Here is a 122,219-nt window from a genome sequence, read left to right on the forward strand (position 1 = left end):
CTACTGGAAGAAAAGTATGACCTAGGATTAAAAGTGAGGGCTCAGGGATCCCTGGGTGGCTCAGCGGTTTAGCGCCTGCCTTTGGCCCAGGGCGCGATCCTGGAGACCCGGGATCGAGTCCCACATTGGGCTCCCGGTGCATGGAGCCTGCTTCTCCCTCTGCCTGTGTCTCTGCCTCTCTCTCTCTCTCTCTCTGTCTATCATAAATAAATAAATCTTAAAAAAAAAAAAAAAAAAAAAAAGTGAGGGCTCAACGGATCCCTGGGTGGCGCAGCGGGTTGGCACCTGCCTTTGGCCCAGGGCGCGATCCTGGAGACCCGGGATCGAATCCCACGTCGGGCTCCCGGTGCATGGAGCCTGCTTCTCCCTCTGCCTGTGTCTCTGCCCCCCTCTCTCTCTCTCTCTCTCTCTGTGTGTGACTATCATAAATAAATAAAAATTATAAAAAAAATTTAAAAGTGAGGGCTCAAATCCCAGCTCAGTCAGGAAGGGCAAATCATTAACTTCTCTCTGCAGTCAGTTGCCTCTTTGTAAAACAAGGATAACAGTACTTACCTACTTCAAAGGGTTGTAGTGAGGACTGCATGAGATAATGCACATTTAACACTTGGCAGAGAGAGTAGTCTAGCATAAGCACTCAGTAAGATTGCATATTATCATCATTATCCTTGTATTACACGTGCTACCAGATTTAAAAGATACCACTTGCCCACTGTTTGCAAAGCTCCTCAGTGACCTTGTAAGGTCTCTTGACAGTCAGTGAACACAGCTGTTTAACTGCTTTTCCATTCTCATGGTCAACTTGTGAAGTCTGCGTGCAGGAGAGTTCAAACATATTTTGAATGTCTCACCTCACTGGTGGGGTATTTTGCAAAGGTTAAAGATAACCGTGTATGCTCTTATACATCGAACGCTACAGTAAGGGTTCCCTTTCCATGGCCCATGGTATAGGCATGAACATAATGCAGCTCTCACTTTTCTTAATTTCCTTCCCGTGGCCAACAAGTGGCAGCTATTGGCATCAACTCTGGATTTCTGCAAGGAGGAAGGAGATGACAAGTGGGCCTTGTGTGATGGGCTCCCTTTCACCCATAAACCTTGGTAACTGGTCAGAGGCAACCGCACATGATCCAAAGGCAAACCCACCCTTTGTTAATCTGCAAGCTAAAATTGTTGATCTGAGCCAAATTCAGGAAGGCTATGAGAAAGAAGTAACTTTTGACAAAGTTACATTTCAAAACCTAATGAATGAACAAATTTAACAGGCCATAAAAGAAAACAACAAAACAAAACAAATCAAAACCTACAGATAGAATGACTCTTTAATAACTTGAGTAATAGCTAAAGCTTATCTCACTCCTATATTTGTACAGAAATACGTGTAGTATTAAGAATGAATACATAAAACCAAGAGACTACCTCCCTAACAGCTTTGGAACTGAGGCGCACGGAAAATGTTGCTTAATGTGACAAGTGAAATGAAGCGAATGTCAAAACCTTCTTATATCAAAAAGCATCTGTAATAATGTGCAAGTACTTTTCAAAACTGAAAATATCACCATCCCTTCACTGTTTGTCTCTCTGTTGCAGTGATTTCCAATTAGAACTCTTAAAGCATATTTAATACTTCAAGGAATGTCCCCAAATCCCTCATCACCAAAATTAAAAATACAAAACAGATCTTATTTTCTAAATTGTGTCAAAAAATATCTTTTAAAAAGAGAATGAGAGAAGCAGGGGCACAGTTGTTATAAGGGCAGATAATAATATGGTGTCAATTTCAAAAAGTTTGGGAACTACCACTCTACTGGAATAGTTACCACTGGATAACCAACACAACCCCAGATTTCATACCCAATTCGCTTTATAAAAACATATGGGTATGAATTAGCATTGTGTGTCTGTTAATGAATTTAGAAAGATTTCTAGAATTGCAACCACACCCCCCAGAAGATAGGTATATCAAGATCTTAAGTGCAAAATGTTGTAAATCACACATAGCTAGTATTACACAGTTTCAAAAATACAGTTTCTGTGGCAAAGAGATTTTTAATATCTTAACTTTTACCTGTGCACTAAACTTTATCAGCACCATATATTGATTTGGAGTAGAGTCTCTGATGATTTTCATTTGTTCAATTACTTCATTAAATGGGGCGACAAACTTCATAAGGTCATGACTGGTCATTGTAGCAGGGACTGTGAGAATACACAGCATGGCACTGCGCCTCACATCTTCTTTTAAGGAGGTCATCTTACTAATAAGACAATAATTAGACTGCCTTGAATAGATGAGGTATGGTTAGTTCAGACAACACTAATTAGACAACTTTTATGTCCAAGAAAATAGAAAAAATAAACCTTGTTATACTTCACAGATTGATTTAAACAGAGTGTTATAATACCTGAAAACACACACTACCTGGGTAAATGTAGAACACCTTCAACACGTCTGCAATGGAGCTTAAGGTACACCCACCACTGAAATTTTACTGAAATTTTTAACCTTCAGTTAAAGGCTTATTACAGTTATAAATTTGCAGTTTGTGTTTTATTCTCATTAGTTTTTCAGTAATAATTTCTCATTAGGTAACTCAGAAGTACAACTCTATGTCTTTATGTTTTTCCTTTTTTTTTTTTTTTTCCCTTTCTTTCAGTTTTAAAATCACTATTCTGGAAGTTAAAGAAAACTGCCCCAATGAAGGGGGAGAGGCAGCCAGAGTATGGCTCAATCTATAAGCTAACAGCTCTATCTATGGACTTCTCTCAAAGGGTCTAGAAGAGTAGAGTTCTAAATAGAAGAAAGAGAATTCAGAACTATGAAGATGTGACTCTGAAGACTACAGAAAGTGTTGTTGGATTGGAATAGCTGGAATAGAGGAAAGAGAAAACCTCCCACAATGCAATTTGCTTTTTGAAATGCTGCCAACTCATTTCAACAGGTATGATCCAAAATGGCAACCTGAGTATTCACTGTTTCCCAGGGGGACCTAGCAAACACGTCAGAAGGATAGGCTTTAAAGAGATTAGTTACTAGTTATCCAAGGGGTTGATGACCCAGTTTATAGATTATCCAGCCAAAAGTTTCCTTTCTTTTGGCTTCTTCTAAGTTTTGTTTGGACCACAAAAAAAAAGGGCAAAAAAGAGATGATGAAATTATAGTCCACTCACTGACTTGACAACTTTTTTTTTTTTTTTTTTTGACAACTTCTTTAAGTAAAGATTTAGTGGGGGATATGAGACTGCAATGATATTAGGAACCATTTATAATTTCTTTTCCTTTTTATCTTTCTACCTTTAATTTTCCAATCATCTTGCATGCCTACCTTCTCACAGATTATTTTCTTAGGTATTTTCTCAAGTGTATCCACATGTTTCTTTTCTAAGAAGCTTTGACCCAATCTATAAGATTAACCAAATATAAAACATCTAAGAATTCTCTAACACAATATATGAAAAAGTACTATCCTTTGGATGAAGCTTAAAATATTCACTGCTCTTCAGGGCAAGAAATTTTTCAATGCCCTAAGACAAAACAACAACAACAACAACAACAAACCAGACCAATTCAAAAGGAAAAGGGTTTTTCTTACTTTGTCTTGTATAGATGCATAATACCATGAACTATTTCAACTGACGGGTTTCCACTAAAGAACGAAATCTGGTCTGGAAGCTGTTTGGATGGAGAATCGGGAGCAGCGTTTATGCATTCTATACTTTGATCTTTACTTCTCTGTGCAGTGGGAGATACTTCTGAAGACTTCCTTTCTTCCATTGTGGCTTTCAGCTCATCTTTCACAAATCAAAAATTAGCAGATTATAAACGGATAGGAAATATGTGGAAGGATTCTAATTAAGTTAAAATTTTGATTCAGAAAAAAAAAAACTTCAACAGAGAAATTGTAATGTATTGCATTAAGAACTGTATTTACAGAACAGCCACATTTTCAGAGGCATCTAAACTTGAAAGCACTCTTTGCCCCATAAAAATTTCATTAATACCCACAGAAACTTAAGGATGGCTCTTACATTTGGCAGTACCATAATAAAAGCAGATGTCTTCCATCATGTGTTCCTACATGGGATGTCCATTCAGGGGTATTAATTTGAAAAGCCAAAACTACCAGTTCTGATCACCTCCATGCTGGAGATATGGTACACATCCAGTCTCTGGGTTGGAGTGAGCTGTCAAAGAGTGTGTGTGTGGGAAGACACAACATGCTTATCTGGATTCATTTGTGATCTGCCACTAACCTAGATGGTAAGTAGCTCTCCTCATTGAATAAAGTTGTCAACCCACCTAGTTAATATTAATTTAGGTGAAATATTTGGAGATGCCGAAATGTGGTTAACAACCTTATGTGAGGCACACAGGTGGTAAAAGATAAAAGTATGTTAGAGGTCCAAATCATGGGCTCATGCGATAACATGTATAAAACAGGCAACCAGGGGCTTATGTTACATGAGTCTAGGGTTTTAAAAAAGCATACCTGGGTTGGACTTCATGGTCTCAATGATCATATCTGTCATTTCTCGACGACCAAGATGCTGATGTATGATTGCTGCTTTCTCTCCTGGTGACTTCCCTTCTAAAGAGGCTACAGCTGAAGCTAGTGTCTTCTTTTTGATTTCCTCATCAGACATTTCCCCAGCTAAGGAACATATGAATGATTAATAGCAATATTAAAACAAGCTTTTCTCCACTTTCAATGTATTCATCGATAAGCTTCCCTTTTCTCTCTGCTGTCCTCCCTAAGATAGTAAGATGCCTTTGCAGTATCCATCTCACTAACCTCTGGGGTTCCTCAGTGCCCAGCAGTCAATAAACACGCAGTGCAATAAATTCAGGAATGCAGGGTTGTTCTAGCGAAATCATGCACTTTACTTTCATTTATTTTTTTAAAGGAGAAAGAAGAAAAAGAGGGAAGTAAACCAAGAAATACTTTTTTTTTTAAAGATTTTATTTATTTATTCATGACAGAGAGAGAGAGAGAGAGAGAGAGAGGCAGAGACACAGGCAGAGGGAGAAGCAGGCTCCATGCAGGGAGCCCAACGTGGGACTTGATCCCGCGTCTCCAGGATCACACCCTGGGCCGAAGGCAGAGCTAAACCGCTGGGCCACCCGGGCTTCCCGAAATCATGCACTTTAAAGTAAATCAATGAGAATAAGAGCTTTATTTTTTTTAATATTTTTATTTATTTATTCATGAGAGACACACAAAGAGAGGGAGAGAGGCAGAGACACAGGCAGAAGGAGAAGCAGACTCCACGCAGGGAGCCCGATGCGGGACTCGATATGGGGACTCCAGGACCAGGCCCTGGGCCGAAGGCAGGAGCTAAACCGCTGAGCCACCCAGGGACCCTGAGAATAAGAGCTTTAGAGGAGATTCGACAGTGATTATGCCCAGATGAACCTACATTTTATGTAATCTCTGGTAAAGTGAAACTGTGTTGAGCCCCAAATGAAGGTATCAAGTCCATTAATAAGAATTTCAAGGGACACCTGGGTGGCTCAGCAGTTGAGTGCCTGCCTTCGGCCCAGGGTTCGACTCCAGGATCCTAGAGTCCCAGATCAAGTCCCGCATCGAGCTCCCTGCATGGAGCCTGCTTCTCCCTCTGCCTGTGTCTCTGCCTCTCTCTCTCTCTCTCTCTCTGTCTCTCATGAATAAATAAATAAAATCTTCGAAAAAATTTTTTCAAAAACCCTTAGCAATAGTCGTCTTAAACACCTTGGGTTAGCTTCATGCCATGAATCATACCATGAAAATCTGTGATCATGGTCTTAAATCAATGAAACACACAGAAATCGAAAAGGAGCTTGGAAAATGGAAAAGGACCTGACTGAAATACTCTTAATATAAGTTCTAGCAGAGCAGGAACCAGGCCTGTTTTGCCCACCACTGTATCCCCAGCACTTACACCACAATCCCTAGCATTTTTAAAGCTTTGTTGAATCAATGAATCAAAAACTGACCCATGTATATAAAGTGTATATATGCTTAATGTCAAAGTTGACTTTCACAACTTAGAGATCACTTGCAACCTTTGAAAGGTGCTTGTAACTCATTAAATCATATCCCACTTTTAATCTGCAGCTCCAAAGTTCACACACTCAGGGTAGTTTCCAAGGACACCATCCCTGCCTGCCCCGGGCCCCCTTCCCAAACCAAAGATCCTTCTGTGATAGTTTTCCAAACTCTTCCTTTCTTTCACAACTCTTTTTACAGACGTAATTCCACATCTATTCTATATTTAATTCATCTACCTCATTGAGCTGCTGGTGCTATTAAACAGGAATATGTCTGATTCTGCAAACAACTAAAGTCCCAGCAGATAGTAAGCATTCAGTAATTATTTCTTGGATAAATGCTATTGTTAGGGAATTACTTAAAGTCCAAGGAACACAGTCATAAATGCACTCCTCACCAAGGAGGAGTGGCTGGTACAGGAACAGCTCCGACTTTTTAAGTCCACCTCTGAGTTAGAATCCCAGCCTCACCACTTACAATCATGGGCAAGTCATTTAATCACTGGGCTTCAATTTCCCAGTCTGTATAAGGGTTGCTAAGTGTTAGCAACCTAACACAGTTACTGTGAAGATAAAGAAGATAATGCACACAAAGTGTTTTAGTACCCAGTAGGGACATAGGATGTCTACAAATTTTTTAGCTACAGTTACTACTATAGCTGCAGGGCGCCTAAAGAGATTGTCTTCCAAAGAGGAACGATTTAATTAACACGAAGCGTCAGTATCCCTGGGATCCAGTCGCTGCCTCCACAAAGCCTGGAGGAAAGCGAGTTACACAACTTGACTCTAACCCAGGGTGGAGAGAGCGACGCGCCAGGTATAAACAGTGCCAGTGGGAAGGAACCAAGAGAGGGACTGGGAAGGGCTTCCCAGAGATGATATCCGAGAGGCCCCTGGAGGATGGATGGAACCAGAGGGATCTCAACCACCCCTCAGCTTCTTCCTGACACAAAGGCCCTCGCCGCCGCCTACCCCCGGGCCGGTACTTTGGGAGGGCGAGCCTCCCGGGCCGAGGCGCTAGGCCGAAGGGAAGGCTGCGAGGCCGACGGACTCACCCGCGGCGCTGAAGCCGAAGCCGGCGGGGACCGGCGAGTGTTCCGCAAGCTCCAGTCGGATGACAACCAGTGACACACTCATAGGGCAGGCGCTGGCCGGCGCGGGCCCCGGCGGGCTCAGGCGAGGCTGGCAGGACAGCTGAGAGGCCGAGCGGCCCAGGGTCGGCAGCGCTGCCACCGCCTCAGCGCCGCCGCCGCTGCCTCCCGGGGGCCTCCGTAGCAGCAGCTCCGCGAGCAACCCTCCGAGCCACAACCACCTTCACTTCCGCCTCCCGGCCGCCGTCGCCGACCCGCGGGGTTACGCCTGCGCGGAGCAGCGCGCGCTCCGATTGGGTAGGGGGGCGGCCACGTGACCGGCGTGTCGCCGCGGAGGTGAGTCTGCGCACCCCGGCGGGGACCTCTGGCAGGTCGGGGGAAGAGGAGCTTGACTCAGGTTGCGGGCACTGGGTACCCCCTGAAGCCAGTCGGTGGGTTTGCGCGCAGGCCCGAGTTTACCTACCCGAGAGGCCTTGCCCTTAGGCTGTCTCCCGACAGCGAAGCGTCCCCGGTCCTCTAACTACGAGAAACTGCCATGTGGCGAGCTCTTGCCTTTGTTGTGTTTGGCCTCTCGCTCTAGCGTTCGAGGGGTTGCTTTGTGTTAGCCACACTTTAGGTAGGTCTGCTAAAGCTCAGAGAGGTGGATCCGCTTCTCTGAAGGCCCTTGAGGATTACAGACTCGACTGCAGTGTTTGTGACTGTGGAGGTAGGGCGGCTGGCGGGTTAAGCTCACGGTGTTGGAGCCAGGTCTGGGTCCTCCTCCCTTCCCCATAACTTCACAAATGTTTCCTGAGAGCCTAAGCATTGTTGAGACTGTGGAGATATTTTCGTGAATGAGATAAACACACACTTCCTGTTCTTATTGTGTCAACCTTGATCAGTTATGTGACCTTGAGCTAGGTTTTGGCATAAGAATGGGATAACATACAGCCATGAACGTGAAATAAATAGAGCCACATATATCACTTTTTCTAAATTCAGCTTTCTTTCCAGAACCTCAGACTGTCTTTAGCATACAGATATTGAGAGCCACAATCCATGTCCCACACGTGGCAGGATGCTACTCCAAGCATATGCTATAAGGATATTTAAGGTGTGTCACAGCACATCCTGGGCACGTGTAGCTCTATGGACTATACGTGCATGTAACATGCTGTGTGTATATAAAGCTTGTGACTGCATCCTATGAAATGTTGCAGTACATACTCTTTATATCAGGGTTTCTCAGTCTTTGCTTTATCCCATAGTTCTTTGGGGTGGTATCTCCTACGCTTTGTAGGATGTTTAATGGCATCCCTGTCCTGACCCACTAGATACCAGTAGGACCCCCCAAGTGGTGACAACCAAAAATGTACCCAGACATTGCCAAATATCCCTTTGGAACCAAAATTACACTGTTGAGAATTGCTGTGAAAAGGCATATGCCATATTCACTTAGTATATATGTATAACATGAGACTTCGTGAACTTTTTTTTCGTGAACTTTTTATAGTGCATTACAGTAGTAACATTTTCTTCTTTATTTTTATTTTTTAATAAATTTTATTTATTTATTCATGAGAGACACAGAGAGAGAGAGAGGCAGAGATGCAGGCAGAGAGAGAAGCAGGCTCCCTATGGGGAGCCCGATGCAGGACTTCATCCCAGGACCCTGGGATCATGACCTGAGCCAAAGGCAGACGCGGTTCTGCCAAGCCACCTAGACGTCCCTTTTTTTGTATTGTTTTTAAAGGAGTGGGGAGCAGAAGGAGAGGAAGAGAGAGAATCTTAAGCAGGCTCCATGCCTAGCAACAGAGCCTGACACGGGACTCCCATCTCATAACCCTGAGAGCATGACCTGAACTGAAATCAAGAGTCAGATGCTAAACTAGCTGAGCCACCCAGGTGTCCCAGGAGTAGATAGCATTTAATAGTGTGTCAGGTACTAACTTGAGAGCTTTATATACTTTATTTCATGCAATAATAACAACAACTTTATGAGACTGGTATATAATTATTCCCATTTACAGAGGAGGAACCTGAGTCTCAGAGAAACATGCTCAGGATCTCACACTTAGTATGTGGCAGAGCTAGAATTCAAATCCAGGCAATCTGATTCCAGAGCCAACATGCAACTTCTTTACTAAACCATTCTTTTAAGGATTTTATTCATTTACTTATGAGAGACACAAACACAAAGGCAGAGACACAGGCAGAGGGAGAAGCAAGCCCCATGCAGGGAGCCTGATGTGGATCAGGCCCTGGGCTGAAGGCAGTGCTAAACCACTGAGCCACCCGGGCTGCCCACTAAACTATTTCTTAATATGTGACAGCACATACTATGTGCGCTTATTTATAAAAGCATAAATTAAGTAGCAAGTCTATATTGTCATACTAATCTCATTATTCTGAAAGCCAGAAGACAAATATTCTCTATGGTACAGAAGGAAGATGCCAGTTCCAGAGAACTAGAATTGTTAGCTAGTGATGGGCAAGTTGAGCTTGTTACAGTTCTTTGTGGCTATCAACAACTAAACCTATCCCCTGCCTTCCCCAAGATAGGCCTTGCCTTAAGGAGTTTACAATTTTAGGAGCATATAGGTGTGAAAACAGTTACTGTGTAATGGAGCAAATGATCTAGTGAAGGTATAGAGAAGAAGCAATAGGAGTTTAAGAAAAAAAAAAAAAAGTAGTACCAGAGCCTATCTGGAAAAAGAAAAAAGCCTCAGGGTGCCTGGCTGGCTCAGTAAGTAGAACATGAGACTCTTGAGTTCAAGCCTCACATTTGGTATGGAGCCTACTTAAAACTTATATTAAAAAAAAAAAAAAAGCCTCTCCAGAGGAGATAAAGCTGAGGCTGAGGCTGTGATGTAAAAATAAGTGGAATTGTACTGGTAGATGAAGCAGGGAAAGGTGTTAGAGTCAATGGACAGGTACCCAAGCCTTGGAGGTATGAGAAATCAGTGTTTGGCCAGTCTGAAGAAAGTGCTGGGAAGTGGCTAGAATAGAACCATCATCTCTAGTTGGAAGGAATAAGCAAGCTGGTCATGGGAGCATTGCCCACTCATCCATTAGTAACCTCAGTGAAGACGCAAGTCAGCCCTTCAGGGCCCAGAGACGCTTTTCATCCCTGTGAAGCCCTGACACAAAGTTTTTGACGCTTTTAGAAGCCTATAAATAAACTCCTTCTACCATAAACATTGCCCTCGGCATGGGAACAGTAATAAAAAAAAATGCAAATCAACTTTAAAGTTTTTGATTTTGAAATTCACCCCCCCAATTCTGCAAATTTCCAATTACATGAAAAACACATTGTATTATCCTGAAGATTTACTTCTTTTTTTTTTTTTTTTTTTGATTTACTTCTTGAGGACCCTTTCTTTGGAGTCTTTTGTGGCTTATTGAATCTTGATGGTGGCATTGAAGTGACTCCCATAAATTTACAGGCTGTCTTACCAAACTATTTTGTTTAAACCTGATTTTTAGTAAGCATTTAAATTATAGAAGTCACACAGAAAGTGTAAAGATTTTCATGAGAACTGACTGCAAATAGAATTTGCTTTATTTTGTTTTTACCCCAGCTCTTTGTTTCAGACATACAGAAAAATTTAAAGAATAGTACAATAATGATCTTTCATACACTCTTCATCATATGCCCTTCACCTGTATCGACTAAAAAACATTTTGCCACATTTGGTTTATTTCTATACCCATATATAGGTGTGTGTCTATATACATATGTCTGTGTTGTGTGTGTATGTTTTTTTTTTCCTGAGCTTTTTGAAAGTATGTTTAGAAAAAAGGCAAATGGAGAACAGTTAGGAGCCTGTTGCAGTGATGTGTAGGAGGGCTGGTGGTGTGATGGAGGCACCGTAAGGTGTGATGGAGGTCAATACTGGGCATCCTGGGAGTCTATGGGAAAGATTCCTCATCTGTAATTTCTGGTAGAGGTTTCATGAAGGAAGTGATAGGTCAACTTCAACCAAAGGACAATTTGGAATTAGCCGGGTAACAGGTGGAAGGGAGCAGCCCAGGGCAAGGAAACAGCACAGGCAAAAGGATGGTAGCTGGAGGAGAATATCATGTGTTTGAGGAAGCTGCATGTAGATTTGCATGTCCACATCATCCAGATTAAGGTGGAAAAAGAGGGAGAGTTGCTGCCAAAAGTCAGGGGCAGATCTTAGAGGGCCCCTTAAAGCAGGTTAAGGAACTGAGACTTTATCTTGAGGGCAGTGGGGAGCCACTGAAAGTTTTAAATGATTTTAGGACATGGCCAAATTTGCAGTTTTGAAAGAGCACTCTTACTCTGGTTGAAGAGTGGAGAAAGAATGAGGTTTGAGAAGAGGCAAGGGGATCTGTTAGGAAGCTGTAGCAATGATCTGTGGGCAAGATCATCTGTGGGCAGTAAGTGGAGCAAGGTAGATGGCAATTTTCAAGGGAAAGATCACAGCACAGAGCATATGGAATTGAGGTGGCCAGGTGGTGGACTATGAGAAGTCAGGGGTGAATCCCAGTTTTCTAGTTTGAGTAGCTAGCTGAATGGTGGAGCCCTTTACTGGGCTAAGGAGCTTCAAGAACAGAGTAGTCCAGGAGGGTTCGAATCCCATTGTGGTTTGAAGGGTTTGCAGATCAGTGGAGATGTCCAGCTGGCATGCCTGAGCTCCAGGATGGAGGTCTGGATTGCAGGCGGTGAAGGCAAGCTGGGCCCTGTGTCTTCTTCTCCTGCAGTCTTGGCCTCAAAATGTACATAAGGCAGCTTTTCCAGTCCTCACGTCTCCAGTGGGCCTGGAGGGCAGCCTTCTTGGAACACATCCAGGGCAGGCATCAGCGAGCCAGGCGATGGGCACATTCTGGAGGCGGCACCTACAAAGCGGTGATTTTTGACATGGGTGGAGTTCTCATTCCGTCTCCAGGGAGAGTGGCTGCAGGTGAGTGTTTCATTCTGTTTCACTCTCAGAGACTAGGGCCGGGGTGGGGGGAATAAAATGTGTAAGGGGAGGCAAAGAAACATTTGGGCAGTGGCTTATCCCAGTGGGTTGACACCCTGGTTCTTGAATCAAATTCCAAACACCACTTTGTGACTGAGTACCTTGGGCAAATTATTCAACTTCTCTGAGTCTTCGTTTTCTTACCATTAAATTAATGCTTATAATAGTACCTACCTCCTACCTCTTTGGGATTTGGGGAGAGTTCAGTGAAATAATTACAAGAAGCACTTGCATAGCACAGTGAGTGAGTCATCGTAAATTCGCAATAAATAATGAGTTGCCATTGTTACTGTAGTTACTGGTATTAGTAGAATTTAACTACCTTTCTCTGAGAACCATGCTGCTTCCCTGAGAAACATGCTTTAGGTCCTACTAGGTCAAACCTGTCATCTCCGATCCTTTATCAGCCCCTCCTGGTTTACTTTTATCCTTACTCATTTCCATTGACTTGAGTTGGATTAATTTTGGCTTCAAGGGTTAGAAACCCTAACAGAACAGTGAATGAAACAAAATCAAAGTTTCTTTTGCACACAAAAGCTCAGGGATGTGGTAGAGGGCTAGTGCTAGTATGTTGCTCTGTGATATTGGGCACTTAGGTTGTTTCTGTTGTATTGCTCTGCTCTGAGTACTCTTCATTTCCAGTCTCACCTGGTCTGTCTGGCTGCTTCACCTTTACCATCACGTTGGTCTGTCTTGGCTGCTTCACCTTTACCATCACGTTCTCATTCCAGCCAGCAGGAAGGGAAAAAAGGCTGAAGAGCTGACCTCCTATGGTGGCTGGTTGGGCATTTCTCCATTGCTAAACCAACGCAAGTACGGGTTTTATCTGCCCCTGAGTAAACAATTACTATTGACCTTAAACATGAAATGGTTTATTTACCAGCAAAAAAGAGTTTGTTTGGGGATAGCAAGAGAATTGCAGTTTGGGGCACGCAAGCTATGGCCAGTACCAGAGGCTAGTCCAATAAAGGAGAGGAACATTATTTTATCGAGAAAGAGGAGGAAATTGGAAGGGCTTGTTTGGAACAAAAGTCCACTGGAAAAAGGCAAGAGTTCAGGGCGATGATTTTTTTTTTTTTTAAGATTTTATTTATTTGTTCATGAGAGACACACAGAGAGAGAAGCAGAGACACAAGCAGACTCCATGCAGAGAGCCTGACATGGGACTCAATCCCAGGTCTTCAGGATCAGGCCCTGGGCCGCTGGCAGCGCTAAACCGCTGAGCCACGTGGGCTGCCCATGATGATGGTTTCTAATTAGCTGAGTTGCTGGGGGAGTGAGTTCAGCATACATCTGCTGAGGCCAGTTTGTGATGATCCTTTCCCAGGGGAGTCTTCTGTTGGGGGTAATTGACAAGAGTTGGAAGGGTGTGAGAGCTCCCCCTTCGGGCCTCGGGCTTCACTTCAGCGAGGTTTCCCTTCTCACATGAGCCTGCTGAGCAAAGCTGACTTGGTGAGCAGATATTTAGTCCCAGTTCCATCTGGGCCCTCAGCCTCTCTACTCTGCTCATATTCCTCTGGCATTTTACCACAGGGCTGTTCTGACCGCCTATCAATCATCCTGCTCCCCCTGCCTCAAACCTTCATACTTGGCAGACAGCTGAATCTCCTCTTTTTAGAGAAATCAAAGATCACTGGACAGGAGTTTCTCAACTTTCTCCAGAATATTTTAAGAACCTATTTGCTTCACTCCACTCCCTCTGCCTTGGCCTAGGATGTGGTCCCTATCTTCTCTCACCTGCATCACCCTATGAGCCTCCTAACTCTTGTCTTTGTCTCTTGGCACTCTGGGTTTTTTGCACTTCCTTCCTACACAGCCCCCAGAATTACCTCTCTGAATTACAGATCTTATCCCTTCACTCCCTTGCTTCAAATCCTTAAGTGCCTGTACTTTCTCCCTTAGATTAAGTCCAGAAGCTTTTGCTTGGTATCTCAGACCTCTTGGCAAATTAGCCCTCAGGACCTTGTGTCACCATACTGTGTGTGGACTACTTGATGTTCTTTAAACTTGCCAAACACATTTACCCTCTTGTGTCTTTGCCAGTTCTTTCCCCTCTGCTGGCAGCTACCCTTCCCTGCTCCCTCTACCTGTTCAAATCCTACTGGTACTTTTTTTTTTTTTTCCTACCGGTACTTTTGATGGTAAGTTAAGCAGTGTATTACTCAGTAGAGTGCCTGGAGTCTTTTGTGCACTCAATAAATCTTGTGGTGGTTGTTCATATTAATTTTAAGACCTCTCTTCTGTGAAGACTTCTTTAACCTCCTCCCTGGGTAAAATGTCCTTGGCTAGCATGTTCCCAGATCAGTGTAACTTTTACCAAGGTGCGTTTTAGTTATTAGCAAACTTTTTCTGTAAAGGGCTAAGTAGGCTTTGAAAGCTGTGCAATCTCTGTCACAACTGTTCACTTCTATTGTGGCAACAAAACAGTGACACACGGTTGTAAATTAATAGGTATGGTTGTGTTCTAATAAAGCTTGACTTACAAAAACTGACAGGAGACAGATTTGGTTTCCAGGTCATATTTTGTGTATCCTTGGTCTAGTTTATACATCTGTGCAGTATTCCATTATATGGATGTACCATAGTTGATTTAACAAGCCATTTATTAACATACATTTAAGTTTCTAGTTTTTTAAACATTTTTACTTTTTTAAAAATTTTATTTGAGAGAGAGTGAGAGAGACAGCATGAGCAGGGGGAGGGGCAGAAGAACAAGCAGACTCCCAGCTAGGGAGGGAGCCCCACGTAGAGCTTGATCCCAGGACCCTGGGATCATGACCTGAGCCCAAGGCAGAGGGTTAGCCAGCTGACTGAGGCGCCCCTTCTGGTTCTTTTTATTATAAGCAATGCTGCACAGCCTTGTATATCTTTGCCGACTTTCAGTAGATCTATCTGTGGGAGAAGTTCCTAGAAAGTGGAATTACTACATCAGATGTACATTTAAAATTTTGCTCTCCATAGAGGTTGTACTTGTTTCCACTCCCATCAGCAGTATATGAAAGTGCCAGTTTCCTTATGTGCTTGCCAATTCTGAGACCATAAAAAAATGATACACACTTTAGTTCTCAAATTAAACAAGTATGATTATTTGGATTCAGCTTTAAAAGTTATGCTATTCTTGGGATGCCTGGGTCGCTCAGCCAGTTAAGTGTCCAACTCTTGGTTTCTGCTCAGGTCATGATCTTGCAGTGGTGGGATTGAGCCCCTCATCAGGTTCTTGTGCTCAGCTCTGAGTCTGCTTCAGATTCTTTCTCCCTCCCCTTTGCCCCTCCCCGCTCGCCTGCATGTGTGTTCTCTCTCTCTTAAAAAAAAGTCTTGCTGTTCTCAGAAGATATATCTCAGATTAGAAACATCGATTATTTCTGAAGAACGAAACTGCTTGTCATTTTACTTTCTTTTTTTATACTTTCTATAGTCAGATATTTTCAATGCACAGGCCCCACTTTATCAAAATAAAAAAATGTGTAAAGCATATTATGTCTTAGAAATAATTGTGATTGCTATATATATTTTTGCCCCACAGCAGCTATATTTTAGAAAGAAAAACCAATCTTCTACAAGACAAAGCAGCCCCTGTCTAAAGGTTCCCAGTGTACACAAATGCTGATCCATTCACTGCCTGGGGTTCTTGTGGATAGAAATTTTCTTCTTTAGCCCACAAAGACAGGTGTCCCCCAAGTGAATGTTTCAGCATACCACCAGTGCCACTGCCATAGAGGATTACTACAGTTTACAAAAGGATGGGCTTGTTTTGGAGTGGTGTCAGAATCTGGCTTGTTATGCATGTATTTCCTTACTACATGCCAGGACTGTATGAGTGAGCCAGCTAATGAGAGTGTACACAAGCCAACTAATGAGGGACCAGGGAAGAAAATGCATAATGCAGCGTCCAGAGTCACGTCAAGCAGGTGGTAAGGACCTGACGCTTAGCAGCAATGTCTCCTCAGTATTACTGTCTAAGGCTGAGATTTTACATTTCCTGAATTTCTCCAAATTCCAAGCAGAATCCACCTGGCACCACAGCAGTGCCGCAGGGATTGGTATGGTAATTCCCTTGAGCTTCCCAAAGCCCAGCCATCTGTCAACATACTTCACTTATTGCATATTTTACTTCCTTATAGAATGGGAGCTACAAAACCATATCCTTCCTGGAACTATACAGAAGGCCTGGATCTTAGGTGGCGAAAATGGACCCTGGATAAAATTTATGAGGGGAGCGATAACAACAGAGGATTTCTTGCAAGAATTTGGGAGACTTTGCTCTGAAATTGTGAGTGATAAGCACACTTAAATTTACATATTCTTTTTGCTATAGTGTGGATGCTGTGCTCACCCATTAAGTTGATTAAACTGCAAATAAAGAAGTAAAAACCTGATAATCCATCATAAGTTTTGTTTATTTTTGGGTTGGTTGTTTTTTTTTCAAGTTTTTATTGAAATTTTAGTTAACATCCAGTGTAATATTAGTTCCAGGAATAGAATTCAGTGATTCATCACTTGCATAGAACTCCCAGTGCTCATCACAGGTGTTCCTCCTAATGCCCATCACCCATATACATTATAAGTTTTTTTTTTTAATTTTTATTTATTTATTTATTTATTTATTTATTTATTTATTTATTTATTTATTTATTTATGATAGTCACACAGAGAGAGAGAGAGAGAGAGGCAAAGACATAGGCAGAGGGAGAAGCAGGCTCCATGCACCGGGAGCCCGACATGGGATTCGATCCCGGGTCTCCAGGATCACGCCCTGGGCCAAAGGCAGGCGCCAAACCGCTGTGCCGCCCAGGGATCCCACATTATAAGTTTTTAATGTACTTCTTCCATCCTGAGGTACTCAATTTTCACTACATATATAAATAAGTAAAAGTATTATTTACTAAGTTTCTCCATCAGCTGTTGTTCATCTGTAACAAGAGCTGTCTGCATAATGGCTTTGATCAGAAAGTTTATTGTAAAGCAATAATAATATTGAACCCTTTCTCTGTGCTATGCACTGTTCTAAGTTCTTTATTTACATTAACTCCAGTGTAGACTTCATAATAACTTTATTAAATTAGGATTTAAAATACAGTAAATAAAGTTCTGTGGCTCAATGGTACTAAAGGTTACACGAAAATGAATTTACTTAATGCCACCCAACCACACATTTAAAGTGGTTAAAATAGTAAATGTTATGTATATTTTACCAGAAATTCAAATATCTGTGTAAAATTTTGTGCTAAATGAAAGAAAGAACCCAGTCAAAAAAGACCATAATTTGTATGATTCCATTTATATGAAGTGTCCAGAATAGAGAAATCTATAGGAACAGAAAATAATTACTGATTTTCTGGTACTGAGAGTATTGGGGAGTTGGAGAGTGGAATGGGAAATGACTGCTAGTATATATGGGGTTTCTTTTCAGGGTGATAAAAATGGTGATAGTCACACGACTCTGTGAACATATTAAAAACTCTGAATTGTGGGGATCCCTGGGTGGTTCAGCGGTTTAGTGCCTGCATTTGGCCCAGGGCATGATCCTGGAGTCCCAGGATCCAGTCCTACATTGGGCTCCGGGCATGGAGCCTGCTTCAGCCCCCTGCCTGTGTCTCTGCCTCTCTCTGTGTGTCTCTCATGAATAAATAAGTAAAATCTTAAAAAAAAAAATCTCTGAATTGTACAGTTTAGCGGTGAATCGTGTGGTACAATTGTGTGAATTATGTGAATTGTATTTCAGCGAAGCTGTTCTATAGCGTGTGGGGGTGTGTGTGTGTGTGTGTGTGTGTAAAACAGCAGACTTGCCTTTGCAGATTTTTTTTTAAGATTTTATTTATTTATTCATGAGAGACAGAGAGAGAGGCAGAGACATAGGCAGAGGGAGAAGTAGGTTCCCTGCATGGGGAATTCGATGTGGATGTGGAACTCGATCCCAGGACTCCAGGATCACAACCTGAGCCAAAGGCAGGCCCTTAACCACTGAGCCACCCACATGCCTGCCGTTGCAGATTTTGAAACTTGGGAAGAGTTTTTAAAACCTACGTAAGGTTGAATTTAAAAACGAAAAATGGGTCAGAAATGGAAGTTTGTAGTGGTGATGCTGAGGCAAGACAAGTCTTTACACGTCTTCTGGATCATTCAGAATTAACTTACCCAAAAAAAAAAAAAAAAAAAAAAGAATTAACTTAGATCTGCTTCATAGACTTTTGGAGTTGATACTTTTTAAGATTGCCAATCCACGAGTAAAATGAAGAATTCACTTAACTGGAATATTGGTATAAATAGCTCCATCCTCTCACCACTGGCACTGGAAGTCAGTGTTTACAGCCTTGTCCATGAAGTTCTGTACAGGGCTAGAGGAGAACTGTAGGTAGCAAGAGTTTTCTTTGTTGGTAAGCTGTTCCTCCTACTCTTACTTTTTGTTGGTTCTCCTCCTCTCCCTGCTTTTCAGTCGAAGACATCCGTCCCGGTGGGCTCCTTTTTGTCTCTGCTGACCAGCGAGCAAGTGGCAAAGCAGTTCCCAGTGATGACCGACGCCATAACTCAAATTCGAGCAAAGGGCCTTCGGACTGCAGTCTTGAGCAATAATTTTTATCTTCCCAACGGGAAAAGCTTTTTGCCCCTGGACCGGAAGCAGTTTGATGTGGTAAGCTCAACATGATCCAAACAATCAAAACAGAGTCTCTGTCCTTGCTTCAGGATGCATGATTAAAAGCTGTCTTTTAGCAGGTGTCTAGTGGATGGTTTTCTTCTTCTGACTAACTTGATTAAATTCGGTTTAGACATAACAAGGTGAAAAGAGGTCTTTTAAAATGTCACTGAGCTCTCAGCAAAGTCCAGCATTGATGGGGTTTGATAACTGGTTGAAACCTCAGCTGTAGAGCCTCTTTCACACATTCTGAATTTTAACGCAAACTTCTGCTGGCTCTCACATCTTAAAGGGACTGTCTACATTTTCTCTTCAAAAACTAACCCTGTTAGGGTGCCTCGCTGGCTCAGTTCCAACAAGTTGGAAGTTGTGTGAATCTTGATCCCAGGGTCATGAGTTTGAGCCCTATGTTGGGTGTAGAGATTATTTAAATAAATACATATTTTAAGAAATGGGGGGCACCTGGGTGGCTCAGCTAAGCATCCGACTCTTGATTTTGGCTCAGGTAACAATCTGAGTCATGATCTCAGGGTTGTGAGATGAAGCTTCTGCTTAACATGTCTCTCCCTCTCTCCTTGCTCCTCCCCCCTCAAAAAGAAAGAAAGAAAAGACCAATGATGTTACCCTCTATTTCTGTGGCATTAATCCTGACACTAGTGCTGTCTAATAAAACTTACTGCACTGATGGAAATGTCCAGTATGGTTACTACTAGTCACATATGGCTGTTAAGCACTTGAAATTGTGATAAAGTATTACTGAAGAACTGAATTTTATTTCATTTTTATTAGCTTAAATGTAAATAATCGCATATGGCTGGTGGTTACTGTATTGGATGGCCCAGGACTAGACTATCAAACACTGAGAACATGCTGAGTAAAGAGATGATCTGTGCCATGAGGTTACTCCTATAAAGATTCCCCATTTCTGCAAGAGAAAATAGATTATCCTGGGATAGATGTGAATTATTTACAGATGGGGACGCCTGGGTGGCTCAGCGGTTGTGATCCCAATTCTGGGATTGGGTCCTGCATTGGGTTCCCTGCAGGTGCCTGCTTCTCCCTCTGCCTGTGTCTCTGCTTCTCTCTGTGTGTCTCTCATTAATAAACAAATAAAATAAAATCTTCTAAAAAAGAATTATTTACAGATGACCTTCTTAAACTTTAGTTAGAAAATATATTCTTACTGAGCACTTAGTGTGTGCGGGGCACTGGCGAGACATGAAAGGATGCTGTGTCAAATGTGACAGACACAGTCTTTGCCCTAGGGGAAGACATACTGGCTACATTTCAAGTGCTCAGTCACCACATGTGGCTACTGGCTACTATATTGGGCAGCATAGATACAGCATTTCCATCACTGCAGAAGGTTCTATTGAATAGTGCTGTTTTAGAACACAAAATCTAGTAGAATCAACAGGCAGAAATTCAAAGCACAAATGCTGGCAATTTACCTCCCAACATAGTGTTGTTTTTACCTCCCACATCCTTCTTCCTTCTTTTAGAAAGCCCGTCAGAAATAGAGTCCTCTCCCCTCTGGATGCTTGGCCTGGCAGTCCACCTGCTTTGATTGTTGGATTCCCCACATTACACATACAGCCCTCTTCCAAGCTCCTTCCCCTGCAAGCGCTTGGGGACCTCAGCCAAATTCGATACTGTCTCTGTGCCTTGCAAACCAGGTGACCACAGGCAGTATCTTTGCTGCCTTGAACATCAGTTTCCTCATCTATAATCTAGGAATAGCAATTTCTTTGTTGGAGGGTAGCTCTGTGCATCTCACAGCAAAGCTCCCTGCATGGTCCTGGTACATGGCAAGTATTCTATATATTTCAGTTATTTTTCAGAGATTCCTTCTATCTAAGTACAGCTAATCTTCATCTGGACAATGAAGTTGGTCAGGCTCACATTGAGCCCTCTAAATGAAGCTACAACTTAAAAGACCTATGAGCTTCTTTTAAAAATGGACTTGTTTAAAAAAAATAATAAATAAATAATGGACTTGTTTATTTATACTTCACAGGCTTTCTGGCATGTGTTTTCCAGCAGCTTTTCTGGTTGTTTTTCATATTTTAGGTCTCCAGAAGACCCGGAGTTTTAAAAACATTTCCTCAAGAGCAAGGATTTAGGTTTTTGTTCTCTAAAGCTCTAAGGCTATATACATATGTACGCACACACACACACACACACACATACATGTTTTGATGGTGTAAAGATAGTATAAGCAATCCTGTAATCTCTGTCAACATTAGAGACTGAACTCTACAACTAATATTATAGGAATCTGTCTCAGCTTAAAAATTTTTTTCAGGCACCCAGGTGGCTCATTTGGTTAAGCATCTGTCTTTGGCTCAGGTCATGATCCCAGCCTCCTGAGATCAAGTCCCGCATGGGGCTCCCTACTCAGTAGAGTCTTTTCCTTTGCCCCTCCCCCCGACTCACGGTCTCTCTCTCTCTCTTAAATAAATAAATAAAATCTTTTAAAAATATTTTTTTCATCTAACTTTTTTTAATTAAAAAAATTTTTACCTTGGTTTTTATTGTAAAAACCCACATAACATAAAATTTACCATCATAACCATTTTAAAGTGTTCAGTAGCATTAAGTATATTCACCTTGTTGTGAAATAAATCTCCAGAACTTTTTCAACTTGCAAAATGGAATAGAAAGAGAAGGCCAGGGATCTTATCAAACTTAAGTCTGAAGGATTTTTTTCACTTCCCCAACTCGGTGACTCTCAAAGTAGTGGCTCCCAAGAGACGTCTGTTCTGGAGAATGTGGCCCTCTCCCCTGTCAGCCAGTACAGCTGTGTTGCTGCCCTGCGGCACAGATACTGGGCTGCGTCTGAAACACCCAGTTTCTTTACTACCCACTACTGATGTTTTCTTTATAGGGAGTGTGTTTTTTTGTTTGTTTGTTTTTTTAAAGATTTTGTGTATTTATTCACTAGAGACAGAGACGCAGAGACACAGTGGAGGGAGAAGCAGGCTCTCTGTAGGGAGCCTAGTACAGGACTCGATCCCAGGACCCCAGGATCACGACCTGAGCCAAAGGCAGATGCTCAACTACTGAGCCACCCAGGTGTGCCAGGAGCTTGTCTTTTTTAGCTTATTCAGGTGTTTAAGAGACAGGGGAGACTAAGCAGAGAGGTCCAAAATATTCAGGACATGTATTTACCTGAAAGGGCAGTTCTCACTGAACTCTAAATAATGCAGTGTAGAGTAGAGGGAGGGAGGGGCCCTCAGGTTTATCCTTGGTCTTGGAGAATGTGAGTCCTCCCAGGGGTGAGCAGAGACTGAATTCTATTCTCAGGGTAGACCAGAGGGTATCAAATATAGGCCCAATTTATAGGAGATTAAGCCCTGGGGACAGTGTGAGGACCTGCAAAGGGTTGATCGATCAGAGGTAGCCTGGCAGGGGGACAGCTTTTGCTGGGTTCTCATGAACCCTTGGTAGCCACCCCACCCCCACAACCCCCTGCTAGTTCCAGATCACATATCTGGTTGAAGCAAGGCTGTCAAGACACAAGGAACTCTTTGAGTAAAAGGAACAGTATCTTTGCCACAAACAGTATCTTTGGTGTCCATCTGTCCTTCTGTGGGATTTACCTAAGTTGCGGGTGGCTGTTTTGTGTTTAACTTCTGAAATATAGACATTAAGGTCATGTGTCTTTTGTAGTAGTAAACAGTGTCTTCTTTTTGAAAAAATGGTGAAGTACTTTTCCTAAAGCTGAAACCTACAGCTCTTCTGTGTAGCCACAGTCTAACATGAGCAAAATGCTTTGTCATTTTGGAACTCATTCAAATTTTATTTAAAGTTCTCAACAATACCTACCTATGATAGGTAAGATAACAATTAGTATTCCCACGTTATTGATGATGACACGGAGGCCCATTAGGGCCTTGCTGTTTGCACAAGGTCACTGCGTCTGAACCAGAACCCTGGTTTTCTGAGCTTGCCCCCTAGTAGTAATCTAGTATTCTCATATCCAACCTATTTTTTTATTTTTTATTTATTTTTTTATTATTTATTTATGATAGGCACACAGTGAGAGAGAGAGGCAGAGACACAGGCAGAGGGAGAAGCAGGCTCCATGCACCGGGAGCCCGATGTGGGATTCGATCCTGGGTCTCCAGGATCGCGCCCTGGGCCAAAGGCAGGCGCTAAACCGCTGCGCCACCCAGGGATCCCTCCAACCTATTTTTTTAAAAAAAGAGTTTTTATTTATTTATTTGAGAGAGAGAGAGAGAGAGCACATACTCAATGCAGGGCTCAGCCCCAGGACCCCATGATCATGACCTGAGCCGAAGGCAGATGCTCAACCAACTGAGCCACCCAGGTGCCTTCCATATCTGACTTTTAAAAATAACATTATTTTATATCATAACACTCTTAAGCTAACTTGTTATAATGAATCTCCACTATCCTATTGTTCTTTTCTAAAAACCTGGTAGTATGCATATGGGAGCACCATGTTTTAGAGACACTCATCTGTCATTCTATCCCTCGCTCAGGTGGTGGAATCCTGCCTAGAAGGTGTTTGTAAGCCAGACCCCAGGATCTATAGGCTGTGCTTGGAACGGCTTGGCCTGCAGCCTTCTGAGTCCATTTTTCTTGATGATCTTGGACCGAATCTAAAAGCAGCCGCCAGCCTTGGCATTCACACCATACAGGTAACATCACTATTTTTTTAAAGTTTTTAAGTTTTTTTTTTTTTAATTTTTATTTATGATAGTCACACAGAGAGAGAGAGAGGCAGAGACACAGGCAGAGGGAGAAGCAGGCTCCATGCACCGGGAGCCCGACGTGGGATTCGATCCCGGGTCTCCAGGATCGCGCCCTGGGCCAAAGGCAGGCGTTAAACCGCTGCGCCACCCAGGGATCCCAACATCACTATTTTTTGAACCCCCGCTGTGCACCTGGCACTTGCCTAAGCATTTCTGTGCAGTCCTGTTGACAATCCTGGTTGTGTTTAGTGGTTTTCCCCCATGCTGCTGTAGTTTTATTTTTTTATTAATTAGAAAGTCTATATGTGATGAGCCCCTCACATTTTCAAAGGGCAGTAGGACAAGCACGTACTAAGAAGAGTTTGAGAAAGAATTACACAAGGAGGTGGATGGCAGGCTGAAGACATTTGGGATGGCAGTTGGCTGTCCTAGTGACGTGGGGAGCCAGCAGCTCCCAGCCGCATGACCACCCAGGTCATGGCTGCGAAGCTCAAGAAGCCACATGAGAGGAGGTCTCCCATTTGCTCCCTATGTTTGGGTTTTCATCATGAAGCTGATGGGCCTTTGGGACAGGGTGGGAGCCACAGCGCAGTAGTTTGCCCTCCTGGCGTGGAGGAGCAGCATGGACTCTGAACTGGTACTCTTCCCAGCGAGAAGGCTTAATGTGGTTAGGAGTTAAATGGGAAGAGGAAGCTCATTCTCCAGCTTCTTCATTAGCTGAATATCCTGGCCGCTGAAGCCCATGCTCAGAGACCTGACTCCTTGGCCAGCTCCCCCTAAAGAACTACTCTTAGAGAACAGACAGGAGGCCAGGTCAGGGTTGACTGGTGATCACGTGTTCAATATTCTCCTTGAAACCAGGTCAATGACCCAGAGACTGCCATAAAGGAACTAGAAGCCCTTTTGGGCTTTACATTGAGAATGGTTATTCCAAACACTTGCCCTGTGAGAAAAACAGTGGAAATTCCAAGAGATTCCTTGGAGAAGTACCTCAAAGACTTGCTGGGGACCCAAAGCACAGGTATTTATGTGTTTGTATTCTGCTGACTCTCTAAGGGTTATTTCAGTCTGGTCCTCACTTTCAAACCCTGGTGGAATATGCTGGAGACAGAGGTGGTGTGGGGAGGAAAAGATCCCCTGGGCTCCGTGGATCTGTGTGCAGCATTCAGTCTTGCTTGGGAAAAGGCAGTAACCCCAAAAGGCCATGCGCCCCCTCTTCCACCTGACAGTGTGGTGTGGCAGGGGTCCTCTGGGACCTGGAGCCGGTGGCATGTGCCCCGGGGCACTGGGGTGAGTCTAATTGTTTTGAGGTAATGGCCTGTTTTGTGAAAGTGACTTAAGAAGCTGCATGAGTTTTTTTTTTTTTTTTTTTTTGTAATTTTTATTTATTTATGATAGTCACACAGAGAGAGAGAGTCAGAGACATAGGCAGAGGGAGAAGCAGGCTCCATGCAGGGAGCTCGACGTGGGATTCGATCCCGGGTCTCCAGGATCGCGCCCTGGGCCAAAGGCAGGCGCCAAACTGCTGCGCCACCCAGGGATCCCTGCATGAGTTTAAATGGCACAAGCTGTCTTCATCTCTCCAAAGGTCCCTCTTTCATTCTTTGAATTTCACCCTTAGATTATAAAAAGCTGCCTCTAGGACTTTTGAAGACATCTCTACCTGGTGATAAGGTTTTGCCTCACCCATTCAGTCCTTGAAAAAGACTTCTTGTGTGGAGCTTCACATTCTGTTCTGGGGACTGGATTGTTCTTAGGGCCTTCTGCGCAGCTGAGGGACCCTTTTGGAGCAGGCCAGCTAACTCAGACAAACTCCCATTGCCTGCTCCTCTGACCTGAAACGAATCTGTGTCCAAGGTTCAGTTTTGTTATGAAGCTGAGGGTTAATTAGGATGTTCCTGGGAGGGAGCCACAGAGTTCGGCCCCCTGGGATGAGAGAGAGTATCTGGTGAAAGCACTTTGGCTCAGGCTGTAGGCCTCTAGAAGCTCCTTTCAGCTTTCAGGCCAGCGTCAGGCATGGTTTGGCTGAGTATGGGCTGAGGGACACACAGGGGCACTTTTTTATCCTCAGGCTTAAAGCATTCCATTTAGCATGATGGGTTGCCATGACTATACTTGTGGTTGATACACACCACAACCAAAAAGCTTTTTTTCGCAGAACAGGATTTGGCAAGAGGTACAAAATTGGACACTGTAGAAAGTGAGAATGACTATGGGATAAATGGAGTAGCCTTTGCCACATGGTAGTGGACCTGAGCTGGGAGGTACACCTGAGCTTCCAGCGCCCAAGGACAAGGTGCATCCCAAATTGGAACATTCTGTGTCCCAAATGTGGTGCTCGTTAGAAAGCAGGAACGCCCATCTCTGGTCTTCAGAACTGCTTTAGTTTTCTTGGTTTTCAAACTCACAGGCCCATTGGAACTCCTCCAGTTTGAGCAGGGGCAGTCAAACCCAACCTACTATGTCAGACTCGCCAACCACCAGCTGGTTCTGAGGAGGAAATCCCCGGGAACACTTGTTCCATCCACCCATGCACTGGAGAGGGAGTTCAGGTAACTTCTCAGAGCTGGGGTATTCTCACCACCCCCAGCCTGTCTCTGCAGCTCAGCCCTGAAATGACAAGCGAGCACTCTGTCAAAGTGCCCTGACACACTTAACACTGTGAGTATGAATTTCCAAAATTATTTCAAATAAGAACATGTAACCAAATTTATTCAGAAGTTTGTTTTCTCTTTTCTATACCTAATCCTGTAGAAAACTAGACTTTTTTCACCCCTGGGTGAAAGAAAGGCATTACTGAAATACTTACTAGTCTAACCCTTGAGTCTTAAAGACCTTAATACCTTTGGTCTTACATTCAGTGTATCAATGGGGCTGAGGCCAAAACAAGCATGGCCACGATGTGATAGTTGTTGAAACTGGGCGGTGGGTATGTGGGAGTCTGATAAATCTTTCTACTTGTGTATGTTTGAAGTTTTCCATAAGAAAATGTGTAAAATAATAAATATATTATAACTTCTCCCATATAAAATAGTTTCCTTTGCAAATAGGAACATTTAAACTTAGTAGGTTGGAAAAAAAACTAGCTCCAAACTCTAAGAATGAGATGAAAATTCTGGATGGGCTCCAGCATGGGGCTTACTGCGCTGGAAGCCTTTCTCTTCCTCTGCTCCCTACTTCCTTCCAGCCCAGCCTGCTCTACAGGAGTGTCACAGAGTAGTAAGGAAAATGTGATTTCATCTCTTGGCCCCTTCTTGTCTGCATTGTTTCCTGGCTCTCCTCTGGACTTTTTAGTTCTCGGAATCTGACTTTTTCAAGTGTTGCACACACTGGTGACTGATAATTATGAAGCCTTAGGGTGTCATTAGAGGAGAAAACCTTTAGCTATTTCTGAGCATTTGTATATTTGCCCACGCAGTAGCAGGTGTGTATTTATAGGAGAGAAACCCCAAAAGTGTGAAGCCCTCATTCTGTTCTTATGCACCCTGCTTGCAAACACCTCTGATTATTCCCAGAGGTACCGAGGAATTCTGGATTGCTACACTGACATTCTAGAAATCCAGGAATGCAGAGAATTTCCATTTTAGTAAAGGAATAAAATGTGCATATGGAGATGAAATATAACATGGTATTTGCTTATAAAATGTCAAACGTAAATTTGAACAATTTGGAGAATTTTAGAAAGCAGCATGACACAATCTATTAAAAACCTTAGAGTAGTCACACTTTTAGATCTAATAATTCCAGTTGAGGGGGCATCTGGGTGGCTCAGCAGTTGGGCGTCTGCCTTCAGCTCAGGTCGTGATCCCAGAGTCTTGGGATCGAGTCTTGCCTCGGGCTCCCTGTGGGGAGCCTGCTTCTCCTTATGTCTCTGCTTATGTCTCTGTCTCTCTCTTCGTGTCTCTCATGAATAACTAAATAAAATCTTTTAAAAAAAATTCCAGTTAGAGGACTCTCTTTATTTATTTATTTTTAAAGATTTTAATTTAGGGAGCCCAATGCAGGGCTCAATCCTAGGACTCTGGGATCACGACCTGAGCTGAAGGCAGACACTCAACTGCTGAGCCACCCAGGCATCCCAAGAGGAATCTCTCTCTCTCTCTCTCTTTTTTTTTTTTTTTGTAATAATAAATTTATTTTTTTATTGGTGTTTAATTTGCCAACATACAGAATAACACCCAGGGAATCTCTCTTTAAAAAATATTTCTCAATAGGGAAAACAGCTTTATGCATTAATAGGGACACCACAATGTTGTTTATAATTTAAAAAATTGGAAACACCCTAATGGTACAGTAATTGGGAAACGATTAAACCTGGGCATATCTACTTGTGTAACAGCTGACATTTACTGAGTGTTTAGTATATGCCAAGTACTATAATAAATGCTTTGGATGTACTGTTAACCCAAAGCATTCTCACAACAACCTGTGATATGTTACTCTTATGATCCCCATTTTACAGGTGAGGGAAACAAGGCTTTTTTTATTTTTTATTTTTTTATTTTTATTTTTTATTTATTTATTTATTTATTTTTTGGGAAGCAAGGCTTAAAGGTCATAAAGCAGTGTCCCCGGGGACACATAACTAGCCTGTGAGTGACAGAGTTTGGCCTCACACCCAGGGGCAGTAGGATTCCACAGCCTTCATGACTATGCTGTTACTGCAGCCAACACAAAGTACACTTAAATAATGCAAGAATGTCATGATAAAATTTTAGTGTAATAAAAACAGATACAAACCACATATAATACTATCCTAACTATGTTTTAAATTTTTTTAGCACTCTGCACCCAACCTGGGGCTCGGACTTGCAGCCTTGAGATCAAGAGTTGCACACTCCACCGAGTGAGCTAGCCACCTAGACACCCCTCCACACTGCCTTTTATAAGCCCTTGAAAAATATTTTAATTAAAAGATTGTATTTATTCACTTGAGAGTGCATGCATGTGTGCAGGAGCAGCGGGAAGGGGGTGGGGGGCAGAAGGAGAGGGAGAAGCAGACTTCCTGATGAGCAGGGAGGCCAACACAGGGCTCTATCCTATCCCAGGACCCTGAGATCATGACCTAAGCCAAAATCAGATAAATGCTTAACCAACGGAACCACCCAGGTGCCCCTTAAATGTTTTTGTTTGTTTGTTTGTTTGTTTTTAAAAAGGAGAAGTAAAATTTATTGGCTTCATTACTTAAGTCTTTCAGGCATGACTAGATCCAGGGGCCAAATAATGTCACCAGGACCTGTTCATTTTCTCTCTCCCTCCATGTCTCCACTCTTTCTTCCTCCATAACCTCAGCAAATGTTCTAGCATACCTCCGGAGATTGACTCATTGGGCCAATGTGAATCATCATTTGGGGTCAGGAGGATGCATTATTCAGATTAGCCAAATCTGGGTCTTGTGCCCATCCTTGGAACCAGCGATTGGGCTCCTCCCACCCAAACCATGTGGACTGACAGCAGCTGCAGAGAACCGTTTCCAAAAGGAAAGCCCAAGTATTATTTTCAGAACATGAAGCCGGGAAAGGACACCAGGCAGGCAAAAGCAGGAACCAATTACTGTTGATAAGACCAAGGAATTATTTTTCCATTTAAAAATTTCGGGGCACCTGTGTGGCTCAGTAGTTGAACATGTGCCTTTGGCTCAGGTCGTGATCCCAGGGTTCTGGGATTGAATCCCACATCAGGCTCCCCAGAGGGAGCCTGCTTATTCCTCTGCCTATGTCTCTGCCTCTCTTTTTGTGTCTCTCACGAATAAATAAAATCTTTTAAAAATAAATAATAAAATAAAACATTTAAAATTTTCCTCAAGGGGCACCTTAGGTGGCTCAGTTAAGCATCCGGCTTTTGATTTCAGCTCAGGTCATGATCCCAGGGTTGTGAGATGGAGCCCCAGGAACAGCCTTCCTGTTCTGCTTGGGATTCTTTCTCTCTCTCTCTTTTCCCCTCTGTCCCCCTCCCTGCTCTCCCTCATATGTGCTCTCTCTCAAAAAAAAAAAATAAATAAAATAAAATAAAATAAAATAAAATCTTAAAAAAGAAAAAAAAAAGAATCTCTCCTATAGATAGTATATAGTTAGGTCTTACTTTTCTATGCAGTATGACAATCTGTCTCAATGAAAATGTTTGGTCTAATTAATGTCATGTAACTATTAATATTTAACTTTGTTCTATAATTTTTCTATTTGTTTTTGGTTTGTGCCATCTGTTTCTTTGTTCTTCTTGTCTATTTTGGGGTCACTTGAATAATTGCTTTAATTTCTGCATGTACTAATTTTAATTCAGAAAAATAGTTTCAAGAAAATCTCAATTCAGCCAGCACTATTGCTCATTTTTCTTTGTTCTGGCAGGACAATGAAAGCCCTTGCAAATGCTGGAGTGCCTGTCCCCAAAGTTCTTGACCTCTGTAAAGATTCATGGTAATACTCAGATTTATTTATTTTTTTATTTTAAAAAGATTTTTATTTATTTATTCATGACATTTTGCTGTATTTGCTTTCTATATGTATATATATATGTTTATATATGTGTATTACATAATTTTATGTAATCGTAATAATTATACTATCTAATAATTTATAACTTTATTCATTTTATAAATAACTGTATTCTCTCTTTCTATCAATTGCTTGTGGCTGAATCTTTTGAAGTAAGCTGCATACAGCATATATCTCCTAAAAATAAAGACATTTTCTCTTTTTTTTAAGATTTTATTTATTTATTTGACAGAAAGCACACAAGCAGGGGGAACAGCAGACAGAGGGGGAGGGAGAAATAGGCTTCCTGAGGAGCAGAGAGTCCTATGTGGGGCTTGATCTCAGGACCTCGGGGTCATGACCTAAGCCGAAGGCAGATACCTAATTGACTGAGCCACACAGGTACCCCAAGACATTTTCTTTTTTTTTTTTTTTTAAGATTTATTTATTTATTCATGATAGACATAGAGAGAGAGGCAGAGACACAGGAGGAGGGAGAAGCAGGCTCCATGCTGGGAGCCCGACGTGGGACTCGATCCCAGGACTCCAGGATCGCGCCCTGGGCCAAAGGCAGGTGCCAAACTGCTGAGCCACCCAGGGATCCCCCCAAGACATTTTCTTTCATAATCACAACAGTGTTATACTTAAGATAATTAACAATAATTTATTTATTTTAAAAGATTTTATTTATTTAATCATGACAGACACAGAGAGAGAGAGGCAGAGACACAGGCAGAGGGAGAAGAAGCAGGCTCCGTGCAGGGAGCCTGATGTGGGACTCAATCCTGGGACTCCGGGATCACGCCCTGAGCCAAAGGCAAATGCTCAACCGCTGAGCCACCCAGGCATCCCTGTTCTTTGGAATTTTTTTTTTTTTAAGATTTATTTATTCATGAGAGACGCAGAGTGAGCGAGTGAGAAAGACAGAGGCAGAGGGAGAAGCAGGATCCCTGCAGAGAGCCCGATGCGAGACTCGAACCTGGATCCCAGGATCACGCCCTGAGCCAAAGGCAGGCACTCAACCACTGAGCCACCCAGGCGTCCCAATTAACAATAATTTAATAATAAATTTAATAGCTAGCCCATGGTCAAGTCAGAATAAACAATTTTAATGATAGAATTTTCAAAACAACATTTTAGAATAGAAAACTGTTTTCTAGTAATGACTAAAAAATTGATTAATGACATTTTGGTATGTCACCTTAATACTATAGGGTGGTATATGTATCACACATACTATCCGGTAATGACAGAAAGAACATCAATAAGAAGGGATATTTATTGAAGCCTCATTGGAACCAGGCATTCCATGTATATTTGCTCCCCTAATTTTTTTTTTTTCAGATTTTATTTATTTATTCATTAGAGACACAGACAGAGAGAGAGAGGAACAGACACAGGCAGAGGGAGAAGCAGGCTCCATGCAGGGAGCCTGACATGCGACTCCATCCCAGGTCTCCATGATCACACCCTGGGCTGAAGGTGGCGCTAAACCGCTGAGCCACCTAGGCTGCCCTATTTGCTTCCCTAAATCCTTTTTTTTTTTTTTTTTTTTAGATTTTATTTATTTATTCATGAGAGACAGAGAGAGAGAAGCAGAGACACAAGCAGAGGGAGAAGCAGGCTCCATGCAAGGAGCCCGACGTGGGACTCGATTCTGGGACTCCAGGGTCAGGCCCTGGGCTGAAGGCGGTGCTAAACCGCTGAGCCACCCAGGGTGCTCCTGCTTCCCTATGTCTTAAAACAGCCCTTTGAAGTTTTACAGATTAAAGCAACAAAGCCCAGGGGGATTTAATAAATCTCTCACCATCACACTACTAGGAAATGGCAGAGGTGGGATTTAAACCTGGTTCTGTATGGATTCAAAGCCTCCCTGTCAACATGCTGTTCTCCTACATTATCATTGTTTTTATTTAAATGTATTTATTTGAGATAGAGAAAGTGGGCAGGAGAAGTGGGAGGGGCAGAGGGAGATGGAGAAACACTCCCGGCTGAGTGCACAGCCCAACTCCGGGCTTGATCCCAGAATTCTGAGATCAGGACCTGAGCTGAAGGCACTTTTTTTTTTTTTTTTTAAGATTTATTTATTTATTCAGTCAGAGAGAGCTAGAGAGAGGCAGAGACACAGGCAGAGGGAGAAGCAGGCTCCATGCAGGAAGCCTGACGCGGGACTCGATCCCTGGTTTCCAGGATCACACCCCGGGCTGCAGGTAGCACTAAACCGCTGCGCCACCAGGGCTGCCCTGAAGGCAGACACTTAACCAACTGAGCCATCTAGGTGCGCCTACAGTATCACACTTGAACTGCATTCCTATAGCTTCATTGAGTGGACCAAACAGAAGAGAGGCATGCTGGCAAAAAAGTACAGGCAGGGCTGTGTGTGTGATTTGGTTTGGGGATGGGGTACTTCTAACCCTCTGTGCTTATGTCTAAAGGAAAGGAAATGTCTAGTACTCTAGGTCTGAACTCCTTCCCCAGCATTTGGAGCAAACACATAGGACGTCAAAAAGAGCAATGCAGGTGTGCCTGGTGGCTCTGAGCTGCTGGCTCTTCGGCTCAGGTCATGATCTCAGGGTCCTGGAATCGAGCCCCACATTGGGCTCTATACTCAGTGTAGCTTGAAGATTCTTTCTCCCTCTTCCTCTGCTCTTCCCCCTTCTCTCTTGTGTGCTCTCTCTCTAAAATCAATAATCTTAAAAAAAAAAAAAAGAAAGAAAGAGCAATGCCATGACTAACAACTGCCATATTATGAGCTAGGCTAGTGAAACGCCCTGTCCCTGTCCCTCCCAGGGTCATCGGCATTCCCTTCTATCTGATGGAATACTGCCCAGGCCTCATCTACAGAGACCCCTCTCTGCCAGGTTTGGAGCTCAGCCAGAGGCAGGCCATATACACTGCCATGAACAGAGTCTTGTGCAAAATTCACAGTGTGGACCTCAAGGCTGTAGGCCTACAAGACTACGGGAAACACGGTGAGCATGAGGCCATTTGTCTTTTGTCCAGATGGGTCCTTCCTTAGGTGTCCCTGTTTTCAGGACTGGCATGATGTCAGGGTATTAATGCACCTACTGTTTGGTAAGTGTGAGGTGAGCTTCTTAGGACCCTTCTTGGAGATTGAGTTTCATTCATTCATTCATTTTTTAAAATTTTTATTTAAAAAAATATTTTATTTATTCATGAGCGACAGAGAGAGAAGCGGAGACATAGGCAGAGGGAGAAGCAGGCTCCATGCAGGGAGCCGGACGCAGGACTCGATCCTGGGACTCTGGGATTACACCCCGGGCTGAAGGCAGACACTCAACCACTGAGCCACCCAGGTGTCCCATTCATTCATTTATTTAAAGATTTTATTTATTTATTCATGAGAGACACAGAGAGAAGGCAGAGACACAGGTAGAGGGAGAAGCAGGCTCCATGTAGGGAGCCCCACGCAGGACTCGATCCTGGGACTCTGGGATCACTCCCGGAACGAAAGGCAGACACTCAACCGCTGAGCCACCCAGACGTCCCTCAGTTTCATTTTAATGGAGGTGTCACTTACCTAGATATATCCTTGGATACATCCCTTCATGGACTATGGAATCTCTCTTCCCTGCGATTTTGATCTTGCTGGACCATTTCAATCTTTATTTTTTTGGTACTTTCAGATACTTCTGTTTTTTACTCTTTCCCCTAAATATTCTTTTCAACAGGTATTGACTTCTAAAATGCCATTATGCCAATGTGGTTTGTTTATAGAACTTGTTTCTGCTTGTTTCTTAATGTCTGAGAGTTCCATTTGTTCTTCATCCTCTTTTCATTGTCAGTTTATTTGTTTGTTTCTTTCTTTCTTTTGAAGTCAGGTGTATTAGAGTGTAGCATTCTATAAATTTGACAGATACACAATTTTAAAACCACCATTACCATTGTCTCCATGCACAAACTTTAGCATAGAGCCAAAGAATTTCACTTTTTCTGCCCTGAAAAGTTTGTTTTTGACAGTTGACCAAGATGTATTCTTGGCTATAGTCAACAAGAAGCTGAGAGAGCTAAGCTGTATTTTCTTTGTCTGCTTTTAACCAAAACGTGTTTTCTGTAGGACCACATCAGAGGTTGTAGTATGTCCTATGTACGTCAATTCCTGCCATTTCTGCTGAGTCACCTAAAGTTCCATATCTCCATAGGCACATGTGAGCTGAGTCCCCACAGCTAATCAGTTTGAAACACTTTGCTACAACAGAGAAAGCTTGCTGACTTCCCAGCTTAAATTGAGAGGGTTTTCCCTGTCCCTTCCAGGTACAGCTAGATCCATACCACCCCCCACCACTGCCATTCTAGCCTGTTGACTAGAAATACCAACTCAGTGTGGGTTCCCCTCCACCTCATTTGGAAATAAAAATTCATTTGTTTTTATCTGAAATTTATATGTAACTGGGTGTCCTGTATTTTATCTGGCAGTGCTAGTCACCAGTAAAAGGGCCAAAAGACAAAGACAGCACATGTTGTCCATATTGATCAATTATTTCAAGATGACAAGAGCATTGGAAAAATTAGCTGGATGCTAATTTGTCAAGGACTTTGGGCAAGTCACCTCACTTTGTCAGAGTTTTCTCAATGGTAAAGGTTTGGTTAACAAACAAACAAACAAAAAAACAAAAGAAAACAAACAAGTCCTGCACTGCCTCCGTCACACAATTGACAGGAAAGGCAAATGAGGTGGTACCTATCCCAGTGCTAGGAATGAAGATAAAGGCTCAGGCAAAGTAAGTGATGGGCAGTGTGACTTCCTGCCCTGGAAAGAGAACAGCTTTTGGAAGTCTCTCCCATGTGTTGTCTGAGTGGATCCTTTGCTTTTTATTTTTTAAGTGGATTGTCTTGATGCTCTTTCCACTGACCTCTTAGCACAAAGAGGCAAAGCAGAAATCTGATGTGATTGCATTTGTCCCCATGTGACCCAAGGGGGACCAGCCCCAGCTACTGGCTGTATTTTGAGCCTGATTAAAAGCAGTTTCATCATGCTTCAGATTCACTGATCCAGCTACAGGGGCATCATACCTTCCTTTTCAAGAAACCTGCAATTTCTCTGGTTATGTCAGAAATCCAGCGGCTGGGCAGGGCATTAACTATAAACAGATACTACCATTTGCTCGAAGGGTAGCATATTTAGATATATTTACATATTTAAATATATTTAAATATTTGCTTGCACAAGTGAGTATCTCCAAAAAGGTACCTAAGAAACTGGTCACATGAGTTGCCTTTGGGGAAAAAGAGCTGAGTGGCTGTGCAGAGGGGTGGGAGAAAGACTACTGTATGCCCTTTTGTCACTTTATTACAAGCCATGTGAATATATTATCTATTTCAAGAATACATATTTAAATTTGTTTAAAAAAGAGATTGCACACAAACATTATTTCTAAGAGAGACTTTTGACAAAGATCCTTTAGTTACAGTCCAATTACCACAAAGAAACTTTCTACCTTTCTGACCTGCAGGGAGCACATAATCTTCTTTTCTTATCCCAGAGGGGCAGTCTCCTTGAGGAAGGATGTTTCCATGCCTTGGCAGGCCTGATAAAGACCAGTGGCCAACAGAGACAGAAACAGGGGCAGCTGCAACTGTTTCCCATGAGAAGGGAATGTGTACAGCACTGGTTGGTGTGTTTGGGGTGGTGGGAGGTCCCAAATCCATGTAAGAGATTTTCCTGAAAGGCTCTTTCACAAAGATTCAGCTCCTATGGGGTTTTTTGTTTTTTTAAAAAGATTTATTTATTTTGATAGAGTGTTGTGAGACAGGGGATGGGCAGAAAGAGTGGGAGAGAATCCTCAAGCAGACTCCCCACTGAGTGTAGATCTTGAGGCTTGGCTCGATCCCATGACTCAGATCACAACCTAAGTCAAAACTGAAAGTCCAATGCTTAAAACCAACTGAGCCACCCAGGTGCCCCAGCTCAGCAATTGTGGTTTTTGTATTTGACTTCTTAGGATAATTTTCAAACTTACAGAAATGTGAAATAATGACTATATATGCCCACTACTAATTTTAACAATGGTTAACTTTTGCCATATTCACTTTTCTCTTTCCCTCTCACTCTGTTTATCTCTGTCTCTCTCTCACGCTTCTCTCTCTCTCTATATATATATATGTATATATAAGTATATATATACATATATATATATATATAACAAGTTGTAGAGGCCCTAACACTTGACTCTTAAGTACTACAGTATGAATTTCCTAAAAATAAGGACATTCCCCAATACCATTATCACATCCACAAAAATTTACAATTTTCCCTGAATCTCTAAAACCTAGTCCAGGGCAGCCTGGGTGGCTCAGCAGTTTAGTGCTGCCTTTGGCCCAGGGTGTGGTCCTGGGGACCCAGGATTGACTTCCACGTCAGGCTCCCTGCATGGAACCTGCTCCTCCCTCTGCCTGTGTCTGTGCCTCTCTCTCTCTCTGTGCCTCTCATGAATAAATAAATTAAATCTTTAAAAATAAATAAATAAATAAATAAATAAATAAATAAATAAATAAAACCCAGCCCATATTCAGATAAATTTCATCAATTATCCCCTTATATCTTTTTTCTTAAAATACTTATTTATTTTAGAGAGAGAAGAGTGAGAAAGATTAGGGGGGAGGGGCAGAGGGAGAGAATCTCCAGGAGGCTCCATGCTGAGCGTGGAGCCGGAGGTGAGGTTTGATCTCAGAATCCTGAGATCATGACCTGAGACAAAACCAAGAGTCAGATGCTTAACCAACTGAGCCACCCAGGTGCCCCTCCCCTTTTATCTTTTATACATGAGATTTTTTCCCCCTTAAGTCGGGATCTGATCAAGGAATCTAGAACATCCCCCCCCACACCTGTTTTTTTTTTTTTTCAATGAGTTTTTTAACAGACTAAGTCAGTCGTCTTATATGTTCGTCTTGATTATTCCCTTATGGTTTCATTTACTTCCGTCTTCTATTTCCTGTAGTTCTGAAAACTAGAAGTTACTTCTTTTTTAAAAAAAACACAACATTTTATTTATTTATTCATGAGAGACAGAGAGAGAGACAGAGAGAGAGAGAGAGGCAGAGACACAGGGAGGGAGAAGCAGGCTCCATGCAGGGAGCCTGACGTGGGACTCGATCCCAGGTCTCCAGGATCACGCCCTGGGCCAAAGGCAGGCGCTAAACCGCTGAGCCCCCCAGGCTGCCCTAGAAATTACTTCTAAAGGTTTGATTTGTTTTGGATTAAATTCCTGTGAACTTTAATCTCTGCTTCTCATGGCTCAACTAGATCTTCCAATGGGCAGGTATCTGGATGCTCCAGCTGTGCAGTGGACTCTGCAGAAAGAGCTTGATCTCTTTCTTCTTGTCTTCAAACCCTTCAGCCTCTGGGGACCATTCTTCTCTCAGATAAGGCATGAGGGCCTCACTAGAGCCATGGACCTGACACATTTGTTAATTATATTAACAGTGACAATAATTGCCAGTTGACAATAATCAGGACAATAATAATGGCCACCATTCATTGAGCAGCCTTCTGTGCAGCTCAGTATTTGGCATGTTATGTAAGGATTTAGTCCTGTGGAATTTAGGTGTCAATATGTTCATACAGAAGAAGCAAGGGAGGCTCAGAGAGGCTTAAATCAGTTGAAAGCCTTGACTATGAGTTGAGCTGACTCCAGAACCTCTTCCAGTGTCTGATCCCAGATATAACTTACAAGTTCCTCAATGGTAGTATGTCTTGGGTTTCTTAGCAAACAACCAAATAATAGCAAATATGCATGAGTATTTACTACACTCCAGGAACATTTCCAGGAGATTTACATATTTTATCTTCCCAACAACTCTCTGAGGAGCATCTCACTGATGAAGAAAAACCAAGGTACAGTGAGGTTAAGTCACTTGTCTGAGATCACAAAGAGAACATGGCGGAGCTGGGAATCACACCCAGGCAGCCTGCCGCAGAGTCCATGCTCTTAGCCAACTACTGTTATTTAGCCAAAAAGGGATTTCTTAAGGGCAGTTAGGAAGCTCGTCAGATGTCTGAGAGGGCCAAGGATCAGGGTTGCAGGCCACGTGGCTGGGAACAATACCCAGATCACAGTGATCCAGCCACGGCAGCAGGAGCATTGTGTGAGAAACTCATAAGTCATCAGAAGATGATACCACAGAGCATTACTAGGGCTTTTACTGTTTTTCGTTACTTTTTGGAACTTTTGGAGGATGTCAGAGTGGCATACCACGTTCTAATTCTCTTTCCTCAGGGGACTATATTTCACATCAGGTGCAAACCTGGATTAAACAGTATCGAGTTTCAGAAACCCGCACCATCCCGGCGATGGAGAGGCTCATCCAATGGCTGCCATGCCATCTTCCAAGGCAACAGAAAATGACAGTGGTGCATGGGGACTTCAGGTAGGCACCATTGTGAGGAGGGGTGAATATCTAGATGTGAAAAATCATGGGCAGGGCACTCAAAGGGAAAATTAAGCAGCTGGTCTGAGCCTAATTTACAGTTGAGAATTATTCCCTTTATGGAGGATCTGCTTGTGCGTGGCCTTTTAAGGCAGAGTTTCTTCACCTTGGCCTGTTGACATTTGGGGCCAGATAGCTTTTTGTTCTCCTGTGCAACAGTGGGAGTTATTACTGCCCTAGGTTTGAGAGTACACACGTAGGGGTGCCTGGGTGGCTCAGTGGGTTAAGCGTCTACCTTCAGTTCCGGTCATGATCTTAGGGTCCTGGGATCAAGACCCACATAGGGCTCCCTGCTCATCAGGGAGTCTGCTTCTCCCTCTCCATCTGTGCCTCCTCCTGCTTGTGTTCTCTGTCTCTCTGTCTCTCTCTCTCTGTCAATCTTTAAAAAAAAAGATTTTACTTATTTATTCATGTATGAGAGGGGGCGGGGCAGAGAAACAGGCAGAGGCAGAAGCAGGCTCCATGCAGGGAGCCCAATGTGGGACCTGATCCTGGGACCCCAGGATCACGCCCTGGGCCAAAGGCAGGGGCCAAACCCACCCAGGGATCCCGCAGTAAAATCTTAAAAAAAGGAAAGGAAAGGAAAGGAGAGGAGAGGAGAGGGGAGGGGAGGGGAGGGGAGGGGAGGGGAGGGAGAAAGGAAGGGAGAAAAGAAAGAAAGGAAGGGAGAAAAGAAAGGAAGGAAGGAAGGAAGGAAGGAAGGAAGGAAGGAAGGAAGGAAGGAAGGAAAGAAAGAAGAAAAGAAAAGAAAAGAAAAGAAAAGAAAAGAAAAGAAAAGAAAAGAAAAGAAAAGAAAAAAAGAAAAGAAAAGAAGAGAAGGCTGAGCATGGCGCTCACATGTGTGCTCTGGTTATGATGACTGCATGAAAATCTTCTCCAAAACTGCATGTCTAGAAACAATGACAGTTGTTTTGCTCACAAATCGGCAGTCTGAGGACAGGATAGCTGGTTTCATTTGGGGGCTGGAATCTCCTGAAGGGTCACTCACATGCGTGGCATGAAGACAGAAGAGCTGGGCTCCCTGGGTCTCTCTATGTCTCTGTCTCTGTGGTTCTCACATGGTCTCTCCAGTGGAGCAGCTTCTGGGTGGCCGGACATCTTACCTGGGGGCTTAGGGCCGCAAAGGTGTGTGTTCCAAGAGAGGGCTGTTTGGGAGCTCATCACCCTTTGTGAGCTAGGCTCTGGAGTCCTGTAGCATCACTTCTACTTGCATTATATTTGTTAGAAGCCAAAGAAGTAGACTCTTAAGTGTCAAAGAATTTGCAGCCATATTTGAAAGCCATCACAGTGGAGAAGGAGCTACCAGAACCCAGAGGATTGCTATGTGGAGAGGGCTGCCTGACCAAAGCTGTGGGCTGTGGGAAAGGACCCCAGCGTCCCTTATGTGTCTGCTCCTTCCTGTCTCCTGCTGGTGTCCTCACTGGCTGAGTCCACCTGAGCCAGAGGGCAAGGAGCTCGTAGACAAGGGGACTGAGGGGCAAAGAGGGTGGGGAGTGCATTTGGAGGGGCAAATGGAAGACACCTGGCACAGAATACACCCCAATGCTCAGTTTCCGCAGAGCTGTCTCTCCATTCCTTCTGTGGTTTATTCAGGCTGGACAACCTAGTGTTCCATCCAGAAAAGGCTGAGGTGCTTGCTGTCCTCCACTGGGAGTTCTCCACCGTAGGCGACCCCCTTGTGGATGTGGCCTGCAGCTGCCTGGCTCATTACCTGCCATCCAGTTCTCCCACTTCCCTGCTGCGAGGTAGGACCTGCTTAGGGGAAAGGAACGGGGAAGGAGGCGGCTCCATTCTCTGAGCATCTGCAGCACCAGAGTAGCTGTGCCAGCATGGATGCGAGAAATTGAGGGTCTGGTGGTTTTGGTGGAAAATGCACGTGGGATGCATTCCTATCATTGAGGGGAAATGGGTGGAGGGGGTATTTTAACTGAGAAGGATGTGTGCATAGAACCCTCTTCTGTTTTTGCAAAACTAATTTCTATTTAATTTTCTAAATGAAAAATACAAGTTTATTTAAAGATTTTGGAGCCAACAGATAACAGAAGGGAAAAGTTAAAGTCCTCGCTAGTCCCAGAGATGACCACTGCCAATATTTTCATCTTTTTGTGTGCGTACATACGTTGGATTAAATGAAAGCTATTCTATAGTTTTGTGGCCAGCTTTTTCTCACTTAATTATATATTTTGGACATGTTTTCATGCCATTAAGTATTTCTTCTACAGCATCATTTTTAACGATGGAATAGGATTTTATGGAATAGAATTAACTTAATCAAGACATTTGATTCCTATTAGGATATTTAATTTGTTTCTGATTTCTTTTATATTACCTCCCCCCAACCTCACAAAAAAGGCTTTGGACATCTTTGTAGGAATAACTTTACCTATGCTATAAGGTATAGCATACTCCTGGATAGGTATACTCCAGGACAAAGCCCTAAGAACAAAATGTATTACATGCTTCTAGCCATGAAAAGGTTACAAATGAAACAAATCAGTAAAAAATTTTATCTGTTGTAATTATTTTTTTCATAATATGGCAAGACCTTTTTTGTTTTTTAAAGTAGGGTCCACACCCTGTGTGGAACCCAATGTGGGTCTTGAGCTCACAACCCTGAGATCAAGACCTGAGCTGAGATCAAGAGTCGGATGCCACTCAGGTGCTCCAGGATCAGGATTTTTCTTTTAATACTGCTTTTTATCAAATGGTTGATGGAAAATAATATGCTTCCACCCTGAACTGTGATCCAGATGGAAGTGGAGGCCTTTTATTCCTTCCTTTACTGCCAATTTAGTCTAAAATGTTTCAGGGCCAATTTGTGACTAGCTTCATGCTGGGATCCCAGCCTTGTGAGGGCAGAAGAGTTGCTGAAACAAGGAGCTGACCCTGTAAACTAGCTGTGAACTCACTACCAAGGGAGGAGGTGATTTTCATAATTTAGAAGCCTGCGCCCACAGGGGAGCAGAAATCACTGACTGCTCAGAAATGGCACTGTCTGTCTCCTCAGGTTTGAGTGACTGTGATTTCACTCAGCTGGGAATCCCTACTGCAGAGGAGTATTTGAGGATGTACTGTCTTCACTCGGAGATCCCTCTCCCTGAGAACTGGAACTTCTACATGGCTTTCTCCTTTTTCCGCATGGCCGCAGTTGTGCAAGGAATCTATAAGCACTCACTCACAGGTAATGCTGCCTGAGGATCTGAGTCACAACCACTCAGCTTCTCCCCCCAGAAACCCATCCATGGCCACAGAGGCTTCGGGGGGCACCAGTGTAGCCAAATTCTACAAGAGTCAGTTAATTCAACCATCTGTCATTAATAGCACACAATAATGTATTCTTTAAAATATTTAAACTTTTAAAAATTACTTTTTAAAGATTTATTTTTTATTTATTACAGAGAGAGAGAGAGAGAGAGAGAGAGAGAAACAGAGCATGTCCAAGTAGAGGGAGGGGCAGAGGGAGAGAATCTCAAGCAGACTCCCTGCTGAGCACAGACACCCCCCCCCCCCCGCTTGGGGCTCGATCTCATGATCCATGAGATCATGACTTGAGCCTAAATCACAAGTCGGATGCTTAAGTGACTCAGCCACCCATGCGCCCTAAAGTTTTAAATATAACATACAAAAAACATTAAAGTAAAAACCTACATAATAAGAATTCAATCATAATGAAGAATACAAAATTATTTTCCTTTCTTCTCAGTATCACTTCTCAAAGATAAATATTACCCTTAAAAGTTTCATGGGCCCCCCAATTTTTTCTATATATCTAGCTTCTCTCTTTCCCTCTAAGTTTTTTTTTTAAGATTTTTTAATTTATTTGAGAGAGAGCATAAGCAGGAGGAATGGCAGAGAGAGAGGGAGAAGCAGACTCCCTGCTGAGCAGGAAGCCCAAAGTGGGGCTCTATCCCAGGACCCTGAGATCATGACCCAAGCTGAAGGCAGACACTTAACCATCTGAGCCACCCAGGCACCCCCTCTGAGTTTTATAAAAATATCAGCCTACATGCATTTTTAGTACCTTGAGTTTTAAATTTTTTATGCTTAAGAATTCCTATTAAATATTTCTGTGTGTATATATGTAGGATATGTGTGTATAGTATATATATATGTATATGATTATCATAAATATACTTTACAACATAAGATACATTCCTTGCTTTTTTCCTACTTAATAATATTTCACAGAGACCTTTCCATATGAGTATATATAGATAGAAAGCATTCTCTTTTTTCTCTTTTTTCTTTTTTTTTTTTTAAGATTTATTTATTTATGATAGACACAGAGAAAGAGAGAGAGAGAGAGAGGCAGAGACACAGGCAGAGGGAGAAGCAGGCTCCATGCCGGGAGCCCGATGCAGGACTCGATCCTGGGACTCTAGGATCGCGCCCTGCGCCAAAGGCAGGCGCTAAAACGCTGAGCCACCCAGGGATCCCCTCTTTTTTATTTCTATGGTATATTCCATTCTATGGATATAGCGTAATTTATTTTACCTGTTCTCCTATTGACATATTTGTGGATTGTTCGCACATCTTTGCAATCACAAAGAGTGGTTGGTGAACTTCCTTTTTCACACACTTGTGAATATACCTGAAGAATAAATTCCCAGAATTAGAATTGCTAAATTAAAAGTATGTGCATTTTAAATTTTTGTAGATGTTGCCAAATTGCCCAGCAAGATGATTGCTGAAGGAGAAAAAAGATTATGTGTCTTCTTAGATGGTGGTTTTATATATATGGGAAAATGCTTTATTGAACTAGCTGAGAGTTGGTTCCACATTGTATCTTATTTCCGAGAAGAAAAGTTAAGTGTTGCTACTGAGTACTGATGGTTGAGTTGGACGTGTATATGTAAATAAATGTATCACCTATATACAGAGTGTTTACATATAAATATGAGGGTATAGCATAATCTTACTAGTTTTAATTCTAAATCTAACGGGAGAGCAAATGAAATAATCTATATCCTAAATTAGTCAAGAAGATAGAAAGGCAGATTACAGTTTGCTCCCTATGTGGAAAGGAAGACGGATAGAAAGAAAGTAGATAGATCCTGTGGGAAAGTCCTAGAAATGATGGCTAACCCAGTAGCATTATGTACTCCCTGTTATTCCCATGTCATAATCTCTAAATTCCACTTCCACCCAGAGGAACTGAGACTTCTTAGAGAAGTGGCTCTGCTCAGGTCTAGGACAGGACATCTACAGATGAACCCGGAACACTTTGTCGTACCAGCAAGCAAGGGAGCCGTGGAAGACTGCGGAGTCCTATCTAAAGGACTCAGGAGCCAACCTGAATAGGTGCCCACTTGCTAATGGTGGGATACACTAAGCACCAGTAAGGATGAGGCTGAAATGGATGGGAAGCCATCAAGTATGTTTACATCCAGGAGTAAAGAGCAGCACTGAAACAGAGTCAAAACCTCACTGGTGGGTTTGGAGGGCACCAGGGAAGCAAGCCAGTATTCTAAAGGTTGATAAATAGGGGCGCCTGGGTGGCTCAGCTGGTAAAGCATCTGCCTTTGGCTCAGGTCATGGTTCCTGGGTCCTGGGGTTGAGCCCTGCATTGGGCTCCCTGCTGGGCGAGGAGTCTGCTTCTCTCTCTCCCTTCACCCTTCCCATGCCCATGCTTTTTCTCTCTGGCTTGCTCTCTATCTCAAATGAATAAATAAAATCTTTTTTAAAAAAATAAAAATTGATAAAAGGGAAAAAAGTATACAAATTATAGGTGAGGCTAACCAAGTAACTGGTGAGGGAAAGTTTTTCTCTGGGAAGCATTCTGGACAGAATGACAGAATTCATATATCACCACTTTTCCACCCCTAATATATGAATGGATCTGGAAAATAAGCCTCAGTGGTGCTGACATCAGCAAGAGAGAGACAGCCAGACAATACATACCTCCTGCTGCTTCCCCTAAAAGTCAGACCTGGATCTGACAAAATCTGTAGTGCTAACTACCAGCCTAAAGGAAACAGAGGGTTCAGAGGAGCATTTAAACAGCACGCCTGAGGCACAGCCACTCACAGTCCAGATTCTGGGACACTTCACAGTTTCTTCAACAAACTATTGCTGGGGGAGGGGGGGTAGAAAAAAAATGTAAAAGGAACCTGCAGATCAAAAGGGACTTAAGGGGGACAGCCCAGGTTGCTCAGCGGTTAAACACCACCTTCAGTCCAGGGTGTGATCCTAGAGACCCGGGATCGAGTCCCACATCGGGCTCCCTGCATAGAGCCTGCTTCTCCCTCTGCCTGTGTCTCTGCCTCTCTCTCTCTCTCTTTATGAATAAATAAAATCTTTTTAAAAAGAAAACCAAAAGGGACTTAAGGGGATGCCTGGGTGGCTCACCCATTGAGCGTCTGCCTTTGGCTCAGGCTGTTATATCAGTTCAGGGATCGAGTCCCACATCAGGCTCCCTGTGGGGAACCTGCTTCTCCCTCTGCCTATGTTTCTGCCTCTCTCTGTGTATCTCTCATGAATAAATAAATCTTTAAAAAAACAACAAAAACAAAAGGGACTTAAGGGGCACCACCTGGGTGGTTCAGTCAGTTGAATATCCAGCATTCAGCTCTAGGTTTCAGCTCAGGTCATGATCTCAGGGTTATGAGATGGAGTACTGCACAGGGCTCCAGACTCAGTGGGGAGTCTGCTAGAAATTCTCTCTCTCCCTCTCCCTCTGCTTCTCCCTCCTCCGTTCTGGCACATGTGTGTGCGCGCTCTCTCTCTCCCTCTCTCTCTCTCTCTCTCTCTCTGTAAAATAAATAAATAAAATCTTAAAAAAAAAGGGACTTAGAAGAAACATCAGCCTTTACAGTGTTTGGATCTTATTTAGATCCCTATTTGAAAAAATAAATTCTAAAAAAATTTTTTATGACAGTGAAATTTGAATTCTCACTGGACAGTCTGGACACATCATGATATTAAGGAAGCACAGTTAACTTTTTTTAAGTGTGATGATGGTATTGTGTGTTTTTAAGTCTTTGTTTTGAGACATAAATGAAGTATTTATAGATGGAATGATCTGATGTTTATAATTTACTTCAGAAAAACCCAGGGTAGTGAGGGTGGGGATCACAGAGAATGAAACAAGATTGGCCATGCTTTGATGATTGTTGAAGCTGAGTGATAGACTTGTAGGTTCATTATACTCTTTGCTCTATTTGTGTATATCTTTGAAATTTTCCAAAATGAAAAATTAAAACATGAGTAGAAAGAAACCCAGCAGTGGGTTTGCTAGTACTAGAGGAACGTCTTAGCTTTGAGGGCGTCGACACCCCAAGCTTGGTGGCAGCATGTTAACCTCAACCAGGTTCCCACATTCTCATGAGAAAGGCAGTTATAGTAGGGGAATTGATCATTCATTCACAAGTATCTGAACTTCTACTAAGCCAGGTACTGTGCCGGCTGGTACTAGCAGTCCAAAGTCATGAGCAAAACAGTGTCCAGAGAAAATCAGCATCCAAAGTTTAACCCTCCCTGATCTGGAAATAGAGGTCTCAATAAGCAGGAATTCTTAGAAATCATATTTTCCCCTCCTCCAGACAGCATTAGCTCTAACCATCATTTCCCAATTTGTGTTAGGGTTTTGCAATGAAAGCTAACCAGAAATACTTAATTAAGCAGAAGGACTGTGGGGTCCATCAGGTGTCAAACAGGCCTGACTGCCTGTAGGCATTTTCTCTTGGAAAATGTGTTCTCATTGGATTCTGCTTGCATGCCCAGGGATAGGCTGAGTGGATTTTGAATTATCCATTCTAGAATCTCTATACCCATAAACCCCATTGGATTGTCCTAACTGGCTTATCAAGAAACCACTTGACAGTTTGCAAGATCCTGTGTGCCACTGGGGCAGCTCCATGCTTCTCTTGGCTCCAAGGTGAAATACTCCACGTGTTGCCAGCACATAGGAATACAGATGTTCTGTCCTTATGGAACTTTATTCCTCTGATCCTAACGGTGCTCCTTCCCCTCCCACCCAGGAAGCCAGCCAGACACTCTGAGCCAAGTGGTTACGTTTTCTCACATAAAAACAGCAAAATCAGGGGCACTTGGGTGGCTCAGTCAGTTAAGCATCTGCCTTTGGCTCAGGTCATGATTGCTGGGATCAAGCTCCACATTGGGCTCCCTGCTCCTTGGGGAGCCTGCTTCTCTCTCTCCCTCTGCCCCTCCTCCCTGCTTGAACTTTTTCTCTCTCTCTCTCTTTCCTAAATAAATAAATAAATAAATAAATAAATAAATAAATAAAATTTTTATTGAAAAAAACAAAACAGCAAAATCCATATTTTGAAGTAATAGTATAAAGATGTTATATAAGAGGAAACCAAAAACCCAGCTCTATGTTCATGAATATGATATCTGTCTGCTTGTCTTCTCTAATCAGCTGTTAAAATCATTTTTCTGTTAAGAGTTGGGGCACTTAGTACTGCCCTAGAGAGTGGGGTGTGGAGAAGGCACTATGGTGTCTTTTGCAGGACACTTTGATTCACCCCTGGGTGGGGAGAAGGAGAACTGCCACCAGAGCCAAGGGCTGATTTATATTCGGAAAGTGGGTGGTGACGTTTGGGTTTCTGGTAGGTGGCTGCTGAAATTCTAGAAAGGAAGAAGTGCTTGTGACCACAACTTAAGAGGCTGCAGTCTGCTCTGGGATGACATTTGGGAAAATACACAGAAGTGATAGCTTTCAGTCAACCCAAGCTCTCATCGGTGACTTTCCAAGAGACAGAGACAGCAGCACTCTTAGAGGGATATCCAATTAAGAAGAAGAAAATTAAGAGAGCACTTTGTACTCTCTGTTAGAAATTGATAGTTGGGGACGCCTGGGTGGCCCAGGGGTTAAGCGTCTCCCTTCAGCCCAGGGTGTGATCCCGGTCCCAGGATCAAGTTCCACATCAGGCTCCCTGCACAGAGCCTACTTCTCCCTCTGCCTATGTCTCTGCCTCTCTCTCTGTGTCTCTCATGAATAAATAAAAACAAAATCTTTAAAAAAAAAAAAAAAAGGAAAAGAAAAAGCCATTATGAAGAGCAGTGAGTTTCAGAAGGTTCGTCCCATCCGTGTGCCCATGCAGTTTGAGTAATGAAGGGAAGCACAACCCACTGGTGCTCATCTGCTCTCACTGTACATGTGACTCCAGGAAGGGGACTGTCACATTCCTGACTGCACCCCCCCTCACAGGGGGGTGGCTCCACACCCAGCACCGAGAAGTTGCTGAGTAAAGACTTGTCCAGTGGCCTGCATTCTCTGCTATATAGCAGATGGATTTGGTTCCTAATTTGTAAGGAATAGCATAATATCTTTAACTCAAAGCTGCATGAAAATGGCTCTTTTGGGAAACTGACCCCTGCAGAGGCAGAAGAAAAATAAGCCTCTGCAAAGATCCATTTATTGATTCAAAGAGAATGAAGAAAACACAGTCTCTTTAGAATACGGAAATGCTAAAAATAATCTAGGAGAGCTGGCTGTAGAGAAGCTCACTAAATGGAGACAATATACACACTTCATGCTTGGATCTCAAATGTGATACACAGAATACAAAACGCCACTCTATGACATATATATTTATGTGACGTTGCAGGAAAGATGAACCGTAGAAATAGAGATCCAGAAAAGGATCAAAAAAGAAATTGTTTAGTGTTGCCAAGGGCTGGGGCAAAGGATTGAGTACAGAGGGACACACCATGGAAATTTGGGGATGATGGGCATATTCTGAATCTTGATGATAGTTCTGGTTACCTGACTAAACTCACAGAATTGGACACTTTTTTGAAAAATATTTTACTTATTTATTCATGAAAGGCACAGAGAGAAAGAGAGAGAGAGGCAGAGACACAGGCAGAGGGAGAAGCAGGCTCCATGCAGGGAGCCCGACGTGGGACTCGATCCTGGGTCTCCAGGATCACGCCCTGGGCTGAAGGTGGTGCTAAACCGCTGAGCCACCCAGGCTGCCCAGAATTGTACACTTTTATAAAGAAGGTGTATATACACTATACCTCAATTTTTAATAAATTTACATTAAGGGGCACCTGGATGGTTTAGTCAGTTAAGCGTCCAACTGTTGGTTTCTGCTCAGGTCATGATCTCAGGGTCGTGGAATGGAGCCACATGTGCACACCCTGCTCAGTGGGGAGTCTGTTTCCCCCTCCCTAACCTTCCTCTCCCTCTGCTCCCTGCCCCCTCCCCTTGCACACATGCATGTGCACACTGTCTCTCTCTGAAATAAATAAGCCTTTAAAAAAATTTATATTAAAAAATCCTTTTCAAAAATGTCTTGATGCATGTATTTAAAAAAAAGAAAAAACAGTGAGCATGTAAATTGGAGTGAGTTATGCGGTGCTTGTGCTAGCGTTGATCTGTGCAGAGCAGAGTCCAGAGACCAGGGGCTAATCTGGTCCCCAGTGACACTGTTAACCAGTTTTGTAGTGGGGGCAGTTGAGGGTCGTGCAGGGTACCCACCTGTGACAACAGAAGTGATTGGAGGTCTTCCTGGTTTAATTTAATTTCTTTAGAGATGAGGAGCAAGGAGCAAGCCAGCTGAGCTGGACTCCTGGCTCCCAGGCCACTGCTGTAAGCTTGAGCAGATCCTTGTCTGTTAAGTGGAGAATGAAACCGTCATTGTGCTTCAGGAATTCAATGAGCTATAATAATACAAGCAGAACACTCAGCACTGTGTCGGGTACGTGGCAAATGCTCAGCAAATGGTAGTAGCTGTTAATAGCATTATTATTAAGGGTTGTTTGGGAGTAATCACTGTTTTTCTTTGCTTCTGCTTAGAGCAAGCAAGCTCGGCAGCCACCAAACAAAATGAAAAGCTGATTGAATATATGTCCAACCTGGCATGGGATTTTGCAGTCAAAGAAGGGTTCCGGGTTTTCAAAGAGATGCCTGCCACAAAACCACCAATGAGGATATAACTGCTGTGCCTGGGGTTCTCAGCAGGGCCTGTGACCAGCTCGAGTGTGGTAGGACCTCAGTGGTCAACTCAGCCCTCCTGTCTCTTCCCTGCTGATTGAATATCTCCATGGAAAGCAGCATGTTGCGAGTCAGTAAGACGACATTAACACAGCAGAACCTTAGCTCACTGACTGGATACATCTGTTACCCTCCTAGACAGGTAAAAGGAGGGCTGACTTGAATGATCTCTGGGACGCCTGCATGGCTCAGTCAGTTAAACATCTGCCTTCAGCTCAGGCGACGATCCCAGAGTCCTGGGATCGAGTTCCGCATCAGGCTCCTTGCTTAGGGAGGAGCCTGCTGCTCCCCGTGCTTGTGCTCTCTTTCTCTGACAAATAAATAAATAAAATCTTAAAAAAATAATAATGATCTTTGCTTTCCCTCATCATCAGGAAGAGCTAGCTCTAGATTACTCCATTTTCACTTCACTGCTCTTTCCGCGTTACTGTCCTGGATGGATAACTCCGCACAGGCAGAGGAACGCCACGTCTGTACTTCATGCCCTCTGGACACGTGGGCTTATTATTTTATGCACATTTGAAATATGTAAATTTGAAGCAGTGTGATATACAATGCATCAGTTAATAAAGTCTCTCTCTAAAAAACCCATCATGTTAAACCCCAAGGGCTAATGTCCACTGTACACTATTGCTGCTATTGATATGCAGTGACACCACTTTAGCTAATAATGGAAATTCCTCCTGCTCCTTGTCAGGATGAGTCTTGGCTTATGTTAGTTTTTAAGTTTTATTTGAGGTCTTCAGGAGTACACATTTTGCCTGTGATGCAGCCATCATCTATTTTTTAAGAAAATGGCATTACCATTTTTTTTTCTAGTTACAGACCTTTTGCAAAATAACCAAAGCTCAAACATGACAAGAGTAAAAGGAGGGGATCCCTGGGTGGCTCAGCAGTTTAGCGCCGCCTTCGGCCCAGGGCATGATCCCGGAGTCCAGGGATCGAGTCCCATGTCGGGCTCCCTGCATGGAGCCTGCTTCTCCCTCTGCCTGTGTCTCTGCCTCTCTCTCTCTCTCTCTCTCTCTTTCTCTCTGTGTCTCATGAATAAATAAAATCTTAAAAAAAAGAAAGTAAAAGGAGTTGATGACATAGAAAGACTTCTCTAAAATCCTCTGCTCCCTGAGATAATCACTGTCAACAGCTTGGTGTATTAGGCTGCCAGCTGCTTGTCTCTATTACATATTTACAAATTCCTGTGTGGTAATAGGATTGTTGTATACATTCGATTCTCTCACTTGCTTATTTAACTTAATGACATATCAGTGCCTGGAGATGGACCTTCCAGAGTTTTCACACTGTGGGTATGTAATTCGTCTACCTTCCCCTTGGCTGAGGGATGCTGTGGGTGTCTCATTTGGCAGGCTAGGCCATTCTGAATCAGTTAAGCAGCAAAGGACATTAGCTAGCTGCACGTAGCCAGGGAGGCTGAAGACCCAGCTTCAGAAGTCAAGGGAAAGCAGGCCACAGGGAGTGTGGCCAAGGCTGTCACAAGAGCAGCCAGCTGGGAGGTCTCCTCAGGAAGCTTCCTCAGGACTCTGACTCCTGAGTTTGAGAATTTTCAGCTGGTAGGGGGGCCAGGGAGCAGGCCCCAAGGCCATGCCTTCATTGCCTTAAAGCAGGGAGGAGGAGGGCATGTCTGGCCCCCTTCCCCTTCTGCAGTAGGAGACTCTGCCTTGATCTCATCAAAATGCATATAGTGCGGGAATCCTCCAGAATATGAAGGTGGTTTGGGATGCCTGAGTGGCTCAGTTGTTTAAGCGTCCAACCCTTGATCTCAGCTCAGCTCTTTTTTTTTTTTTAAGATTTTATTTATTTATTCATGAGAGACAGAGAGAGAGAGAGAGAGGCAGAGACACAGGCAGAGGGAAAAGCAGGCTCTATGCAGGGAGCCCGATGCGGGACCCGATCCTGGGACTCCAGGATCATGCCCTGTGCTGAAGGCAGGCACTAAACCACTGAGCCACCCAGGGATCCCCTCAGCTCAGGTCTTGATCACAAGGTTGTGAGTTCAGTACCACATTGCGCTCCATGTGGGCATGAAGTCTACTTAAAAAAAAAAAAAAAAGTGGTTTCAATCCTGTGCAAACAAGGTGCATTGAATGCTCTTACATACTTCTGTGTGTGTACATTTACTGTTTCTAGAACAGGACAAATTCTTTGAAGTAAAAATAGTGGTCCAAGAATGAGACCATTTAGTGTTTTAATAAAGACTGCCAAGTTTGTTTTTTAAAGATTTTTAAAATTTGAATCTCTACACCCAATGTGGGGCTCAAACTCACAGCCCGGAGATCAAGAGTCACACACTCCACCAACTGAGATAGCTAGGCACCCAACTATTACCAAGTTCTTTTTTTTTTTTTTTTTCTGTTGCCAAGTTCTGATCAAGAAGGTGCTAACACATGCCCAAGAATGTGTGTATTGCCCTTCCCACCACTGCTTCCCGCCAGTGCACTTCATTCCCACGCATGTGATGTAAGCCCGTCAAGGGCACAGAAGCATTGGCAAAGGAAACACTCAGGACGCCTGGGTGGGGCTCAGCAGTTGAGCGTCTGCCTTCAGCCCAGGGTGTGATCCTGGAGTCCTGGGATCGAGTCCCACATCGGGCTTCCTGCGTGGAGCCTGCTTCTCCCTGTGCCTGTGTCTCTGCCTCTCCCTCTCCCTCTCTCATGAATAAATTAATTTTTTAAAAAAGGAAAAGGGGTGGTGCGGCGGTTTGGTGCCTGCCTTTGGCCCAGGGCGTGATCCTGGAGACCCAGGATCGAATCCCACGTCGGGCTCCCGGTGCATGGAGCCTGCTTCTCTCTCTGCCTCCCCCTCTCTCTCTCTCTGTGACTATCATAAATGAATAAAAATAAAAAAAAAATAAAAAAATAAAAAAGGAAAAGGAAACACTCATGCAAACACCTCCAGACCCTAAAAGGAGTGCCAACGAAAAACCTAGATTAGAGATCCTTCTACTTCCAGTTATACCTGAATAGGAACATCATGATAATCAAGATTTGTGGGTAAAGCGGTGAAACTAGCTCGTGGCTTTTATCCCAAGTGTCATTACTCCCATAAATGGGAAGACATATTTGGCCATTCATGGTGCATTTCACAACTCCTGTGAGGTACACATTGTTAACTTTGGTTTAAAGGTGAGGAAACGGATTTGTCCAGGGACACGGCTAGGATTAACAGCATCTGGATTCCTGTCCAGATCTGGCTACAAATTCTGTGGGTCCCCCAACATGTACACAAGGACACGATTAGATCCATTTCCTTGTTCTGTTTCCTCAGAATCCCTTGCTTCTTACTTCTCCCGCCCCAGCCTACTTTATTTGTTCCAGTTAATCTGGCCTTTTGCTCCTTGGTCATTGCACTCTGAGCTAATGAGCTTAATACAACCAGACCAGTGCATGTACTGCTTCTGGAAGTATATCCTTAGACCAGGCCCAATATACACGTAGAAGTCAAGCCAGCTGGTGCCCTCCCAAGGAGAGGTGATGGTGATTATATTCATAATCACTAGCATTTAGTGCAGCCCAGCTGCTTCTCTGTGACACTTCATATTACATGTGTCATCACATTTCATCTTTACAGCAACCCAGTCAGGTGGGTGTTGCAGACACTGGTTGGATTTGAGCTGTCTAGGGTTTAGTCTCCTTTCTCAGTGGCAGCACCCCAGTTTCATTTGAGGGCACTCCTTTCCCCCTCTTTGAATATAGTGGCATAACTGTCAGGGTGCCAGCCCAGCCCTCCCTGGCCAAGAAGTGGGCACATGAGCCAAGCAAGGCCAGCCAGACTCTCTGGAATTCAGAAAGTGAAGAGTTCAAGAAGAAAAGTTGGTACTCACTGGCTCCCTAGCAGCACTGCTGAGCCTCCTATCCATGTGGTTCTCTAGGGCACCTGAGCTCCTGAGGACCTTTCCATTCAGTTCCTTTTTGCCTTTAGTTAGCAACAGTTGTACTACTGCTACAACTCGGTAGTCCTGACTGACAGGTGGGTAGTCATGTCCTGTTCCACATAGGAAGAGACTGGTCAAGTATATTGGCCCAGTATGACAGGAATGGCCCTAAACCGGGTGGGCCGACTAGTCAGAGTTACGTTTAGAAATCTGGGGTTACTTGTTGGAGGAATGAAGTTGCCCATCATAAAGGAAGCTATTTCAGGGATCTGCCTATGCACCATATCAAAGCAGCTGAGGCTGCAGCCACATGGATTGGGACCAGTTCCTATCAGGCACGCTAACAGATCCTTCAGTCTCCTACGTTCACAAAGCATGTTCTAGAAGATTCATTATAACTTTAGTAATGCCAACAATGGTGGAAGGTGGGATACATGGGTGTCTGGGATATGGAGATTGCAGGGAGTGAACTGATTATCACCATCTTGGCTAGGACTCGGCCACTCCAGGTTTCCTCAGGCTTATCCCACCCACAAAATCCAAAGGTTTTCTCTCCAGCCCAATGATGCTGACATCATTATTTTGGGCATCATTTCATTTCTGGCTATTTACTTTCTGCCTTCCAATCCCTTTCACTATTTTCCACAGGCCAAAGTACAAAAGAATCACCCACTGTAGTTCTTGGATGTGTTTTTCCTGGGAGAGGAGAAAGCCAAGGCTGAAGGACCATGGAAGCTTTGCCTACCCTTGGAGGCTGATCCTGAGCAGGACTGACCAATGTTGAGTGTGCACATCTGCGTGAACTTTGAGCATGTCTGTATGCTACTAACTTTCCTTCTTTAAGATATTCCTGAGCAGGGGCACCTGGGTAGCTCAGTGGTGAAGTGTCTGCCTTTGGCTCAGGTCATGAGGTCCTAGGATCAAGTCCCACATTGGGCTCCCCGCGTGGTGCCTGCTTCTCCCTCTGCCTGTGTCTCTGCCTCTCTCTGTGTGTCTCTCATGAATAAATAAATAAAATCTTTAAAAACAAAAAAGATTTTCACAAGCATACAAGGAGATTCTAGTCCTCTCCAAGGATGTCAGTCCCCATCCTGTGCTCACAGGCTTCCCCTGGCTCCATGGGCTGCAGGAACACTGATACAGACTTCAAGTGTTCATGAGGGAGGACAGCTTCGGGTGGCAGGCTGGAGCCAGAGCAAGAAAGCAGCTCAGGATGGGAGTCTTCCAGGGAACAAGGGAACACAGGAGCCAGGCGAGACTCAGGCCTAGCTGGCTTCTGTGAGTCTTCAGCCCTCCAGTTCCAGTTTATTTACTCTCAACAAAGGAGGTTCATGGCTGGGCTTCAGGAAAAACCTTCATGACAGTGTCAGAGGGCAATGCAGCTTGGAAGGAGCCCTGGCTCCACTTCCAGGGTATTTGAAATTTTGAATATGTACCTGGGAGTCACTGTTATGCCTTCGCTCCTTTTCAGATATTTAATTGGTCTGTTCCAGATTCAGGGAACATGGAGCTTCTAGTGCAATACAGCCCCAGGAGCAAAAGACCCATTGGCTGTTTGTTTTCAGAGGGAGAGGCCTGCTCCCATTTTGATAGGACCCAGCCCCCAGCACCTCACTTGGGGCACTGCCTCCCTGCAGCTCCTCGTTCTCAGGCCAGACCCCTGGGGAGGGGGGGTCTCTGGTCTCTGAGAATGCGATGACATCTGGAGGGCCTTGTGCTTCTGCATTTGATTTCCATGCATAAATCTCACCCACGAGGCAAATTTCAGACAGGTATTTTAATACTTTTTTTTCCCCCTCTTCCGAACTTAGAAGATAAACAAGCATATATAAGATGAAGAGACCACATAAGACAGAAGCAGGAGGCAGGAAGTGCCCTATACACCCTCTCTTCTAGGTCCCAGTAGACTGCTGACCTCCAGGCCTGGAGGGGCTCCTTCTCTCTGCCAACAGTGTTCACATTTGCATTTTCATTGTTTCCAAAGGATTGCTACAGTACTAGGGTCACATCCCACCAAGGAGTTTCATTCAGTTCAAGGGAGAGTCACTATGTTTTAGAAAAGGAACGGCAAAATATTCACTTACCACTGTAAATCAGTGTTTTATTTCCTATCTTTAATAGGCTCCTTCCTGCCCTCCCATCCCCTTCAACCATGTCCCAGTTGGAAGGCTGAGTAAAGGGCAGGAATATTGCCAGCCGGTGACCTGAACTGAGGCAAGTAATAAACACATCCAATGGAAACAGGTCGACAGACTGCTCAGTGGGAATCTTCTGGGTGTTTCAGTAGCCCTGGTGAAGTCCTGTTTGAGCAGGTGGCTGTGCTCAAGAAGAACATGGTCCTGGGCCCCTGGCTGAGGCTTCAAGATCACCAGGGTAGACTGGATCCCAGCAGGATCCATCAATGCACGTGGCCGACTGGGTCCTCACAGAGGATCTTGGTGCTCAGGAAAGCCCTCCTGAGTGCTTCTCCCTGTGCCTGCTCTGACCTGGAGCCACCTGTCTGTTTTGCCTTTGAACCTCAAATCCTAACCGTTTGCTGAGAGCACTTAGCAGGTGAAGCAAGATGATGTTCTTGCCAAGAAGCTGAGTCCCTGTCTTTGCTTTGTATCTGTTACTTTGGTGAAGTTTGAAATTCAGAGTGTAATGAGTCTCAAGCTCTGTTGAGGTGATTGGAAGGAAAAGACCAGCCTCTGTGGCAGAAGGCAAAGTTCCATAGTCCAAAAGGTCATGGGCTGCTGAGGACCACTTCTGCTACTAGGTCATCTTTAAAAATCAGATACCAAGGATACCTGGGTGGCTCAGCGGTTGAGTGTCTTGGGCTCGGGGCGGGATCCCGGGATTGAGTCCCAGATCAGGCTCCCTGCAGGGAGCATGCTTCTCCCTCTGCCTATGTCTCTTTCTGTCTCTCATAAATAAATAAATAAATAAATAAATGTTTTAAAAATTAAAAAAAGAAAAATCAGATACCAGAGAAAACCCACATTGGTGGCTTCTGTCCCTGGGGTTCTAGTGTCTAGCCCTAGACCACCCTCCTCCCCCAGCATGTCCACAGAAAACTTTATTCTTTGATCCCCTCAAAGGGTGGAAGCCCATGTAAAAGAGCTATTTCTGGGAATGGTAATTCAAATCAGTGGTGTTGATTTCACAAAAATGAAGCAAACCCTTGAGACCAAACAAATATCTCACAAGAATCTCTGTACCAAGAACAAAGGTAGTCCAATGTGTTTGGAGTACTAAGCAAACCCTCTGTGATTCACACTTGTTTGAGCTGGTACTGACTAGTTCTTTTTTCTTTAAAAAGAAAGTGCTCCTCACAATTTAATACCAAAATAACAAAACATGCAATTAAAAATGGGCAGAAGACATGAACAGTCTTTTCTCCAAAAAAGACATCCAGATGGCCAACAGACACATGAAATGATGCTCAATATCATTCATCATCAGGGAAATATAAATCAAAACCACAATGAGACTATCACCTCACTCCTGTCAGAAGGGCTAAAATCAACAACACAAGAAACAACAGGTGTTGGCGAGGATGTGGAGAAAGGGGAACCCTCATGCACTGCTGGTGGGAATGCAAACAGGTGGAGCCACTGTGGAAGAGTGTATGAAGTGTCCTCAAAAAATTAAAAATAGAACTACCCTATGATCCAGTAACCGCATTACTGGGTATTTACCTAAAGAATACAAAAACATTAATTTGAAAGGATACATGCACCCCTATGTTTACTGCAGCATTACTTACAATAGCCAAATTATGGAAGAAATCTGAGTGTAGATGAATGGATAAAGAAGATGTGTAAAAAAAAAGAAGATATGGTGTATATGTACAATGTACTATTTATTATTCAGCCGTAAAAAAGAATGAAATCTTGCCATTTGCAATGACGTGGATGGAGCAAGAGTACAATGCTAAGTGAAATAAGTCAGAGAAAGACAAATATCACATGATTTCACTCATATGGAATATAAGAAACAAAACAAATGAACAAATGGGGAAAAAGAGAAGAAACCAAGAAACAGACTCTTAAGAACAAACTGGTGGTTACCAGAGGGGGGTTGGGAGGATGGGGGAAACAGGTGATAGGAATTGAATAGGACACTTTCCAGGGGTGTCTGGTTGGCTTAGTAGGGAGAGCATGAGACTCTCAATCTTGAGGTTGTGAGTTCAAGTCCCATGTTGAGCATGGAGCCCACTTAAGGAAAAAAAATACACTTATCAGGAATGAGCACTGAGTAATGTATGGAAGTGCTGAATCACTATATTGTACACCTGAAACTAATATAACACTATATGTTAACTATACTGGAATTAAAATTAGGGATGACTGGGTGGATCAACAGTCTGGTGTGTGCCTTCGGCCTGGGGCGTGATCGTGGAGTCCCAGGATCAAGTCCCGCATCAGGTTCCCTGCATGGAGCCTGCTTCTCCCTCTGCCTGTGTCTCTGGCTCTCTCTCTGTGTCTCTCATGTATAAATAAATAAATCTTAAAACAATTAAAAACCTCATAAAATTTAAAAAAAAGAAAGTGCTCCTCTCTAAGGGTTCAGTTATGGTACTTTAGCCCCATCCTGTGCTGAAACTCAGACCAGCTTCTTGTGGAGCTTTTTGATCATACGTGCCAGAAATCTCCAGAAGGTGCACAGCATCAACATGGCAGTTCCACTCATGGGACTTGGTCACAAGGGAGTAAGTAGGAGGGGACAAAAGATCTGATACTAGGCAGTTCACTGCAACACTGATTGTAATAGCAAAATGTTGGGAAGAACCTATGTGGAGCCTGGTGAGATAAATCCAGGTAGTAGTGGCAGTGAAATTCCAAAATGATGCTGGAGAAATCTATTTCTTAACATAGATGTTCACTGTATACTCTTTAAAAAGATTTATGTATGTATGTATGTATGTATGTATGTATGTATGTATGTATGTATTTATTTATTTATTTATTTATTTATTTATTTATTTATTATTTGGAGGTGGGGAGCAGGGGCAGAGGGAGAGGGAGAATCTCTAGCAGACTCCACACTGAACACGGTGTCCGGTGCAGGGCTGTATCTCATGACCCTGAGATCATGACCTGAGCTGAAACTAAGAGTCAGACACTTAGCCTACTGAGCCACACAGGAGTCCCTGTCTCCCTTTTTAAAAAGAAGCTTATTTATTCACTTAAGTAATCTCTATACAAAATGTGGGACTGGAACTCACAACTCCAACCAAGATCAAGAATCATAGGCTCTACCGACTGAGCCAGGCACTTGTTTCTCCCCAGCCCCCCCGCCCTTTTTTTACAGGCCGAAACCCTAGTTTATTTCAGCATCAGCAACATCTTAGCCATCATAAAATTAAATTGTACCAAGGGCGACAGAAGTCTCTACAATGAGGCTAAGGGCTCAGCTGCCAAGTGGCGAACATCAGCGGGGTGCACGGCGGGCACTGCCAGGCAATAAGTTAGGAAGCAGTGGGGCTGGTGGTGGTGGCAGATGCGGGCTGGGGCCTCACTTCTGGCAGGCACGAGGTCATCAATGGCCTGGCCCTGCTCCAGCCACTGCTCCATTTTGATGAGCAGCTTTCACACCATCCACCACCATCTGTACCAGCTCCACCTCTGAGAAGCCCAGGTGGTTTGCGTTGAAGACATCAAAGATGCCACCCACAGCAGCTGTGTCCACACCACTTGTGCCTTGTTTCTGAAGCCGAAGCCGCTTGAGCACCTCCGGGAACTTCTCATGCTTGTCTAGGTGGGGCAGCTTGATGTGCACACCTGCTCGCAGGCCTGTGCTCAGGTTGGATGGGCAGGTGAGGATATAGCCCAGGTGAGGGTTCCACATGACTTCGTAATTCTTTGACTTGAAGAGTGTTTCAATCTGGGTGAGGCCGTTGCAGAACCGAGTGAACACCTCCTTCATGTCGCCCCTTTTCTGCATCAAGATGACCTGCAGGTGGTCTTCCTCGTTGATCCACACCAGGAAGATTTTTTTTTTTAATTTTTTTTTCACACCAGGAAGGTCTTAGTGTCATTGTGCCAGATGCCGCGGGCGTCTGGCCAGTCGCAGGCGATGCCCAAGGCCAGGAGCAGGGGCGACACAGGCTCATTGAAGAGGAAGTGGTCGTCGATGAGCTGCTGCTGCTCCGCCTCGGTCACGCTCTTGACCACATAGTACTGGCCTGCCAGGTGGCCGCCCAGGCTCGACGGAGCTTCCACGGCGAGCTGCTCGCTGGCATCGCACTCCCCGCGGCTGCAGTGGGAGGGGAGGCAGAAGCCGCGGGTGCTGCGACGGTGCGCACCCGGGAGCTCAGCACATAGTTGGGGTCCAGGTCGTCGCCGCCCTGCAGATTGTCGGGGTTGAGGTCGGTCTTATGCTCGTAGCTGGGCTTGTAGCCTCCGTGCTGGTCCTCGATGATGCGGTCAAAGAGCTCCTTGAACACGTCATAGGACTCCTCGTCGCCTGCTGAGCAGCCCACGGTCATGATGTAGGGGTGGCCCGGGTTGTCCACGCCGGTCTGGATGGTGTCATCCAGCGTGAAGCCGCTCGGTGCTCTGGGGGCACAGCTCCGCATACAGCTCAGGGGTCAGCGCCTTGGCCATGTGGTTGTGGCCCCTGAGGTCGGGGAACTCGGCCGGGAAGTGGAGCTTCAATGTGTTGTGGCTGTTGGAGAAGGGTGTGGTGGCGGCGGGGCGGCAGGCGGGTGGCAGGCAGGTGGCTGGGCGGGGAAGGGGCACCCGGTCTGTCTGTCGGCAGCTCTGGCACCAGGTCCATCGGCAGCTCCAGGTGAGGTGCAGACGAATAGCTTCCCTTTTTGTAATCTGAAAATGTATACCTTTTCTGCTAATGAGATACATTATTTGTATACTTGTGTTTAGTTTCAAAAAAACTGGAAAAAAAATAAAAGAATCCCTTACAACCTTTTCGGATAGCTTGTGAGTTTCAGACTCTAGAATCCCCACTGCAATACCCATTGCCCACAAGGGGGCTCCAGCACCCTGACCCTGCTCCCAGGCGCCCTGCCAATGTGAGGCTGGGCCAGCAACAGACAGGGCACCCTCGCTAGCCTGTGAGGAGCTCAGAGCCACTACCTCATTTCCAGAAGCCCTGGGCCAGCTGCCAGCTCAGATCTAAAAAACTGCTCCTGCCTCGCAGCCAGGCCTGCCCAGAGTGGGCTGGACCACAGGAGTAAAGGGATGCCTGGAAGTTACTTGTGCAACCACCACCACAGCAGTGGTGACTAGCTCTGAGGTGCACGTGAATGTTGTCTGTTCTGGATCTTCTCCCTGGAAATCACCTGTGTCTACCGGGCACGTCTCTGGCTGCATCTCCCATGTCCAGGGGTGAAGCCCCATGTGGCCTCTGGGAAGCCTCTGGCAGACATCCATCACCCAGGAGCGTGGCGAGGGAGCAGTCCCAGCTGCGGGTGCAGAATGCCACCCACCTTGTGGGTGGACGTGGCAGGAAATAAGATAGGAGGCTGAGGGGCCTCGCATAGGCTAGGTTCTGAGGTGGAAGTCAGGGACTCCAAACTGAGCTATCTACAGACACTGACACTTCCTCATTTGGCCAGAAATCGTGGCTCCTTGACATTAATAACTTTGCTTTACTTCTGCTTGCAAATATTTGGGCAGCTTTTCAAAAATATAAAAGGGACACTAACAGGGTCCTGAACTTTCTGTTTGTTGGCCTGGTGAACTCCTGTCCAAGATAGTGGGGCAATGGGGCCATGGGGCTCCACGGCCTTAGCTGTGCCCCACCTGCTGTGGCTGTCAGGCAAACAGAGTAAGCAAAGGAACTAACCAAAAGAGGTTTCTTTCCAAGTGTGATACAATTCCTTAAGCGTCTCTTCCTGAGTATCTGTTGTGGGCAGGTGCGATGGCCATGGCGACCCCTGCCTTCTGCAGCTCTTCACAGGGCAGCCTCCACCCCTTAGCTGAGAGGCCTCAGTAATGGGGAGGGCAGCCCAGGCTCAAGGGCCTGGTTTCTTGGTCCTCTAGGGCCAAATACGGAGGAGGTTTGCAGGGGCCTGCCTCGAATGCTGGACCCAGGACAGATCCTGGCAGCTCGATTCCCCAGAGTCCCAGCCGGCCTTGATCATTGTCAGTTTGGAGACAGAGCTGGCTGTGAGTGAAGTACAAGCCACTCCTTGTCCTTCACTGAGCACTTGCTCACACAACATCCTGAGTCACCCCTGTAGTCACCACCACCACTGAGTCCTCCACTGCACCTCACTAGGTACTGGACACACCTCACGTACCAGGCAAGGGCTGCTTATGGAGCTTGTGGCCCAGCTGGACCTCAGATCTCTGTTCTGAGCTGTTGTTTCTACTCCTCCTTGTGAAACTGATGGTTCTTCCAAGCAGTCCGCTCTCCCGTGTGCCCTTCGAACCATATCTCTTCCTCATCCTTGCAAGCTTCAGCTTTAGAAATTACTGTGATGGGGCAGCCCGGGTGGCTCAGGGTTTACACCACCTTCAGCCCAGGGCGTGATCCTGGAGACCCGGGATCAAGTCCCACGTCGGGCTCCCTGCTGGAGCCTGCTTCTCCTTCTGCCTGTGTCTCTGCCTCTCTCTCTCTCGCTCGCTCTCTCGCTCTGTGTGTGTGTGTCTCTCATGAATAAATAATAATAAAATATTAAAAAAAAGAAATTGTTGTGATGAAAATGATGGCCCTTAGGGCACCTGGGTGGCTCAGTCAGTTAAGCATCTGCCTTAGGCTCAGGTCATGATCTCAGGGTCCTGGGATAGAGACCCACATCAGGCTTCCTGCTCAGCAGGGAGTCTGCTTCTCCCTCCCCTGCTTGTGTGCAGGCTCTTTCTGTCAAATAAATAAAAAAAATCTTTAAAAAAAAATTGTGGCCTCGTCCATGGCCTCCCAGGCAACTTATGGCATTATTCCAGTGAGCACAGACAGGCTGTGGACTGCTGGCTTGTTTGAACTTTCCTTGTCTTCAGCTGCCCAACCTCCTATAAACTTGAGCAGCTGCCTGTTGTTGCACAATTACCACAATGTGATTTTCTGTTTCCTCCTTGAATCAACCCTATAAGGGGGTTCCCTTCCTACCCCATTTTGAAGATGAGGAAACAGTCACAGAAAAGTGACATGATTTGTCTAAGATCACTCAGCCTGCAACATCTGATCTCAGAGTTTTAGGAATCCAGGTCCTTATTACCAGAGCCTGGCCTCCTAACCATTCAGTGATGTCTCCTTCCCAAATCTGACCCTTGAGATCTCCTGGTGGCAGAAGTCACCTTGTAGAATGGATCTGGGGAGTCTGGTGTCCATGGGATGGCAGGTATGGCCTGAAGTCTCCCAAAACATTAGTTATCACACAGGTATCAGGGGACATCCCCAGGAAGAGAGCTGTTATGAGCCATTCTTCCTGGCAGCTCCTCCTAGGAGAGTCATTGTGAATTCAACCTTTATGGGTCCCTACAGAAGACATTTCTGTCAGTTTGCTGTTTCAGGCAAGGAGGAAGGGGATGGGTGAGAATTGAATGGCTTTTTGTTTTATTTTGTTTTAAGATTTCATTTATTTATTCAAGAGAGACACAGAGAGAGGCAGAGACACAGGCAGAGGGAGAAGCAGGCTCCATGCTGGGAGCCCGATGTGGGACTCAATCCCGGGACCCCAAGATCACACCCTGGGCTGAAGGTAGATGCTCAACCACTGAGCCACCTAGTGCCCCTGAATGGGTTTTGTACAGAGCTTGGAAAACTGGTCTCTGGTCTGGGCATCAGGCTGGGCAGTCCATGCCTCCTTTCTCTCTGGCTATGTGGTTGTAAATGCTGTGGGAATCAGAACACATATTAAGAGCCCTGTGCTTGCTCTCAAAACAGTGTACGTTACGTCCTACTCCTTAGGGCCCTCCCTGGCCAGCAGAGGGGCAGCCACAACTGGCCACAAACTAAGGACCCAGAGCCAGAGCACTCCCAGGAAAATAAAATGAACCAAAATCACGAAGCCATTGGCATCTGATTTTCTTCGTTTGAATGTCCACAGCACAGAACACTAAGATATTATTTTGGAGAAGGCTTCTGGGGACACAAGGAGTAAAAAAAAAAAAAAAAAAACACATCAGAGAGACTTAGTGAATGTTCTCCAGAGGAATTGAGAATAAAGATTCACACCAAAGCCCCTCTGTCTCAGTGGTAAATTCCTTCTTGACACTTGTGTTTACACAGGATCCTACCAAGTGCATTGGCCTATACACGAGTGTGTGTGTGTGTGTGTGTGTGTGTGTGTGTGTGTGTATGCAGATGCTATGAGCCCTGGTAGGTCCTGAATCAGCCACTTCACTGACACACATGTAGATGTTACCAAAGGCCCACACTCTCTGGGTGTGAGGGCCCCTACAACTTCCACATGCTGCCACCTGCTTCAGTCATATTTGGCAGGAGGGGAGATGGCAGATGGCATGCCATCACAATTTCAAGAGTAATATTCTCTCATTGGGGAAGGTAGAAATGTTCACTTGCTTGAGGTCTGAGTTCTTCGAGAAATAGGTGACCCATGAACCCAAGTGGCATGCAGAGATAAGCCACTGGCTATTAGAACCCAGTCTGCTAATCTCATAATTTGTGATGATGTGGCCAAAAGCTAGGTGCCCTTTCCTGGTTAGTCCAGGTGGGCAGGGACTATTCAAATCTGCTGCACTGCAGACTCGACCTCCTCAAAGGCAACGCTCTGCCCCAAGAGCACCTACATCCTACAGCTACAGCTCTACCCTGTGCCGTCAGGGTACAGGAGAGTCTCGGGTGACTTGTGAAAGGGCCCACCAGAGATTGGTGCCCCACCCCGAAGTTTGGGGAGGCAAACCCTCCTCAATCATACTGCTTGCTGCTCTGGAAAAATAAAGTTCAATTCAGACCCCCAAACTAATTGCTCTTAAAACACTAGCCACCCTGGCACACAATCTTTTGCAAACTCCAGCAGAATTCTTGCCTCCAGCCACAGGAGGGAGGCGGGAGTTTAAAAAAAGGAAGTGCCAGGCAGCCTGGGTAGCTCATAGGTTTAGCGCCCCCTTCAGCCTAGGGAGTGACCCTGGAGGCCCGGGATCCAGGCTCGAGGCTCAGGATGGAGTCCCGCATCGGGCTCCCTGCATGGGGCCTGCTTCTCCCTCTGCCTGGGTCTCTGCCTCTCTCTCAGTGTCTCTCATGAATAAATAAAATCTTAAAAAGAAAAAAAAAAGGAAGTGCCTGGGCTGGTGGAATGGCCTCTAAGGCTAACTTTGCTTATTAAGTATTGCAGCTACAGAGATGAAAATAGATAGGCCCCATGGTTCCCTCAGATCCTCTGCTGAAAAAGCTCTGGTAGGTACTGCTGGGCAGGTGGAGGTTTGGGTACTTTGGGAGCTTAGGGGACTCTTTTCAAGAGACACCTTTGAGCCACTGATGGATGACGAGAACAGGGAAGGGTGGTCCAGAAGGCTCTGGTGAGCAGCCCAGGAAGCCTGGGGTGAGAAGCAGAAATAACAGAGATGCCAGGTCATGTGGGGCCTCCAGGAACTTGGTCAGGAGTTGGTGTGGATTCTAAATGTAACAAAGTGGTGAGTTTAGAAAGTGGTGTGATAGGACTTGATGTGAGTTTTAAAAAGATCTTTATGCTCTCTAAAGTTCACCAGAATGAAGGAGGACTAAAGGAGGATTACAGTTGGCTTGAAGTTTCCTAACATTTCATACAGCTCTAAAAGAATCACCAGCGGGATCCCTGCGTGGCACAGCGGTTTAGCGCCTGCCTTTGGCTCAGGGCGCGATCCTGGAGACGCGGGATCGAATCCCACGTCGGGCTCCCGGTGCCTGGAGCCTGCTTCTCCCTCTGCCTATGTGTCTGCCTCTCTCTCTCTCTCTCTCTCTCTCTGTGTGTGTGTGTGACTATCATAAATAAATTTAAAAAATAATAAATAAAAAAATAAAAGAATCACCAGCAAAATTTAAAAAAAAGAAAGAAAGAAAGAGAAAAAAAAAGAAAAGGAAGTAGGGGCAAGGCCTTAAGAAGACATAGAGAAAAGGATCAAGAGAATATAGGAAATCTAAACTGGTCCTAATCTGATGTTTTTTCTACCTTCAACAAACAATTGGCATTTTAAGCCAAATGTAGTAATAAATGGGATGATGCTCTCAGCATTGTACTTCTCTGGAATCGGTGTCAGTTGTGGTTTCGGGTGCACCCTTGGGCATGAACAAGCTTGGTGTGGTAATGATCATGCCTGACCAGTTTTATTTGTGGAACACTAAATATCTTGCCACCTTACCTACATGGCTGGACCTGTCTTCTTCTTAGCTATGAGAAAGGGGATACCATGTGATCATAACAGCTAACAATTTTTCCTTCTCACAGCAATATTCTCTCCCAAAGCAACTGAACACACATCCCTCCATTCCTCTCTTGACAAGCATTGAGGGGTGGATTCCTGTAGGGTTGAACTCTCCCCAGTGATCCCGTGACAGTCAAGCATCCTCAGGATTCCCTCAGGAGTGATCACTCTGATGGGGGTTTTCAGCCCTTCCCATTCTCTTTGCTCCTCATTCTCCCGGCAGCAACTTGTGGGCATGGCATCTGCAAGCCGCCAGTGCTCCCACAAGCCCTGATTTCAGATACTTCCAGAATAATCCTCACTTGGCTGGGGCTCCCTCACTTTGCTGGAAATGATCTCAAAGAACAGGCTCCGTACTCTCACCACATATCCCCCATCTCAGGGTCTTCATTGGTGGCTCAGAGATCCCCTGCCTGTCACCCCCACCCCCAGGGCTGCAGAGCTCCCCAAGGAGAAGGTGGGCATGCCAGACTGTTGCAGCTTGCCCCTCTACAGTCATAGTGAAACTCTGTGGAAGCCCAGAAGGGAAGCAATGGCTGAACATCTCTGACACATCTTAGTTGGTGTTTATACTGCCCTCTGTGCTGCCACATGGCTACAGACTTGTACCCTCTGTCAACTTTGCTAATGGGTGTGGCATCAGAGCACACAAATGAAGGATTCTCAGACTATAGCAACCCGAGGTCCGAATCTGTGACCATCTGTCAAAGAAGTACTATGGGAGCAGCATTTCTTTTAACTAGGATGGCCGAGTAGAGAAATGGCTTCTGGGAATTCTGTATCATATCAGCACTAGATAGCACAGAGTAAAGAGTTGTCAAAGATAAAGGCAGAGGCTAATTACAGTGGGATAGACATTAATCAATAAGGTACTGTTGTGATAGGGAAGAGGATCCAGCATACACTGACCTCAACTTCCATTTTTATAGTGGGCATTTTCAAGGGAAGAGGGGGTGGGTGCTGGCAGTTGTACAGGGAATTTCCTGTGGATCTATGAGAAGCAGGAAGTGGGGGCTAGTCCACGTGGAACCCATTTGAGTTCTGCTAAGTGGTACTTGCTTACTGAAGTTGGGCCCCGAGCCTCCCAGAGACTGGGGAGACAAATGCCTTCTCTTGGGGTGTTGGCTGGAGTGGAGTACCTTCCTGTGGGCAGCCTTAAATTTTCTCAGGCAGCACTTTCTGGGGGCTGAGGTCATTTTAGGGATGCAGCCTTGAGTTGCTAGAAACTATGTTGGTGTTTGTTCAAGTCTTTTGATGTGGTGGTGTGGGGGTGGAGGGTAGGCTAAAAAATCTTTTGTGCTGAGAGTCTGCAGTTTTACAGGCCAAGTTTAAGGGCTACTCAAGAAGGAAGCTCAGAGAAGCCTAGGTAGAGTCTGGTTAAAGAGAGAGTCTTTATCAGCTATGGATCTGGATTCAAATGGGCCTGGTTTTGAATCCTGGCCCTGTGACAGACCAGCTGGACAACATTGGAAAGCCATTTTTCATCTGGTAGAGTTGGTTTCCTCATTTGAGAAATGGAGAGCACAGCACTTCCCCTCCAAGACAGTTTGGGGATTAGATGAGATGATGCTCAGCTTGTAAGAAGCTCGCTGGGCATGTGCATGTTTTGTATGTGATGGAGGCTAAAGAGGAGGCTGTGCTTTAGTTGAGATTTGGGTCTGTGGGAGCTCCAGGGTTAAGGCCCAGCTGGGACCAGCTAGGACTATAACATTTCTCAGACTATAATGTCCAAAGGAATCACCTGAGGACCTGCTTCAAATGCAGAGTGTAATTCAGAAAGTCTGGCGTTGCTATTTGTTTGGGGACCTCATCTGGAGAAGCAAGGATGAGGCATATGACTAGACTCCCCTGGGAGTGAGGTTGTACCACCTGGATAGAATAATAGCCACTAGGTATTTAGTACAGCCTAGGTGCAAGAATATTACACCTTGAGCCCTTAGAATAATTAGCCACTACTTTTTCTCTGCCCATTTTGGAGGTGAGAAAACTGAAGTTCAAAGAGACTTGCTTAAGGTCACTGAACTTGAACCTAAAATCAGGGACGGCAGAGCTCTTTCTACTCTGAGGCATGGATTTTTATGATCTCTGTAGGGCTTTTTTATGATCTCTGTAGGGCTTCCTGAGAGGTGCTGGCTGCCTCACCTGGAAAAGGAGAAGGAGGAAAAGGAAGCCCCATCTAGTTAAGGGGAGCATGTCCTGCCATAAAGAAAGTATGTGAATTTCTCCCAATGTTTCTACTCTCGAAGCTGGGTAATCTTGGGAATATCTCAGACCGCTTTTGGGGCGCAGCCAGCATGGCATGGAGAGGTCTGCTCTGTCAGCCTGGTGGCATGTGTGGGGTGCCGGGCCAGCTGTGTGCCACAAGTTTCTGTGTATGTGCAGATAAGGAGGGCAGCGTGGGCCTAGGGCTATACTACATCTTTCTCCTGCTCCTAAGGCAGGATATCTTCCTGTTTAAATGTTGCTTTGGGATCACCTGGGCGGCTCATCAGTTGAGCATCTGACTCTTGATTTCAGCTCAGGTCCTGAGATTGAGCCCCATATCAAGCTCTGCATTTAATGATGGGGAGTCTGCTTGGGATTCTCTCGCTTTCTCTGCCCCTCCCCCTCTGCTCTAAATAAATAAATAAATATTTAAAATTAAAAAATTAAAGCACCTCACATCTATTGTTTGGGCAGGGGGGAAGCTTCCATTAGATAGAGTCAGTGTTCCAGAAACAGATACTAACTAACCAAATAGCTAAAATCTCACCTCTCTGCGACTCCAAAGGATACCTCAGTTACCACCTGTTACAGAAAGAAGGTGGAACTAGATTATTTTCAACCTGAAAACACACAATTGGGCTCCAACCATGAAATGTGGTGAAGTATTGCAAAGCTCAGAGTTTGTATTGTCTCAGCAACTGAAATGACTCTTCCTGAATCTGGTGCTTCTCCCAGAGATCGCAGCACAGTGGGAACACAACACGGACACACTCACGTCCAAGGGTTCACATCTCTCCTGGCTGCATCATGCTAGAAAGAAATTTCATTTTGCTTGCTTACTTCTTCTCCCTGCTTTATGCTTCTGCCTTCAAGGAGACTTTGATTTTGTCAGCTCATTTCCTGGCACAGTCCACAAAGTGCAATGGGGAGCAAGAGAGAAAGATGGATCTAAAGAAAATGAGAATTAAAAAAAAAATCAGATCAAAGCCTTAAGAGCAAGAAAATGAATTAAAAGAAAGAAGAGATAAAAGGCCAGCACATGCTGTCAGGGAGAAATCTAGGTGGAGAGTTCAATTTTAGTTAATGCTTTGGACAGCCTGAATCACACAGAGCCGTAAGTATTTTAAGGTTTCAGCATATCCAGTTGATTTTAGTCGCAGCGTTTGGATGACTTTGAATTAAAGATTGTGTGAAAGCAGCTGATGAAGGCTAACGTGGTCGTGGAAGACTTCTCTGGAAGATGGGATTTGGTCAGAATCTTGATAGGTAAAATTTCCTTAAACAGAGGGTAGGATGGACATGGGGAAGACGGGCCCCCAAAACTAAGACCTGCTGGTGGGAGCTGGTGAGCATCACGGATGGACAAACTAAGGTAAATAAATCTGTGAGCCAAAGTGCATGCTGCACCGCAACACACAACCATGCACCCATGCACTGGTCCCCTGGCAGGGACCCAGGCCCAGGCACGTTGCGGCCCACAACATATATGAATGTCTGTAAGCTAACGAATTTCCTCCTCCTTTCCCCACAACCAAATTTACAGCTTTCCCTTCTTGGCAAACAGCACAGGGTAGAAACCCAGCACCATCTTCTGCTCCTCTTTTGCTTTGATCTCAGGCAGCAGCCCATCAATTCTACCTCAACATGCTCCCTCCCCTCCATCCCCACTGTTTTTTTTTTTAAGATTTTATTTATTTATGAGCGGGAGGGGGCGGGGCGCGGGCAGAGACACAGGCCGAGGGAGAAGCAGGCTCCATGCAGGGAGCCTGATATAGGACTCGATCCTGGGTCTCCAGGATCACACCCTGGGCTGCAGGCGGCGCAAAACCGCTGTGCCACCGGGCTGCCCAGCCCCACTGCTTTTAAAGAGGCCCTTGTCATCTCTCATGTCAGCTCTCATGTCATCTCTCTGCCATGGGCCTGTCTCCTCTCTACAACCAATTTTCTATGTCATCTCTAGAGGATCCCTCAAAGCACATTTGCAAACTTGTCACCTCCAGGCTTAAATATCTTGGTTAAGAGAAATTATAAAAATGATACTACAAATGATAGTACAAGACTTACAAGAAAAGCACAGTGATCAAAACAGCAACCTACTGGGATATAAAGAGACAGATCCAGGAAACAGAATATAGTTCAGGAATATTCAACTACTTAACGGCACTTAGTATACAAAAAGATGGCTTTTCATAATGGTGTGGGGGGGATTATTGAATAATTGTGTTAGATATACTGAGAAACTTAAAAAAAAAGAAAGAGGGGCACTTGGGTGGCTCACTCAGTTGAGCATCTGCCTTAGGCTCAGGTCATGATTCCGGGGTCCTGAGATAAAGCCCCACATTGGGCTCCCTACTCATCAGGGAGCCTCTGTCTGTCTCCTTCTATCCCTCTGCCACTCTCCCTGCTTGTGCTGTCAAATAAATGAATAAAATCTTTAAAAAGAAAAAAAATTGGATCTCTAAATATTTCCTTCCTATCAAAATTAATAAAAGAATCACATTTTAGAGTGTAAAATACTTCAAAAGCACCAGCAGCAAAAGCAAAAATTATTAATGAGGCTACATCAACCTGAAAAGCTTCTACCCTGTGAAAGAATCAACAAAAGTAAGAGGAATAGAAAGAGAGAAAATATTTGCAAATGATGTATCTGATAAGGGGTTAATATCCAAAATATATGAAGAACTTGCACAATTCAATGGCAAAAAAATAAGCAAAAAATCCCTATCTTATTAAAAACATAGAGGAATTGAACAAACATATTCCCAAAGAAGACACATGAATGGCCATCAGGTACAGGGAAAGATGTTCAACATCACTCATCATCAGGGATATGCAATTCGAAACCACAGTGAGGCATTATCTCACACCTGTTAGAATGGCTATCATCAAAAAGACAAGATAGTAAGTGTTGGTGGGTACATGGAGAAAGGGAATCCTTGTGCACTGTTGGTGGGAATGTATGTTGGTGCAACTACTATGGAAAACAGTGTGAAGTTTCCTAAAAAAATTAAAAATAGAACTATCATGGGGCACCTGGGTGGCTCAGGTGGTTAAGCATCTGACTCTTGATTTTGGCTCAGGTCATGATCTCAGGGTCATGGGATCCAATCCTGCGTAGGGCTCAGAGCTCAGCAGGGAGACAGCTTGCAACTCTCTCTCTCTCCCCATCCCTCCTGCATGCACTTGCTGTCCGAAATAAACAAATAAATCTAAACAAAACAAAACTACCATATGGTCCAACAATGCCACTTCTGAGTATATATCCAAAGGAAATGAAAACACGATTTTGAAGAGATATCTGCACTTTCATATTCACTGCAGCATTATTCACAACAGCTGAGATATGGAAACAATCTAAGTGTCCAGCAATTGATGAATGGAAAAAGAAAATGTATATGAATACAATGGAATATGATTCAGCCATGAGAAAGAAAGAAACCCTGCCATTTGCAACATGAATGAAACTTCAGGGCATTATGTTAAGTGAGGTAAGTCAAACAAAAAAGATAAATGCTGGATGATCTCTATTACATTTGGAATCTAAAAAAGCCAAACTGACAAAAAGGTGGTTACCTGGGGCTAGGTGATGAAGGAAATGGTAAAATGTCGGTCAAGGGTACAAACTTCTGGTTATAAGATGAATAAGTTTTGGGGATCTGTACAGCATGGTGATTACAATGACTAGTATTGTTTTTATATATTTATATACTTGAAAGTTGCTAGAAGAGTGTATCTTAAATTTTTAAAAAAGATTTTATTTATTTATTTGACAGAGAGAGAGCACATACCTACGTACCTACGTACACAAGCAGCAGGCAGAGGGAGAGGGAGAAGCAGACCCCCCACTGAACAGAGAGACTAATGCAAGCTTCCATCCCAGGACCCCAGGATCATGACCTGAGCCAAAAGCAGATGCTTAACTGACTGACAACCCAGGTTCCCCTTAAATGTTCTTATCATACACAAAAAAAAACAGTAATTATGTACCACGATGGCAGTGTTAGCTAATGCTATGGTGGCAATCATTTTGCAATATATGAGGGAATCCAACTGTGAACTTACACAACTTTGTCAGTTATATCTCCATAAAGTTGAAAAACAAGTAACAGAGGCTATGCTCTGTCTGCTGCTCCCCATGCTTTTGCTTGCTCTCTCAAATAAATAAATAAATAAATAAATAAATAAATAAAATGTTAAAGGGAAAAATAACAGAAAAAATATAGGAGACATTTAAAAAATAATCTGAGTGGAAGAGGCTTTCTAGGCATGACATAAAAGCCACAGATATAAAAGAAAACACTGGATGAGGTGCCTGGCTAGCTCAGTCAGAAGACCATGCAACTCTTGATCTTGGGTTCATGAGTTTGAGCCTGACAATGGGTGTGGACATTACTTAAATAAATAAGTAAACTTAAAATAGAGAAAAGAAAACACTGGAAAAGAAACCCCCCCCCCGCCCCAAACAACAATAAAAACCTTAAGACAAAACCAAAACCAAAAAAAAAAAAAAGGGCATAAACTAGGTAAAGATCAATGATGATTGATAGAAAATATTTGCACCATATAATGTTAATTGCACTGATATATATAAAGCATTTACAAATCAGTTTTAAAGAAACCAACAAGAATCCAATGGAAAAATGAACAAGGTACCGGAACAGTTAGTTTGTAGAAGAGGAAGGACACATGACTTCATATGGAAAAATGTTCAAGCTCACTCCTGAAAAGAGAAATGCAAATTAATATGGTGAAATGGTATTTTTCACCTATCTGATTAATAAAGCTTTAAAAAACCTGATAAGGGGCACCTAGGTGGCTCAGTGATTGAGCATCTGCCTTCAGCTTGTCATGATCCCCCCAGGGTCCTGGGATTGAGTCCCACATCAGGCTCCCTGCAGGGAGCCTGCTTCTCCCTCTGCCTATGTCTCTGCCTCTCTCTCTGTGCCTCTCATGAATAAACAAATAAAATCTTTTTTAAAAATCTTAAAAATAAATAAATAAATAAATAAATAAATAAATAAATAAATAAATAAAATAACTTGACAGGGACACCTGGGTGGCTCAGCAGTTGAGCCCCTGCCTTCGGTCCAGGGGGTGATCCTGGAGTCCCAGGATCAAGTCCCACATTGGGCTCCCTGCATGGAGGCTGCTTTTCTCTCTGCCTATGTCTCTGCCTCTGTGTGTGCGTGTGTGTGTCTCTCATGAATATATAAATAAAATCTTTAAAAAAATTTTTTTAATTAAAAACCTGATAAATTGTATTTCGAAGATGTGAGGAAACTCATATAAGATGGGGGGGTAGTTGTAAATTAATCAAACTTCTATGGAGGGTAATACAGCCATATCTACAGTTAACCTTTGAACAACCAGAGGTTGGGGCACTGACCCTCCCATGCAGTTGAAAATCTACATGCAACTTTTGACTCCCCCAAAACTTAACTAGCCTATTGTTGAGGAGAAGACTTCTGATAACATCAAGTTAATTAACATATTTTATATATGTATTGTGTTCCCCATTTGTACAATAAAATAGGCTAGAGAAATGAAAATGTTAAGAAAATCATAAGGAAAAGAAAATATATTTATAGTACTCTAAAAAACTTGCACGTGTATGGACCTGCATAGTTCAAACCCCTTGTTCCAGAGCCAACGTACAAATAAAATTGTTAATACCCTTTGATTTTAGCAGCTCCGTTTCTATGAATTTCCCACGTAAGTCAAGGATATGTATTTTGGCATTGTTTATAATGGCAAAAGGTTGGAAATAGCCCAAAAGTCCACCCATAGGAAATTCATTAAATAAAAATGGCACATGAATCCCATGGAATTCCCTGTAAGTATTAAAGAGAAAAGGGACACTTTCATTGTGTGCTGGTGCAGAACCATCTTCCACACACATCATTAAGTGAAAAAAGCAAGATGTCTTGGGGAAGAGGAAATGAGTGCTGCATTCAGAAAAGAGGGCAGTTCACTTTACAGTTGACTATCTGCAGCTGATTTCCAAACCTATTGCCCCTTCTTCCTGGTCACACAGTTCATTTTCCAAACTCCCTTATATGGAAGAATGGCCAAATGACTGAAGAGCCAATGAAACAGGCTCAGCCATAAAAACATCCCGTGTGCCATCTTTAATGCTTTTTTCTACTCTGGTTGTCTGAAGTGACTCTGAGCTCCAGGGTGACTTTGGGAATCAGGTATTAACATCATAGTCATACAAGGAGAAGAGCCTGGTTCCCTGAGCTCCTGCCTGGAGAGAACATCTGGGTGACACACAACATGAACAGGGACTTTATTGTAGATCACTGGAATTTTGTGACATATCTGTTATAGCAGCTCTGTTCATTATTGTGTTATCCTTTTGATATCGCAATAGCTCTTCAGACACACACACACACACACACACACACACACACACACACACACACACCACTCTGTGCGTCTCCTTCAGACCTTAGATCAACACCTTTGCCTGGTACTTGATACTTGGTATTTGATATCTCTGGCATTGGTCGACCTCTTCAGCCCAGGTTCCAGGAGCTGGAGCCTCAATAGCAACCTACAGACTTGCTGCCTAGATCCCTTTCCTCTGCTTCCTTTTTGTCAAAACATAGCCCAGATCTTCCTGCCGGGTCTCTTAACCTTATTAGACTTTCACTGATACTATCTGGTTGAAATGCACACATTTGACCCTGTATCCGGTCCCCCTTCCTAGAGAACCTGCTCTGCTTCCTCCCTGCTTCCCCAGCGCCCAGCTCCAGGATGTTCCAGGAATTAAACAGTTTGCAAGATCCTTGCCCCCACCCGTGCTCTCTTGTGGTCCATTGTCTATACCAGGGGAAACCGGTGAGGGGGCCCCTGAGTGGCTCAGTGGGTTAGGTGTCTGCCTTGTGCTCAGGTCGTGATCCTGGGGTCCTGGGATCGGCTGGGTCGGGCTCCCTGTTCAGTGAGGAGCCTGCTTCTCTTTCCCTCTCTCCCACCCCCCCTCCCCTCCCGGTTCATGCTCTCTCTGTCTCAAATAAATAAGTAAATAAATAATAAAAACCACATTTTTTAAAAAAGAGAGAAACCGGTGAGTTTAAGATGCCAGTCAAGCAGGTCATCCTTCTGTGAACTCCTCACCGACGCGTAAGATCTTCTGAAGACACTTCGGGGCTCACGTGTCACTTCCTGACCCAGGGATTTATTTATTTATTTTTTTTTTAAAGATTTTTTATTTATTTATTCATAGACACAGAGAGAGAGAGCGAGAGAGAGGCAGAGACACAGGCAGAGGGAGAAGCAGGCTCCATGCAGGGAGCCCGACGTGGGACTCGATCCCGGGTCTCCAGGATCACACCTCAGGCTGCAGGCGGCGCCGAACCGCTGCGCCACCGGGGCTGCCCCTGACCCAGGGATTTATTTTATTTATTTTTTTTTTTAAACTTTTTTTTCATTTATTTATGATAGTCACAGAGAGAGAGAGAGAGAGAGGCAGAGACACAGGCAGAGGGAGAAGCAGGCTCCATGCACCGGGAGCCCGACGTGGGATTCGATCCCGGGTCTCCAGGATCGCGCCCTGGGCCAAAGGCAGGCGCCAAACCGCTGCGCCACCCAGGGATCCCTGACCCAGGGATTTAAAAGCTGCGCTCTCTGCTCCAACCGTGTCTTCGACCCTTTCGTCCTTCAGTTCGTTTCCCCTTTCCCAAATCCCCTCGCGTCTGGTTTGAGGCCGGCCTCTCCCACGGGAGTGTCAGCCCCAGGAGGTCGGGCCCGGGATGCTCCGGGTCAGGCCTGTCCACGTCAGGGCTCGGGCACACAGGAGAGGTCCCAAGCTCGCCGAGTTCGTGGGGCCGGGTCCACACTGTGCGCGCCGCGGGAAGCGGGTGGCGCCGGGGCCGGGCCGCGGACTCGGGGCGGGGGCGGGGGCGGGCACGGCGTCCGCGCCTGCCCATTGGCCGCCGCGCGCGGGCGGGGGAGGTCGTGGGCGCGGTGACCGGGCCCCGCAGCGCCCGCGGGCCGCCCAGCACTCGGCGCCGTCGCTCGGTCCCGCAGGCCCGCTCCCGCCGCAGCATGTTGCGCGCCGCCGCGCTCGCTGCCGCCGGCCTCCGGCCCCGCCTGGGCCGCCGCCTCCTGTCGGCCGCCTCCTCCCAGGCCGTGCCGGCCCCCAACCAGCAGCCCGAAGTCTTCTACAACCAGGTGAGGCCGCCGGCCGCGGGGCTTTGTTCTGTCGGGAGAGGGAGCCCGCCCGGGAAGGCCCGGGCCTCCTCGGGGCCCCGTACGCAGCGGGGCTGGAGCGCTTGGCTGCGCTGCGGCTTCCCGCACACCTCCGCGCCCTGCCCGCGGGCCTCCTGGCACCTTCGCCGCGGCGGACGGCCCCTGTTCCGTTCTCCACTGTGACTGCGGCCGCTTGTTCGTTTCCCTGCTCCCGCCGGGCGTGTTCTGCCCCGTCAGCAGCCCCTCAGTCGCCGCGGTGTCTGCACGGGGCTTTCACCATCACCCACCCAGACCACCTTTCCATCAAAGTCCCCTCTTAGCAGGAGCTTTTCCGTCTTTTCCTTGGTCATCTCTTAGCCCTTAATTCTTGCCCGTGTCCAAGAAGTCCAAATGGAAAAACAAGAAAGGGAGGGGGCCGCCTCCGCCAAGGTTCACCCCTTGGCCACGGAAAAGGTCAGGGCCCTGGGCCGGGAGCACACACGCTCACTGCTGGGAATCGGGAAAGGGTGCGGGACCTTCGCCTCTGGGGCGCAATCCCCAAGTAGTGTCCGCGCCTTCCAAGGAGCTGGTTTTCTTCCAGCAAACCGGGGAGGGGCTTTCCAGGATAACACCGCTTCCCAGAAGCCAGTTTCTTGCTTAAGCAGAAATTCTTGCTATTCTTGCTTCGGAATATTTTCTCTTTTGATCTTTGAGTTTGGGTAAAGTGCTGGAATTCACAGAGAAGGAAATCGATGTGAAGACTTCGTTTTTGTATGTGCAACAAGCTACCCTTCTGTGAGCTTCAGTTTCTTCTTTTGTAAAGTGGGAAGTGGGTCAGAGGGTGAGCACTTACAGTAATAACAGCTCCTTTTCTCTGTGCACCTGGCATGGTTCTGTTTTGCCATTTAATCCTTACAACAGCCCAGTGAGGTGGGCACTGTGATCATCTCCATCTTATAGATGAACAGAGTGACGGAGAGGTTTCGTGAGTTGCCCAAAGATTGAAGCCAGTGGCAAAGTTGGGGTTCACATCTAGGCTCCCAAAAGAAAGCCTCTAACCAGAATATTCTGTGCTACAATCGATGTACCTCTGGGTTGGAATAGAGGGGTCAGTGCTGATTCAGGATGCCATAGAGCCAATCCTGGGTGGATTTTTTCAAGTGGACCTGCTCCTTTGGCCCAGAGCTGAGCTGCAAATCTGCATACAGGTAGTGGGTAAAGGCATACCTGTGTAATTGTAAGGAGTGTTACAAATAGTCATTTGCGAGGGAATAAAAACAAGAGATAAAATTCCCTTTATGGAACACAAGCCCCAAATGCAGCAGCTGTTGTTCTTTTGGTAGGCTGCTTAATGAGAAGTTCATGCTCGGGAGACTTGAACATCAGAAAGATTATGCAGAGATATCCTTAAGGGAAAGATGCCAGCACCCCAGGCCTTTTGTGGACACAAGATTGAATTAAGATCTTCCTCCTCTGGGCAGCCTGGCTGGCTCAGCGGTTTGGTGCCGCCTTCAGCCCTGGGTGTGATCCCGGAGACCCGGGATCAAGTCCCACGTCGGGCTCCCTCCATGGAGCCTGCTTCTCCCTCTGCCTATGTCTCTGCCTCTCTCTCTCTGTCTCTCTCTCTCTCTCTCCTGAATAAATAAATAAAATCCTAAAAAAAAAAAAAAAAAGATCTTCCTCCTGTGTGGTCACATGGAAATGAGGAAATGGCATCCCAACGTACATGCACAGGGATCTTGCAGATAGCATGAGCCTTGCTGTCCTTAGTCTGGGGATGTGAAGTTGGGGGAGAGGAGTGCAATCTCCCTGCAGCTCCTTGCATCAAGTTTTTTGAGATTATAAAAGTAATAATTGCTTGCTGTAAAAATACAGAGTACTGTAAAACTTCCCACACCCCCCCACTGCACTGCCACTGTTAACAGGTTGGTCTGTGATCTTGCTTTTTCTTTGTGTGTGTGTGTTCATGCCTGTGAGCAAACATGCACCAGATTTTTTTTCTTTTTTTTTAAATAAATGAGATATTAGCACTTACTGTTCTGGAGCACTGTCTCATTGAACAATGTATCTGAGTTATCTTTCTCAGTTAGTACATTGTTATCTTTTTTATTCTTCCCAAGGTTGCAATGCATCACACCATGTTGAAACTGGCTCTTCTTAAAATTCTTGGGATGTTTTCAGAGTTGCATTGTTGCTAATGCTGCTGGCAAGCATGCCAAAACCTACTCTGAATATTTTTGAGTCTCTAGGAGCCAGGGGCTCTAGGTACAAACTACATCATACTCCTGGACATTTCCTGAGGTGTTACTGGGTCCTTGAAGTTTAATGAACTGTTCTAGAGTTGAGCTTCCCAAGAAGGAGTTCTTCCATCCGGCTTTGAAGTTGCTTCTGCGGGGTAGGTTTTCTTGCCAAAGGCATTTGGAGGGGTATTTGGGCTTTTGAGGGAATGTCACAGTTCAGGCTTGTTGGGTCTCACCTGGATGGGTGGGAGTGGTACAGGTGGCAAGTCTTCTCTTTCCCACCTCCTTCTCTCAATCCAAAAGAGGTAGAGGGAGGTGGTTTGGTCCACCTTCCTAGGGTCCTCTTGCCTTTACTTGTCGTGGGTGAGGGCGCAGAGTGGGGTAAACTTATTGATTGGAAGATTCGGGACACTCTCTCCTTCCCCCGCTTACAAGCAGGGACCTGTAGGGGGAGCTGATGATGGCCAGGCTTCTTGAAGATCAACATGTCTTATCTTTGGCGGTTTCAGGGACACACCTCTATCAACAAACTGATTTTCATTTTTCATTCTTTTTTTCTTTCCTGACTTGGTGACTTAAATCAGCCCTGCTGATTTTTTTTTAATTTTTTTTATTTATTTATGATAGTCACAGAGAGAGAGAGAGAGAGAGGCAGAGACATAGGCAGAGGGAGAAGCAGGCTCCATGCACCGGGAGCCTGACGTGGGATTCGATCCCGGGTCTCCAGGATCGCGCCCTGGGCCAAAGGCAGGCGCTAAACCGCTGCGCCACCCAGGGATCCCAGCCCTGCTGATTTTTAAAGCTCCTGAAGTTAAGCCCCACTGGTTTTCACAGCCAGGTATTAGGGGGATTTGTCTTCTCAATGTGAGTACCCAGTGCCTCGCATGCCTAGTGTAGGATCTGATCTCTTGCATTTGCTTCTCCATGCTGTGGCAACCCTCCTGTTTGTGGTTAGTCTTGCCAGGGATTTGGTTGCCAACTGTATGTCTGTCCCTCCTACCCTTTTCAACATGGCCTCCTGTATATGATGAACTGTGGGAAAGCCTGCCCTACCAGTCTTCAGGTCGTTTTCAGAGTTGGCTGCATAGATGGAGCTGTTATCTTGGTATGTCTGTGGGACAAGGTGAGCTCAGGATCCTCCCATTCTGCCATTTTCCTGATTCCCCATGTTGATTGATAATAATAATAATGAAGACCAGAATATTGTTAGGTACCGTTGTGTTGCGCTCTGTACTCAGACCACCTGCCACTCATTAGTGTTGATTTGGCCAGGTTCATTCATTCAACAGACATTTCCTGAGTGCTCCCTGTTCCAATGAACAAAACAGATAGGAATCCCTGCCTGTGGAAAGCTTGTGGCCTGGATGGTGGAGACAGGTAAGTGAAGTGCATTCTTGGCCAAGGCAATCAGTGCTATGGAGAAAAACAAGGCAGGGAAGAGGGGGATACAGAGCGTGGTACAGTTTATTTAACTCTGTACCTCAACTACTACATCTGTAAATTGGGGTAAAAATCCTATATACATCATAGAGTTGCTGTGAGGGTGGAGTGGGGGTCATCCTTATACAGCCCTTAGCAAGCCTGGCTCTTCATGACCAGTGCCTCCATGTTTACACAGCCTTAAGTAAAGGCTGAGGTAACAGTGATGCTTTTGAGCTTATGAGGTAATAGTGATGTAACTCCATTATGTGGGTGCTGTTGTAGTTTTAAGTTGTTTTCTGAAGGGGTGAGCTAAGTTGTGGTAAAGTTGAATGGGAGTTTGGGGTGACTTAAATTGTGTCCCTATTCTTAGCTTCCTGACCACAGCCCTTGGGAACTAAAGAGAAAACTGACAAAAAAGAAATTAAAGAAAGTGTCTCCCTGTATAGAATTTTCTGATTACAACATTAATACATCCTCAGTACCAAAAGTCAAGCATTACAGAGTCCATGAGGTAGAAACTCATTGGAAATATAAGCATGCACCATTGGCCCATAATTTACATTAGAGAAAACCTAAGAAGCTAGCTTGCCATCCATGGGGAAATAAAAGAACAACTTGTGCTATGGTTATAGGAAGGAACAATTCAATAGATGCAGTAGTTCAGGAATTATCTGGAACTGGATGAATAATGGGTCTCAAAAACAATGTGACAAGGCAGGAAGGGGTCCTGCGTTCTGCAGATAGGAAGCTAATTAAATCACCCAAACAAACTTTACACTGAATATGAGCAGACCTATCTCCATATAAAATAGATAAAAATGGGGGCTCTTGGGTGGCTCAGTCAGTTAAGTGTCTGCTTTGGGCTGAGGTCATGATCCTGGGGTCTTGGGTTTGAGTCCCGGTATTGATTCCCTGCATTGGGTACCCTGCTCAGTGAGTTGTTGCTTTTCCCTCTCCTCCAGCTTGTGCTCTCTCTCGCTGTCTCTCTGTCTCAAATAAATAAATAAAGTTTAAAAAAAAATAAAATGTATAAAAATGTTCTGGAAGAAATATGTGCATTGGTGTGAAGGTGGTGAGTGCCTTTGGAGGGGGTACTGCTTAGGGAATCTGTTTACAGGTAGTGATTAAAGGGAACTTTGGCTTTATTTAAATCTTTTATTTCGTTAAAGCTAAGTGACCTGTGAGCAAATATAAAAAGAAAAAAAAAGAGACAGTCCTCTGATATTTCACACCTCCAGATAATCACTGCTAACAGGTAGTATATCCAGAATAGAAATTTGATTTTCCTTGTTTTTCTTGGGTGATTCTTACATAATGAGCCAAAATTTATGTTGGGTTAAGCAGTGGTTTGAAGTGGCTTTGTGCTGAATGAGTCAAGTGAAATATCTCCACATTCATCATACTGGTTTTATTGTTTGTGAAAGAGTTTTAAGATCCTTTGTAGAAATAATAGATTCAGGCAAGGCAGAGAATCAGAGGATTTCACCAGACCTACCTTGGTACTTCTGCTTCTGACATAATTATATTATAAATGAATGTAATTGCCTTTCATCACCTTCTGCCTTTCCAGAATCTGTGAATCTGTGGAAACATACTGCGTTACGGGTGACTGGGCTCTGAAAAGGTTTGTGAGGGACTCCTGGGTGGCTCAGTTGGTTAAGCATCTGCCTTTAACTCAGGTCATGATCTCAGGGTCTTGGGATTGAGTCCCACATCGGGTTCTCTGCTTAGTGGGGAGTCTGCTTCTCCCTATCCCTCTGCCCGTTTCTCTTCTCATGCTCTCTCTCAAATAAACAAAATAAAATCTTTTTTTTTTCTTTTTTAAGAAGGTTTATGGTATTGAGGTCAGGTTGAAAGGACAGATGTGTATGCGGTGGACATGTGTACCTATCCCCTGATGAATAATTATGATTGCTGATCACTTAGGGTTTGTTAGGCCCTGTGTTGATGTTTAACTACACATTTTCACCTTTCATTCTTCCAATAACTGTATGAAGCACAGGTATTGTAGCTGTTTCAGATGAGGGGACTGTGGCTCTGGGACTTTAAATACTAATTATGAAACCAGGGTTCAACTCTGACGTGCATGCCCTTAGCCACATGCTGGGCTGCCTCGTGACCAGGCCCTATGAGCAAACAAGGTTGTAAATATTTTTTTAAAGATATATGTATTTATTGGGGATGGGGGGCAGATAGAGAGAATCCCACTGAGTGTGGAGACAGATGCAGGGCTTGATCTCATGACTCTGAGATCTTGACCTGAGCCAAAACCAAGAGTGAAATGCTCAACCAACTAGCCACTCAGGCGCCCCAAGGATGTTAATATTTAGGGGAACTGAACTTGAATATTTGAAATCAGAAGGGAAGAGCCGCATTTGTGTTCATGTGTGTTATTACCAGCCTCTAGCACCGAGATCAGAATATTATTGCTGTTCAGTAAATATTTATTGAAGGCATGAATAGTTGCCATTTATCAAACTGTTTTTTATAATTTTATGTTCCAGTAGCAAGGAATAGGAACACAATATTTCCACTCAGAGGAGCCTTTTTCAAAGAATTTGGGGGAGTTAATATGAATAAGAATGTGAAGACGTGTAGGGAGTGCTAAAATTATCCAAGGGAAGTGATTGCAGAAAGATAGAGGTTGCCAAATCATAAGACCAGAGAATGTCAACAAATTGAAAGCATGACTGCCAGGCAAACAGTCTACAGTAGAACCCACCACTCTCCCATGGTGAATGTGCTGAAAAATCTAGGAATGCAGAATAAAAGGCCCGGAGAGCCGAGAGTGGAGGGGAGAGTTTGGGTCAGATGCCAGAATGTCTCCAGCAAGTCTGGGGGAAAAGGCTGCCCTTAGCATTACTACTAAACTAACCCAAAGTTTGGAGGTTTGAGAAATGTGAATGTGTGTAGCATCCGGTGTTTTTCTTGAACTTATCTCCTCAGAATCTTGTAAAACAAAATATAGCATCTGTTTTCTGTTGGACATAAGTTACCTAACTGCTCTTGAAAAAAGCAAATGCCAGCAAGAGTCTCCCCGAGATAGAAAACTGCCCCATTTGCTCCCTCATCCTTGGGGAGGGTAGCATATTCCAGGGATGTAGATTTCCTAGGTAACAGATCCCCAGTTCTTTCATGCATCAAAGCCTGAATTAAAATCTTTCTATAATGCAGCCTCTCTGCTTAATTGGAGCTACTGAGTACCACTGAACCTGTTATTGGAAACCTCACATAGATGACTGTCCAGTGCCTTGGGGTGGAGGCGGCACTGGAATGTCACTCTGTCCTCGCCTTGGTTAGGCCTCCTCCTTGGGTCCTCAGCTTCTAGGCACCCACCATACCACCAGTTTTCTGAGGCAGCCCAAGGATTGTGTTGTCCTCTGACTCAGCAATTCTGAATTTTATACGGCCATCTGTCTCAAGTTTGCAAATGTCCATGTCCAAGGATGTGTGCTGTAGCAACACTGTCAGGAATAGTGAAATTGATCCTAAAAGTGCATGTGTGGGAACTGGTTCAATAAACCGTGGTCTTTTCATACCAAGGAATGCTGTGTTGCTTAAAATATAATAGGGCGATATGTTTGTGGAAGAATGTCCAAGATAAACTGAGAAAAGCAAGTGAAGACGAGAGTTGACGATCCCTTCTCAAGAATTGATGCTCCTGCCTCTGGCCCGTTCCCCTCATAGTGCAGCAGCCCTAGCTCCCTACCCAGGGCAGGTGTGGGATCCAGAGCCCCCTCCTCCTGTCCCTCGCCCTTACTCTGCAGCCATGGTGTCCTTTCGGTTCCTCTTGTCTCCAAACTCTTCCTTTCAGAACATTCCTCAAGTGCCGCCTGACTCCCTGGCCTGTTCCACTATTGCCTGCTTCCACTGTTGCTGCTGCTTCTTTGTTGGTCCGCTCATTGATTGTGTCTCAGCTCCCCAGGAGCTGAGCTCCTTGAGCAAGGAGCCAGGACTTTGCTCTTTCACGCCATACCCGGCATGGGCATAACACTCTGTTAAAACTTACTGGCCGCATGAATGAGTGAGTCCGGCTTGTACAAGATAAAGGGAGATGAATTTATTAAAATATGTAGAAAATACAGGGTGTTGATGCTCTAGGAGTTTTGCCAGTAGTCCAGATTCAGAGCATGAGCTCCTGATGTTGCTAGGATGTCTCTCTGCATGTTGCTCTGCTTCTAGAAACTTGAATGAGGAAGTGTGCGCTGGGAGCACCCCCTCCCAGGGTGACGAAGTTCAGCCTGTTACAGGGGCCAAGCTTTGGGTTTTGGGCCAGGAGGTTATGAAGCATTTGGCCTGGTATCAGTCCTTGTGTTTACTTAAGTGAATGCTGTGAAACTCTCCTCCCACACCCTCCTCAGGGTGAGAACATTTCCTACCCTGCTCCCCATCCCTGAAGGAGTGCAGGGGAGACCACTGAAGGCTGGTTCTAGGAGGAGGGAAATGGGAACTCGAAACCGAAGGAAGATTCTAAAAAAAAAAAAAAAAAAAAGGAAGATTCTAGGTTTATGCTAGGCAAATTCAGGCTTATTTTATCAGTGAGAAAGATGGATTATAGAAAATTCAACAATGGAGAGTGACCCAGCAGGTTTAGGGCTTTGAAAGGCAAACAGGTGCCAGGGAGTGGTTTTCTTACAGGCTTCTTGGAAGATCAGGAAAACAGTGTGGGCCCTGACCAGGGAGGAAGGGGTGAAGACTGGGGGGTTCACCTGACTGGCCTGCCTCTCTGCTTCATAGTTCCTGATATTTGCAAAATAACAATTAAAACTTTTTTGGGACACACTAATTTAGTATGCTGTGGTATAGGGAATAACAGGCAGAGGCATAGAGATCTGCCTGGCTTTTGCTCCTAAAAATCTTTGACCTGAGAGAGCCACAGGATCCAGAGTTTTGTTGTGGTGGCTGCTGTGGTAAGAGCCACTGTGTACACAGGGTCCTGGCTCAGGAGCTTTACACCCCTTGTTACATTTAATCCTCACATCAGCCCCCGCCCCAGACATTCTCCCCAGGGACTGATGAAGCATCTGGAAGGGAAGGGATTGGCCCAAGGTCACAGCCAGTGAGGGGCAGAGTTGAGATTTGAACCCAGGTCTGTGGGGGCTCAGAGGCTGGTGCTTTTTACACTGCCCAGAAAAAAACCTTCAAAATCAAACCTGCCGTTGGGCAGTAAGTCAACCATGCAGATGGAGCGAGGAAGTTGGAGTGCTGACTTCTTTGAAGGCAGACCTGGGCTCTGACTGGAGGCTGCAGCTGGAGGAGAACCAGGTGAAGAGCACTGGCCTTGGAAATTGGCAGGAGGGGGAAGCCAGTTCTCATGGGAGCTTGTGCACAGGGCTTGGAGAACTCGACACAGAGCCACTCGGTTCAAGCCAGAGCTCTTTCTGCCACTGGAAGCGGTTGGTTGCTTGCTTCTCAGCAACCAAGGTGTTGTTTCTCTCAAGATTAATTATCAGGCAACTAATGTGAACCCGCACAAACATACTTCCAAAGAGTCTGGCTAATGCCAAGAGCCTTTGACTGTAGGGGTGTGTATAGCTTCGGATTCTGCTCTGATCGTGGGCAGGAATTGTGCCAAAATGCCAGATTTGAGCCTGAGAAAGTGACTCCTGGTAGACCTCTTCCTAATCAGCTCCTTCCCAAGTTGTCAGGTCCCACTGGCACCACCGCAGCATTGCACACCCTACTCCCTGCTGCCCCAAAGCTTGGCGCATACACCTACCTGGAGCCCTCACACACCACCTTATGAGGGGTCCTGCAGTGATTTCCACTCCGTAGGTGAGGAAGCGAAAGCACAGGGAGGTGGAGTGCCCATATGATGCAACTAGGATCAAAAGAGCCCCAGTTCATCTGGGTGCTCGTCCTGACCCTGCTCTTGACCATGGAGCCAGGCAAGCCCCTCCCTGCTTAGTGGCTTGGTTGTGTTTATGGTCCTGAATTCTGGCCCAGGGTAACTGGAGATGACTTGCCAGGGTTCTAAGCCAGAGTCAGGACATGCTGGGATGCTGGGGTCAAGGAGAGCCCTTGAGGAAGGAAGGCAGAGTGGCCTTGAACTGCTGTTCACCCTGACTGTGACCTTTATTCAGCCCTGGTGAGGTGACAAAGTGTCTGCCACTCTCAGACCAGCTTCCCCAGCCTGAAAGGGAACAGCTTGCTGAGAGAGTTCCTTGAGAATATTGCTTGGCTCTTAGAAGCAGAGAGTGATTTTTGGCATTTAATTAAGCAGCTTTGGATAAGGATCTTTTCTCTGAGTGAATGAAGGGGCTTCCGTCTCCCTGGCATTGGCCTAATTAAATCAGTGTACAGTCTCTCTCCAGACCTGGTTGCTGTTAATCCTCACAACAGCAACAGCAATGATTGCTGCCAGGTGCTGAACTGAGGCCTTCACAGGACTCACCCTCCTCTCTCATCCATCTACTAGCCCTTCCTTCTTGGTTTTCAGGTAACTCTGGCCACTTTTGTTTTTTCTCAAATGCACTAGACTTATTCCTACCCCAGGGCCTTTGCACTTGCTCTTGTTGCTGCCTCAACTGTTAATCCTTCCACTTTTCCTGTTTTTGGTTTCTTGTCATCAGTCAGGACTTGAGTGAAATATCTACTTATCAGAGAGACCCTCCCAACCATCCTATCTAAAGTTCTTTATCTTCCCCTACTTTAGTAGTCTCTGTGGATCCCGTTTTCCTTCTTTGTACCTACCACTGCAATCTGTCTTGTGTATTTGATTGCTTCTCTACTGTCTGTATCCACCAGAACAGAACACCAGGTCCATGAGAGACAAAGGTCCTTACTGGCTTTAGTTTCTACAGTGTCTTTAGCCTTAGAACAGTGCCTGGCCTATCGCAGATGTTCACTCCATATTTACTGAATGGTAAAAGAATAATCTGACTCCTTTCTCACAACAACACTGTGCAGTGGTGTGGCAGAGGAGAGATGATTGCAAATTTTTTACTGCTCCTCCCAAGGAGTAGTGGAGGCTCCCCCCACCCCCTCCCCTGCGATCTGGACTGGGCCTGTGACTCGCACTGATCAGTGGAAGAAATGAGGTCGTGTGACTTCAGAAGCTGGATCTTAGGAAGCCTTTCAGCTTCTGCCTGAGTCTCTTGGAACACTCTCTGGGGAAGCCAGCTGTCCTAGGAGAAAGCTGACTAGCCTGAGTCTGCCATACAGCCAGGAGGCCCAAGCAGACATGTGGTGCAGAAGCTCTCTTGCCCATCCAGGGCATCTCTGCTCTGTGAGCCCAGGCAAGCCCTGTGCAGCTGAGCCCAATCAATGGATGCAATTGTGAGAGAATAATGAATCATTTAAGCCACTGAGTTTTGACATCTTATACAACAATATGGATAAATGGATATGGTAGGTACATTCTCTTCATTTCTCAGATCAACAAGAACAAGGTCAAATGACTTACCCAAGGTTGCTTGGCAGACTGGGCATTTGAACTTGGTTGTCTCCAGGGCTGGGGCTTTAAACCTCATGCCACATTCCTCTGAGGCTAATTCACATTGTGATTTTTTTTTTTTTTTAAACTCTATGTAGTCCTCAGTAATTTTTTATTTATTTATTTATTTATTTATTTATTTATTTATTTATGAAACACAGAGAGAGAGAGAGAGAGAGAGGCAGAGACACAGGCAGAGGAAGAAGCAGGCTCCATGCAGGGAGCCCGACGCGGGACTCGATCCTGGGTCTCCAGGATCACGCCCAGGGCGGAAGGCGGTGATAAACCGCTGAGCCACCCGGGCTGCCCCACATTGTGATTTTTTAATTTATATTGCTGGTTGTCATTGTTGGGTTGAGAGCCGATCTAAGAACTTTCTTCCTTCTCGTTGTAGATCTTCATAAACAATGAGTGGCACGATGCTGTCAGCAAGAAAACGTTCCCCACCATCAATCCATCCACTGGAGAAGTCATCTGTCAGGTAGCTGAAGGAGATAAGGTGAGAACTGGTGATCTCCCTTAGGGCGGGAACAGGCAAGGATGGTTTCATTTTTTACTTTATATGTTTTTATGTGGTTCAAACTTTGCCGTGTGCATTACTTTCATGACTCAAAATGCCAATGAATATCTTTTGAGTAAATGAATCAACAGAAACTCTTCCTTCAGGCAAAGGTACTAGATTATACCCAGGTTCAGTCATTCAGACAGCTGTGGAATTGTAGACTTGCAACTGAATTTGGGACATCTAATCCAGTCTGTCGTTTCTAGTCCTAGAAGGTAGGTCAGAGAAGGGAGGTACACACCTAGATAGAGGAATCTTGTGGACTAGAATTTGGTCTCCTAAGATCTAGCCTGGTGTTGGTAGTATATTCTATTGGAATTGTACATACTTGCAGGACGTCCAGGTGGCTCTGTCGGTTGAACGTCTGACTCTTGGTTTCGGTTCAGGTCATGATCTCAGGGTCCCCTGAGCTCTATACTCACTGGGCAGTCTGCTTGGGGTTCTCTCTTTCTCCCTCTGCCCCAACTCATGCTCACTCCCTCTCTAAAATAAATAAATAAATTTTTAAAAAGAAGAGGCACTGGAAATAATTTAAGAATGGTCCTTGACCTCTGCTTTAAGAGTTTTCTATATTCGTGTATAAAGCCCTGCTCCCTCTGCTAAAAGCAAATGTGAATACAGTACTTTTCTGGCTTATAATGTAGTCTGATGGTAAATATATTTAATATTAATGAAAACCATGCTCCCAAACCTCCTGATACACATCTCCCAATATGAAAAATGCTAGCTGTGATGATTTTACTGCTTCCCCAGAGGAGAGGGAAGGTGGTTAAACCTGTGTTTAGTAGAGACTGCCAGTTATCTTAGAAGGAATGGTTAGGTTCTCTGGGCTTGCTTTCTTACAAAGATGGGGAAAATGGTCAAATTCTAAGCAATGATGCCTGAATGTTTCCCTCTAAAACTCTTTGGGGAATTCTGAAATGAAAATACAGGAACAGAAACTGTCAGGTCCTCATTCTCTTCATAACTCCTGGAAAGGAGAGTCTGAAGCTCGTCAGGCAGAGCCCTTCATGGTGGGGAAGGGCTGTTTGGGCAGGTTTCCACACGATATTGACTAAAGCCCTGTGGGTGTGCTTGGCAGTGGGGTGAATGATATTTGGAGGCAGTTCTCACTGAGAAGGCCTCAGCTGTCTTGGTGGATGTTTTCCAGGAAGATGTGGACAAGGCAGTAAAGGCTGCCCGGGCTGCCTTCCAGCTAGGTTCACCCTGGCGCCGCATGGACGCATCCGACAGAGGCCGCTTGCTGAACCGCCTGGCAGATCTGATTGAGCGAGACCGGACCTATCTGGCAGTGAGTTTTCAGCCCCCTCCTCTCTCATCCCATGTGGTGAATAGGCTCAGAGCATCCCACAGACAGCCAGGAAGGGGCTGCATGGCTGACATGTAACAGATCAGAATGGCATAGGCCGGACACTTGGGGTACACCGCTATTCCAATTAGAGGAGCCTCTTATTGTCTCCTATGATGGCTAAGAAAGAAGGAGATGGGGGGCAGGGAGGGGTGCTACAATGGGGAGCCTTCCCTGAAACCCCCAGGGATAGATGCCTCTCTCGGAGCCCCTGTGTGTGTGGTGGGCCTTCTCTCTGGCTGCCACAGGCGGAAGAAACCAGGAGGCAAAGCCCTCTTCCCACCACTCCCCAATCCAATCTGCATATAGCAGCCAGAGTGAACCTTCTAGAAGGCAAATTATACCATGGTGCTCCACTCTCAAGTTTTCTATATATCCTTAGGATAATGCCCTATTCCCTCCACATGGTCTACAAGGCCCTGCCTGGTCTGACTCTGTCTCCCAACTAATGACGGGCTGTGGCCCTCACACACAGAGCTCAGCTCACCACCTTTCCCTCAATGGCTTGACTGCCAGGCTTCTTTGAGCCATTGGGGCCTTTGCACATCCTTCTGCTTGGGGTGCTCTTCCCTTGGTCATCATTTTTACCTTCCCCTTTGCCTACTTACCTCCTACATATCCTTCAGATTTTAGCCTAGAGGGAGGGTGTTTCTCAGACTGGGCTGGGCATCTGGGCTTCTCCTTTCTAGCACTCTTAATACTTGTGATAAATGCTTCACGTTATTATTCACTAGCACTTTGCTCTCTCAGCTCTCATGTTTGTCTTTTCTTACCTGCATTTGGCTTAGAGCCAAACCTAGAAAACATGTGCATATGAAATGACCACATGTGAAACTGGTACACCATTCTTCTCCTCACCCCTCATTCTTCCACCTTTGGAGAGGGAGGGGTTTTGGGCCAGAAGTGCCACAGCATTCAGTAGCACAGAGTGGCCATCAGCCCTTCTTGGTCTGTGCTGAGCTTGGGCACCAGTTGTCACCAATCGCTTTGACTCAGTCCTATGCCTGTGCTGACCGTTCTCTTTTTCTCAGGCCTTGGAGACCCTGGATAATGGCAAGCCCTATGTCATCTCTTACCTTGTGGATCTGGACATGGTCCTCAGATGCCTCCGGTATGGGCTCAGGCTTCCTGCTTCTTGTTCTGGCTGCACCACATGGGAGCAGGTGTTGTGGGGGGCAGGGGGGAGCCAGAAATAGAATAATGTAACAGGATTACAGGAGTGGGAGAAACATGTTTGCTGAGACTATCTTATGAGAAAACCCCTCAGTGTCAAAACAGCAAGTTACTCATAAGTGTTTTCTCTTTTTTTCTAGAGGCAGTTTCAGTAATTTTCTGTTAGGTGGAATTTGTCCATTTCATGTAGGTTATCTAATTTGTTGGCTACAATTGTTCATATAGTCTCTTAAAAGCCTTTTTATCTCTGTGTGGTCAGTGGTGATTCTTTTTTTTTCACTTCTGATTTCAGCTGTTTGTGTCTTCTGCCTTTTTGTCTTAGTCTAGTGAAAGGTTTGTCAAGTTGGTGAGTTTTCGAAGAACCCCCTTTTGGTTTTGTTGATTTCCTCTGTTGTTTTCCTGGTCTCCCTTTCATCTGCCTCTGCTTTAGTCTTTATTATTTCCTTCTCCTTGCTAGCTTTTGGATTAGCGTAATCAAATGTCTTAATGACCAAGAAATACAGGATGAGGAATAAGAGCTTTGTTAGGGTCCTTTTGGTTGGAGGTAACAAAGACTCGGCTTGACTCAGGCACTGCGGAGACTTAGGGGTCTTAAATCCAGGAAGCCACCAAGCCATACTGTGGCTCCTCTCAGCCCTCTTGCTTCATCTTCTCAGTTTTCCCTGGCCGCCTTTGGGGCCAGTGTGTTTGCTAGAACCTGGCTGCCCCTTGCCTAGGCTTGCTTTTGTATGCATGATCCTACCAGACTACACTGCAACCCCTTAGTCCTAGTGCCAAATTCCTGCCAAATGCCAAATTTTTAATGCCAGAAGCAGGGGCCAAATGCTACCCTCACTGGTTGGCCTCAAGCCTGACCAGCTATGGTTCCGGTGGACAGATCATTGTGTAAATAATGACTGGACTGTTCCCCCTGTGACCCTGTGGACAGAGTTGGAGGGGAAGAAGCAATACCAGAAAAGTAGGGGTTGGACAACATAATGGGTTCTCAACCAGAGTAGTCCTGTCTCCTGGGTGACAATTGACAATGTCTGGAGACACTTTTGATTGTCACAGCCCGAGCGGGGAGGGGGAAGGGGGAGTGCTACTGGTATCTAGTGCATTGAGGCCATAGAGGCTGCTAAAAAGCCTACAGTGCACAGCATGGCCCACAGAGCAAATAATTTTCCAGCCCCGAATGACAGTAGTGCCAAGATTAGATTGCTCTGCGAGGATGCCCCAGGAGAGCAACCTGGTGAAGCTCAGGCTCCATCCTGTGCCTTCCTGAATTTTAGGAATATGCCTTTGTGCTGATTAAGTAACCATTCTGGGGCCTGCAAAACACAAATAATACTGACGGGGAGGAAGGAAGCCGGCAGTGCCTTCCCTTGGCTAGATTGGCGACTCCCTAGCTGTTTTTCTCCCCAGGCTCACAGCCCTGTGTTCAAAGCCAGGTCAGCTTGGGGCTCAGACTTGTGTTGCCATCCCAGTCATTTCAGAGCTCTTCCTTTTACCCCACATTTCATCTTATTCCTTCTCTTGTTTTTCCTACTTCCCTGAAAATTTAACCATTACATACTGGAAACCCATGCTGCTCATTTCTCCCCCACACTCATGTGCTGAGCTTTTCTGTCACCTGTGTCCCTGTGTCTAGGGCTTGGGCCAGGTGAGGATTTGTTTCTGGTGGCTGTTCCCTCAGTCTGACTTTAGGACTCTGCACACAGGAAGTGCTAGCCATTGGATAGGTTTTCACTTCCTTACCAGATTCAACCCGTGGTTCTCAAATGCTAGTCTTGTGGTGCTGGACTGGTTCAACAGTCACAGTTTAATCTGAATGCTTATTAAAAACACCAATTCCTGGGGAATCAGCCTTGGAGCTCCGGATTGAGTAGGTTAGAAGTAGGCACCTTGAATATGGTGTTTTTCACAAGCATCCCAGGTGATTCTGAGGCTTAGAGTTAGTTGACCAGAGTGGATTACTGTGATCCTAGCAGTTACCAAGAAAGTCTTTTCTTGGAATAAGCCAAGAGCAAGGGCAATGATCAGAAAAACTTAATTGGGCCTGTATGAGTCTTCTCTTTCTGCCACGGTTTACAGGGGTCCCTGAAAGTCATGGATTAAGCTTAATTTTTGTTTTTTGGTATTTTTTGTTTTTTTAGTTACTATGCTGGCTGGGCTGATAAGTACCATGGGAAAACCATTCCTATCGATGGGGACTTTTTCAGTTATACCCGCCATGAACCTGTCGGGGTGTGCGGGCAGATCATTCCAGTAAGTATTAGCCTCATAATTAACGAATGAAGGTTTATCAGGAGTGCCTTGAGGGATCCCTGGGTGGCGCAGTGGTTTAGCGCCTGCCTTTGGCCCAGGGCGCAATCCTGGAGACCCAGGATCGAATCCCACGTCAGGCTCCCGGTGCATGGAGCCTGCTTCTCCCTCTGCCTGTGTCTCTGCCTCTCTCTCTCTCTCTGTGACTATCATAAATAAATAAAAATTAAAAAAAAAAAAAAAAAAAAAAAGGAGTGCCTTGAGATGCAGTGATCTCGGACAGGCTGATTGCAAAGGTTGGGAGGGTCTGCGGAGTGATGTGGGAAGGTAGCCTGGGTGGTGGTTAAAAACACAGGCTTTAACAAAGCCAACCAGTCTGCCGTGTGTGGACTCTGACTTTGGGCGAATCACTTAACCCTGTAAGACTCGGTTTCGTTATCTGAAAAGCAGAAGGGAACATAGCACTCTTAGGGCAGTGGAGAAGGGGAGGAAGGCAGTGGTGGATAAAATGCAACAACATAGCATGGAGCCTACTATGGGAAAAGCTCTAATGAGCATGAGTCATTCTTGTTCTCATCCACCTGCCATGTCCATCTGTCTTAAGCTCACAACTGGGTTGTGAGGGTAGCAGAAGGGGGTCAGAGAAGTCAGTGAGGCTTCTCCTCCCTGGGCTGCCACATCCCCTGGCTGATGCAGCTCTCAGCTTCGATTCTAGGAGAACATGTTGTTTATTGCAGTGGAACTTCCCCCTCCTGATGCAAGCCTGGAAACTGGGCCCAGCTCTGGCGACCGGAAATGTGATTGTGATGAAGGTAGCTGAGCAGACTCCACTCACTGCCCTGTATGTGGCCAACCTGATTAAGGAGGTGTGTGGCTTTGTGTCTGTCTTGATTTCTGAATGCCCTTGTACATGCTTGCTCCTTGGGGGTTCTTAGGAGAGGTTTTGGGGGCTCCAAAGTGGGGCAGGTATTTATAGACCAGGGACTGACACCTCCCCATACCTCATCATAGGCCAGCTGAAGTGGCCCCTCTTACCTGTTGTCTACACTGTGCTTCACTGCCAGACCCCTCTGAAGAATGAAAATTGCTCTAGGTGAATGCCACTGGGGAGGGACAACACTCACAGGGACCCCACCAGGTTCTCTGCTGTACCATTTGGAATTTCTGAGCTGTGTCCCACAAGACTGGTGTCTGCTTACCTGGGGCCTGGGCAGGCAGCTTAGCCTTTCTGGGAAGGGTGTGTGTTCTTTCTAAGCCTTTGGAGCAGGAGAATGACTCCCAGTGTCCCTGGCTGTTTGCCTACAGGCTGGCTTTCCTCCTGGCGTGGTCAATATTATTCCTGGATTTGGCCCCACAGCTGGGGCTGCCATCGCCTCCCACGAGGATGTGGACAAAGTGGCCTTCACAGGCTCCACCGAGGTAAGGCATCACCAGGACCTCAAGCTTGTGGCACATTTGGCCCTAGTTCCCACTGTCCTCAGAGAACATTGAAGATTAGTCTCTGGGTAATGCATGGAGGGCCTTCCAGGACTGCCTCAGAGTAGCCTGAGTACAAGGCCCTGCATGTGCCAACAGGGACTGTCAGGGTGGAGCCCTCTGTGGGTTGGTTGACACTCTGGCTGCTGTTGTGGGGGGCCAGCATCCCACGTGGAATAGAGAGGCCAAGACCATCTAGAGCCCAGCCTTGCCATTATGATATGGGGTCATTCACTGAGTGTCTTTGGGGTTCCATTTGTTGTCTTTAAAATGAGAGTGGTGGGATGCCTGGGTGGCTCAGTGGTTGAGTATCTGCCTTCAGCCCAGGGCATGATCCTGGAGTCCTGGGATCGAGTCCCACATCGGTCTCCCTGCGTGGAGCCTGCTTCACTCTCTGCCTGTGTCTCTGCCTCTCTCTCTGTGTCCGTCATGAATAAACAAATAAAATCTTAAAAAAAAAAAAAATCTTCGTTTAAAAAATAAAATGAGGGTGGCAACATCTAGGTGGTGGAGATGGTGTATATGGTGTAGTGGGGAAGATCACATGCTCCGGAGTCTTACTGTTTCAGTGCCATTGACTGGCTGTGAGACCTTGAGCAAGTCACTTAGCCTCCCGAAGCACCTGTCTCCTCTGTAACATGGGGATAGGTGCACCTACCACACAGGATTGGAGCGAGGGCGATGAAGTTTATGACATGATCAGTAAAGTTCTAGCTCAGAGTAAGTACTCAGCAAGGGAATGAATGAGTGAGTGAGGAGTATCATGTGGCTCTGTGCCAGGCCCTGGAGAAACAAGGACAAATAAGATGTCTGGGGATTCCTTTAACATCGTCTCCTTTAAAAAAAAAAAAAAAAAAAAAAAAAAAAAAAAAATCGTCTCCTTTAGACAGAACATGGAAGACTCCTAACTCTGGGAAACGAACTAGGGGTGGTGGAAGGGGAGGAGGGCAGGGGGTGGGGGTGACTGGGTGGCGGGCACTGAGGGGGGCACTTGAAGGGATGAGCACTGGGTGTTATTCTGTATGTTGGCAAATTGAACACCAATAAAAAAATAAATTTATTACTAAAAAAAACAAACACATCGTCTCCTTTGAAGCAGGGACAGAATTCCTCCTGAAGAGTGTCCTTTTCCTCTCCTTGAATCCTTTTTTTCTATTTTTTTTTTTTTTTAAGATTTTATTTGAGAGAGAGATCAGGGGGAGGGGCAGAAGGAGAGGGAGAAGCAGACTCCCCGCTGAGCAGGGAGCCCCATACAGGGCTCAGTCCCAGGACTGTGGGATCATGACTTGAGCTGAAGGTAGATGCTTAACTGACTGAGCCACCCTCTCTCTGAGCACCTGCCTCTCTCTCTCCTTGAATTCTTGGGAGGCCTCATTGCCTGACTTTGGAGAAGGCACACTGAATAACATAATGAACGTGCTCTTCAGACCGTTTCCCCGGAGACAGATACTGCCCATCATTCAGTCTGTGCTCAACGATGGCAGCTCTGGGACAGCAGAACAGAAGCCAAGATAGCACAGTCCCAGCTCTTCCCTTGCTTTTCTTTTCTTTTTTTTTTTTTTTAAAGATTTTATTTATTTATTCATGATAGTCACAAAGAGAGAGACAGAGAGGCAGAGACACAGGCAGAGGGAGAAGCAGGCTCCATGCAGTGAGCCCGACGTGGGATTCGATCCCGGGTCTCCAGGATCGCGCCTCGGGCCAAAGGCAGGCGCCAGACCGCTGCGCCACCCAGGGATCCCTTCCCTTGCTTTTCTATTGCCCAAGTTAATGCCTCAAGGTCATGCTGAGAATCTCACAGAGGGGTGGTTTCCTGACAGAGACAGATACGTTCATTCAGATAGGTTCAGGGCAGCTTTGTGCCAGGCTCTGGGAATAAGGAGGCGACGAACACCCCATCCTTGCCCTCATGGAGTGTGCCATGGGCTGGGGACCACACTTAACACTGTGGGAAGTAGGCAGGATCATGGTTTGAACTGGTGACGGACTTACACTGCCCAAGTGTAAACTGTGACTCCACGTTCACCAGCTGTGTGACTTTGGGCAGGTGACTTGGCCACTCTGAGCTGCAGCTCCCACATTCCTAAACCAAGGCGAAGAGTCATGCCTATCTTTGAGGTCATTGCAAGGACCGAACTAAATGAACACAAAGCACTTGGCACAGGGTCTGGTATGCAGGCGGCACTTAGAGCATAGAAGCTACATTGCTCATGTGGTTATGGTCACTGTCATCGTAGAGGCTCGGGGCGGGGGTCAGCAGTGGTAAGTGAATAGCTAGATTTGGTGAAATTCTCCAGGGAGTCATGTAATCCAGCTGCTCCCTCATGTTGTGGGGTCCTCTCTCTTGTGTCTAAAAGAGTGTCTGGGGGATCCCTGGGTGACTCAGCAGTTTGGCTCCTGCCTTTGGCCCAGGGCACAATCCTGGGGTCCTGGGATCGAGTCCTGCGTCGGGCTCCCGGCATGGAGCCTGCTTCTCCCTCTGCCTGTGTCTCTGCCTCTCTCTCTCACTCTCTGTGTCTATCATGAATAAATAAATAATTAATTAATTTAAAAAATAAAAAAAAGAGTTCTTTTTCCTTCCTACTGAGTGCTCTTCTGTGTTCCTGCATGCCCACAGGTTGGCCACCTAGTCCAGGTTGCTGCAGGGAACAGTAACCTCAAGAGAGTGACCCTGGAGCTGGGAGGAAAGAGCCCCAATATCATCATGTCAGATGCAGACAGTAAGTGTTTTGCAGGGAGGAGGTGTGGGTTACAGGCAGCCGTACTGCTATCCATACTGCGGTTCACTTAGGCGAACTTTGGACTCTATGTCTGTGCCACCCCGCCTCCCCTCCATCTTGGCCTCAGGATGAAGGTCAGAGTCTGCAGCAGGGCCCTCCAGCCTGCGTGACCCTCTCTGTCCCCAGTCTCTCCTCTTTGCTCCCCGTCACCCAGCTGGGCTGAGCTACTTAGCTGTCCAGCTGTACTGCATGCTTTGACTTGGCCCAGGCTGCTCCTCTTCCTCATACCCCTTTTCTTGGTCCTGCCAAGGCACCCCGATTTGTCCTTCTCTGACTGCTATGGGCTGGCTGGGTCCTCTGCCACCCGGGTCTCTGTTACCACGGGGGGCTGTGACCTCCTCTCTGTCTGTCTGTCTGTCTGCTGGATGTCCATACCCCAGGAAGGGAGAGATCAGGTCTGTCTTGTTTGGCACTGCCTAGCACCCAGGAGGCACCAGTGCTGTTGGTGCCACAAACAGGTTAAGAGGGTGGGCAGATACTGGGGCCAGGCTCATCCTCCATCTCTTCTCATTGCTGCCTTTCTGCCTCCCCAGTGAACTGGGCCGTAGAGCAGGCCCACTTTGCCCTGTTCTTCAACCAGGGCCAGTGCTGCTGTGCCGGCTCCCGGACCTTTGTGCAAGAAGATGTTTATGCTGAGTTTGTGGAGCGGAGTGTTGCCAGGGCCAAGTCACGTGTAGTTGGGAACCCCTTTGACAGCCAGACTGAGCAGGGGCCGCAGGTAAGGTCACCTGCTGCAGATGGGTCTGGGTGTCTGGAGTCAGCATGGAGAAACAGAAAGGGTCTCAGACTCAGAGGCAGGCAGGCTTGGCTTTAAGTCTCAGCTCTGTATGTACCAGCTGTGTGTCCCTGGGAAGCCATGTACCCTTTCTGAGCCAAAGTTCTCTCCTCTGTAATAACCACCTTTCTTAACTCACAGACTGGCTTTGAAGTGGAAATCAATAATGGAAACCAGTTCGTATATTTCATACACATAATAAATATTAGGAATGTCTGTGTAAAAAAGACTGCATGCTTCCTGGACCTTTGGCCATGCATAAAAATGCATCTTCCAGAAGGACACATACTATCTGTTAACTGTGATTCTCTGGGGAGTGGGGCAGAGGCCATGGCATGAGTAGCAGAGGGACTTTACTTTTTTGGGTTTTTTAAAAGACTTTATTTATTTGAGAGAGAGAGCACACATGAGCAAGCAGGCGGTAGAGGGAGAAGGAGAAGCAGACTCCCTGCTGAGTGAGGAGCAGACATGGGGCTTGACCTGAGCTGAAGGCAGACACTTAACTGACAGCCATCCAGGCACCCCGACTTTACTTCACTTTATGCTGTACTGAGATACTTGATTTAAAATACTTTTTTTTTCTTTACCTTGAGCACATACTCATTTTAATCAAAACTACAGTTGGGACTCCTGAGTGGCTCAGCGATTGGGTGCCTGCCTTTGGCTCAGGTTGTGATCCCAGGACCCGGGATCGAGTCCCATATCGGGCTCCCTGCAAGGAGCCTGTTTCTCCCTCTGCCTGTGTCTCTGCCTCTCTCTCAGTCTGTGTTTCCCATGAATAAATAAATAAATCTTAAAAAAAAAATGAAGTCAATAATAATTACAACAAAAAGAAAGATAGTGCCTCTGCCCACCATTTCCTCTCATGTCCTGGGCCTTATTCCAGCATTGTTCTTAGACCCTGCCTGTCCTGGGCTCTTCCTCACAGGGTCCTGTGCTGGCCACCTCCAGCCACCACCTACCCCACTGCAAGAAGCAGAGTCCGCAGGGTCAGGGGTGCTCCCAGGTCCCACCAGTCCCTACATCTACTTTTGGGGCCCTTGGGTGCTTCTCTATAGGCTGTATCCTCCTGAGGGTGTCTGCTACTGGTGTCCACTCCCAGGCTCCAGGGTTGGCCAAGACCAGTCTTTTTTTTTTTTTTTTTTTTTTTAGTAGACATTTTTTATAGCAGTTTGGGTTTATAGAAAAATGAGCAGAGAGTACAGAGTTCCCATATACCCCTTCACCCCTTACCCCTCTAGTTACCCAGATTATTAACATTTTGCATTAATGTGCTACATTTGTTATAACTAATGAGCCAATATGATATATTGTTATTAAGTAAAGTCCATAGTTTACTTTAGGGTTCTCTCTTGGTGTTGCATTCTGTGGGTATGGATAAATATATAAAGACATGTATCCACCACCCCATCATACAGGGTAGTTCACTGCCCTGAAATTCCTCTGTGCTCTATCCATTCATCCTTCCCCTACCCCCAAGCCGAGGCTGATCTGTTTACTGTCTCCAAAGTTTTGCCTTTTCCAAAATGTCTTCTAGCTGGAACCATACAGTATGTGTAGCCTTTATAGATTGGCTTCGTGTACTTAACAATGTGCATTTAAGTTTCCTCCATGTCTTTTTGTGACTCGATAGCTTATTCCTTTTTATGGCTGAGGAATATACCATTGTATAGACACACCACATTTTCTTTACCTACTTACAGCTGATGGGTACTTGGGTTGTTTCTACTTCTGAATAGTGCTACTTTGAATCCCAACATCTTTTTCTTTTTCATTTTTCTTTGTAGTTTGTGGCTACTTAATTAGTAAAGTAATATAAACTTGTATAAAATTTTAATTAAACATGTTTAAAGGAAAGAATAAGACCCCCTTGGCTCCCTTCCATGTCCATTTCCCATTAACCATACATACACACAGAGTTACATTTTTGTATGTTTGTTTTTAACAAAAATAGGATTATATAACATAATCTACAAGCTCCCCCCACCTTTACAGAATACCTTAGGCTATCTTTCTGGGTCAGTTCACAAAACTTTTTTTTTTCTCCACTAGGCGCCATGCCCAACAAGAGGCTTGAACTCAAGACCCTGAGATTGAGTCCCATGCTCTACCGACTGAGCCAGCCAGGGGCCTCAGATCTGTTATTAACAGGGACATGATATATATTATATACACATACAGTAAATATTTTAGCCAGTCCCTCAACTGATGTATACTTAGAATGGTTTCTGTTTTTTACTTTTGCAAAGTACTCTCCAGGGCAGCCCAGTGGCTCAGCGGTTTAGTGCCACCTTCGGCCCAGGGCATGATCCTGAAGACCCAGGATCAAGTCCTACGTTGGGTTCTCTGCAGGGAGCCTGCTTCTCCCTCTGCCTGTGTCTCTGCCTCTCTCTCTCTCTCTCTGTTTCTTATGAATAAATAAATAAAATCTTAAAAAAAAACAGAAACAAAAACAAAGTGCTCCCCAGTGAATATCCTTGTTTAGGTCCCTTTGTGACATGTAGAATAAATTCCTAGAAGTTAAATAGCTGGGTCAAAGATTATGAGCATTTCATTTTTTGACCACTATTAACAAAGTACCTGCCAAAAGGGCTGTACTAGCTTATAGGCCTTTTTTTTTTAATTGAGATACAATGACATTATATTAGTCCTTCTAAGAACATATGGATATTAGGATTTATACAACCTACTCTTGCAGTCAGTATATTTTTTTACCTTTTTTTTTTAATCTGGAATGCTTCATGAATCTGCATGTCGTCCTTGCACAGGGGCCATGTTAACCTCTCTATAATTCCAATTTTAATGTATGTGCTGCCAAAGCAAGCACATGTATTTTCTTCTTTTCTTTTCTTTCCTCACGAGAGACACAGAGAGAGGTAGAGAGAGAAGCAGGCTTCTTGCAGAAAGTCCAATGCAGGACTTGATCCCAGGACCCTGGAATCACAACCTGAGCCAAAGGCAGACGCTCTACCACTGAGCCACACAGGCGCCCCTGAACCTTTTCTTATATTTATTGGCCCTTTGTAGTTCCTTTACTCAGCCTTGCTTATTTCTAAGCCTGGCTGATGGCTCAGTTGTCTCATTCATTGCCTGTGTGGTTCTAAACCTCAATCTAGGGGAGGTCTGGGTCTAGCATCTCTGAAACTTTGGGCTTTTTTTCCCCACAGGTGGATGAAACTCAGTTTAAGAAGATCCTTGGTTATATCAAATCTGGGAAGGAGGAGGGGGCGAAACTATTGTGTGGTGGAGGGGCGGCTGCTGACCGAGGCTACTTTATCCAGCCCACCGTGTTTGGAGATGTACAAGACACCATGACTATCGCCAAGGAGGAGGTTAGCATGGGCCAACCCTCAGGGGGATGTTCTTAGGAGAATTGGACACTTAAGTTTGGCTTCTTCATACTATGACTCCTCAGCTGGCTTTGGGCCAAATCCTGGCTCTGTGCCTAAGACAAATTATTTATGATTCTATCTGATTTGGTTACTCTCCTCTTCTACCCCTATGGCTATGCACTGCTGGGGAGAACTTCCAAATTCCCTTGCACAGCATCTAGGCCCTTTGTGTTCTGGTCCCTGCGAGCCATGAGTCAAGGGATGATTTTTCTCAGCCCTTTTATGATCTTCATATAAGTGGGACATTGGACTAGACCCCATGGCTGTGATTCCCCACATGGCAAGATTCCTGATGTTCTCCCCCTTGGCACTCATTATGAATGTAGGGCAGCAGCTCTGTCATTCATTCATTCATTTCACAAATATTTATTGAATGCCATCTATGTGCCAGGCTCTCTACAGACCCTGGGGATTCAGAGCTATGCAAGACATGTTCCCTGCCTTCATGGGGTCCACACTTACTCCCCTTCCTCCAATGGATTAGGCCCCTCAGCAGCCTTCTGCAGGGAAGATATTTCCCCTTTCATGTATAATTCAAAATAGAATAATATTAAAATGCAGAATCAGGGCAAAAAGTCCAATAGAGTTCTGCCTCTTTTCTTATCATTATTACTTCGATGCTTTTTTTAAAAAAAGATTTTATTTACTTATTTATGGGGCGGGGGGCAGAGACATGGGAAAGAGAAGCAGGCTCCATGCAGGGAGCCCGACATGGGACTTGATCCATGTCCCCAGGATCACGCCCCAGGCTGAAGGCGGCACTAAACCTCTGAGCCACTGGAGCTGCCCTGATGCTTTTTTAAAAATCGCAAATACCACTTTTCCAGAAGGTTGGGGGTGGGGTACCCAAATGCATGATGCCCCATCTCACAGTCCTGCTCCAACTATGATGAGTTCCTGGCCCTCTTCTCCCACTTCTGTTGTGATACTCCCCAGGCAGTCCTGGAATCAGCCATTCCTTCAAGAAGTCCTGCTTTCTTTTAGTGGAAAATGGGATTTCACAAGGATAGGCCCTGGGTGTGTCTATGCCTGGAACTCCATTTCCCTCTTCCCTGCTCCCAGTCTCCACTCTGGTTTGGACAGTTTCTGTCCCTGTTGTATCACAGCTGGATTATCACTTATACAGAGCCTCTCCTGATACCCTTCTTTCCACGCAGTCCAGGAACTCCTGTGGGCTCCCAGCACTCATTGAACCGTTTGTGCAAGAGAAATGGTTCCTTCTAACCCCCTGCTTATATCAGAACACCATTCCACCCAAGGGCTCTGCCTTGATAGGGCTGAGAGCCACCACACCCTGGCAGCAGCAAATACACTGTGGGTTGGCTTTTGAATCTCATTCTCCACTAAAAAGAACTGGGATTCCTTGAAGAAATGGCTCCTTCCAGGAATAGGGCAGGGACAGTATAAGATAAACCTGGATGTCTCAAGAGCAGAGACACTGTTTTTTTCACAAAAGATCAACTAAGTAAAACACATGGCATATAGAATGTAACCAATGCCCATTAGCTTCCTTCCCTTTGCTTCATTGAGCTTGGGGTCTGTTGTCTCCCTGTGGAACTGTTCGGGTATGCCTGGGGGCTCCATCTGGAATCATCTGCTCAGCACTGTGAAAGCTGGATGGTAGGTGGTTCCTGTGTCTGCCACACCCTCCCCACTGTGTACTCTTTTACTCTAGATCTTTGGGCCAGTGATGCAGATCCTGAAGTTCAAGACCATAGAGGAAGTTATTGGGAGAGCCAATAATTCCAAGTATGGGCTGGCTGCAGCTGTCTTCACCAAGGACTTGGACAAAGCCAATTATCTGTCCCAAGCCCTCCAGGCTGGCACTGTGTGGTAAGAGCCTCCTGACAGCCCCTTACAGCCCAGGCAGGGATCCCCAAACCAGGGTCTTCTGGAATCTAGCTCATACCGCAGAATTTGGGGTTCTGAGCTCAGTTTCTCCTGGGTCAGTGTGTGATATAGCAGATGAGATTTCCCATCCCCTCTACTATAGGAGATTAAACTTCCCTCTAGTACATATGCCAGTGCAGCTTTGTTCTTGGGCAAGCAGATGGATGACTAGGGTGGGCATTCCTTACCAAGCTGCACAAGAACGGGAGACCAAAGCTGAGGGTCTATACCTATGTGTAATACTAGTCTTAAGAGCTTAGCACCTACATCACACCCACTAGGAAGGATGTAATTTTAAAAGAAGAGAAAATACCAAATGTTGATGAGGATGTAGAGAAATTTGAACCCTCACATTTTGCTGATGGGAATGTAAAATGTTGCAGCCACTATGGGAAATAGTCTGGCAGCTCCTCAGTAGGTTAAATGTAGAATTACCATAAGACTCAGAAATTCTACTCCTAGGTATATATACCCAAGAGAAATAAAAACATACATATACATAAAAAAGTAATCTGAATGTTCATACCACATTATTGACAATATTCAACAGATGGAGACAACCTAAATGTCCATCAGTTGATGAATGGGTGAACAAAATATGGTCTATCCATGCAGTGGAATATCATTCAGTTATAAGGAGGAATAAAGTGCTGATACATTCTACAAGCATAGATAAACCTTGAAAACATGATACTAAGTGAAAGAAGCCAGACACAAAAGGCCACAGAGTTTGTGATTCCATTTATAGGAAATGTCCAGAATCAACAAATCCATAGAAACAGAAAATAGACTAGGGGCTGGAAGGGTGGTGGGGCAGTGGGGGATAGCTGCTTTGGAGTACAGGGTTCTTTATGGGGTGATAGGAATGTTCTAGAATTAGATACAGGTGATGGTTGTACAACACTGAATCTACTATATCCACTGAATTGCATACCTCAAAGTGGTGAATTTTAAATTAAAATTTAATAATTTTTAAAAACTGCAAGAAAAGCCTAGTACCTAATTAACGAAAGTGATTCATTAAAATGGTAAGCTATGATGCGGTGCACCCTGTTACTAACATCCATCTGTGACCACAGCATGACGGGCAATGACTTATGGCTTTATTTCATGTGATTTGGTTTTGGCTCCTACGTGGTTGGTTATAACTGTGGTTTGACCCATCCATTTTTCCTCAATATTTTAGAGCAATTCAGGAGGTCTGAGGGGTATGACACATACCTCCTAAAATTACTTCTGAAATATTGTTTCAAATTCTAGGATCAACTGCTATGATGTATTTGGGGCCCAGTCACCATTCGGTGGCTACAAGATGTCTGGGAGTGGCCGGGAGCTGGGAGAGTATGGGTTGCAGGCATACACGGAAGTGAAAACTGTGAGTATTGGTGCCTTGTGCTGGACTCCATTAGTACTTATTACTAGTTTCTTGTTTTAAGCTACAGAAGCTACAGAAAAGGGTGAAGATCCAGTCTCTGCTCTGTTTCATGAGAAATATCTTGGGACCTGGCCACCATTATGCCCACCTAGTCCTTTGCTAGGCTTTATTATACGTCAAGTGCTGTATGACTCTAGAAGGAGGAAAGATCCCAATGGGCTGAAGCAGTGGGGAAAAGCTTTAATAAGAATCAAGCTTCGAGGGATCCCCGGGTGGCGCAGCGGTTTGGCACCTGCCTTTGGCCAGGGCGCGATCCTGGAGACCTAGGATCAAATCCCATGTCGGGCTCCCGGTGCATGGAGCCTGCTTCTCCCTCTGCCTGTGTCTCTGCCTCTCTCTCTCTCTCCCTGTGTGACTATCATAAATAAATAAAAAAAATTAAAAAAATAAAAGAATCAAGCTTTGAGGGCAGCCCCGGTGGCGCAGTGGTTTAGTGCCGCCTATGGCCTGGGGTGTGATCCTGGAGACCCGGGATCGAGTCCCGCATCGGGCTTCCTGCATGGGGCCTGCTTCTCCCTCTGCCTGTGTCTCTGCCTCTCTCTCGCTCTCTCTGAATGAATAAATAAATAAATCTTTTTAAAAATTTTTTAAAAATTTAAAAAAAAGAATCAAGCTTTGAGGCATTAGAGACCAAGAGCCATAAATATATCAATATCCTTTGATTTCATAATGTCAATGATAGGAATATAGCCTGAAGGACTGAGCAGAAATACGAAGAAAGTGTTATTCCATAAATATTCATCACCACATTATGTCTCAAAGATGAAAAAGTCAGATGTAACCTAAATGCCTAATAAATTATGGAACACTCAAATTATGGTTTACTAAGTAGCCATTGAAAATATTTTTGTAGGGACACCTGAGTGGCTTAGTGGGTTGGGTGCCCAACTCTTGCTTTTGGCTCAGATCATGATCTCAGGGTTGTGAGATCTAGCCCCATGTTGGGCTCTGTGCTCAGGGCAGTCTGCCTCAGGGTTCTCTCTCCCCCCTGCCCCTCCCCTCCCTCCCTCCCTCTCTATCTCTCAAATAAATATATCTTTAAAAAATACATTTTTGTAGAATATTTGACATGGAAAATCATCATCCTTTAAAGTGAAAAGGGGACAGCCCCAGTGGCTCAGCGATTTAGTGCCGCCTTCAGCCTGGGGTGTGGTCCTGGAGACCTGGGATCGAGTCCCACATCAGGCTCCCTGCATGGAGCCTGCTTCTCCCTCTGCCTGTGTCTCTGCCTCTCTCTCTCTCTCTCTCTCTCTCTCTCTCTCTCGTAAATAAAGAAATGAAATCTTAAGAAAAAAAAAAAGTGAAAAGGCAGGGGGACACCTGGGTGGTTCAGCGGTTGACAATCTGCCTTCGGCTCAGGGTGTGATCCCAGGATCCGGGATCGAGTCCCACATCGGGCTGCCTGCATGGAGCCTGCTTCTCCCTCTGCTTACGTCTCTGCCTCTCTCTCTCTCTCTGTGTGTGTGTGTGTGTGTGTGTGTCTCATGAATAAATAAATAAAATCTTTAAAAAAAAAAGGTGAAAAGGCAGGATACAAAGTAATATATACAGTATAAGCCCAGTTTAAAGACTATACATACATATATATACTCAGGTACCTTTATTTATAACTATGGAAAAGACAGGAAAGAAAAGCACCAAAGTGAGAATAATTTGCTCTACAATGGACACTAGTTACAGTTTAACCAGGAAACGAATTCACAAGTAATATTCAAAGTGAAGAGTAATGGGCTGAGTTGGGCTTTTCCAAGATTGGCAAAGAGAAGGCTCAGGGCAAGCAGACCTTAGCCCGGGGGAGCAGGATGAGAAGGGCAGACAGTGGTCTTCATTCAATGCTCCGTGGTAAGCCACAACTTGTATTCTCAGGAAGCTCACTGGTATAAAATAAACCTGTTTGCTTATTTATTTAAAATCGTCCCATATATACAAGAGGCAAGATCCAGATTTGAACCTGACGTTGGCCTATAACCATCATGGAAACAGTGATGAGATTACTTAGGTGTGGTGTCGGGGTTGGGGGGTACTAGGTCTGAGCCCCAGCAGCAGCACTAAGGATTGACCTGAGGGCATTGGGAGAGCCCAAAAAGAGGAGGCTTGAGTTGAGGTGGTCTATGCAGCAATCCAAGTGTAAGCTCCTGATACTGGAGACCTCCTCAGTGGGAGGATGCTGGGGAGAACAGGAAGGAGCTTTTGAAGAGAAGAAGTGGCAGGACTTGATGGCTGGAGGCTGCAGGTGAAGAAAGCGAAGCTGCTTCAGCCCAGTGCCAGGCACTGTGCTTTGTGCTCGTGATAGGGATTCCTGTATTTTGAGCTTTGGGAACTCAAGTGAAAATCCTAACAAAAATAGGATCAAAAACTTCTCGGAAGAGAAGTCAAGTTTGCAGGGGGAAATGCTGAGAAAATGTCTTCTTTTGAACTCATTTTTACTGAAAGCTTGCTTTGTGCCAGAATCTGCTAAACTTCCTTATGCAGCAGTGTTCACAACAACCCCATGAAGGAGACACTTGTTTATCCCATCATACAGATGAGGAAGCAAAGCACAGAGTTGTAGGGCATAAAGCTGGGATTTAACTCCATATCCATCTGAGTCTGGAATCTTCCCACTTAACACACTGAGACACCTGCGAGCTTCAGCATGTTATGTTTTTCCTTACTTTGATCCTTTTGGAGAAAATATGGATCTAGGTCAGAGTCTCTCAACCTCAGCACTGTTGACATTTGGGGTTGTGTAACTCTGTTGTGGGGGCTGTCTATGCAGTGTAGGATGTGTGTTGAGCAGCATTCCTGACTTCTGCCTACTAGATGTCATAGCAGTCCCATCCTCTTCTGCCTCCTGATAATCAGAAATGACTGGATTAAGTCTGTTAATTAATCCATTAAAGTCTGTTCTCCCGCAGAACATAACCCTGGCTGTGTTCCTGGGATTGACTGGTTGACCATCAAGGTATCAGCAGTCAGGGAAGCCCTTGTCCTCATCCTCGGGCAGTACATAGCTAGAGAGCCCGCGGGTCACAGGGAAGTGTGAAGATTTAACAGCTGCTCTGCACCCCCCTTACAGGTCACGATCAAAGTGCCTCAGAAGAACTCCTAAAGAACTCCACCAGCTCCCTCACTCATCCAGCGACTGAGGTCAAGGACATCAGCAGCAAAACCAAGAAAAATGACGCTTGCACACGAAAAGTCTCAAGAGAGAAATTTGCTCATAGAATCTCTTGATCAAGAAAGTCACAGATTTTGAATTGGTAAATGGGAGTGGGTGCAGGGCAAAGAGTACAGGGAGAGCCTTTTACCCTGCAACAGTACTACTGCTAGGTTTCAGGCTGATTTTTCAAAACTAGATTCAAATGTCTTATCTTGTCCATCTGGTATCCTTCTGTAACTTGCCCTTGTGGGGGAACAAAAAGCTATTGTTTATCCTTGTACTAACAAGTTGGGGCAACAACTAGTGCCTTCCTTTGTATTCTGGACTAAAACTCATTAAAAACAATGCTACTGTTCACTTTCTGGTTAACTTTTTGTCCATCTCGGTAACCCAAGGAAATCCCACCACATAGGGATGTTGTCCCGGTGTGTGTGTCACCCCTCCCCTCCTATGGCGAAGTAGCTTTGGTTTCCTTTCTCTATCCTGTCCACCTGTGGCAGGCCCTGGGCTAGAAACTGGGGAAGTTACCGAAACAGGACTCCCAGCCCCTGCCCTCAGAGGGGTCAGTCAACCAGGAAAGAGAGACACTTGACCTCCAAGGTTTATTTTCCTCGTTTTAAGTTAAGAAACTTGGTCAGGCTAAATAAGATGGATTCAAGCTGACGAATTTCATGAGATTAATTTGGAAACCAGATGTCTGTCTATTCATCTTAAATGAGGTCTGCATTTCCTGTAATCAGACCTCATGAATCTCCTGTCCAGAACACTGCCTTATTTTAGTCAAGGGACCTGGCAAGGTAGTAATTAGGATTATAAGTAAATTAGGAATCCGAAGATTCCTTGGTGGGCAATGGAATCAGAAAAAAGCTGAATAGCTGTAGTAGTTTGTGAAGTCTGTGATCATGTTTGGGTCACAGATGAACAATATGATGAAAAATTTGATCCTTTCCTAAGGAAAATACACTTGCTATATCATTTTTGCAGACAGTGGCAGGGGAAGGTGGAGCACACTGGCTGACCCTGGGCTTAATTCACTCAGGCTAAGCCATGTCTTGGTCAACAATTTCTATTCTGCTTAAAGACTATTTAGGGACGCCTGGGTGGCTCAGCGGTTTAGTGCCTGCTTTCCGCCCAGGGCATGATCCTGGAGTCCCTGGATTGAGTCCCGCGTTGGGCTCCCTGTATGGAGCCTCTTTCTCCCTCTACCTGTGTCTCTGACTCTCCCTGTCTCTCATGAATAAATAAAATCCTAAAAAAAAAAAAAAAAAAAAAAAAGGCTTAGGTTTTTGAATAGTGCTTCATAATTTTTTTCATATATGCATATACTTGTATCATTTAGTTTTTCCTTTAAATTGACTTTTAGATAAAAATTAAGCACCTCTCATTACCATACATAAAAGAAACTGCATTTTTTTTTAATTTATTTTTTATTAGTGTTCAATTTACTAACATACAGAATAACCCCCAGTGCCCGTCACCCATTCACTCCCACCCCCCGCCCTCCTCCCCTTCCACCACCCCTAGTTCGTTTCCCAGAGTTAGCAGTCTTTACGTTCTGTCTCATCTTTCTGATATTTCCCACACATTTCTTCCCCCTTCCCTTATATTCCCTTTCACTATTATTTATATTCCCCAAATGAATGAGAACATATAATGTTTGTCCTTCTCCGACTGGCTTACTTCACTCAGCATAATACCCTCCAGTTCCATCCACGTTGAAGCAAATGGTGGGTATTTGTCATTTCTAATAGCTGAGTAATATTCCATTGTATACATAAACCACATCTTCTTTATCCATTCATCTTTCAATGGACACCGAGGCTCCTTCCACAGTTTGGCTATCGTGGCCATTGCTGCTATAAACATCGGGGTGCAGGTGTCCCGGCGTTAGAAACTGCATTTCACTGCCATAGATTATAAAAACAGGGAAAAAGTTATAAAAACAGGGAAAGCCAAACAATGTTACTAAATTTCAAATAGGAAATAGGAGTAAATATAATCATTTAGATTATATATATATAGAGAGAGAGAGAGAAAGAGAGAGAATGTATATACACAAATAAATCTACTCAACTGTTCATACACAACTGTTCATACCTGAAATAAGTGTACCACATTGAGGAGCGTAGGATTTTGTGACTAATGGGCAGAAACATTCTACTTGTTTCAAGATTAGATGAGGTTCACTGACAATGAAATGATTCTAGATTTTAGTTTTGAAGCTAACCAGCCACAACAGCATCATGACACATGAAGCTAACAGCTAACAGCATCATGACACATGAAGCTAACAGGGCAAAGCTTCAAACCCACTCCTTTTCTCCCATCCTGCTCTGCACCCTTCCAGACTGAGGGTGACCCACTGTACTCTGGGACAGGCTGGTCCACTGAACCCTCTGTCCCTGCCCTCATGGCACACCTGATCTACCTGGGAATGTGGCATTAAACAGAGGGACACAAGAGGAAGAAGGTGTTCTGAGAGTGTGAAAAGAGGGATGCTTGGCCTAAGCTTGCCAGGTGGAAGAAAAGATCACACCCCTTCACATTTCACCATCATCCACTGTGAACATTTATTGGGACGTTACTGAGTGCTAGTTAACTGGTGATGCAAGGATGAATAAGGCACACGTAAACTTCCAGAAGCTCAAAATCTGGTGAAGAAAGCCAGACTCTTAAAAGATGATTATAATACAATATAGGTGCCAGGTGCCGTGACAGTAATAAGGTAATGGCGTCATGGAAGGACAAGAAGGGCCCCCCCTGATGGCAGGCACAGAAGAAAGCTCCCTGGAGGGTACTCACACTGTATTTATTTTCCAGGCTTCTTGCCAGAGGTTCAGCTCCTGAAGGCTCAAGCCTGGGTTATTTCCCTATAACTTATGCCCCCCCCCCTTTCAAAAATATTTTATTCATTTATTCATGAGAGACAGAGAGGCAGAGACATAGGCAGAGGGAGAAGCAGGCTCCCCCTGGGGAGCCCAATGCTGGACTCAACCCAGGAGGGGATCACGACCTGAGCTGAAGGCAAATGCTCAACCACTGAGCCATTCAGGTGTCCCTAACTTATGCCCCTTATGTAAGTGGGAGTACCACTACTGTTGGCTTAATATTTACCCTAAGCTATAAGAAAGGCATGTGAAAGTAATGTGGGATACAAAGGCAGAAGGAAATGTAGATAAAATTAAATACCTTATAACCTGCAGCCCATTGACACATATTTGAGGCAAGCAGAGTATAAGGTTCCTCCAGGAAACTCCCAACTGTCTTAATGTTAGTGTCTTGCTAGAGCAAAACAACCTTAGCTTGACAATAGCCAGGCCTCCAGGATCCTGTAAGTTTTCTTTAGCATATGAAAATCCTTTTGGAGCGTCCCTTCTCTTTATTTCCTCCCACCCCAAAGTATATAACCAGTTGCCCCTCACAACCTGGGGCAGCAGCTCTTTCTGCCCAGGGATCTTATCTTGTCCCTGTGCTTTAATAAAACTAACTTTTTTGCACTAAAAAGGTCTCAAGAATTCTTGGCCTTCGGCTCAGGTGGCCCCCAATAACACACTACTCAAAACTACATCATTTAGTGCCCAACATGGGACTTTGAGTCTTTTCATCTGGACTGTGAACCTCGTTGTGAACTTGGTGAATACTTTCTTCTTTCTTTACTCTCCTTACAGGGGCTTTTCAAGCAGTACATCCTCTTGGAACACTTTCATCTGGATTGCACTCAGGCTGTAATCTCTAACTCATGGCTACTCTAGGGGGAGGAAAAAAGCCAGGCTTTTGGCAGGAAGTTAGTACCCTGGTTGGAATGGTAATAAGACCCAGAAACTTGATGCCCTCTCTTTATTCTTGTCCTTATACTAAGTTGGCTGTCTTGGGCACAGGACAATCACCTAAGTGACTAGTGTCACTGCCAATCCTATGACTCCTGTGTAAGGTTTCCTCCTCATTGGTCTAAGGTGATGGCCTCTATGTCTCTGGTCTAGCCAATTCTGGCCGTGAGACCTCTACCCAGAACTGGCTGAAACCATTATCAGATTGAATTAAAACCCAACGGAGAAGTTTCCTAGAGAAGTTGGCTGTAAAGATTACATATGTTGGGGGATCCCTGGGTGGCGCAGCGGTTTGGCGCCTGCCTTTGGCCCAGGGCGCGATCCTGGAGACCCGGGATCGAATCCCACGTCGGGCTCCCAGTGCATGGAGCCTGCTTCTCCCTCTGCCTGTGTCTCTGCCTCTCTCTCTCTCTCTCTCTCCCCCCGTGTGTGACTATCATAAATAAAAATTAAAAAAAAATAAAATCTTTAGATTACATATGTTGGAATGTTGTTTAAATCATGCTTAAAACATCTCTTTACTGTTTTCCCTCTCTGTCCTCTACTACTTCAACTACAAAATCAGGTAATTTCCCCTTTGTAAAACTTTTCTAATGTTTTCCATGGGTTAACGGCCCATTACTCAGTCCATATATCAGGCACCCATCTATAGCTTAGGATACAATGGAGAAGTAAGGGGACGCTAGCATCCCTCCTACAGAGCCTTTTATGATAAAGATAGGATGGTGATCAGTAGCGATTTTTGTTTGAAGGACACCTCTGATCACTCCTGATATGTCAGAGGTTCCTGCGTGGGACACCACCAGAGAGTTGGGAGCATTTTTAGTGATGGGCTTCTCTCTTCTTAAATTCCCAAGGATTCTCCCTTGGGATACCTTTTAACCTACTGGAAATAATTCAGCTTGCAAAACTTATAAGAGGATTGATCTATTGGAACACTACATGGTCTCAGTAGGACCTATCAGATCTCTTCTTGTAGCAAACAGGGCAAAAGGACTGAGATACCCTTCTAGGTATCTATATCAGGACCAATCTAAGGGCCTCTTGCAGAATGTAGCTTCCTCCTGATGTTTTGGATTATAATTATCTAAATAGGCCTCCTCTGAATAAACCCAGGTTATTGAAGAAAACACAGGCCATTCCTGACTCACTGTTCATCCTAATAGATGTGGGGGCTTCTCCCCATTTCCTGGAGTTAATGGCTATAACTAGAGCCAATTGTGGTTAGTCCACCTTGGGACAGGGACTTTAAAGAATATTCCCAAGCAGTTGCCAAAACTCTCTTTGTTTAAGGGAGATTCCCTATGTCTTCTCTGGCCTGACATGCACTGCATATTTCCATTTTGGTGGGGAAAAAAAAACAAAAAAACATGGTGTCTGCTCTTCTGCCGTCTTGATGAGGTTTAGAACCAGGAACCTTTTCTCTGCCTTCTGGCAGTACTTCACCTCTTCTCTCTCCCCCTCTCCCTCCTCCTGTTTCTGCACCACCTTGGATGTGGCCTGCATAACTGGCTTCTAGACCATCCTCCCTGCCTCTGGTACCACTGGCTCCTCCTCCTTCCCTTGCTGTCAAGGAGCAAAGAGCACCCCCTGAACTTAACACCACCCACTTCAGATTTCCCCACCAGTGTCTCAGGTAAAAACTGACAGCGGGGAACAAACTTATTGACTAAAAAAATATATATATATATTTCATTTACTTATTTGAGAGTGAGAGAGAGAGCTCAAAAGAGCTCAAGGCGTTGTGTAGAGGGAGAGAGAGAAACAGATTTCCCACTGAGCAGGGAGCCTGACGCGGGGCCCCTGGGATCATGACCTGAGCTGAAGGCAGATTCCCAACCAACTGAACCACCCAGGCGCCCCAAACTGGCTTTTATTTTTTATAGGTTTATTTATTTATTCATGAGAGACAGAGAGAGAGAATGAGAGAGAGAGACATAGGCAGAGGGAGAAGCAGGATCCCCGCAGAGAGCCCCATGCGGCACTAGATCCTGGATCCGGATCCCGGATCCCGAATTCCGAGATCACGCCCTGAGCCAAAGGCAGACGCTCAACCGCTGAGCCACCCAGGCGTCTCAAACTGGCTTTTAAAAGAAGATCCAGGGGGATCCCTGGGTGGCTCAGCGGTTTGGCGCCTGCCTTTGGCCCAGGGCGCAATCCCAGAGTCCCGGAATCGAGTCTCGCGTCTCGCGTCGGGCTCCCTGCATGGAGCCTGCTTCTCCCTCTGCCTGTGTCTCTGCCTCTCTCTCTCTCTGTCTATCATAAATAAATAAATAAATAAATAAATAAATAAATAAATAAATAAATAAACCTTTAAAAAATAAGAAAAAGAAAAGAAGATCCAGGTGGAACATAATTCAGTATTTAAATAATGTTGGTTTAATTAAGATAGATATGTCTCTACAGTTACAGCATTAAATATGAAAGTTTTATTCTACCAAGGTTTACTGAAGGTCAAATAAGCTCATGTTTTCTCTGTTCAGGTTGCCAGCAAAAACATGACTTAATAGTTACTTTTGAGGTGTCTGGGTAGCTCGATCTGTTAAACTCCTGCCTTTTGGCTCAGGTCATGATCCCAGGGATTGACCTGGGATTGGCTTTGAGTCAGGCTCTCAGCTGACTCTCCCTCAGTGGGGAGTCTGCTTCTCCCCCTCCCTTTCCCCTCCCCACTGCTTGTGCACCCACGGATGCTCTCTCTCTCTCTCTCTCAAATAAATAAATAAAATCTTAAAAAAAATAATGGTTAATTTTGTCTGTCTCAAAGTTTTCATGGGTCATTTTTAAGATAGATTTCAAAGTCTTTAGTAACCTGAAATTTTAAAGTTTTGCTTGGATGATAAATGGGATTAAAGTCACTGGACATCTAGGTCTTTTCTAAATAGAATAAAGTGCTAAAGCATTGATTATAGAATGTAGGTTTGAGCTTTTGACTTAGTACAGAGAAACAATATCTGAGTTTGTTGGAAAAAATGCTTTGTGCTTGATTTGCATCTAAAGAATTCTGGTGTACCAGCTTACAATCGGTTACTACTTAGTTTTCACTGGAGACTAAGTTTTCAAGACTTACAATTCTGCTACATGTACTTAGGAGTGATGGAAATAAGGGAAGCAACTCTGTAAATAGGAAAGCAAGGGATATGTAAGAAAGATATAAGAAATTGGAATGTTTTTTTGTTGACAATAAAAGGTAACTGGTTGTTGGGAGAGAAATGGCTTGGGATAAAATCTATATACAAAAGAAAGTTGGGGATCCCTGGGTTGCTCAGTGGTTTAGCGCCTGCCTTTGGCCCAGGACGCAATCCTGGAGTCCCAGGATCGAGTCCCACGTCAGGCTCCCAGCATGGACCCTGCTTCTCCCTTCTCCTGTGTATCTGCCTCTCTCTCTCTCTCTCTCTCTCTCTCTCTCTCTCTCATAAATAAATAAATAAATAAATAAATAAATAAATAAATAAATCTATCTTTAAAACAAAAACAAAAACAAAAGAAAGTTGTAGAAGATTTGTGAAGGGAACTCTTTGTTTGGAAAGGAATTTTATGTGCATTCAGGACACAGTAAAGTTAATGGATTTTAAAAAGTACACTGTGGGGTGCCTCGGTGTCTCAGTGGGGTGGCAGCTGTTCTCTGAAGTTAATATACATATACAGCTCAGCGGGGAGTCTGCTTAAGGTTTTCTCTCCCATTCCCCCACCCCACCACTCATGCATGTGTGCAAGCTCTCTTTCAAATAAATACATCTTTTTTTAAAAAAAGTACACTGGTAAAAGATTAAAAGTCTGCTTTTCTCTCTTTTCAAAAGACAAAGTTCTTGTATTATTGGTCTGCTTTCAAAAAGAAAATGTAAACAAAGGTGGCTTTTTTTTCCCATTTATCTGCCCAGAAAAACCCATTTCTATGTTTTGTCTTTATCAGGTCTTTGATTACTTAAAGTTTCTTAATATTAAAGGAGCTAAGCTTTGCTAACAACTATGTAATCCTACATATTTGCCTTTAGAATCTCTTATTGTCACCTTGGTTAAATAGATTTTCATAATGATCTGTAATCTTATTTAGGCATGTGCTATAAAACTTAAGGAGGGGTTTAAAGGAACTTACCCAAGATTTAAACCATAAATGAAGTTTTGATCAACTGGGCTTGTTTATTTGGTATGTTATATTACTTGGAAAGTACTGTCAAACAACGATAAACCTTAGGTTACATTTGGGTAAATGCTGTAACTATTCTAGAGATTGTGTGCAATTTCTAAAGTTTTTCATATGTTCTGGTCTTGAGGGGCACCTGGATGGCTCAGCAGTTGAGCATCTGCCTTCGGCTCAGGTTGTGATCCCAGAGTCCTGGGATGGAGTCCGGAATTGGGCTCCCTATGGGGAGCCTACTTCTCCCTCTGCCTATGTCTCTACCTCTCTCTCTGTGGTCTCTCATGGATAAATAAATAAAATCTTTTTAAAAAAGTCATCACTTGATACTCTGATTATTGAAGTATTGTGTGTCATAGAAATAGTTGGATTTCTTTGCCAGCTATAACCGCTCATCAGATCTTTAACCATGTTCATTTTTGTTCTTATTCTCTTGTGAAACATATTTCATTTTCAAGGAGATTCATAAAAAAGGCCTCTGACAATTACAGGTATTAGGTATCTTTAAAATTATAAAACTGTTGGGCAGCCCAGGTAGCTCTGCGGTTTAGCATCGCCTCCTGGAGACCCAGGATCAAGTCCCATGTTGGCTCCCTGCATGGAGTCTGCTTCTCCCTCTGCCTGTGTCTCTTCCTCTCTCTCTGTGTGTCTCTCATGAATGAATAAATAAAATCTTAAAAAAAAATTATAAAACTGTTAAATTCTAGAACTAAACTGAGGAATATTATGATTTTTTTTTTAATTTTTTTTATGATAGTCACAGAGAGAGAGAGAGAGGCAGAGACACAGGCAGAGGGAGAAGCAGGCTCCATGCACCGGGAGCCCGATGTGGGATTCGATCCCGGGTCTCCAGGATCGCGCCCTGGGCCAAAGGCAGGCGCCAAACCTCTGCGCCACCCAGGGATCCCTGAGCTCTTTTTAAAAAAATGTATTTGAGAGGGCAGCCCTGGGTGGCTGAGCAGTTTAGCACTGCCTTCAGCCCAGGACCTGATCCTGAAGACCCGGGATCGAGTCCCATATCAGGCTCCCTGCATGAAGCCTGCTTCTCCCTCTGCCTGTGTCTCTGCCCCCCCCCCCATGAATAAATAAATAAAATCTTTAAAAAAATTTTGAGAGAGAGAGAAAGCACAAGCAGGGGGAGAGGGAGAAGCTGACCCCCTGCTGAGCAAGGAGCCTGACATGGGTCTTGATCCCAGGACCCTGGGATTAGGACCAGAGCTGAGGGCAGACACCTAATTGACTGAGCCACTCAGGTGCCCCTAGAGTGTGAGCTTTTTTTTTTTTTTTTTTTTTTTTTTAAGATTTTATTTATTTATTCATGAGAAATACAGAGAGAGAGACACACACACAGAGAGGCAGAGACACAGGCAGAGGGAGAAGCAGGCTCCATGCAGGGAGCCGGACTTAGGACTCGATCTCGGGTCTCCAGGAGGACACCCTGGGCTGAAGGTGGCGCTAAACCATTGGACCACCCGGGCTGCCCAGAGTGTGAGCTCTTAATTAGTAAAGAGCAAGTTTAAAAAATGTTATAATCTCCTAGAGCAGAGGTGGCAAGCTTTTTCTATAAAAGGCCAAGATGAACATGCTAGACTCTGCAGGCTATATATTTTGTTATATATTCTTTTATTTTTGTCTTTCACAAGCCTTTAAAAATGGAAAACTTGTTGTTAGCTTAAGGTCCCTACAAAACTGGCCACAGGTTAGATTTGGCCCTTGGCCATAGTTTGCTAACCTTTGTCCTAGAGAATTAGAAGGTCTTTGGGTAAACCTATTAACAGTGTTTTGGCATGATGTTGAAAGAATACACATTTATCTTCTTGTCCACATTTGCAAGTTTTAGGTAATTTACAAATATGTAATCATCAAAACAAAGCTTGTCTTTATACCAACTGAAATTGTCCCTGTGACCCCATTGCTGGGTGAAGCATACTTTGGGAAACAGGATTACTTGCTACCCTGGGCTCCAAGAGTTTCCCTCCAGCAGTTCAGATTAAACAAATCCCTAATCTTTGGTTCATTACTTTACTTACACCTACGATAAGATTTGAGACCTGCCCAAGCCAACGTGGATGGAGATACCTATCCCCTTGCAGCAATACTTTCACAAAGCATGTTGGCAGCTTAAGACCTTTTTTATTTTTTATTTTATAAAGATTTTTATTTATTTATTCATGAGAGACACAGAGAGAGGCAGAGAGAGAGGGAGAGGGAGAAGCAGGCTACATGCAAGGAGCCCAATATGGGACTTGATCCCGGAACTCTGGGATCGCGCTCTGAGCTGAAGGCAGACGCTCAACCACTGAGCCACCCAGACAGCCCTAAGATCTTTTTTAAAGTTTAATTTTTCCCATTCATTCATCTATTCCTTGTTTTAGTAAGTCTTCAGTAACACATTTCCTAGGCCAGGTACTGTGCTAGGCACTGCTTCTGCAGCAAGCGAGCTGGGCACATGATCAGGCCCCAGTGTGTACAGTCTAGCCGTGGTGATAATGAAACAAGTGAATGCAACTAAGTGAAGAGTGACAATAGGATGATAGACATCCCCAGATTATGGGATTATACTATATGGGACTTGCATCACCCTCCATGGACTAAACACTCTTAATGTTTGGTTTTACTGCTTAGAAAGAACAATGACTTAGGAACTATGGAAGCAAAGTTAATCTTTATTTAGCTACTTTGGTCTCTCACTGAGTTACAAAGCTCTGTCTGTTCCACCCCTTGTAATTTTGTTTCCAGTCCACGTGTGTAGCAAAAATAGTTCAAACAAGGATAAAAGTTAATTTTTCTCTCAAGTAAAAACAATGTAAATATAGGCAGTGAAGAGCTGTTAAAGCTAAACTCAGGAACCCTGGGCTCCTGCTATTGCAGTGTTCCATCATCCGTAGGGCATCCTCAAGGTTTAATGTGGCTCCTAAGCATTCTAGCCATCACATCAACATTCCAGGTAGCAGGATGGTGAAAAGGATAAAGAAAGAGGGTAGCCTCTTCCCTATAAGGAGAGTTCCCAGAGGTTACACACAATACTTTCATTTATATGTTTTTGGAGAAGATTTAGACATGTGGCCACATCTAGCTGTCTTTTAGCTGGGTATCTGTGTGCCTAGGTAAAATTGAAGTATTTCATTCTAAAGAAGAAAAGGCAGATGGATTAGGGGCAAATAGCAGCCCCTACCCTGTCATGAAACACCACCCTGTGATTTAACAGTCATCAAGATAATGTCTTTTCAATGTTCTCGAGGCTAAAGAAAATTCCTTTTTAGAGTGATACCTTCCAGTGCCTGAATTTACCACCAATTTACGCCAAATCTCATGATGTATGGTGAGATTACTTCTGGGAAGGTTTTCTGTACAGTATACAGTACACTATTTTCTCTACAGGATAATATTTATTTATTTTATTTTTATTTTTATTTTTTTTTACAGGATAATATTTAGTTCCAAGTGTCAGAAAACCAAATCCCAACTAGTGTAAAAAATATTCCAAATATTCCAAAATCTTGGAATCATGGCTTGATTCAGAAGTTTTTGAAAAGTTTCCACCTCTTGGCTCCACCTTTGCCACATGGGCTTAATTTTCAGGCCATACCCATTTTAGTTCTGGTGGGTCTGGATCCTTGGAGCCAAGTGCCCTCAAGAACTCTAGCCTCATGCCCGCTCAAATCCACTGGCTAGGAGAAAGCCCCTTTTTGCTAGCTCCTGCAAAGACCCTGAAGTTCATGTTGATTGGTTCTACTGATTTGACATCCCAAATGTCTCCCCTGACCAATCCAATCTGTCGCCAGAAGTAGGAGATGCGGCGATTCACTGAGACCTGAGTCATAATAGTCCATCCTTTTAACATGGAGTAGACACCCTCCAGTCCAACCTGGGCTAAGAAGGAAAGACCTCCAAAAGAAATTTGTGTAAGTAGGGGACACAGAGACTGGCAAATTCCCTTCTGAGTTATCATCAACCTTTTATTACTCCAAACATTGCTGCCAAGAGCCCTTTTAGGAATGTATTGAAAAAAGAGAAATGTAAAGTTTCTTGCCTCTGGGGTCCTGTGAATCAAACTTATTGTAATTTTAAGAGCATCTGCTCTTTAAACCAATGAAATACAAGGAAATGCTAACTATGAAAACCTGTCTATAATGATGAGGGAGCAGAAGGCAAGCTGAGGACAAAGCACAAGCTGACAGCCCACACCTTTCCCCCCACTCCTAGGTAGGACCTGTGTGACCTTCCTCAGGCATACTTGGCTGCCTAAAGCTAAGGGAAGGAAAAACTAAGGAAAAGCTAAGGGAAGAAAAAAAAGGTTAACTATTAGAGATCACAGTACTGCAAGACATGAGTCTCCCTCAGTTTACAAAATGTCTTAGTAATTTAAAAGAACAAAACATTCTTATCAATAACTTAACTTCCAGAAGGAAATGTAGATAAATTTAAAAGTTCTTATAACCTGCAGCCCATTGACAAGTACTTGAGTCAGGGAGAGTATAATGTTCCTCCAAGAAGCTCCCAAGTGTCTTAATGTTAATGCCTTGCTAGAAGGAAAAACAATCTTAGCTTGACAATGGCAATGCCTCCAGTATCTTGCAGGTCCTCGTTAGCCTATGAAAGTTCTTTTGAAAATCTCCCTTTTCCTTACCTCCCCTAACTCCCAATTATAGAATCAATCATCCCTCACAACCCTGAGACAGCAGCTCTTTCTGCCCACGGTCTAGTTCCCATGCTTTAATAAAACCACCATTTTGGGTTTTTTGTTGTTGTTTATTTTGTTAAAGATTTTATTTATTTATTCATGAGAGAGAGAGAGAGAGAGGCAGAGACACAGGCAGAGACAGAAACAGGCTCCATGCAGGGAGCCTGACGTGGGACTGGATCTCTGGACTCCAGGATCACGATCTGAGCCAAAGGCATATGCTCAATCACTGAGCCACCCAGGTGCCCCCAAGAATTCTTTCTTGGTAGTTGGCTCTGGGCCTCCCCCTGCCAAACCTCACCTATGTTCCAAAACTATATTATATAATGTTGATTTTGATATCCTAGACACTTATCTCCTTGTGTTTTCAGTGACAGGAACCAATTAGAATTTTAAGTAGCTGTCTTAAGAAAAAACAAAGTTCTCAGGTTATGAACAACCTAATCTCTATGGGTATCTGGATATGGGTCAGTCACAGGAGTATTGGGTGTAAAGCTGCTGTTTCTGCCTTTAGTTTTGCTGAGTGTCCAAGAGGAAATGCCCTGCTTTTGGCTAAAGGACACACTGAACTTTTTTTGGCTAAAGGACACACGGAACTTTTTGGGTAGGCTGGAGAACTGGCTTGAAGAGGCGGGGTTTTTTTAAGTGTAGGCGCCACCTCGTGGGCAATAAGTACAACTACAGCGCCATCCTCTCCTAGAGGGAATAGGAGAGACCCACCTGTCGGGGTCTTTCTTTCTTTTTTTTTTTGTCGGGGTCTTTCAAAGGTGTTACAAAGGCGTGTTTTTTTTTTTTTTTTTTTTAATGAAATGCTCAATTTTTATTTAATTCTGATTCCATATGATATGGTTGACTCTTTGTCCAGGCAACATTAGAAAGTACATCCGGAAAACACAAAATTGTGCTTAGCTGAATAGTAACAGTATCCTCAAAAATAAGGGCAATAAATTTGCAATTTATTACTTATTACTTATTATTGCAAGTTACTTATTCTTAGGAAGAAAAGTCACTGTTTTACAGACGAATGAAGCATTTGTTAACAATTTTGTCAAAGCCAGATCATTGATATTTTACCGGAGAGTTTGGTGCATGCAATGTTCACATGCACTGAAAAAGCAAAGAATAGTATGGCCGTTCCTCAAAAAAAAAAAAAAAAGAAAAGAAAAGAAACGAAACCTAGAATTACCACGTGGTGGAGCAATCCTATTTGTGGGTATATACTCAAAAGAACCGAAGTCAAGGTTTCAAACAGATATTTGTACATCCATGTTCATAGCGGCCTGGGTCACACAACAGTCAAAAGTGGAGGCAAACGTTGTATGGAACAAGAGCACCGACACACGAATGGGTAAACAGAAGGCTGTATCATACAAGGGAATATTATTCTGACCTGCACACAAGGGGCCTGGAAGACACGCTGAGTGAATATGCTAGTCCCCAAACTCTACACCGCTTACATCTAGCAGGCAATGAATGCAATGAGGGAATCAAGAGTTCACAGTCACATACCCCAAATAACTAAAAGGAGGGACTCTAGCAAAAACTGATACATGAAGGACGCCTGGGTGGCTCAGCTGTTGGGAGTCTGCCTTCCCCCCAGGGCATGATCCTGGGACCCCAGGATCGAGTCCCACATTGGGCTCTGTGCGTGGCGCCTGCTTCTCCCTCCGCCTGTCTCTGCCTCTCTCTCTCTCTCTCTCTGTCTCTCATGAATAAATAAATAAAATCTTAAAAAAAAAAAAAAACCCTGATACACGAATGTTCACAGTGGTAATATTCACGGTAGCCAAAAGGTGTAAACAATTCACATGTCCATCACCAGATAAAAGGGTAAACAGAATGTGGTCTATCCACATAACGGAATATATTCAACCATGAAAAGAAGTGAAGCCACCGACCCATGGTGCAACACAGATGAGCCTCAAAGACATGATACTGACAGAAAGAAGCCAGGCACAGAAGACCACATAGTGTATGATTCCATGTATATGAAATGTCCAGAACAGGCAAATCCACAGAGATGGAGAGTAGACTGGACATTACCAGAGGCTGGGGCTTGGAGGAATGCCTACTCAATGGGCATGGGGTTTCCTTTTGGGCTGGTAAAAATGTTTTGGAGCTAGACAGTGATGATTGCTGCACATCACTGTAATAAATGCTACAGAATTGTTTACCTTAAAAAGACCAATTTATGTTTTTTTTTTTAATTTTTATTTATTTATGATAGTCACAGAGAGAGAGAGAGAGGCAGAGACATAGGCAGAGGGAGAAGCAGGCTCCATGCACAGGGAGCCCGATGTGGGATTCGATCTCGGGTCTCCAGGATCGCACCCTGGGCCAAAGGCAGGCGCTAAACCGCTGCGCCA

At 44.8% G+C, this 122,219-nt stretch overlaps 3 protein-coding genes, 1 non-coding gene and 1 pseudogene across 16 annotated transcripts in view; 2 read left to right on the forward strand and 3 right to left on the reverse strand.

Annotated features, from left to right (window-relative positions):
* BRAP (BRCA1 associated protein) overlaps positions 1–7,337 on the reverse strand; it is a 28,925-nt gene extending 21,588 nt beyond the window's left edge. Inside the window, exons 1-4 of one of the 5 annotated variants that reach the window (XM_077875664.1) lie at positions 7,084–7,332; positions 4,491–4,652; positions 3,594–3,792; positions 2,069–2,258 (exon numbers count right to left, since the gene is read on the reverse strand). In XM_077875664.1, coding sequence (XP_077731790.1) covers positions 2,069–2,258; positions 3,594–3,792; positions 4,491–4,652; positions 7,084–7,165 — 633 coding nt within the window. In that variant the 5' untranslated portion in view covers positions 7,166–7,332. Of the gene's footprint in view, positions 1–2,068; positions 2,259–3,593; positions 3,793–4,490; positions 4,653–7,083 lie in introns of all 5 variants that reach the window. The other 4 variants (XM_077875663.1, XM_077875667.1, XM_077875666.1 and 1 more) reach the window with 4 other exon arrangements.
* ACAD10 (acyl-CoA dehydrogenase family member 10) lies at positions 7,337–54,202 on the forward strand. Of its 7 annotated transcripts, none has more exons than XM_077875657.1 (13): positions 7,337–7,455; positions 11,827–12,026; positions 16,208–16,356; positions 18,520–18,714; positions 23,226–23,384; positions 24,300–24,459; positions 25,849–25,990; positions 29,783–29,851; positions 32,699–32,880; positions 38,146–38,296; positions 39,950–40,101; positions 41,364–41,537; positions 49,125–49,670. In XM_077875657.1, exons 2-13 carry the CDS (start codon positions 11,840–11,842, stop codon positions 49,262–49,264), a joined length of 1,860 nt encoding a protein of 619 aa, XP_077731783.1. In that variant the 5' UTR covers positions 7,337–7,455; positions 11,827–11,839; the 3' UTR covers positions 49,265–49,670. The 7 variants fall into 7 exon arrangements, with proteins under 7 accessions (XP_077731783.1, XP_077731788.1, XP_077731782.1 ...); XM_077875656.1 differs by having other exon boundaries at positions 7,443–7,516; XM_077875659.1 differs by lacking the exons at positions 7,337–7,455; positions 49,125–49,670 and adding exons at positions 7,457–7,550; positions 53,857–54,202.
* A 2,831-nt stretch (positions 54,203–57,033) lies between these two features.
* On the reverse strand, positions 57,034–74,893 carry LOC144299866 (creatine kinase B-type-like; annotated as a pseudogene). Its single transcript, XR_013366519.1, has 4 exons — positions 74,841–74,893; positions 72,375–72,441; positions 59,218–68,669; positions 57,034–59,182 (listed from the first exon to the last, which is right to left on the reverse strand). The product of XR_013366519.1 is annotated as a creatine kinase B-type-like (transcript).
* Positions 74,894–75,675: 782 nt separating this feature from the next.
* Positions 75,676–115,488, forward strand: ALDH2 (aldehyde dehydrogenase 2 family member). 2 transcript variants are annotated; one of them, XM_077875668.1, is made up of 13 exons: positions 75,676–75,896; positions 87,385–87,489; positions 88,703–88,843; positions 89,932–90,011; positions 92,209–92,320; positions 93,055–93,183; positions 93,623–93,736; positions 96,411–96,513; positions 97,107–97,291; positions 100,516–100,680; positions 102,416–102,573; positions 103,891–104,005; positions 110,876–115,488. In XM_077875668.1, the coding sequence occupies exons 1-13, from the start codon at positions 75,771–75,773 to the stop codon at positions 110,957–110,959; spliced, it is 1,617 nt and encodes a 538-aa protein (XP_077731794.1). In that variant the 5' UTR covers positions 75,676–75,770; the 3' UTR covers positions 110,960–115,488. The 2 variants fall into 2 exon arrangements, with proteins under 2 accessions (XP_077731794.1, XP_077731796.1); XM_077875670.1 differs by lacking the exon at positions 110,876–115,488 and adding an exon at positions 107,124–107,564 and having other exon boundaries at positions 75,739–75,896.
* Positions 100,072–100,175, reverse strand: LOC144300086 (U6 spliceosomal RNA). The gene has a single exon (XR_013366727.1). It is a non-coding gene; the product is annotated as a U6 spliceosomal RNA (small nuclear RNA).
* Positions 115,489–122,219: the final 6,731 nt, after the last annotated feature.

This window comes from Canis aureus, chromosome 27 (genome assembly GCF_053574225.1).
Source record: "Canis aureus isolate CA01 chromosome 27, VMU_Caureus_v.1.0, whole genome shotgun sequence".
Taxonomy (NCBI): Eukaryota; Metazoa; Chordata; class Mammalia; order Carnivora; family Canidae; genus Canis; species Canis aureus.

Coding starts and splice junctions, on each gene's coding strand:
- ACAD10 (XM_077875657.1), top strand. CDS start 11,840: ATGTACATAAGGCAGCTTTTCCAGTCCTCACGTCTCCAGTGGGCCTGG. Junction 25,991..29,782: donor GCACTGGAGAGGGAGTTCAG/GTAACTTCTCAG, acceptor TTGTTCTGGCAG/GACAATGAAAGCCCTTGCAA. Junction 40,102..41,363: donor TCCCACTTCCCTGCTGCGAG/GTAGGACCTGCT, acceptor CTGTCTCCTCAG/GTTTGAGTGACTGTGATTTC.
- ALDH2 (XM_077875668.1), top strand. CDS start 75,771: ATGTTGCGCGCCGCCGCGCTCGCTGCCGCCGGCCTCCGGCCCCGCCTG. Junction 102,574..103,890: donor CTCCAGGCTGGCACTGTGTG/GTAAGAGCCTCC, acceptor TTCAAATTCTAG/GATCAACTGCTATGATGTAT. Junction 104,006..110,875: donor CATACACGGAAGTGAAAACT/GTGAGTATTGGT, acceptor CTCTCCTTACAG/GGGCTTTTCAAGCAGTACAT.